Raw genomic sequence first — 144,179 nt, forward strand, 5'->3', positions numbered from 1 at the left:
TCTGATCTTTTACTATATATGCTTATCTTTTTATTTCCTGTGTATCCAAATAGAAAGTAAGCTTCTTGAAAACAGGATTCTCTCGGTGTTATTGCCAGTGCTAGGGCAGTGATTGGCACATAGTGTATGCTCAATAAATATTTGTTGAAAAGATGAATCCCAGCTGTAAGACCTGAGATGATAAAACAGAATCTGATGCAGCATGGTGGCCAAGCTCTGTTGTCGAGATGCTATGGTTCAAATCTCAGCTCCGCCACTTGCTGGCTATGTGAACTTAGGTAAGTTAATTAGCTGCTTAGAGCTTCAATTTTATCTTTTGTCATGGGTAAAATGGACCTAATAATAGTACCCAACTCTGAGTTGTTATGAAAATAAATAAAATAATTCATGAACAAGGGTCTGAGTTTATGGTCAGTTGTTGCCATGAGTTTCTGGATTCATAAAACACGGACACAGCTTTTCCAAGCCAGGATGAAAAAATTAGATGATGTCACAATAAAGACTTACAATGACAAAGGTTTGTTGCTGCCTCACAACAAATGCCATCTCCTGGTAATCCTGTTTTTGAGGTGTAGTTGTGTTTGCTGTGGTTACACTTTCGAGGAGGGAGGAGTGCAGGCTGAAGGAAGATTCTTTTACAGAATAACTTCTTGTTACTATCTTATTGTCTTGGTTAAAGTGACAATAGTTGTGCCTGGTTCAAGTGACAATTACGACAGTGGTGAGCCAAGCTGCAGTGGTAGATGAATTACTTTGGAGCCTTGGGCTATGAGGAGCCCGAATGGGATCACTATCCAGGCAGCAATGAAGGTGGTGGTGTTGCTGGGGCCACAGGCTAATAGGGGAAGACGACAAAATCAGGTGGCCTGAGCTTGTGTGGGACTTAGCAGGATCAGGTTGTGCTTCTGCTCAGACCCACGCCTGTTCCTCTGCTGCCTTAGATCCACGGAAACCTTGACAGCCAAAGAAAATTAGGAATGAGGAATCAGAAAGGAAGGAAGCTAACAGTTATTTAGCACCCCCTGTTTGTCAGGCACTTTTAATAGTTTTAAAAGTCATTGTCTCATCTAGTCTTTATAATAACCCTTGAAACAAGTGTTTTATTTATTTAATAGTTAAAGACCTGATGCTGAGGAAGTTTAAATAACTCATTCAAGGTCAACAGCAAGTAGAGGATGGTCCACAAGTTCTAATTTAGACCTCTCTGATTCCAAAGACTTCAAGATGGAAATCTGACTTCCAGAGAATAGGCTCAGCAGTTGGATCTAAGAAACCCATGCGGAGCAATAACAGCAGGAGGGGATGCTGAGTCCACTGCCTCCTCAAGCGGCTCTTACATGTTTCAGTCCAGCTCAGCATCCAGACTGGACAGAACATAAGGTAGAAACACATAGGCTGATGGAGAAGCAGACTTTTGGGAACGAAGGAAGCCTTCCCTGACCCATGCAGGCCCCTCACTCCCCCAGACTATGTTGATTTAGGTGTTCCTCCTATACATTCCCATAAATCATTTGTAAGTGTACCTTGCACGGCAGCTGACACATTGTTTTCTACCTCTCTTCTTATGTGTCTGCCTTCTACTCTAGTATGTGATCTCCTTGAGTGCCAGGAGACTAGCTCAGTCACTTAATACCCAGTACACTGCCTGTCACATAGCTGATGTTCATGGCTGCTGCAGAGTTGAGGGGAATAGATGGGAGTTATAGTTGGAGTTGGTCTTGAAAATATCAGCAGCTCATGCCTTACTTCCTCTATGATGACTCTGTTTTAATAGCCTTTGTTCCATGACCTTCTCCCCTCCTGCCCCCTACCCTTCTTGCCTGTAGACAGGAATAAAATTGGCAGCAGTGGTTCCAGAAGCAAGGCCACTGTTCTCTCTGCTTGAAGGTATAAGAAGAAGGTAGTGGAGGTGGTGGGCCCAGGGCTGTTCTGTATCACAGTTAGTCTATTTTGGGCAAGGCCAAGAGGTATGCATAGATTACGAATGGTTTGCCAGAGTTGGAAAATATCATGAAGCTGCTGACTCAAGAGATGTAGGGTATGTAAGACAGCACACCCAGCAACCGTGGGAAGGAAATAGACTTTGGCATTGAGTTTGCCCCTTGCAGTATTCTCTTTGGTTAAGCATCACATTTCAGTTGATTGTCTCCAATTTTTATGTGTATTATATACACATAAGCTTAGAAGCCCTGAAGCTGAGATTAGGGAGGCAGTTTAGTGGAGCAGTTATGAGCATCAACTCTGGATCCAGTCTGCATTTAAACCTGGGTCCACCACTTCTAATGCTGCTTGGCTCTGACGAGTTTACCTAAACTCTGTACCTCAGTGTCCTCATCTGTAAAATGGCAATGCTCAGAGGATTAAATGAGTTAATACATTTGATACACTTAGAATCATGCCTGGCACTTAGGAAGCTTTATTGAGTGCATTATTATTATTACTATGATGATGATGGGATCTTCAAAACTTTGCAGCGGTATTGTAATGTGGATTTCAAAACTTTGAGGATATGTCTGTCAAACTAGATATACTGAAGCCCATCGTACCCATTGGTTCCCAGTACTAAAGAACAGAAAAAGCAAATGACTAATATATAACGTAGTGTGGTGGAACAATCACTAGACTCCACTAGATTTAGAGTTGAAAGTTCTACCATCGTTGCAGCACAATCTTGGAAAATCCCTTTTAGCCCCTGGTCTCAATTTTCTTTTCTTTAAAATGAAAGTGTTGAATTAGATCTGGGATGACAAGTGAGCGCAAGCAAGCTGCTAATCCACCCTCCTGTGACCATGGAAGGCATGGCTAATAGATATCAGCACACTTTCCTGCTGCTCATAATTTGGCTCAACTCTGCCGGCCAAGAAGCCATTGCCAGTTGATTGGTGCTGGCAAATAAAATAAAACCTATTTCCCGTTCCTAGTATCGTATGCTCTGGAAGGTCCCTTCCAGCTCTATACTTCTGTGATTTAATGACTCAGAAGTGAATGAATGTGTTAGAAGTTGATTTTTGTAGATTTATTACAGCCGGTGTTGGGAACTTTCCAGGATGCCAAAGGATTCAGGGAAATCGGAGAGCTTTTTTCGCAGTCAGGATAAGAAAATATTCCCTGACAGCTTACCATGATTCTTATGTTTCAAAGGGAAGTTTGAAGAGGTAAAGGAAGACCCAGGAAGGAGGAAGTCTGGGTGTGGGAAATTCTTTCTTCCTAATATTGCCCAAACCTGCTTTTTGGAAGGCTCACTTGTGCCTCATAGAAAGGGTGTGGGCATTTTGTCCTTGTAACCCTGAAGATGTTGGAGTGTGCTAATGGTCAATTTTGAGGCATTTAAACTGGAGAACTTCCCAAGAACAGCACTGGTTTCTGATTTATGAGTTGAAAGCAAATCTACACAGGGGAGTAATCAGAGGCCAACAACCTTTTCTGGTTTCCATATGTGCTGTCTACAGATGTTTTGATCAGACATTTTTGACCAGAAATGGATTACCTTGGTAAGCTTGGCTTTGTGACAAGGTGTCCTTTATTTAAAGTTTGGAATTCAAGCCTATTTTTATAAATAAATTTCAGAGACATGGTGATGTGGACATCTTTCAGAGAATGATGTTCATTTTGAGGGCTTTGGTGCTGAGTTCCCCTCTGCCCCTCATATCACTGGGGTTTTATATTTACTCTGGTATTGAACAACTCTGGAGCATCCATTTCCATCCCTATAATGTTTGAGCTGACAGTTTCTGTTTATCTGAGACTGGAAGATAGCAACACCCAAGAAATTAGACATTGTAGAACCAGAGAAAGTCACTGTTTTGACAATCTCAGGAAGGAAGAATTTTGAACATCTAGACTACTTCCTCACTGGATCTTATTTTAATCACTTGGAAATTTTCTTCCAGTGTCTAAAGAGTAAGATTGCTACATACATGAAAAATTGACTAAATTTGCTTACTTTTAACAGGGTAAAGCACTAATTTCAGCTCTCTACTGACCCAGAGAGAAATGTTTTGTGAGAGCTCTGGGTCTGCAGTTTCATGTTCCTCAAGAATCAAATGCCCCAGCACAAAACTCTCGACTCCTCCCTGTGAGAGTGGTGAGTGGAAGGTCTTTGTTACCAAGATCAACGGTGTTCTTTTTTGTTTTGAAGTTTCAATCATAACTTCATTAACTGCAAAGTCCTCATCCTTGTATTATTTGTACCACTTATGGTTCCACATTCTCTTTGGTAATTCTGTAAACAACCAACTTTCTTTATACTAACCTGGAAAATGTAAAGAACTCTTTTGCTTGGAAGTGCTGGTACTGCTGAAACAGTTTTGGGCTTTCTTGAAAGTTATATATATATATATATATTTTTGATTTTTTTTTTGTTGTTTATTGTGGTAAAATTGGTTTATAACACTGTATAAATTTCAGGTGTACATAATTATATTTCTATTTCTGCATGGATTACATCATGTTCTCATGTTTACCACCCAAATACGAATTACAGTCCATCACCACACACATGTGCCTAATTATCCCCTTCACCCCACTCCCTCCCCTCTTCCCCTCTGGTAACCACCAATCTAATCTCTGTCTCTATGTATTTGTTTGTTGTTATTATTTACTACTTAATGAGTGAGATCATACGGTATTTGACCTTCTCCCTTTGACTTATTTCACGTAGCATAATACTCTCAATGTCCATCCATGTTGTCACAAATGGCTGGATTTCATTGTTTCTTATGGCTGAGTAGTATTCCGTTGTGTATAAATACCACATCTTCTTTGTCCGTTCTTCCCTTGATGGGCACTTATGTTTCTTCCATGTCTTGGCTATTGTGAATAATGCTTCAATGAACAGAGGGGTGCATGGATCTTTACGCATTGGTGTTTTCATGTTCTTTGGATAAATATCCAGCAGTGAAATAGCTGGATCATATGGTAGTTCTAGCCTTAATTTTTTGAGGAATCTCCATACTGTTTTCCATAGTGGCTGCACCAGTTTGCACTCCCACCAGCAGTGTATGAGAGTTCCCTTCTCTCCACATCCTCTCCAACACATGTTGTTTCCTGTCTTGTTAATTATAGCCATTCTGACAGGCGTGAGGTGATATCTCATTGTAGTTTTGCTTTGCATTTCCCTGATAATTAATGATGCTGAACATCTTTTCATGTGACTGTTGGCTATCTGTATATCTTCTTTGGAGAAATGTTTGTTCAGGTCTTTTGCCCATTTTTTAATTGGGTTGTTAGTTTTTTTGTTGTTGAGATGCATGAGTTCTTTATATATTTTGGAGATTAACCCCTTATCAGACGTATGGTTTGCAAATATCTTCTCCCAATTGTTACGTTGTCTTTTCGTTTTGTTGATGGTTTCCTTTGCTGTGAAGAAGCTTTTTAGTTTGATGTAGTCCCATTTGTTTATTTTTTCTATTGTTTCTCTTGCCCAGTCAGACATGGTGCTTGAAAATATGTTGCTAAGACTGAAGTCGAAGAGCGTACTGCCTATGTTTTCTTCTAGAAGTTTCATAGTTTCAGGTCTTACATTCAACTCTTTAATCCATTTTGAGTTAATTTTTGTGTATGTTGTAAGGTAATGGTCTATTTTCATTTTTTTGCATGTGGCTGTGCAGTTTTCCCAACACCATTTGTTGAAGAGACTTTCTTTTTCCATTGTATGTTCTTGGCTCCTTTGTCGAAGATTAGCTGACCATAGATGTGTGGGTTTATTTCTGGGCTTTCGATTCTATTCCATTGATCTGTGTGTCTGTTTTTGTGCCAGTACCATGCTGTTTTGGTTACTATAGCTTTGTAGTATATTTTGATATCAGGGAGTGTGATACCTCCAGCTTTGTTGTTTTTTCTCAGGATTCCTTTAGCTATTCGGGGTCTTTTGTTGTTCCATATAAAGTTTAGGATTCTTTGTTCTATTTCTGTGAAAAATGTTGGAAGTTTGATAGGGATTGCATTGAATCTATAGATTGCTTTAGGAAGTGTGGACATCTTAATTATGTTAATTCTTCCAATCCAAGAGCATGGAATATCATTCCATTTCTTTGTGTCTTCTTCGATTTCTTTAAGCAATGTTTTATAATTTTCAGTGTACAGATCTTTCACCTCTTTGGTAAAGTTTATTCTTGGCTATTTTATTCTTTTTGTTGCAATTGTAAATGGGATTGTATTCTTAATTTCTCTTTCTGCTACTTTGTTGTTAGTGTATAGAAATACAACTGATTTTTGTATGTTGATTTTGTATCCTGCAACTTTACTGTATTCGTTTGTTACTTCTAAAAGTTTTTTGGTGGATTCTTTAGGGTTTTCCATGTATAAAATCATGTCATCTGCAAATAGTGACAGTTTCACTTCTTCCTTTCCAATTTGGATCCTTTTTATTTCTTTTTCTTGCCTGATTGCTCTGGCTAGGACTTCCAATACTACGTTAAATAGGAGTGGTGAGAGTGGGCATCCTTGTCTGGTTCCTGTTCTTAGAGGGATAGCTTTCAGTTTTTCACCATTGAGGATGATATTAGCTGTGGGTTTGTCATATATGGCCTTTATTATGTTGAGGTACTTTCCTTCTATATCCATTTTATTCAGAGTTTTTATCATAAATGGATGCTGTATCTTGTCAAATGCTTTCTCTGCATTGATCGAGATGATCATGTGATTTTTATTCTTCATTTTATTAATGTGGTGTATCACATTGATTGATTTGTGAATGTTGAACCATCCGTGCATCCCTGGAATAAATCCCACCTGATCATGGTGTATAATCTTTTTAATATATTGTTGTATGCGATTTGCTAGTATTTTGTTGAGGATTTTTGTGTTGATGTTCATCAGTGATATTGGCCTGTAATTTTCTTTTTTTGTGTTGTCCTTGTCTGGTTTTGGTATCAGGGTAATGTCAGCTTCATAGAATGAGTTAGGGAGCTTGTCCCCCTCCTCAATTTTTTGGAAGAGTTTGAGAAGGATAGGTATTAAGTCTTTGAATGTTTGGTAGAATTCACCAGGGAAGCCATCTGGTCCTGGACTTTTATTTTTGGGGAGGTTTTTGATTACAGTTTCAATCTCTTTACTGGTGATTGGTCTATTCGAATTCTCTATTTCTTCTTGGTCCAGTTTTGGAAGGTTGTATGACTTAGAAATTTATCCATTTCTTCCAGATTGTCAAATTGGTTGGCGTATAGCTTTTCATAGTATTCTCTTATAATCTTTTGTATTTCTGAGGTATCCATTGTAATTTCTCCTCTTTCATTTCTGATTTTACTTATTTGAGACTTCTCTCTTTTTTTCTTGGTGGGTCTAGCTAAAGGTTTGTCAATTTTGTTTATCTTTTCAAAGAACCAGCTCTTGGATTTATTAATTTTTTCTATTTTTTTTTAGTTTCTATTTCATTTATTTCTGCTCTGATTTTTGTTATTTCCCTTCTTCTACTGATTTTGGGCTTTGTTTTTTCTTTTTCTAGTTCCTTTAGGTGCATTGTTAGATTGTTTATTTGAGATTTTTCTTGTTTGTTGAGATAGGCCTGTATTGCTATAAACTTCCCTCTTAGAACCGCTTTTGCTGTATCCCATAAATTCTGGCATGTCGTATTTTCATTTTCATTTGTCTCCAAGTGTTTTTTAATTTCTCCTTTGATTTCTTCATTGACCTAATCATTGCTCAGTAGCATTTTGTTTAATCTCCACATATTTGTGGCTTTTCTGATTTTCTTCCTATAGTTGATTTCTAGTTTCATACTGTAGTGGTCAGAAAAGATGCTTGGTATTATTTCAATCTTCCTAAATTTATGGAGACTTGTTTTGTGGCCTAATATATGATCAATCCTGGAGAATGTTCCATGTGCATTTGAAAAGAATGTGTATCCTTCAGTTTTTGGATGGAATGTTCTGTATATATCTACTAGGTCCATCTCTTCTAGTGTGTCATTTAAGGCCAATGTTTCCTTATTGATCTTCTGTTTGGATGATCTATCCATTGGTGTAAGTGGAGTGTTAAAGTCCCCTACTATTATTGTGTTCCTGTCTATTTCTCTTTTTATGTCTGTTAATATTGCTTTATATATTTATGTGCTCCTGCGTTGGGTGCATAGATATTTACAAGTGTTATGTCCTCTTGCTGGATTGTTCCCTTTATTATTATGTAGGGCCCTTCTTTGTCTCTTTTTATAGTTTTTGTTTTAAAGTCTATTTTGTCTGATATGAGTATTGCTACCCCAGCTTTCTTTTTATTGCCATTAGCATGCAGTATCTTTTTTCATCCCTTTACTTTCAGTTTGTGAGTGTCTTTAGGTCTGAAACGTGTCTCTTGTATGCATCATATGTATGGGTCTTGTTTATTTATCCAGTCAGCCACCCTATGCCTTTTAATTGGAGCATTTAGTCCATTAATGTTTAAAGTAGCAATGATAAGTATGTATTTACTGTCATTTTTTAAATTTTTTTCTTGGTGTTTTAGTAGTTCTTTTCTGTTCCTTTCTTCTTCTCTTGCTCTCTTCCCTTGTGGTTTGATGGCTTTCTTTAGTGTTATGTTTGGGTTCCTTTCTCTTAGTTTTTTGTGTATTTATTATAGGTTTCTGGTTTGTGATTACCATGAGGTGCATATATAGTAACCTACATATATAGCAGTCTATATTAAGTTGATAGTCTCTTTAATTTGACCTCTGTCTGAAAGCTCTACTCTTTAACTTCCTTCCTCCCACATTTTATGTTTTTGATACCACATCTAACTTCTTTTTTGTGCATTTGTATCCATTACTCTCCTATCATGGAAATAGATAATTTTTCCTATTTGTGGTCTTCTCTTTTCCCCTTAAATAAGTTCCCTTAGCATTTCTTGTAGTACTGGTTTCTTGGTGACAAACTCCTTTAATTTTTGCTTGTCCAGGAAACTTTTTATCTCTCCTTCCATTTTGAATGATAAACTTGCCAGGTAGAGTATTCTTGGCTGTAGGTTTTTTCCTTTTAGCACTTTAAATATATCATGCCACTCTCTTCTAGCCTGTAAGGTTTCTGCTGAGAAGTCAGCTGATAGCCTTACGGGGTTTCCTTTGTATGTAACTTGTCTTTCTCTTGCGGCTTTTAGGATTCTCTCTTTATCTTTAATTCTGGACATTTTAATTATGATGTTTCTTGGTGTGGGCCTCTTTGGGTTTATCTTGTTTGGGGCTCTCTGTGCTTCCTGTACATGGATGTCTGTTTCCTTCCTTAGGTTAGGGAAGTTTTCAGCAATTATTTCTTCAAATAGATTCTCTGTCCCTTTGTCTTGCTCTTCTCCTTCTGGGATACCTATAACACAGATGTTAGTGCGCTTGATGTTGTCCCAGAGGTCCCTTAGACTGTCTTCACTCTTTTTAATTCTTTTTTCTTTTATCTGTTCAGCTTGGGTGATTTCTTCTAGTCTTTTGTCCAGTTCGCAGATCCGTTCTTCTGTATCCTCTAATCTGCTTTTGAGTCCCTCTAGTGAATTTTTCATTTCCAGTATTATATTCTTCATTTCTGATTGGTTCTTTTTTATACTTCCATTTCTTTGTTGACGGTCTCACTGAGTTCATCCATTCTTCTCCCAAGATCAGTGAGCATCCTTAACACTCTTTGTTTGAACTCATTTCTGTTTCGCTTAGTTCCTTTTCTGGAGTTTTGTCCTGTTCCCTTAATTGGATGTATTCCTTTGCCTCCTCATTTTGCCTCTTTCCCTGTGCTTGTGTCTATATATAAGGTAGGTCAGCTACGTCTCCTGCTCTTGGAGAGGTGACCTTATATAAGTGATGCCTTAGGAGGCAGTGTGCTTCCCTCTCCTCTCCAGTTGCAAATGTTCCAGGAGTGACCCCTGTGTGTCCTTCTGTTGTGGCGGGGTTGTTCTTCCTGTAGGTGCCCAGGGAGGCTGAGCTATGCCCCTGGCCAGCTGTTGTAATTCTCAGCTGTGTGTAGTTGTTGTGGGCCCTTCAGTCTCTTTATCGAGTGTGGGGTGTCCCAGCACAGTTGGCTGCAAGGTCTAGTAGCACATTCCTGTTGCTGTATTTCTATTAAGTGTGTAGGCCCCCAGCATGGCAGGTTGTTAGGCTCATGCGCTTACAATTGCTATAAGCCTCTAGCCTTTAGGTCCCTTGTCAGCTCTCTGAGGATTGCAGCTGGGTGGGGCTGGCCTCAGGCACGGGAGCACCCAATTGTTTCAGGCTTTGGAAGGTGGGGCCAACCCCCATGTCACTCTTCGAGAAGCACAAGTCTTCTGCAGCTGACAAGCCCCACCGCCTACAGGTCCACACACACAGTCAACACAGTCCTGCCCCATACATACGCCCTGACCTCTTGAAGTGGACCCAGTCTCTCCAAGGTGGGAGCCCACAGTCTCCACCCACTCCTTGCACACACCCTGCCTTACAGAGGCAGACCCAGTCACCAGGCTGTGGAGAATCCAGGCAGCTGCCTTAGCAGGCCCACAAGTTGCCCGAGGGCTTGTTGTTGGGTGGGGCCAGTCTCTAGGGTGGGCTGCCTGCCCTGGCTGAGCTGGATTAAATCGGTGCTCTAGTGGGTAGGGCAGACCCTGGGCTAGCAGGCCCCAGGGAGAACTCCAATGGCGTCTGCCAGCGTCTGTGTCAGCACGCCCACACCAGGCCACAACAATGGCCTCCGCCAATGTCCCAGTCCCTGGAGAGGTCTCATTTCTCACCGAGATGCACTCAGAGCTTAGTGAGTGCACCAATAGCAGTCAGAGACTACTATCAGGTGAGTCTCTTTCCCCCAAAGTGCTGTGCACCTTTCTTTCTGCTGATTTTAGGTTGCTTTCTGAAACAGGTGAGTTTGCGCATGGGCCCTTTAAGAGCTGGTTTTAGTTTCTTTGTGAACCAGCTTTTCTAGGGGTACTCCCCAATGTTTTAGTAGCGGGCACGGTCAGATATTCTGCCACTAGACTCGATTGTGCTGGGTCCACAAAATGCCCCCAGCGGGGGCGTTCCCTGGCTCAGGGCCCGGCGCCTCCAGGGATGGCTGCCTACCTGTGAGCTGCTCCCGGCAGCCGTGAGGCACTGCGGCTTGTGAAGGCGGCGTTTTTCCTCTCCAGAAGGGAGTCTCTTCCTCTTCCACCTCAATTAGGATTGTCGTTTGTTGCAGGAGTTCCTCGTATCCAGTTTTCAGTTCTCTCTCAGGGGTCATTTTTCCACGAGTAGTTGTAAATTGGCTGCGTCTGCGGGAGGAGGTGAGTTGAGAGTCTGCCTACGCCGCCATCTTGACTTCTCTCCGAAAGTTATATTTTTTTATGGCTCTTTTTGATTTTTTTTTAAAAAACGGGAAAATCTTTTCTCTTTGTGGTTCTTTGAGACAGTAGGTGAAACTAGAGCCAAAAAATGGTAGCAGGAGAAATAGATAAAGTAAGCCAGTGATTGGGTGGTGAGGATGCTAGATTAAGATATGTGAAGTGTGTCTTTGGGTCTTCCAGTTCCAGCAGTGTTGTTGACAATTTCCCCTCCCGTCCGTGTGTTAGCATCCTTATATTTCCCTGTCATTAAGTCTTGAAACTTTGCTTAGGAAAAGCAAAAGAACCTGCTTAGGAGCCTGATCTACTTACTAGCTCTGAGGGCAAGTGATGGGTTAATCTTCAAGTGCCTCCTCGTTTGGACAGCCGTCTGCTCTATTATTCTGAAATCACTCTACGGATAGCTGATTACCCACCCTGATAATCACAGGGGAAGCTAATATTATCTGAGCACTGACTATGTGTTAGGTGCTGTGCCAGGCAGACCATCCACTTCCTCATTTAGTCCCATAATATCCTTATGCATTTGGTGTGACTATCATTCCCATCTCATAGATGGGGCATCTGAGGCCTAGGCTAGTCAGATAACTCAAGTTACCTGGGCTCATGCAGCCAATATGTGCTGGAACTGGAATTTGGGCTCCATAACTTGGCTAAGAGCATGGCCTGTAGAGTCCAAATTCTGTGCTCTTAGCCAACTTACTGTCGACAGTTTTCCAGCATTTTTCTGATGACAACACTTGATGAGGGTTGTTTGATGATATAGTCAGTGGAGTATCATAACTGATAAGAGAGGGAGATGGCTTAATATTTCTTTGGTTCGGCCTATAATGATTTGTATCCCATTTGTTTCCTCTTTTATTTGATTATATTTATATCTTGAAACCAATGAGTTTTCCTTTCAAGTGTGATAAGAAATCCGAGAAGGAAGCAACCCTGGAGAAGAAAGGGAACCATTACAGGTTGACAGTGAGGGTGGAAATAAAAACACAGAGGTGTCCCTCAAGTCTCATCGCTAGTGTTATCTTCCAGAGAGGAACTTTGATACTTAGCATCAAGAGTTCAACCCTCCTCCTCATTTCACATATTGGGCATATAATTTTTGTGGGGATTACAACCTGAATCTTCTTAGGTACCTCTGGTTTCTGACACAGCAGCAGCGTTTGAATCACTGAGTGTTTTTTCCCTGCCGCTTAATCTCCGGAGCAGCCAATTTATAGACGGGAGGAGTTTTTACTTTATCTGTTGCACCCACACTCCCACTTTACTCCTTTGTATCAGGAAGCAGCTTTGACTCTCTGTCGCTCGGCGCAGGTTTGCCGATGTGTGTGTGCACCTCTGTGTGTGCATCTGGATGTTCCTGAGGATGCTGGAAACAATGGTGGACAAGTGTGGGAGGGTGAGGACCTTTATTGTGTAACAAACTGAAGGCACCAAGGAGGCTGCATTTGTTGTGAGTTAAAAGGTTTATACAAAGATTTTCTTAGTAATGTCTAAGTTTTTAATAGGGTAATTAATCTTTCTAAGTGTTAGTGCCAGATTACGGGATCAGCTATTATCCCTGGCTGCAGAGTAATCCTTTGTGTGTTGCTATGAGCAGGACTAAGTGAAGAGAATACTCAGGTTGCCAAACAAAGATATGGCTGCAGCGAGCTTGTTTAGGTTTTTAAAGCATTTTCTGGTGCAGTTAAAAGAACCCCTGTTTCTGTGGGACTATCACTGCCCTTTAATAGCCATTGAGTTGAGGGGAAAGGCAGAGAAATAAACATACATGCTTTATGCTTTCTATTCCTTAACAATCAATTATTATTATTTTTAAAATAATGACAGGCATATTCATTGGAGACCTTATTTTAAGCCAGAAAATACAATTTCACAGAAAGAAAGACCTGCAGGAATAAGGGCAAATGGTTTTCATCTAATTCCAAGAGTTCTGACTTTTTCTTTCTCCTTAATTGAACTTTAATGAAAATGGCCAATCCAGCAAGTTCACAAAAATTGAAGGGAAAACACAGCAGCTAATGAGACTTGGCTACAGTCTTTATGCAAAATTGATTATTTAATATAGCCTATCAAAATATTGATTACATATAGATGGCTTGTTTCTTTGTAGTTTTTATATATACATATGTGCGAAAGAAGAAAGTTCAGAACACACTGTACTGTGTGAAAATCCTGCAGGTTTAATGATTGTGTTGCAATCCAGCTGATGGCCTCTGCTCTGGCTTTGCTTAAACTTCCCCTTGGCTGTGATGAGGATTTTGGCTCTGGCTCCTAAACGAAGCAGTTATTCAGAACTATATGTCTATTGGTTTGGCAATTGGTTGCAGTTACCACTTATTTTCCTCAAACTGCTCCAACTGTTTTGTTTACATGAATTCTTGTAGTTCTCAACTGCTAGTGTCACTGCTATGGTAGAAAAGATTTCTCCTTTGAATTGTAACTCCTTCCCTCTCCATGGGGCCACACTCTTTGTGCTGGCTCTACTGTTATGATTGGCGGCATACCATAGGAAGGGTCACTAGGTTTGTTCGTTCTTGAATCATGTCTGTATTTTGGTGTTAAATTCTACTTACGTTTGAGATCCACCAGAGGATGTTGGTGGGCGGTGGGGAGACGTTCTGTAATTTGTTTGCCTTTTATACAGAAGTGATACAAGAATGATGACTTAAGCAAGAGGTACCCAAGATTCTCCTGTGTAGGGTGGAGCAATGTGTTTTATGGAGAGTTTTAAGGAGTAAGGAAGAACTTAGGCTGGGTGTTCTGGTGATCTTAAAGTCATGTCAGTGCTTTGTTTATATCTAAAGCAGTTATATAGTTATATTGCTCTCTATCAAAATGCCAAACTTCCAGTACCTGAGCTGACCGGGAGAAGGCCAGCGGAGAAGGGAGAGGTGCTCATGAAAGTAAGATGCTCATCAGGATGCATGTGAATATCAATCAGCCTGCATACCAAAAAATGGTTCACACAGCAGCTTGGACTGGGATGCATGCCAGTGTAGCCCCCATATATTAGGGGATGCTTGCAAGTAACTTTCCCAGACCGCTGCTACTGTTAGGGAATATTACCCAAGGACTGTCTTGATATTATTCAATGAAGGTCAAATAAGAAATTGTGTTTCCCAGCCAAAGGGGTTTAAAATGCTTTTTTCATTGTTACACCATGCAGAATACTGATCACAGTATGTGACCAGTAAATAATTCTCCTCCACTGGGGGAGGAGGGATGAACCAAGACAGCACGTGTAAAAGTGAGTGAGAGAGCTGCAGCATCAAGCAGTCATTCCTGTTAATACATAAAGGTAGCAGTTAATATTTTGCATACTTTGCACATTTTGCACAGCCTCTTGATGGGAGGAAAAACATCCTGGAAAAATCAATTAATAAAGACTCATGATTTAAAACAAATATTTAGTCTTTTTTTTTTTTTAATGCAGCTGACTTTTTTTTTTTTTCTTTTTTTTGGTGAGGAAGATCAGCCCTGAGATAACATCCATGCCAATCCTCCTCTTTTTGCTGAGGAAGACCAGCCCTGTGCTAACATCTATTGCCAATCCTCCTCTTTTTTTTTTTTTTTCCCCTTTTTCTCCCCAAAGCCCCAGCAGATAGTTGTATGTCATAGTTGCACATCCTTCTAGTTGCTGTATGTGGGACGCCGCCTCAGCATGGCCCGACAAGTGGTGCGTCGGTGCGCGCCCGGGATCCGCACACAGGCCACCAGTGGCGGAGCGCGCGCGCTTAACCACTAAGCCACGGCTGGCCCCAAAGTGTTTACTCTTTGTGGTGTAAAGCCTGAGCCTTTGGGACAACTCTTAGGAACAAGCATACTGAAGCTGTTCCAGAACGAGATGGGGACGTGCACACGCTGGGAAAACTCAGGTTGGAGAAGATGAGAGACTACTTGCTGGATGAGGAGGAACTGGATGTTGAAGTTAGGAAACGTTGTATAATCCCTCTTATTGCTTTACATTAGTATGTGCATGTGGGTCTTATTTCAGAGTGTGGAATTGAACATATCCTCTTGTTGTCTTACTAAAACTCTTAATGCTGTTGAGTATCTGGTCTGGGTGGACTCTTTTTGACTATTCCGGGCAAGATTCTCGGTCCCACACTGTCTCAAATGGAGAAGTAGAAGCTCAAACAGAAAGCTACCTTCACAAGTTTAACTTATGAGTAGGTGTGCTCAAGTCCATCTTAAGTGGACAGTCACTATGATAAAGTAAATCCTCATCTATACTGCATTTGAAATATTGCCAAGGACACACTGTCAATGTGGGTGGGTAAGAATCTTTTTATGAGCTTTTTTTGGGGCCATTGCCTAGGTGAAGATGATGGGGCAGAATAAAGAGGATAAGGTTGGGAGAGAGGGTGGGCTTGATTCCTCTTGATGGAGAGTAAGACTTCATTCTGCCACAATTTCTCTTCTTGCTAATGATAAGGTCAAGTATCCATATGTGGAATTCAAATAAATTTTTTTCAGTTCTTTGGTGAATCCAAGGCAACTCCAGTGCAAGTCACCAAGAATAGTGAAAAGTAAATAGAGAATCAGACCAATGATGGGAAGAATGGCTGCACTCTCACATTATTTATCTTAGTTTCTCATGTTTCAAAAAATTTCCAGGTACAGAATCACTTCACGGATGTTAATATATTTATCAACTCAGTTTATGATAGTCCTGGAAATTTCTTCATATCAAACAGAGGTAAGCAATAATGCCATTTTACATTATGGTTTTTTCTTTTTTTTTTCCTTTTAAGATTTTAAGTTTATTTTTAAAGATAATCAATGGCCATAATAGAAAATCAGAATGTGCAGCAATAAAAAAGCACATGGTCTAAAAATAATCAGAAAATATAAAAGAATAATAGTAAAAATTGTTAGAGTAATTTTTTAAAATTTTAACTTTTTTGAGCATAGAGATTGTGTGTAGTTTTCTTGCGTTTTTTAAATAAATAGAAATCTCAGACATATGTTTTTAATTTGGAAGTTTTCTCTTTTGTTCTGTTTTTGTTTTTAAGCTTAAGAATATTGGTCAAATTGGTCTACTTCTTAACAGCCTTAGGAAATTTTTCTAATCTTGGAAAATGGTCCATCAGGTGACGTTTTAGGAGAGTTATACATACAATTTTTTTTTTTTTTTAGGGAGATTGGCCCTGTGCTAACATCTGCTGCCAATCGTCCTCTTTTTCTTTTTTCTCCCCACAGCCCCAGTACATGGTTGTATATCACAGTTGTAGAGTTGTAGCTCTTCTGTATGGGATGGCACCTCAGCATGGCTTGATGAGCGGTGAGTAGGTCGCCCCCAGGATCCGAACTGGTGAACCCTAGGCTGTGGAAGCAGAATGCTTGATCTTAACCACTATGCCACTGGGCTGACCCCTATACATACAATTTTTAAAGACTGATCTACTCTATTTCTCAGGATGATCCATTCTTACTTCCATTCACTGCACTGGTTCCTAGTAGACACTACAGAGCTTTATAAGTATGTGCTAGATACGTATATTCATGGGTTAATGGGGTGACTACTGGTCCCATTTGCAACTCCCAAATAGAGATAGTCACCTGGGGGATTTGTACCACTAAACAGAAGCCTCAATTCCCATTTTACCATCCAGCTCTGGTCTTCAAAGATATACTTCTTTGAAGCAGCCTTCAGCTTGTAGTTCTTCCTTCCTCCCTCCCCCTTCCCCTTCCTTCCCTCTCACCTCTCCTCCCCTTTCCTCCTCCCCTTCCCTTTTCCCTCTTCCCTCTCTCTTCTTTCCTCCCTTCCTTCTCTTTTATTCTCTTGATTCCTCCTTTCTCTCTTGCTTCCTTTCTTTCTTTCTTGCTGTTTCGTGTAGAATTGTTTTTTTTTCAAAGGTAGATAAGAGGCCTGATTCTTGGAACAAGAAACACAATTTTGGTGCCAAGTAGGCTAATATCATTAAACACACACAATTAGCTAAGGTGCTGAGGAGGAATAATTTATAAATTATGAAATTACCAGGGAGTAATTTTATGAAGAGAAATAGCAATTTTATTATGCTATCTGCATATGTCAACATACATTCACATGCATAGACACATTTTTATTCCCAAGTGCTTACTCACATTGCAGGAAAGCGCCTTGGAGATCATTCAGTTCATCCATCTCACTTCACAGAAGAGGAAACTAAAGTCCCAAGAAGGGTCACCAAGATTCGTTTGTCAGAGCCGTGTGCAAAGCCCAGTCTTTCGATTTCTAAGCTTCCCCTATTATATCACAGGGTTATGTATGTGTTTTGCATGTCTTTTTCCCAACCTTATTTTGGAAGAAAAAAAAAACCTGTAGAAAAATTGAAAGAATGGTAAATACTATGATCACCAATGTACCAATATACTCTTAATCAATTGTTGACATTTTGCCACATTGGTTTCTCTCCCTGTCTCTCTGTGTCTCTGTCTGTCTGCCTGCCTGTTTGGCTCTCTCTATATGCATATGTATGTGTGTATATGCATATGTATGTCTTTCTTTTTTACACTTTCTTTTTCTTTTTTCCTAAGCCATTTGAAAGGAAATTGTAAACATCTCTCTTAAATAGCTCAGGATGTGTCTTCTAGGAACAAAGGCATTCTTCCATATAAGCACAATAAATTATCCCAGTTTAACATTGATACAATATTATTATCATGAAATATTCAGTCTGTATTCACTCCCCAACTCTCCTTGTAATGTCGTATAGTTTTTCTTTTTCAATCTAATGATCTGAGTAAGGATCACACTTTGCGTTTAGTTGTCATGTCTATTTAGTTTCTTTTAATCTGGAATGGTTCTCCCATCAGGTTTTTTAGGATCTTTTGTAACACTGACAGTTTTAAAGAGTCAAGTCCAATCTTGTGGTTGAATATGGATTTGTCTGATTGTTTCCCCATGATTAGCTTCAGGATAAGCATTTTTAAGGCAAGAACACTCCACAGGTGATGTTACATCTTCCCATTGCATTGCATCAACAGGCATGTATTGTCAGATTGACCTACTATTGTTGAGGCTAACATTTACATTTCTCTTTCATAAATCTATATGGACAAAGACATTTAAAGGCCATAAAAGACATTATGAGAAGAAAATCATCTCACCTGAGAATCCTGTCTATTTGCGATAGAAAAAGCCACACAGCCAAAATAGACTTAGAAGTGAATTTTGAATCACTCAAAGTGGTATATCTTGCATCTGGGGCGTTTAAATCTGGTAATTGTGTTCCTAGGTACTGATATATCCAACTTTCTCTGAATTAGGAGCAGTTTTATAAATATACTGAAACTGTATTTCAGCTGATTAACTCTGGCATAGCAAAATCCTTGATTAGAGGTCAACGTCATTTATAGTGGGAAGGAGAGTCGAGCTCGGGGGCTGGGTTCCATAGGAGAAGTATCATCAAGGATTAGGCAGCATTGGAGAAGAGAAGGTACTAGAAATATTGACATTGGCTCAGACAAGTCATAGATTTAAAGTCGGTCTTTTATTCCTCTTATTAAAAAACAAGTCAGCAGTCACTTATCAGTGAATTATTGGGAGATGCAATGGAATTGTTTTCTTTAACGTGTGAATGATACATTTTAGTTATTTCTCCTAAGCCCAGTATGGAGCCTTTAAGGAATAAAAGGGAATTTCCTCCATATCCTTGGACTAACAGACTTCCTTTCCTGGACACTTTCATCTTATCTCCTCTATGTTTTGCTTCTTGCTTTGTTCTCCTCACCTTAATGCCCTTCAGTCATTTTGTCTCTGGCTCCCCGGATCAGTTCGGTGTAAATCTAGTCTCTCCTGTCCTCGAACCTCACTTCACTTCCTTGGCTTATCCCGTCTCAGAAAACTCTCAGAGAAACAGCCTCTGCATTCACTTGGCCTTCTCTTCCCACATACATATGCCTTTTATACCCATTATCCAACCTCTACATATAGGAACTGGAAAATTGCCTTTATATTTGTAAAGGTGTGATATCTGGGCTCTAGTTTCCTCACTGTCAATGTAGTTTTATTAATAAATGTCAGATGTTGGATCACAGTACAATCTTAGTTTCTCTCTTCCTTCTATACAGGAATCACTTCTTTTCTCACCTCGTTCTATGTATTTCTACATTTTGAAATATTGATCATCTCATGTCATTTTATAACTGGAGGAATGCTCAAGGATATCTCTAATATATTGTAAGGCCCAAGTCAGAATGGTTTTGCTCATTCCTGCTAAGTGTAGAGTGGTATTATTTCTGAGAGTATGGTTTCATAAAAGGAATTCAAAGTGTTAAGTGTGTATTGACATGTACTGCATTCATATGAAATTCTGTGTTCAGGACTCACAGGGGTGCACTTCAGAAGTGAAGAGGTTGGCTGCTTTACATATGGCAACTTGCCTTCTCCTTCTGTCTCCCATCCTCAACAACATTTATCAGTCTTGCATGCTGAAGGCTCTGCTATCGGCTAACTGTGATTAAACCATTAATTCATTACTGAAAATTTTGAGTGCTAACCTTTTGAAGAATAGTTACAACACCTTTAAGTATGGCTGTAAAGAACCTAAGGCAGAACACAATTGGGAAGGTGTTTTTTGGGGGATGTTGGTGATGGTGGACAGAAGAAAGGGTTTTCTTAGATCTTACAGGTTATGCCACGATTTGAGTGACTTGCTATCTTTCACCCTCTCGTATTTATCTGAAAATGTGACCCCACTTTCATGATTTTTCTTGACTATTTAAATGGATATTATTAAAAATATGCCTAGATTCTGTTGGCTTTGAAGAAAACAGAACTTCTCAATCCAGTTTTAAAAATAAAACCTATTGCTATTCTTTCACTCGTAAAAGTCATTCACAACCATATGAGTTTTGGTATATTTTCTTAGGCTTTTTTTTTTCTATGAAGAATTTTGCTGTTTTGTACTAAATAGTTGTTATTACATAGAATATACACATTTTCTCTTATTTAAACCAAATATTATGAGAATTTCTCTTACAGCAAATTAATAGAAATCATCATTTTAATGGCTGCACACTATCCTATTATAATGATGAACCATAATTTATTTCATATTCCTTGTTGTTTACATGTATATATGAAAATACAGGTGATAACTTCACATCAACATTATGTATTATATTTTTATTTTTTTTTTGCTGAGGAAGATTTTCCGTGAGCTAACATCTGTACCAATCTTCCTCTATTTTGTATGTGGGTTGCTGCTTCAGCATGGCCGCCAATGAGAGGTGTAGGTCCGAGCCCGGGCTGCCGAAGCGGAGCCCACCTAACTTAACCACTAGGCCATGGGGCCAGCCCCAGGTATTATATTTTTAAAAGAGAATTTGCTAGTTTTATAGGCCAAGCTTAAAAGCGTTTATCTTAACTCGTATTTATTGGAATACTTTGAAGGTATAACCCTTCCTGTGTTTTGTGATCCAGATATATTTTCGCTTTCATGAATTATCTATTCATCTGCTTTACTCATTTATCTTTTGGAATTTTGATGGTTTAAACGTCAAATTTTATGTACTTTGTAATAGAACAAAGATAAAAGTTATTTGGCTTTTTTGTCTGTTATAGTATTTTTTCCTGGTTATTTGCCTTTTACTTACCCCACTTTTAATTCTGTCTTCTCTATCAAGGAGAAAAACATTTAAACTGCAAAGAGTGAAACTAACATGAGTAAAAGAGAACTGAAGCCCAAGAAGGTGAGGAGCCCTTTGCTTCTTCACGTGAGTGAAACTATGCATTCTTGGATGAAGTACTTTTCAAGGTAATAAAAGAAGTTGGAGATGCAATCATGGAAACAATATGGCTAATCTTTGAGGAAGATGGTATTTTTTAAAATGAGCAAACTGTAGAATCTCAGCTTACCATGCTAGTGTTTTGATGGCTGTCTGGCAAAATTCTAGATGAATTGTTTACGAGAACTCTTCACAAAGGAAAATAGTGACCAGTTAGAACCAGAATGAGCATGTAAACAATAATTTATGCCAAAGTAACTATTTTTGCATGGGTTATTCGATTTAAAGATGGAAAGAATTCTGTGAACGTAGGCTAATTTATTTCTGCAGGGTGTTCATTGGAAACTTTATAATATTCTTGCAGGCAAGATGGAGAAGTATGGGCTGGGTGATAACCCTGTTAGGTAGATTAGCAGCTGGTTAAAGAGCTCACACAATAGGATGCTGATTGATGGGAGCTTCACGTTGTGTTCAACAGGGCTCCAATATAAGCTTTAGTTTAATGAACATTTTTCTAATTACTAGGTTGAAGAGATCAAAGCCTGCTTATCAAATGTGTGAAGGTCCCAAACTGGGAACCTTAATGAATATGCTAGATGAAGGAATCTTTTTCAAAAATATCTCAATTGATGGAAATCATGGGAGTAGGTATACATATAACGTATAATGAGCTTAGTTTAAAACAATGAATTGAACAAATATAAGATGGGGAGTCTTCATGCAAGTAAAAGAACTGAGTGTTTCCACTGTCTAAGAGATCCAAATGAGGAAAAAATGTGACATATCTTTAGTTGTATCAGTCAGGGTCTCTAGAAAAGGCAGAACCAATAGGATACATGCACACACACACGCACACACACACAAATTACTGGGGGGGCACTGGTGAGTCTGAAATCAGGCAGGCTGGAAATTCTGGCTGAAGTCAATGTTGCAGTCTGGAGTCCACAGGTAGTCTGTAGTCAGAATTCCTTTCTCTTATGAGGATCTCAATCTTTCCTTTTAAGGCCGTCAACTGATTAGATGAGGCCCACTCGTATTATAGAGGGTAATCTGCTGTACTCAAAGTCTACCCTTCACAGCAACATCTAGATTGACCAACAATTGACCAAACAATGGGGTAACACAGCCTAGCCAAACTGACATATGACATTAACCATTGCAAGATTATTCATGGAATATGGAGCTGCACAGATAGAATTATCGTATCCAGATCAATAACGGTCAACATTTACTGTTCTCTGCACCACTCAGAGCACATCTCACATTTTGGGTTTAGTTTTGGGTAAAAGTTTATGAAGCTCATTTTCACTGGAACACATCAAGCAGTGAGTTGATTGGGATGGTGAAAAACTGGGAAGACATGCTCTTTAAAGAATAGTTGGAGGAACTGTGATGCTCCTTAAAAAGGATAAGACCCAGAAAAGCTCTATGAGTCAGAACTCTTTTGTTTGGAAATGACTCATTGACTTAACGAGAAAAGTGAAATGGATTGACTTATGTAACTGAAAAGGCCAGGAGTAGACCTGTTATCCAGATGTCAAACCACATCATCTGGTCTCTTTCCTCTATCTCTTGGCTCTGGTTTATTTGGCTTCACTCTCAGGCCAAAACCTCTCCATGAAGTAGTGCCTGGAACTTTGAGCTTGCATCATTCTAAAACTATCAACCCATGGCAGGAAGAGAGCTCTTTCTCAAAGGTTCTATAAAAATAACTGAAACTATATCTCATTGATTTAGCTTTTGTCAAATGCCCAGTTATAAACTAAGCATTGGGGCAGGATATTTGTATGTATTTATTGGTAGGCCTGGGTCATGTACCTGCTCCAGCAGTGTGGACCTCCAATCTCTGCAAATAGCCGCATAGATTAAGAGTGAGGAAGGTGTGGCACTAGAGAAAAATTAGATACTGTTACCAGAAGAAGGAGGTGGGGATGGGAACTGGCCAGCAAAAAATGACATTCTTCACTATAAAGGACTTGGTAACTATTTTTCAAACATTTGAAGGGCTGAATGTATGAGAAGGATTAAGATTTTTCTATGCACTCCCAGAGGGAAGAACTGGTGTCAGTGGGCAGAAGTTAAGGGGAAACAGATTTTGTCCCTACATAAGGAATAATAAGTACCAGTATGGTATGTGTTATAAGGTAATCTGTGCCCAGTCCCTAGAAGAATTTACACAGAATCTTGATGGATATTATAGAGATGATTCCTGTTTTGTATTAAAGAATTGCCTGGATACATTAGAAAATCCCTTCTGTTTCTATGACTTCATTATTCTGTTCTCTACATATGTGTGTGCCAGTGCATGCACACAACCTGTGGTTATTAGATCCCCCAAGGAGGAAATTTAATTCAATCGCCTGATAAGGGTGTTATTTAATGTCAATTGTTTTCAAGTTGTTTCTTCTGCTGAATTGATTCCACATTTCTATTTCTTGTTAATATAGCATTACCCAAGACATAAGTAGCTATACATGTTGGCATGGAAGATATAATGCTGATTAGAGGCAAGGGAGTGGAAAGAAATATGGGTGGGGTTCACTTTATCCTTGTGTACAGGTCACTTCTACAAAGAGATAGAATACTCAGTTTTCACTTTATGTTTCAGTTCTAGTACCAAACACTGAGAGAATGTAGACTATAACGAAGAAATAACACTAAAGGGAAGCCCTTGAAGATAATTCCATCATCCATAACACCAGGCGCTTCCTGGCATTATGACTAATAAAACTCAGCTAAAAACATGTTCTAAATATTTTTATGTGCAAAAAATAGAAAATTGTAATAAAATAGTGGCTGTTATTTCAAACCATGACTATAAAATGCCCCTGGGACAGAAATGCCTAATTATGAAATAAAACAACTTTTGTATCCCTCGGGCAATGTTTTCAAACTATTACTTTCTCCAAAATAGTCACTATAATTAGTACAATTCCCCAGAAGAAATAAAAAGTGTAGGGGAATTCATTTAGGGCTGAAGCTCAGGGCTGTGTCTTGGATTAGGATCAAATGGACTTATTAAAATGTTAGTGTGAAAGAAGCGTATTAGCATCGTAGGTCAGAGGAATACTTCTATCAGGAATTGCTTAATATCATCTTAGAGTCATTATATTCATATATTTGCTTTCCAGCAGGTAACTTGAGAATTATGAATACTAGGAGGAGTTGGCTGATCTTTGATGGGAAGTTTATTCCCAATGATGGTTAGCCGTGCCGTCTCTCTTTGCCTTAGCTTTCCTAATTCTCAAATGGGGTTAAAAATAACATTGCCTCTTTAGAAACAGGAAGCTTTAAGAAAAACTAATGGGAAGTTGTGAAGGAAAAACTGCAACATTTCTCTTGTGTTTCCTCTTGAAATATTTTAAAGTACTATAGTACTTGATGAGGAAAATATTCTAGAATTATAAGTCATTGTTAGGATAAGTATTTTATATTTTGCTACATAGAATTTATTCCTACTAAATTATTCCTTAAGACGTTTATTTAGAATTATTTTGTAGATGACTTGTTAGGGAATATTGTATCATTCTTTCCGTTTCAAAGGTAAGCAGTGCAATACAACATTTTAAAATTAGTTCGATACTTTCTAGCTTCTGGAGATTACTGCTATTTTCTCAAGCTAGGATGCTGTGCCTTCTGTGTGGATTTTCTGTTATTGACTTTGGATCCATAGCTATGGCTTCATCCTCTTTTTTTTTAATTGAGGTAACATTGGTTTATAAAATATAAATTTCAAGTGTATATCATTATATTTCAGTTTCTGTGTAGACTACATCATGTTCAACACCCAAAGACTAATTACCATCTAGCACCATACCCAGTCTCCCCTTTTGCCCTCCACCATCCCCCCTTCCCCTCTGGTAACCACTAATCTAATCTCTCTATCCATATGTTTGTTTGTTGTTGTTGTTGTTGTTTTTAATCTCCTATTTATGAGTGAGATCATATGGTATTTGACTTTCTCCATCTGACTTATTTCACTTCGCATAATACCCTCAAGTTCCATCCATGTTGTTGCAAATGGCAAGATTTCATCTTTTTTTTTTATAGCTGAGTGGTATTCCACTGTGTATATATACCACATCTTCTTTATCCATTCATCCCTTGGTGGGCATTTAGGTTGTTTCCAAGTCTTGACTATTATGAATAATGCTGCAGTGAACATAGGGGTGCATGTATTTTTACACATTCGTGTTTTCAAGTTCTTTGGATAAATGCCCAGCAGTGGAATAGCTGGATCACACGTTAGTTCTATTTTTTTTTTTTTTTAATTTTTTGTTTATTGCAGTAACACTGGTTTATAACATTGTAAAAATTTCAGGTGTACATCATTGTACTTCTATTTCTTCACAGATTACATCATGTTCACCACCAAAATACTAATTACAACCCATCACCACACACATGTACCGAATTATCCCTCTTACCTTCCTCCCTCCCCCCTTCCCCTCTGGTAACCACCAATCCAATCTCGGTCCCTATGTGTTTGTTTATTGTTGTTATTATCTACTACTTAATGAAGGAAATCATAAGGTATTTGACCTTCTCCCTCTGACTTATTTCACTTTGCATTATACCCTCAATGTCCATCCATGTTGTCACAAATGGCTGGATTTCATCGTTTCTTATGGCTGAGTAGTATTCCATTGTGTATATATACCACATCTTCTTTATCCATTCGTCCCTTGATGGACACTTAGGTTGCTTCCAAGTCTTGGCTATTGTGAATAATGCTGCAATGAACATAGGGGTGCATGTACCTTTACAAATTGGTGTTTTCAAGTTCTTTGGGTAAATACCCAACAGTGGAATAGCTGGATCATATGGTAGTTCTATCCTTGATTTTTTGAGGAATCTCCATACTGTTTTCCATAGTGGCTGCACCAGTTTGCACTCCCACCAGCAGTGTATGAGAGTTCCCTTCTCTCCACATCCTCTCCAACACATGTTGTTTCCTGTCTTCTTAATTATAGCCATTCTGACAGGCATGAGGTGATATCTCATTGTAGTTTTGATTTGCATTTCCCTGATAGTTAGTGATTTTGAACATCTTTTCATGTGTCTGTTGGCCATCTGTATATCTTCTTTGGAGAAATGTCTGTTCAGGTCTTTTGCCCATTTTTTAATTGGGTTGGTAGTTTTTTTGTTGGTGAGATGCATGTTCTTTACATATTTTGGAGATTAAGCCCTTATCAGACGTATGGTTTGCAAATATCTTCTCCCAATTGTTAGGTTGTCTTTTCGTTTTGTTGATGGTTTCCTTTGCTGTGCAGAAGCTTTTTAGTTTGTTGTAGTCCCATTTGTTTATTTTTTCTATTGTTTCTCTTGCCTGGTCAGACGTGGTGTTTGAAAAGATGTTGCTAAGACCGATGTCGAAGAGCATACTGCCTATGTTTTCTTCCAGAAGTTTCACAGTTTCAGGTCTTACATTCAAGTCTTTAATCCATTTTGAGTTAATTTTTGTGTATGGTGTAAGGTAAGGGTCTACTTTCATTTTTTTGCATATGGCTATCCAGTTTTCCCAACACCATTTGTTGAAGAGACTTTCTTTTCCCCAATGTATGTTCTTGGCTCCTTTGTCAAAGATTAGCTGTCCATAGATGTGTGGGTTTATTTCTGGGCTTTCGATTCTATTCCATTGATCTGTGTGTCTGTTTTTGTGCCAGTACCATGCTGTTTTGGTTACTATAGCTTTGTAGTATATTTTGAAATCGGGGAATGTGTGTTATTTCTATTCTTAATTTTTTGAGGAATCTCCATACTGCTTGATTTGTTCCCAGAGTGGCAGTTTAATACAATCTGCATCAGTCAAGGTCCTGGCAGGAAATTGGGTAATTTGAATAGAGTTTAATAAAGGGATTATTTACAATGGTGTGTTCAGGTTGTATAGAAACCACAAGGTGCAATCCAGGATGACTGAGGAGAGGAGGAATTCCCAGAGCCCAGAAAGAGAGAGAACTATGTGAAAAGGGCTGCTCAACAGGAGCTGTGACCTTCAGTCTAGGGACAGAGCCATCTTGTGGTGACACGGCAGAGAGGGAGCTGGGTGAATGAATACCTGATCTCCATCTTTTCCTCTTTCTCATTTCCTGTCTGCTCTAATGGGTTCTCCCCCGAGAACCCAACTGGCAGCCAGAGTGTGGGAAGCCTGCTGATGGAGTGGTCCACACAGGTGAGCCTCCCAGGACACACAGCAGAGAAGAGTGCACAGTGGATTTGGATGGGACTAATGGAAGAAAGCCAGCACAGTTTGTAGTAGCATCCCTTTTCAAAAGCAGAAATGAGATAATAGGCTGCTACTGTATTTGTGTAGATTTGAAATAAAACCTTAGAAGTAGATGTGGGAAGGTTTCACTGCCTCATTGCATTATAAAACATACCTTCAGGCCTTTGGTCAAGGGATGTAATCTGAGAGTTTATCAAGACACAGCTTGCCACAACAAGCCCTCTGCATGACCCAGTCTTGAGCCTCCCACTTGCTTGCATCTGGTTCTTACTCTTATCTCCGGAAACACGAAAGAAATTTGTCTGGATTTAGAAATATTACATATTGGGAAGCTTTGAAAGACACTTGTCTTAGAACCATTGCACAGTTTTCACAAGACTGTGGAGAAGATAAGAAGGGAACATTAGAAGAGGCAGAGGCCACGGAGAATGACAGCCCAGAATAAGAGGTAATTTTAGAGATCTCCTATGGCAAAAAGGAGTATCCAGGGAGGCTTTCTCCTGTCTTTTTCTTTTTTTCTCAGCAAATTCAACAAAAATTAAACATTTTTAAGTGGTTAACACTGTCTAGAAAACCAAACATAACATTCATCTCATTTTTTCTCTCTCTCTTTCAAACTAGGCAATTAGTTTCTTTTCTTAGGAGGGTTTTCTCTACTTCTTAAATATTGGCTGGGCTTAGAAAGGCTAAGTAATTTCAATAATCATTTTATAATTATTATCTGATTATACTATCTTAAAAATTTAATATCTCAATATATCAAACATGATAATTTTATAAGAAACATATATCTTCAAATAAAATCTTTATGTATTTTAAAGCATCTCCTTAGACACAAAGCTATGTCCATTTTTATTTCCTCCCCGATTTCCGTTAATTCTCTTTCATTCACCCTAAACCTCAAATCTGGGGAAAATGATTTTGATTAACTCCATGGTTTTAAAGTTTTAACAATGTACTCTTGGATCACAGATATATTTTGAGAATAAATAAAATCGTACTTGTAAAAGTATTCTGAGTCTTGAGTGGAGAGGAATTATATGGATTCAAGTTGTCATTATTAACCAAAGGAACCATTGTTCTCCTAAACGCAGCTATAAATGGGGCACAGAAAAGCCCCTCAGCGAGATGGTCATCTTTCAAAACTTGTAGTTTATTTTACAATTGACAAATAAAATGGGCACTGTCTGAATTGTAGACTGGGTGCCTGCAGACGTTAGGGCCATTTTTGTGTGTGTGATGTGCTGTTTGATACAAGGAAACAGTATAGAAATATGTCTGTGGCTCTGAGAATCTTTCCAAGAAGATAAAACAGGATTTGGTCCACTAGATTGGACATCCAGTCAGGTTAGCGTGGTGATTTAAACTTTGTAGCTGCCCTAGAGTTGTGAGTTCAGAGATTAGTCCCTGGATTGCTCTCCAGATCACTCTCTAGTTTATGAGTCACCGAACTGATTCCTTTCTTATTTTGTCATAACCGAGAGGTCACAAGAATCAGAAAAATCTAATTGGAACTTAGTCTTAGCCAAATGGAGATTGACAACCCTTAAGGAGAATTGAAATAAATCTTTCTCTTCATCTGCTTATTTCTAAGAGCTGCAGAGAAAAAAGATTTTTGATATCTCAGAGCATAATTAGTCTTACAAAAGCTGTCAGTACAGTGAAAACCAAATTGTAGAAGAGAAGTTAATTCATTCCACTAAGTAAACATCTCCTCTTGCTTAACTATCCTAAAAAAACAAGCACAAATAAGTCACTAGGAATGTGTGAAATCAAATTGGTGTGGAATTTACATTCCTAATCAGACAAGTTGGGTTGTTTCAAAAGCTCTTTCTGTGTGATGTGGTTGATGTGGACTTTATTGGAAAAGAGTTCTGTCTAGTTCATTTTACTTTTTTGATTGGGTTTGGGGAGAAGATACAGAAATTGGGAGAAGTTTGTGACTGATTTTTATTGGAGTAAATTTCTTTTTGAATTTCATACCTTAAGGCAGAGCTCTATCTATGAAATTGACTTGTTTTTAAAACTAAAAACAAGAGGTATTAAGTGTGCAGCCATTTGATTTTGAGACTATGAGGACCCGGAGTAGGAGTGAAAAGGGTAGAAGAATGAAAAGGTGGCAGGGATGCAAGAGATACTATAGAAGAGGATTGCGTGTTCTGGCTGAGAGGCAAATCAGAGATAATTCCAGGGCTTTGTGGTTGTGGGTACCTAAGAGAATCATGTTAACATTAACAGAATAAGGATGTTTGAGGGGCAGCTTATCTTTAGAGGGTGGAGGTGAGGTGGGGAAAGGATGTATAGTAGAATCATGATGTTTGTAAATACAACTTTTGCAACATTCAGTATTCCATAATGATATTACGATGTTTCTTGACGTATTAATTTTTAATGAAGAAGATAACTCCCTCATTGAGTTGTGAAGATTAAATTGGACAACATAGACAAAGTGCTTAGGGATAATGATTATAATTATCATCATAACAAAAATTTTAGGCAAGTATTGAACAACTCCTAAAAGCCAGATATTGTTGTAAGATTTTTACATGTATTAACAAATTTAGTTCTCCAATGGCTCTGTGAAGTAGGTACTGATATTACCTCATTTTACAGATGAGAAAGTTGAGGCAGAATGAGAGGTAAAGCAACTTGTTTGAGGTTACGTTAAGTGGCAGAGTTCAGACTCAATTCAGGTAGTCAGGATCCAGAATTCAGCTCATAATCTCTCTTCTGTAGACTCCTGGGAAGAATTTGAACTGACAATTCTACAAGACTGCAGTATCATAGTAAATTTTCAGTTATTGAGTGATCCTAGAAAACAGTCCCACATCCATACCTCAGTTAGTAAATCTCATGAATTTGAGGATACTCAAAGGATCCTGGGAAAGTCAGTGGGTCTATGAGCATAAAGGAAAAGACTTTTAACACTTTGTTACGTAAATTATAAACACACACACGGTCAATTCTTTAAAATATCCATGAACAAAGGAATTCACAGTAATGTAACCATGTCAGCTCTCTTCCTATTAAACTATTTGACAAATGTTTTTTGAGCACCTGTCACAGTGCTAAGCACTATGGGGAATGATGGGGAAGAAGAAAATTCCTTCTTTTAGCAAGCTTACTCTGTAGCAAGAGAGAGAGATGAATGAAATGCAAGCACAATGTAGTGAATTAATTACTAGGTGGAGGTAATTACCACGAATGTATTCGCAGTATCAACTAACTTGGTCATAGAAGGGTCAAATGTAATGCTTTTTGGAAAAAGTGATGTGGAATACAGAACTTGAAGGATGAGTAGGAGATTAGTGCAGGTGAAAATGAGAGGGAAGTGAAGAAGAGAGAGCAGGCTGTGCTTGTGAAACTATGAATAGTTCAATATGGCTGAAAGATACAGTTTGCTGGGGGTGAGCATCAGGTGGAGATAAAGCTGGACAAGTGATCCAGCAGTCAGCTCGCGAAGGCCTTCTGGATCATGGTGAGGAGTTCCATAATTGTCTTGAGGGCAATGGAACCTACTGGTGTGATTTAAGCAGAGAAGTGCTGTGGTCCAGCAGCATTCTTGCAATATATCTGGAGCATACAGATATGCTGGTCTAATACTAATCTGAGGGCCTTCGGAGAGTACGTTTTTATTTATACCAAATTTATATGGAACACCCATTGCATACATAAAGAGCTTATAAACTACGTGAAGGAAAGATAAACTTGCACGTAAGTTTTAGCATGCAGCATGTCCTTTTTTCCTAAAGAGTGCAGTTTTATTTTGGTGCAAACTTGAGGACCGATGTGTACAGTCAGATTGTTTTGCTACAAAATCACCAGTTATTTGTCTAGGGAGGCAGTAGAACCTGATTTCTGGTCTTGACTGTGCTCTGTGTTGTTGGGACAAATCAGTTAACTATCTTTGGCATTGGTTTTCTTATCTGCAACATGAGAATGTTGAAGTAGTTCATCACCAAAGTTTTCTCTAAGCTCTAAAATTCACCTATTGTGGTTTGAAACTTTTCAAACATTCCAGTCATGTGAAAAATGACTAATTTTTATACACTGTTCTTTTCGTTATGTTTCTCCCTTGCCTTCCTGGGTGATTTCAGTGGTAGTTCTTGTTGCAGAAGGGGGCTGCAATGACAGTAGGACATTCAAGTTAAAGAAGAATTTGGAGACCATCTTATCCATTCCCACATGTGACAGATGAGGACACTGAGGTGCCTAATTATGTGACTTATCCAAATTCCAACAGTAGGTCAGCAGCAGCAGAGTGAAGTCCAGAGCACCAGGGGCTTCTGACTCCAACCCAGTTCTCTTTCTACTCCGTTGGGGGTCACTTTCCTCACCTCTGCCAGGGTAATATAAGGTGATAGATGATAAATTGGCAAAAAAGTTGTGTACCATGGAAGATTTCAGATGTTGTTACGTAGAAGTGACTGCATCACTGCCAATTCGAGTTGCTGTTTATTTTTCTACCTTCAAGTTGTCTAAAAAAATTATATATATAATATATACATATTATATATACTATGCATATATAATAATACATGTAATCATATATGTATTTTGCTCCCTTATTCTTCATGAATGATTCCTCCTTACGTGCTATTGTTTTCCTCTCTGGTTTCTCTAAAAGAAAGATTCTTTTTCCTCCTTTCCACCCCCAGTGCTCTTACATCAGCAATGAAATGATCTTCCTTTTAGTTCAGGAAGCTGGCAGCCTCCAGTCTGCAGCCTTTAGATAGCCAGCTAATTAAGGGGAAAGCAGGTGTGGATGGGTCTATTCAGCCTGTAAATAAGTGCCAAAAATTAAAGTTATTGGTCTGTGAGTGCTAGCAGGTGGAAGTACTGTTTTATACCTTTAATAGAGGAGGGGGAACAAGGGGCATTAGAAAGCCTTATGGTAGGAAAGAAAAAAAAATGACTTTTTATGACTAAAAGCTCTTCAAAAGAGAATATGTCTATTTCTGAATCATTGTCTTGTTTGGGATTATTCCGAAAGACATATAATTGCCTGCCCTAAGGGTGTAATGTTCCCTGAGCTGGGCTCCATGAACTGTATGGCCTGGGCAGAAATAATTCATGGTCTCAAGCGGATCCTTACTGGCGGAACTCGTGACTGACTGCAGACATAAATGCCTGTGTTCTTTTGTGATTTCTTTTCTCCGTTTCTTACATATGCTCAAATGCCCAGAGTTCTCTATCTGCAAAGCCTTCCACTTAAATGTTGAGAAAAAAATATGATCTATTGTTGCACAACTTAATGCATTACTTAATGAAGCGATTTGGAAATAAAATTTATATGAGGAAATGAGTTCCTGGAAGCATACTGCTCCGTTTGTCATTTCTTTTTTCTTCCTGATTTTTTTCCCCTTTCTTTTTCCTTCCTTTGTGTTTAATAATTTATTTTATCATTTCTTAACTGGAGGACATTTTTCAGTAGGCTGTTATGGCAGAAGACCACAAAAGCATCATATATTACGCATTCAAAATACATTAATACAGGGCTGAAATGCTAACCCGTACAATAGAATAATTATAGTGTATCTTCATTGCAATTGTACACATGGCTTTGTGATCACGCTCATTAATTTAGATCCAAATGAAGCAAAATTATTCTGCATGGCTGCTGAGTTAATTTATGTGATATAAGGAAAGAAAAGTTAAATAAAGTGTGATGGAAAATGAGATTGCAGCTGGGCAATTAGGTCCAGAGGAAGAGGTTCACTCAACTCCCCAGGCTTCTTGGCCCCTCTTGTCTGCAAAGATTATTCATGTTATTGCAACAATTGGTCCATTTTAAGACTGTATCTTGGAATGTCTTGATGGAAATTCTGAAGGATCTTCTTCACAGCTAACTTTTTGTGGGAGAAGAATAATGTGCTGATATGATAGATGCTTTTGCTTGGAACTATTCAAATATCCAGGTGAGAGAACACAGTTTCTCTATTGATGTGAGGCTGAACTCTCGGCAGAATGGGAAAAAGTCTGTGTTATAATGGGTGGTATTTTTAAGGGCTTGAACATCTTACAAGTAAAGTGCATATTGTATATTGTTTCAAGTAGACAAAGAAATAAGCTTTTTCTTTTTCTTTTTTTAAATTGAGGAGGAAAAAATGTGTCCCCATGATTTTCTAGTAGTGCAGCAATGTATGCATAATATGTCTTAGAAAAAGCTACCTTGTTGCTTTCTCCCTTATTTCAGCCCATTTCAAGGTGTTTGAAAGTGGTAACTAGTTTCAATTTTGTGATCAGTGGGATAATGGTTCATCTTACAAAATGGAGGAATTATTATATTTCTATATATAGAAAAGAGACTGATTTTGAATCTAAACCCCATTTGAAAGCATCCACAAAAGCCCTTGTCCTTCATTTACTTAAACTTTCATTTCTGTGAGAGAAGAGCAGAATCAATTCAATTGCAAAAAGTTTCACTGGCCTCAATTTTGGAGATGCAAAGATAAATAAGACAGGACCTCCATCCTCTTGACTGCTTGAATCTAATAGATTCAAAGAAAAAAATGGACATGTACAAAGTAGCTAACAAACTCTACCATAAGCCAAGAGATGGTTCAAACTGCAATGGAGATTCCAAGAGAAGTAATTCAAATCTAAGTGGCAGTGGGGCCAAGACAGCCTTCACGGAGAAATGAACTTTGATATTGACCTTGGAGAAGGGTGCAGGCTCTGATAGTCAGAGAGGACATAGAGATTTGGGGCAGAGGAGGAGGAGTACAGAGGGGAAGTTGTCAGGAGCTGGGCAAAGGCCTGGAGTGGAGGGTCCCGTGGGGTAATCATGAGAGAGAATTCTAGAAAGTTAGATTGGGATAACATTGTGGGGATTGAGGTTGGGTTAAGGCATTTTTATTTCACTTGGAGACGAGGAAGGGGCATTCAAAGTTTGTGAGCAGCTGAGTGCTGTCAGTGAAATAAGGGATAGATGAGAACAGGGACACTTGGGAGGCTGAGAGGTCATTAGGCGATTGTGGCAACTACCCAGGTAAGTGACAATCAGTGATTAAGCTAGGAAGATGTCAGTGGGAGATAGTAAGGAGACTGAACCAGGGGAGTTTGCAGACACAACTGGTTGGATGCTGGGGAGAGGAAGGGAGGAGGAAGAGATAGATGCTGGTACCTTTAACAGAAATCCAAAGGAGTGGCAGATTGTGGTGGGAACATAAATTCAGTTTTACACTTATGTGTTTTTAGGCGCTTCCAGCACATTTAGTAAAAGATGTATAACAGTCAGTTGGAAATTCAGGTTAAAGCTACTTTGAGAACTTGAGCCTAGAGAGACAGTTTAGAAGGCCAAACATATAATGATAATATTTAAAGCCATCGGAGTGGGTGACATTGCTCAGGGAGAATAAGTGGAGTGAGAGAAAAGCAAAATGTAATGACTTTGGGGAGAGATTTCTTCACTTAGGGAAAGGAGAAGAAAATGGAAGATAGGGAGGAGTGACCAGAGATACAGGGGACCATGAGGATGATATAATTCATTGAAGTGTAAGGGGGAGAGAGTTTCAAGAAAGACAAGACCAACAGAGTCAAACGCTGGAGGGGGAGAGAGGCAAGACTATTGAATTTGGTGTTCAGAAGGTCCTTGGTGCTTCAGTGCAGTGATGGAGAAAGAAAACAGACTGTAAGTACTAAGGATTAGATAAGCAATGGATTCAGGGTGCTACTGTTTCAAAGTGAACAATGAATGTTGAAATCAATCTAGGAAAAGGGATCTTTTGAAAGGACCAGATGTAGATCTTTGAGGCTTCCCTGATAGATTTTTCTAGCCTATTTTCACTAAAGCCCCCTGCTCCTTTGAGCACGAACCTCATCCCACCAGTCATTCTCCATCATTTGCCAGGATTCTCTGGAGTAGGGAGGTGATTTCCCAGAGGGAACCTCTCCCCTTATGTACTGACCATGAACATTTCCCTTCTATGAAAGGACTTCATTTTCACGTTGACACGGTGCCTTCCTGTCATGTTTCTGTGGAATAAAAAGTGGCTACTATTATTGGTAAAGTTGGATGTCATGATTCTGGAATAAAGCAAGTCATACATCTATTGGCTGTAGAGAGGTAGTAATGCATTTAGCTGCCACATAAAGATAATGAGCCAGTTAGCCAAAGGAGCAGGTTTCAAACCTCCCCCCACTCTCCTCGGAATCTTTTTCACGAGTTCCCTTCCATCCAATGAGGCTCTGTGTCTCAATCTATTTTGCACCCCTGCGATCCTTCCTCTCACAAGAATCAATTCTAAAGACTGTGTTAAGAGTAATATTTTGGTCAGAGGAGTGGGAAGCAAAGAGGTAATGAAGAAATGTAATGAAAGAATTCAATGAAATAGAACAATTGCACATTCCAAATTCATTTTAACAAACTTCTGCTTCTTATTTTCATCATGAAAGAAACAAATGTCCATTTTCCCCTTTGTCTTTCATTTTATCCTGTTATTGTGATATTTTTCTTTAGTATTGCTTTACTTAGTGTAGAAAATACAGTGTCAAAGATTCAAATAAATATAAGGTTAAATCTTTGTTCCCAAGACTCTAAAGATAAGTGGCAATGCTTTCTCACACTGTTTTTTTTTTACTTTAACCCTTAAGAGTATTTTATATCTCGTCTCTATTCTGTGCCACATGATTCACGCAATCATTGTCTTGGTTTAAGGCACTTGAAAATAAGGTCCTCTTTTGCATATCAAGGAGTGTTATGAAGTTACAAACGTTCTCTCTGACATTATGAGATCACTTGAAGGAAAAGTGCTCCCTCAGCAGAAGTGTTGTAGCTGTCATTGATTTGTGGAGACATCAAAAGGAAATGAAGAGAGACCAAAGACTAAATAAAGCAGTCGTTTCAAGTATAAGTAATCCCAAGAATGAAGTTTCGCTCATTTATCGTTTCTACAATTTTAGAAAGTTAACGCCTGGGGTTTTTCCTTAGCCCCTTCTGTTTGTGTACAATTATCTGGAGACTGATTTTCTAGCAAATAGTATGCTAAAAAATGAGGCTAATTCATGAGAACGTATTTATTCAGTGACTCATTAAAACTACATTGGTGGGGCCGGCCCTGTGGCATAGCAGTTCAGTGCGCGCTCCGCTGCTGGCAGCCCAGGTTTGGATCCCAGGCGCACATAGAGGCACTGCTTGTCAGGCCATGCTGTGGTGGCGTCTCATATAAAGTGGAGGAAGATGGGCACAGATGTTAACCCAGGGCCAGTCTTCCTCAGCAAAAAGAGGAGGATTGGCATGGATGTTAGCTCAGGGCTGATCGTCCTCACAACCAAAACAAAACAAAACAAAAACAAAACAAAACAAAACAAAACAAAAACTACATTCGTATTTTTACTAAGCTATACAGTTTTAATTTTCTATGTGAACTGTTTGGCACAGCATTATATATTGTTGTATTTGCTGTGGAATATTGAAGTCTTACGAAGCTGTGATCTCTATTTCCTTTAAATTGTCAGTCTAATTTTAACCTTTGTTACCCTAATAGAACTGCCTTCCTGTACCTCTCTCCCCTTCTGTTACGTCTAGTTCTCTACTCTCCTCTTAGGAGGATAAAATTTACCTAAATTTAGGAGGGTAAATTTAATTAAAATGAAAGATTCTTGCCTTGCAAAGCATGCTCTGTGACCACTCACACGTGACTCCCTGTGCTGGCTCATTATTCTCTCCCAGGACCACCCTCTTCTCTGACATCTTCCTACATTAACCTTCCACCTCTAACTCTGATTCGCTTCACTCTGACTTTAGGTTCTGGGAGTATATGCTAAGTTCTTTCTGTTTGCTGTGGGTTAAATTATGTCCCCTCAATAGATATTCAAGTCTAATCCCCAGTACCTGTGAATGTGACCTTATTGGGAAACAGATAGTTTGTGGATGTCAGCAAGGTAAGAGGAAGTCATACTGGATTAGAGTGGGCCCTAGTCCAATGACTGATGCCCTCACAAGAAGAGGGAAATTTGGACATAGACAGATATACAGGGAGACTACTATGTGAAGATGAAGACAGAGACTGGAATGATGCATCTACAAACCAAGAAACGCCAAGGATTGCCAGCAACCACTAGAAGCTAGGATAGAGGCACAGAACAGGTTCTCTGTTAGAACTTCCAGAGGGAACCAACCTGGCCAACATCTTGATTTTGGACTTCTAGCCTCCAGAATGGTGAGAGGATACATTACTGTTGTTTTAAGTGGCCCAATTTGTGGTAATTTCTTATTGCAGTCCTGGGAAACTAATATACCTTTCTTTTATATATTTTAAAAAACTTTTAGGTTTTTTTTTTTTTTTTGTGAGGAAGATCAGCTCTGAGCTAACATCCATGCTAATCCTCCTCTTTTTGCTGAGGAAGACCAGCTCTGAGCTAACATCTATTGCCAATTCTCCTCCTCCCCCCCACCCCCCAAAGCCCCAGTAGATTGTATGTCATAGCTGCGCATCCTTCTAGTTGCTGTATGTGGGACGCGGCCTCAGCATGGCCAGAGAAGCGGTGCGTCAGTGCGCGCCTGGGATCCGAACCTGGGCCGCCAGTAGCGGAGTGCACGCACTTAACCGCTAAGCCACGGGGTGGGCCCAAAATCTTTTAGTTTTAACAAAAATAAAATTGAAACTAGGTAATGGTGGAGCCTATTAATCAGGTTTCTTGGTTGCAAACATAGAAACTGATGCTGGCTATTTTAACTAGCCAATAAAATAAAATTTATTAGAATGATAGAAGCAGCTAATGGAATCGATGCAAAAGCTGGAGAACTGGGCTACAGACCAGGGAACAGAGGCAACAGCTGTGGTCATGCCACTGGATTAGTTTTGGGCCATCATGGCTGCTGGACATGCCCTACCACTGTGCCTGACTCCTTTATCTTCACAGAGAATTCCCTTTATGGTTTTGCTGCCCGACCTTGAGTTAATCCTTCAGGGATTTGCCCACCAGTGGGAGTGTTCCAAACTGAGCCTCGACCATGGGCCTGTGCTTTGGCTGCAAGGGAGCAGGGATAGACCGCATCTCCTGCAGCTCCAGGAATGGGAAACAGTGCTTTCTGGTGACTCCTGTCTGAACTTTTCTTAGCATCTGTGTGAAAGGAATATTTTGCATCAGATGCTTATTAGAAATGGCAAAGCAGATTATGTTAGAGCTACTGCAGTAGGGGAGAGAAACTTCAGTATAGAACTGAGCTCAGCTCTGAATACAGCAAAGACAGCTGGAGATTTGCAGCTGACAAGCAGAGTGAGGAGGTAAAGAGACGGAAAATTACTAAGAGGAACTTGATCAGATGTCAAGGGTCGGGGGATGCTCACTAAACTGACTCAACAGGATTCTTTGCTGAAAGTGGGCTCTGCAGGCCAAGGTTGAGGCCTCATGGACAAGAGAGCTTAGAGGAGCCTGACTAAAGTTAGGTCAAGGAGAGAGTCTTTTATCATCCCACTCATGTCCAAGGCAAGGAATGTGAATAATAATAATAATGGGCTAGTTATCAATGGGTTAGTTTCAAAGAGGCAAGCAGCACCTTTAGAGGAAAACTTCCTTGACTTGAAAATGAGTGTTAATTGCTGCTAGTTGGAGTCCCAAGCAGTGTTGCTTTGCTGTTATTTACACTTCATGACTCAGCCTTTCCTTAGACACTACTGGAATTTCCTGGTTGGGGGAAGTTGTCTTTCTTTTTGATGTTTACTTTTTCTTTTAAGTGTCCTAATCTTCTTTAGTATATAGAGAAGAAGGGATAAACCCATGCCTTGGTCTGGTTTTCTCCATTTGCACCCTTCAGACAAATTCTTCTCTGCTATCTTCTCCGAGCTCCACTCCCCAGGATGCTGGTCTGTCTGGGGTTGGCCAGTGGGAGGCACTGGCAGGAGATTAAAGGGCAGGAGGAGAGAGAGGTCTCGCTCTCTATTTTGCTGTCATGGTTCTGACAGCAGATACATCCTCCATGTCCATGGCTGCTGTCAAGTTTCCAGCTCTCACTGGAGCCCTGTGACACTATTTCTTGCTTTTGCCCATTCAGTCTAGGTGTGGAAATGGCTTCTCACTCATTCCCCTAATCCTGTCCATAACACTGCAAATAATCCCTTCATTAAAATCTCTTCTGATGAGCTATCATCAGACCTTTATCATTTTCCTAAATGCTACTGCGACCTTGGGCCAAACATCTCCATAGTTAGATGTTCTCTCTGCTCAAACGTATCCTTTCTATTTTCAAAATTCTAGTCAAAAACCATCTTCTCTTTAAGGCCTCCCAGATTATACCTTTGCTACTTCCAGAAAATTGTGAATGAATGCACTTTCTTTTGAAATATCTGTGTGCTTATATATTTTCACTTTGAATCTGCCCAACTTGGTAATTAGAGTATAAGTGCCTCAAGGTTAAGGGCAGTGTAAACTGTATAATTTAAATGCTGTTTCTCTGTACCCTACCCAATAGGCCTCTGCAAGGTCTTGCATATGCTGCATGTGGTAAGAGAAACTGACTGAAAAACAACCAAGGCCAAATGCGTACAAAGTCAGATCTTCTTATGTTGTGCTTATGGAATAAGTTGCATTTAGTATTTATTGCATGGGATGCTTTGGATTTCTGGAAAGAAAAGTATGGACAATTATATTCTCAACTTTTTTTTATAGTTTAAAAGGAAGAGAAAAAGAAAGGTTCTTTGTTCTTGCTTCAACTACTATGACACTTTTTTTCCCAGCTTTATTGAGATATAATTGACAGGTAACATTGTGTAAGATTAAAATGTACAAGTGATGATTTGTTACACATATATATTGAAAAATGTTTATCACAATAAGATTACTTAACACAACATTTACCTCACATAATTACCATTTTGTTGTTGTTGTTGTTGTTATGGTGAGAACATTAAAGGTCTACTGTCATAGCAACTTACAAGTATACAGTACAGGTTTTTAAAATATAGTCACTATGCTGTGTATTAGATCTCCAGAACTTATTCATCTTATAACTGAAAGTTTGTACCTTTTGACCAATATCTCCTCATTTCTCTCCCCCGTCAGCCCCTGGCAAACACCATTCTACTCTTTGTTTCTACGGATTTGATGTTTTTAGATTCCACATATATGTGAGATCATACAGTATGTGTCTTTCTCTGTCTGGCTTATTTCGTGTAGTATAATACCCTCAAGGTCCATCTGTGTTATCCCAAATGGCAGGATATCCTTCTTTTTTTTTATCGCTGAATAATATTCCATTGTATATGAGTGTATATATATCACATTTTCTTTATCAATTCATTTGTTGGAGGATGTTTAGGTTGTTTCCACATCTTGGCTATTGTGAATAATGCTGCAATGAATGTGAGAGTGCAGATCTCTCAAGGATATCCTGTTTTCGTTTTCTTTGGATATATACCCAGAAATGGAATTACTGGATCATATAGCAGTTCTATTTTTAATTTTTTGAGGAACCCCCATACTGTTTTCCACAGTGGCTGTGCCCATTTACCTTCACACCAACAGTGTACCAGGGTTCCCTTTTCTCCAAATCCTTGCAAGCACTTGTTATCTTGCCTTTTTGATAATAGCCATCCTATGAGGTGTGAGGTGATATCTGACTGTGGTTTTGATTTTTATTTCCCAGATGATTGTTGATGTTGTGCACCTTTTCTTGTGCTTGGCCATTTGTATGTATTTTGGAAAATGTCTATTTAAGTCCTCTGCTTATTTTTTAATTTGACTGTTTGATTTTTGCTATTGACTTGTATGAGTTCCTTACATTTTGAATATTAATCCCTTATCAGATACATGGTTTGCAAATATTTTCTCCCATTTCATAGGTTGCCTTTTCATTTTGTTGATTGTTTCTTTTGCCGTGCAGAAGCTTTTAAATTTGATGTAGTCCCACTCGCTGATTTTTGCTTTTGTTGCTTGTGTTTCTGGAGTCATATCCAAAAAAACATTACTAAGAGCAATGTCAAGGAGCTTTTATCCCATGTTTTCTTCTAGGAGTTTTAAGGTTTCAGGTCTTATATTTAAGTCTTTAATCCATTGTTTTTTCTATTTCTGTGAAAAATGCCTTTGGAATTTTGATAGAGATTGCAGTGAATCTATAGATGGCTTTGAGTAATATGGACATTTTTAACAATATTAACTTCTGCTTCATGAACACAGGATATCTGTCCATTTACTTGTGTCTTCTTCAATTTATATCCTCAGTGTTTATAGTTTTTGGTGTATATATCTTTCACCTCCTTGGTTAAGTTCATTCCTAAGTGTTTTATTGTTTTTGATAGTATTGTAAATGGGATTGTTTTCTTTATTTCTTTTTCAGATAGTTCATTGTTAGTGTATAGAAATGCAAATGATATTTATATGTTGATTTGGCATCCTGGAATTTTACTGAATTCGTTTATTGGATCTAACAGTTTTTGGTCTTTGGGAGTTTCTATATACAAGATCATGTCATCGTGGACACAAGCTTTCAACCTTTCTTCATTGAGTATGACATTAGCTGTGGGTTTGTCATATATGGATTTTATTATGTTGAAGTACATTCCTTTTATACCCAATTTGTTGAAAGTTTTTATCGTGAAAGGATGTTGAATTTGTCTCCTGCTTTTTCTGCATCTATTGGGATGGTCACATCATTTTGTCTTTCATTTTATTAATATGGCATATCACATTTGTTGATTTGTGTATGTTGAACCATCCTTGCAGTCCAGGGCTAAATCCAACTTGATCACGTTGTATAATCCTTTTAATGTGCTGTTGAATTTGCTTTACTAGTATTTTCTTGAGAATTTTTGCGTCTATATTCATCAGGAATATTGGCCTGTAGTTTTCTTTTCTTGTAGTATCTTTATTTGGCTTTGGTATCAGGGTAATGCTATCCTTGTAAAATGAGTGTGGGAATGTTACCTTCTCTTCAAGTTTTTGGAAGAGTTTGAGAATGGCATTAATTCTTTAAATGTTTGGTAGAATTCACTTGTGAAGACTTCTGGTCTTGAGCTTTTCTTTTCTGATCCTGGAAGTTTTTTATTATTGATTCAATCTCCTTACTTGTTATTAGTCTGTTCAGATTTTCTATTTCTTCATGATTCAGACTTGGTAGGTTGTATATTTATAGGAATTTATCCATTTCTTCTAGGTTGTTCAATTTGTTGATATGTAATTGTTCATAGGAATCTCTTATGATCCTTTGTATTTCTGTAGTGTCAGTTCTAATGTCTCCTTTTTCATTTATAATAGTATTTATTTGAGTCTTCTCTCATTTTTTCTTGGTAAGTCTAGCTAAAGATTTGTCAATTTTATTTATCTTTTCAAAAAACCAACTCTTAGTTTCATTGATCTTTTGTATTGTTTTTCTATTCTCTATTTCATTTATTTCTGCTCTGCTCTTTGTTATTTCCTCCCTTTTGCTAATTTTGGGCTTAGTTTGCTCTTTTTTATTCTAGTTCCTTGAGGCAAAGTAGGTTGTTTATTTGAGATCTTTCTTTATTTTTAATGTAGGCATTTATCACTACAAACTTTCCTCTTCATGCTGCTTTTGCTGCATTCCATAAGTCTTGGTCTGTTGTGTTTCAAGATATTTTTTGATTTCCCTTTTGATTTCATCTTGATCCATTGGTTTTTTTCAGGAGTGTCTTGTTTAATCACCACATATTTGTGAATTTTCCAGTTTTCCTCTTTTTATTGATTTTTAGTTTTATACTACTCTGGTTGGAAAAGATATTTGGTATAATTTCAATCTTTTAAAATTTGCTAAGACTTGTTTTGTGACCTAAAATATAATCTATTCTAAGGAATATTCCATGTGCACTTGAGAAGAATGTGTATTCTGCTGCTGTTGGATGGAATGTTCTGTATATGTCTGTTCTGTATCTGTTTGCATTATTTAATTTGTTTCAGTGTTCTGATGTTGGGTACATATATAAATGTGTTATATCCTCTTGGTGAATTGACCCCTTTATCATTATATCATGACCTTCTTTTTCTCTTGTTACAGTTTTTGACTTATAGTCTATTTGTCTGCTCTAAGTATAGCTACTCCTGTTCTCTTTTGGTTTCCATTTGTATAGGATATCTTTTTGCTTTCCTTCACTTTGAGCTTATGTGTGTCCTTGCAGCTGTAGTGAGTTTCTTGTAGGTAGCATATAGTTGGGTCTTTCTTAAAAAATTCATTCAGCCACTCTATGTTTTTGATTGGAGCATTTAATCTATTTACATTTAAAGCAATTATTGATAGGTAAGGACTTACTATTGCCTTCTTGGTAATTGTTTAAAGGCTGTTTTGTAGGTCCTTTGTTTCATTCTTCCTTTGTAAATTGATGATTTTCTATAGTGGTATATTTTGATTCCCTTCTTTTTCTTGTGTGCATCTACTGTAGGGTTTTGTTTTGTGATTACACTGAGGCTTACTCGAAACATCTTATAGATAGAGCAGTTTATTTTAAGCCGATAACAACTTAACTTCAATCACATACAAAAACTCTACCCTTTTATCCACCCCCCACATTTTATGTTTGTGATGTCACACTTTACATCTTTTTATATCGTGCATCCATTAACAAATTATTGTAGCTATAGCTATTTTTAATACTTTTGTCATTCAACCTTTATACTAGAGTTAAGTGGTTAACACATCACCATATTACAGTATTAGAGTATTCTCAATCTGACTATACACTTACCTTTACTAGTGTGTTGTTTATTTTCATATTTTTTCACGTTATTAGTTAGGGTCATTTCACTTCAGTTTGAAGAACTCCTTTCAGCCTTTCTGATAAGGCAGGTCTAGTGGTGATGAACTCTCTCAGATTTTGTTTGTTTGGGAAAGTCTTTATCTTGACTTCATCTCTGAAGAACAACTTTGCTGTGTAAAGTATTCTTGGTCAGCAATTTCTTTCTTCTAGCACTTTGACTATATCATCCCAAGCAAAGAGGGCAGTAATAGTATCTTCACAAATATTATAAACCACACCTAAAGTACTATGCTCTCATCTCTACTCTAAGACTTTAAGTCTACAAAACAGTTGTGAACTCTGAGAAACATGTTTTCTTCCCCATTTGTGTGGCCTGATACACTAACATTTGGGGTTGAGAGAGAAAGGAGACATTATTAAATGTTCACTGATGAGTATTACATTGATTGCGTATGACAACTTCCTTTCAGTAAGATATAGTGCATTCAACCATTTTGAGCTTTATTTAACATTTTTCCCCCAGATACCATTATTGATGCTTTTAGTTTGGTAACAGACAGATTGGCAAAAAATAGATGATTTGGCAAAAGTCTGGGCTCTGGAGGCCTTGGGAATTAGGTATTGCCATTGTACAGACTCAAAGATCTTTCACAGACAGTAACTTGCCTCTCTGTTTGGTGAGCTCCAATATTCTCCCAGGCTAAGCCCCAGAGATAGGAAGCTGGGGCCCAAGCACTAAAGTTTAATGAGCCAGTCATGCAACAACAAGGAGAATTAGCTCCTTAGAGGCTGAGATAATTTCTACTTCATAGCACAAAGCCACTTAATAAGAACAAATAAAACCTTGCTTTCTTTTTCTTCAAGAGAATGTATAGAATTTATCAGAAAAGGGAATATGGGCTCAAACTCACAGAGTGTTTCTTCTTTTCAAATTGTGTATCAATGAATATAACCATTTGTCAGTAGCCCTGGAATATCTGATCAATAATCAATACTGGTGTATTATTCAAATATTGTTAATCTTAAAATATAGGATATTGCTCTTTGCATTGCCATAGGAAATCTGTGAACTCTAGGTCTAAATCAGTGATTCTCAGCCTTGGATGCACATTGGAATCTCCTGGGAGCTTTAAAAATCCCAATGCCCGGGTCATACTACAGAATTACATTAGAATCTCTGGGGCTGGGTTGAAGTCATCAGTATTGTTTAAAGCTCCTCAGGTGATTTCAAAGGTGAAGCTACCATTGAGAACTATGGAGACTTTAATTTATATTTTATACTAACACTTTCCCTGTGGTCACATTTGATGACTTGAACTAAAATGTAACTCTGCTAAAAATCAGGGAATAAGCAAAAATGCACAAACAAACCAACAAATCCAAAGAATGAAACAGCAACAACTAGAAATATTTTTTCCTCCCAAAGGTGCCTTTGTTTTTTCATCAGACACTTATTGTGCACTTATTTTAATTTACACGCTGGCTGGTATTCAGAAACAATGACCGAGGCCCTGACCATACAGAATTTTTAATCTGGTATCTAAATCAACAATTATAACTTCAGTAGTAGAAATATTGTTGAGTAATGTATAGAGTGTTAGGTAAGCATAAAGGAGAGAAATATAATTGAGCTAGGGCTAAGGAGTATAAAAGCGTATTGAATGAGTTGATACTTGATTTGAGTCTCAAATGAAAGGAGATTGACTCAGATCAGAAGCAGGGGAAGGGCACTGTAGGACAGCTGAGGGAACAGCATGCATGAAGACACAGGGGCAAGGAAAAACATGGTTCTTCTTGTAGGTGGAATAATATTCCCCACTCCCTGCCCCAAAGATGTCCACATCCTACTCCGCGGAACCTGTGGATATGTTATGTTACGTGGCAAGGGGAAATTAAAGGTGTAGGTGGAAGTAAGTTTACTCATCAGCTGACTTTAAGATAAGGAGATTATTCTGGATTATACTGATGGGCCCAATGTAATCACACGTGTCCTTTAAAGTGGAAGAGGGAGACAGAAGGGAGGTCAGAGTCAGAGAGAGATGAAAATGCTACTCTGCTGGCTTTGAAGATGGAGGATGGGGCCAGGAGCCCAGGAATGCAGGTGGCCTCTAGAAGCTAGAAAAGGCAAGGTAACTTATTCTTCCCTAGAACCTCTAGAATGAACGCAGCCCTGCAAACCTCTTGATTTTAAACTTCTGACCTCCAAAACTGTGGGATAATAAGTTTGTGTTTTTTCAAGCTACCAAGTTCATGGTAATTTGTTACAGCAGCAATAGGAAGCTAATACAGTCCCTTATAGGGAACTGCAAGTGACGATACATTTGGGATAAAGTGTTAGTGAGCCACTGAATGACTTTTTTCAGGGGAGGAAATGAAGCAGGATCATATTGTAGGAAAGCTAGACTTGTAGCAGTGTTGATAATGGTTTGAAATAGAGTCAACTGCAGAAGGGAGCAGAGTATGAATAGAGAGATTAGAGAGGAGACTAGTGCAGTAATTGGAGCAAGACTAACAATAAAAAGAATGGTAATAGCTGTTTTTTACTGAAGGCATGTTTATGCATAACCCTGCATTTTATGACTTAAATTATAATCCTTAATTCTTAAAAAAACTCTCAAAGGAAGTATTAATATCCACATTTTTATAGGTAAGGAGACTGAGTCTCAGAGACTTTAACAAAGTTGCTCAAGATTATGCAGCTAATTAGTAAGGAGCTAGGTTTGGAACCAGGTCTGTTGACCTCAAAGCCCGTGGACTTGCCACTAGATTGCTGTGCCTGAAAGAAAAGACAGATAGCAGCTAACCTGGAAATGAGTGAGAAGATTTTCAAAAGTACAAGAAATCAGGGCCATTGGAAACAGTCTTCAGTACTAGAGAAGCATTTGAGGATTTCAGAGTAATAATTGAAGTTCAAGAAAATGAACCTCAGTCATGAAGGAAAAAAAGGTTAAACATCGACTTTGTTTCTTTTCTATAAAATACTCAAGCCCTTTACAACTATGCCAACAACTTTTAATGAGGGTGTAAAATATTTGCTGCCATTGAGAATCCACACTGTTTAGTCCTGTCTGATGGGTGAGAATTGAGCAGATATAAATTAGAGTGGGTTCAACTGGCTGTAATAGGTAACAGGGAGAATATACCACCAAGCTAAAATCAAGAAAGATGCCTTGCTTCCTGGGAAAGTGTAAGAAATTTCCTGCAGGATGATAGAAGAGATCACAGTCAGGGAAGTTCATAGTTCTACTCAAAGACTTATGTAATTACAAAGGATGACCAAGTGTATAGTAGATGAACTTCAGCTCCTTTAGAGTGTCATCAAGAACTCCAACATTCAAATTGTTCAGCAAACTCAACAAGGATCACTGGACTATGCATTGTTTGTTTCTGTCTCCTCAGAAGACATAGGGGCCATGTTAAATATTTGTTTACTCAGTGCATATTAAAGTATATTTTTCTTATAACTGTTACTGGTTTTGGTTATATGCTGCTGCCAAGATCTTCACCTTAATCAATTATAGCTCTAGTCCATTTATTAATGATAACCAAGGAATATCCAAATTCTTAGGTTGCATTATTAATTAATAATGAGTATTGCCTGAAGTAAGATTGACTTTGATTAGGCTAGGATATTTTTTTATAATCCAAAGAGATTTTCATTAAATGATATTTGTTTCAATGGGATATGCCATGTGCTATTACTGTGATATTTGGATTGAGTATGGTTTGGCTGACAAGGCCACAATGGTGTGAATGTTTTCTTTGGACTCATGCAAAGAGTTGAAAAAGAACATCTCAAAGGAGAAAAAAGAGCAGATAGGACTTCATCACTGTGGTCTCAAAATTGAACACACACCAACGTTAAGATGAACTGGGGAATGCAAGATCCCCAGAAAGATAGAAAGAAAGTGAAATCGATGAGCAGACTCAGAAAATGCGGAGCAAAACAAAACAATGCAGACTGAAAAGTAGAGAAGTGGTCAATAGGTCAGAGGTTAGGAGATGCTGAGTTAAAAAGATATGATAGACTACTGAGGCAAAGAAATTCTGCTCACTGATTATATGGTTCAATAAGAGGGAGGCCGCTAAAATACCTCCTCCTCTGTAGTGTTATAATACGTCTGTCCAAAATGGGGCTCCTTTCAATTCCCAGATTGTTCATCTTTCAGACACAAGTTTTATAAACAAGCTTAGCTTTTGCTGAATTCTCAGTGTTCATGTTTTGAAGGGCTGGGTATGTATTAGGAATTCATTAAATGCTAAGATGAATTGAATACTGTAGTTGCTGACATTTAGGGCAATTGGATACATTTGTACCAGTTTCTGGAGGTCTTTTAGTTCAGGGGTCCCCAAAATACTGGCTCAGATGATATGTCAGAATCATCTTGAAAGAATATGTAAAATATAGCTTTGTAGTTCCCTCCCCTGGAGATTCTGATTCAATGTGTTTGAGGGTGCCCAGCCATCTGTATTTTTATAAGTACCTTAAGGGGATATTATGCAGGGGTTGGCAAACTTTTCTGTAGAAGGCCAGATAGTAAGTATTTCAGACTTTGTGGGCCATGTGATCTCTGTTACAACCACTCAACTCTGCCATTGTAGCTCAAAAGCAGCCACAGACAACACAGACAAATGAGCATGGCTGTGTTCCAATAAAACTTTATTTACAAAAACAGGCAGCAGGTTCCTCAAAAAAATTAAACATAGAGCTACCATATGATCTAGAAATTCTATCCTTGGTGTATACCCCAAAGAATCAAAAGCAGGGACTCGGACTTGTGCACCAATGTTCATAGCAGCACTATTCACAATAGCCAAAAAGTGGAAGCAATACAAATGTCCATCAACAAACGAATAGATAAGCAAAATGTGGTACATATATAAAATGGAATATTATTCAGCCTTGAAAAGCAATGAAATTCTGACACATGCTACAACATGGATGAACCTTGAGGACATTATGCTAAGTGACATAAGCCAGACACAAAAGGGAAAATATTATATGATTCCACTTATATGAGGTACCTAGAGTAGTCAAAGGCATAGAGAAAGAAAGCAGAACTGTGGTTACCAGGGGTCGAAGAAGGGGGGAAGGTAGAGTTCTTGTTTAATGGGTACAGCGTTTCAGTTTGGGATGATGAAAAAGTTCTGAAGATGGAAGGTGGTGATGGTTGCACAACAGTGTGAATGTACCGAATGCTACTGAGCTGTGCACTGAGGAAAGTTAAATGGTGAATTTTTAATGTGTACTTTACTACAATAAAAAATAAACTAAAAATACGCAATTAAGGAACAGAAAAACCAGAACAAGAAATAAAACAAAGAACAGATGGCAGGAGGCGTGGATTGGACTCACGGTTATAGTTTACCAACCCCTGGTCTAGTGTGCAGCCAGGGTAGGGAATCACCAGCAATAGTTCATTTCCTTTTGGAGTTATAATGGCAACCAAGCCAACCTTCCCTTTTCTGTGATTTGAAATTATTTTCAGAAATGGGACTCTCTGGTGTTTAACAACAGGCAATCTTTGCCAACTTCTGTGGAAAATAAGGTTCTCTTAGTGTTATATTCAGATCAAATTGCATTTTGTACTATTATGATCTACTTTAGTCCTTCAAAATCTACTTGTCACTAAATACTAGATAGAGTTTTCTTGAGGAAATATTCCAAATGCATTGCTTGCTTTTACATATTTTTTGTTTCTCTTTGTCTCTGTCTCTCTCTCCTTTGATTCTTGCATCAGTTAAATTGCTTCTCTTGCCATACAGAACAGGAAGTAAGGACGGAGATCGGAAATGCTCCTTGTTGGGCAGTGGAATGGAAGTCCTCTACCATCTACGGAGACACAAAGAGATTGATGATAAATATTCTCCCTCTAAATGCTATTGGTTTACTTATCTTTTCCCAATGATAGTTTAAAGATCAAACTTTAGCAAAATGCCTATTCAGGGACAAATTTGGAATTAGTGAATGAATACAAATTAATAGGGCTTTACTATCTATAAGGGAATGACCTATTATTTTTACATATAAAACCAAAATGATATTTAACCTGAGGCACTCGTAGGTGTTTTATCTAAAGAAGTTTCTTCAATCCAGCACAATTTTGTACTTTAAGGACTGAAATAAGAGTGAGAGGACCTAAATCTAGCTCCCTTGTTTAGAATGGTATCCTTTGTCCCCTCAGTTTTCTGACTAAATGTCTCAGAGAAGTCACAAAATAGTATGTTTTAATTATCTTGGCTTATTATATATGGTACAGATTAATACTTAAAGAAGTGTGCTGATTCAATTGGTAGGTTCTTTTTATCCCTTTGCTCTGTTATAATATAATCTCTTTTTGTGCGTTTGTCACTATTGTTTACACACTTTAGATTCCCTTTGAAAAGTGTAAAAGAACGAGTCATGGTGGGAGTAAGGAATTAATGTAAGTGTGTTTGTGTGTGTGTGTGCACACTGAACATGCACTGGCAAAGCAGCTAAGCATCAGAGCAAAGTTTACATATCTTTCCAATGTATTGCAATCTCTATGTATGGCATGAGGTAAGTTCATGTACCTAGATGTATCATTTTCTTAAATTTCACTTCAGTTTCACTGAGGGATTCTGGAATGGCACACTATTATACAACTCTCGGATAGTCTTCACAGAGTTGGCTACTGTTTAGAACTTGTTTTGCTGAGGGACATATCTATGGTGATATTGAGGCCATCTGAGTGAGTCTCAGTCTACACAAATTCGTGTGCTTAAGTACAGGTATCGATGTGCTTCATTTATTGGCACATTTACACAATAGCAAGAATCAGCAATTCCCTTGTCTGTGTGCGCAATGTGCTAGAGATGTCAGGGTCCAGGAGATGAAGAATGTATATTTATAACAATAAAGGCTCTGACCTGGACTAGTGGTGGTGGAAATAAAAAGGAGTGATGGAATAAGGGGTGGGGGAATGAGATTCCAGAGGTTAGAAAAGTAGCAATGGTAATACTTCACCACTGAGGAGCTCCTCCTCTATACCAGCTCTGTGCTGATTGCTTAACAGACTTAAACTCTTTTAGTCCTTATGTAGGTTCTATCATTATGCTTGTTTTACAGGGAGATTGAATAACCATGATTACAGAGCTACCAACTGTTGGAGCTGAAATTCAATCCCATTTTTTGATCGGGTTGTTCATTTTTTTGCTGTTGTTGAGTTGTATGAGTTCTTTATATATTTTGGATATTAACCCCTTATTGGATATATGATATGCAAATATTTTCTCCCGGTTAGTGGGTTGTCTTTTCATTTTGTTGGTGTTTTCCTTTGCCATACAAAACCTTTTTAGTATCATGTAGTCCCATTTGCTTATTTTTTCTTTTGTTTCCCTTGAGTGAGGAGACATGGAATTCAAAGAGATACTGCTAAGACCAATGTCAAAGAGCTTACTGTCTATGTTTTCTTCTAGGAGTTTTATGATTTCAGGTCTTAAATTCAAGTTTTTAATCCATTTTGAGTGACAGATGGAAACTAGACTTTTGGTGGTAAATATGATGCAGTCTATACAGAAGCTGAGATATAATGATGTATACCTGATGTTTACACAATGTTATAATGTGAAAATGTGACCTCAATTAAAAAAAAAGAAAAAAAGTGGAATTGAAACCAACAGTTTAACTTCAGAGTCTAAGCTCTTAACCATATGCTCATTAGCAAAATCTACCACTATCCTTATCATACTTTGGATGGACAGGAGAATGCCATCACTGGTGTTTTAGGAGCTAATGACTTAAAAAGGTGACAATCTAAGGGGATGTAGCATGGAAGTAGAGAGAGCATAAACTGACTATAAATCTTAAGGAAGCTTGTATTGCTAAACATGTCTGTGGAAATATTGCTTAACCTCTCTGAGCCTCCTTTTCTTAAGTGTGAATGGGTCTTAATTATATCATATAGTTTATAGCATTATCATGAGAATTAAAAGAGTTAACACATGGAAAGTGCCATGCTGAGTACTAAGGAGAGAATAGAATCGCAATAAAAACTGTTCTATTTTGATGATGATTAAGATTAAATATGCCTGGCTAACTCCATATTCCAGAGTTACTCTGTTGTTTGATTCTGGATGAGTAAATGATTGGTAATTATCTGTTCATCATATTTTTCTACTGAATGTTTATTTGTTTAAATAAGGGCCATAGAAGTTGGGAACTAAAATCGAAATTAATAAATGTGAGAGAAAAGAAAATGAAACAAATATCTCTTGAGTAATCTAACCCATCACTGATTTTTTTTGTAACAGTGATAGACCATAAGCTGCGTTATTTATTTATTTATTTATTTATTTATTTATTTATTTATGAGGAAGATCAGCCCTGAGCTAACACCCATGCTAATCCTCTTTTTGCTGAGGAAGACGGGCTCTGAGCTAACATCTATTGCCAATCCTCCTCCTTTCTTTTTTCCCCCCCAAAGCCCCACTAGATAGTTGTACGTCATAGTTGCAGATCCCTCTAGTTGCTGTATGTGGGACGCGGTCTCAGCATGGCTGGAGAAGCGTGCGTTGGTGTGCCCCCGGGACCTGAACCCGGCCGCCAGTAGCGGAGCGCGCACACTTAACCGCGAAGCCACGGGGCTGGCCCTAAGCTGCATAATTTAAATTGCATTTCAAATCATAACAATAATTTGCAGTGTTTCGGAGAACAAATTCCTTTCCTAAAGACTTTGGAAGTGCTTTGCTGAAATATCCTAAAAACTCCCAGGACTGAGTTCAGTTCAAATTATGGCCCTCCCATTTCCCATCTATTGGCTATGGAGCCCTGGCAAGTCTTGAGCGTCCCTATGCTCTTTTTGCTTCATCAAACAAAACAATATTAGGCTCAAATGGATAAAGAACATAAAGTGTGTAGTGTAGTGCCAGGCACTTAGTTCACATTTAATAAAAACTAACCTCCCCTTTCCCATCGACTCAAAAATAATACAAAACCCACTAAGAAAAGGTTTCTTTATTCTCCCCTCAAAACAAAAGAATGTCATAGAAGCCTCAATGTATGCATCTCTTGTTTGTCATACCAGTCTTGCCAAAACCCTCAAAATGCAGCCCAGTTTGCTTTCTTCAAGACTGATGGTTCCAACATCTTAGTGAGGAATTTTGCTTATAGGTTTTGTGATTTTTAAAAACATGAACATATTTCACAGATGAGAAATGTGTCTAGTAGCTGGTAGCTCTGCTGTGCTAGGTGACATGGAAAGGCATTGCTCTTTTGCCCAAAGCAAACTTCTAGGGCCACCTTTGTGACTCAGAGATCCATAGCCAAGAAGAGGCTGCTAAGAAAACAGGCTGGAGGAGCTACATTCAGCTTCTTCCAACCCTGGAAACTGGTCAACCCAGCTCAAGCATATTATTGGTGTTTTATTAAAAGGGTTGATTTGGGGAACGTTGTGTTTGCCATGCAGTGTCATGCCTTGACGCCTGGGTTTCCAGCCTTTATTTATATGCCTAATTGTTGCTATGGAAATTCAATATTTAAAGAGGTAATTATTGCTGATCGTGTTGCATGTGTCCATTTCTGATGTCCAGCTGTTAGCTCTTTAGCTCCAGTCTAGCAGATTAATTACTGCTATTGATTACTTTAGCTTCTCTCTTCACACCTGCAGTCTGTGTAATTAGCCAGTGGCCTCCTCTGAAAATTAGGAGCAGTTTCATTCTGGCGCTTTGCCATTTCCCAGCCATGTGCGCTGCACTGATGAACAAAAGCAAATCTATTTTAAATAGAGATATCTGGATAATGAACTCTTTGTGTTTTTGAACTATCCGTGGATAATTCAAATTACCCTCTGTTAGCAAATATTGTACTTCATTTGATGACTATCTGCAAAGAAAAAATTCCAAAACACTGGTTTTTATTCCCGTTTCCACCTTGCACAAATTTGCTCCTGTGTGTGGTTAAAAAAAAAAATCAAAACAACTTCCTAATTCCGCTGCCGAGGGTATTGGGGTACTGGAATGGGTTTCCTAATGGAGCCCAGTGGAAGCAACTGAGTTTGCACTCTGAGTATTCCAGGCATCCAGGTATTAATGTTTATCCTTTCATTAGATTCAAATGCCTAGTCTGAGAGACAAATCACCATTCTTGGGAGTCACTGATATATATTGAGAATAAAAAATTTTCCCATAAAAAATGATTTTGGCAGAGATATGAGAGAGGTATCGCAAGAGTCTTCAAATGTTTCTTCCCATCTTTACTTCAGTTAGTAAGATTTTTTTTTTCCTCTCTGCTTATCAGAAACCCAATCTGGCATTGCCAAATATTGGAATCTAGAGTTCTGCCTCCGATGTCCTGTTACGATACTTTCTCATCTGTCGTGTGTTATTGCCTAAACACTCAGGAATTACAAGTTGGTAGTAGATGTGGGAGTGGACTTCCCAAGTAACGACATGCGATGATTACCAACATGGCCAGCTGTTCCTTTCCATGCCGACAGTGTCCCACTAATGTTCCCTTTAGCTATTTAACTTGTGTTGAGTTATTATACTAAGGGTTTTTGCTTATTGTAGGAAAAAATAAAGTGCTTTCCTCCTGCCCATGGCATGCATCTGCCAGCTTTCCTTTGAAGCTTGAAGTGGATAAGTATGTCCCAAAACCTACCCAGCACATGGAAGGAAACAAGTTCAGGAAGTTATTACTTGTCAGAATGATGAAAGTATCGTTCCACTTATGTCAAGCACAAATGTGTTTGGTTGGATCACAGCAATGTGGAAATGCTGCATCAGCTCCAAGATAGCCTCTGTGGAAGCAAAGAAATGCAACCTCCTGCGGTCCCTGGGCATCAGGTGGGAGATGGGCATGGAGTGGGAAAGAGTAAAAAGAGTAGGGGCATTCACTCATCAACTCAATGAAGCTTTGGGGCATCTAATGGGGAGGCTGAACACCGGCCCTCAGACCAGAAGGTCCCCAGCTGGAATCTCATCATTTCCACTGTTTCCAGATTAAAATTTAAATTGTGTGCTGCCATTTGGAGGCCTTCTGGGCAGGGTCTCACAGAGTCACCAGTTATTAGGAATGCCTCCTATTATCACAACCCTAAAAGCTATTTGAACAGCAGCCTAATGTGATTGTGATTTCCAAGGACCATTTGCTGTTATTGCAGCTCTGCTCAGATGTGAGTGGGAGCAACTAACCAAAGCTGCCTTCTCATAGTACCAGAGAGAAGAATCAGAGGCACCAGAGAAATATTTCGCTGGCCATAAATATAAATTCACCCCAAATAAACAATCCTTTGTTTCTCCTATTTGGGCAAGATCATCTCTAATTTGGGCAAACAGTAACACTCTTTCCTTTACAAGAGTATAAACTTTAGAAATTCACACTAATTACAATTTCAACTCAACTGGAAATATGAAAACTACAGTAAAATACAAAGTGGTAGTTTTATATAACATTTCACACTTAGGGATTATACATACATACATATATATGTATATACATGTACACACATATTTTTATTTTTGGCGTCACAAAATTCAACATGCTTAACGTTATGAATATCTGAGGCTGTGCACAGTGTATGTATCGTGAAGTTAGACCTGTCACAGATCTCTCTGGTGTATGGAGCTACTTCAGCTATCGGTTTTTCAGCACCAGCAGAAGAGAAATGAAAAGTCTGTCTAGTTAAGTTTTTTAAACCTGATTTTTAAAACCAGTTAAGTTATTTTACACCATGATGAAGGCTAGGTATTTTTTTGTTGTGTTCAAAGTTGCTGGGAGTATTTAACATGTACTCTATTATACCACCATAGGGCATATAAGAAAGCTAAGTAAACTGAGAGATGAGAATTTATCCAGCGAATAATAAAAATAGTGTAGCCGCCACGTATCCAATGCTTATTATGTGCCAGGCGTTGGTTAAATGCTTTGAATACACCATCTATTTTAATCCTCGCAACAAATCTATATTATGGATGCTACTAGTCTCTGGATTTTACATTAGAGGACATTGAAGTTGAGAAGTTGTGTAACTAGACCATGGTCAAATCTAGTAAGTGACTTCATTTGTCTACCAAGCCAGCTTTTTAACTACTTCTGGTTATTTTATTCCAGCCCTACAGCCTTGATGATGTTTTATTCCATTTATATAGATTCTTTAATATTTAAATTAACCAAATGAAATATCCACTCATAAAGTTGATATCTTTGGGTCCAACTAATATTACTTAAACCTTAGTCTAACATTTAGTTTTTCCTTAATTTGTTGTAACTTATACGCAGTTGTGCTAGGAGTTCCACGATCTTATCTTGTCTGTGAGGAAAGAGCCCAGGTTAACGAACTGTGGGGATGGCGCAGTGCTGGGCATTTGTGTGACTCTTGCCTGACTCAGGTCAGGCAGAATGCTCAGTGACTGCCATAAGTTCTCCTGTGGGGTAGTCTTTTAACTGGAAGAATCACAAAATTGGATTCCATTATTGGAAATGCAGGGAAAATCTCCCTCCCCAACTTTGCTATGGTTTCTTTCTTGCTGTATACAATTATTCTTGTTTCACTTAGATGCTTGAAACTTTTATTTTCCCAGGAAACAATCAGAATAACAGCTCTCTATATATCTATGTACAATACATATATGTAGAGTATATTTCGCTTTTCCATACATATATTTTGTTATACATGTGTGTGTATTGCTTTTATACACACACACACACACACACACACACACACAATTGCTCTTTCATGCAGTGTTTCTAAGATGCTTTCTGGCAAGAACCTTTGAGAGAATGAAGGGCAGAACCTTCTCAGTGTCAATATGTGCGTAAATATCTTCAGATTCTATGAAAGCATCTTCATTTTTTTCAATCATAGGTTACTGTTTGGAGAGGAGTCGTTTTATCTGTAGCATACATCGGATAACCTTCAAGAAATTCTCTTGTGAAAACAGAGGAAGTCAGATTTTCTTGGTCTTACATTTTCCCTTTCTATGTCTAATAATGTCCCATCCCAAGCATCAACTCTCACCCTAATGAGCTGAAACTATGTTAGCGAAATCTTAGGCAGATAAATTGACTCAAACCTTGGTTTGATGATCCCACTTAAGGCATTCAATTAATTCTGTTTTGCTACAAGCTAATTTATGACTTTGTATTTATTCAAAAAGTGTTGAACATATAAAGCAGTGGGAGACAAAATAATGAATTATTCTGCCTTCCTTCATGTGGTCGTCATGTGCTCACTACAGTAAGGGAGGAAGAGAAACAAGACAGAAATGCTTTTGATGTTAGATGTGTGGGTATTTTCTTGTCATATCAGACAATCTTTAATTGATATAAACACATTTATATCCCTCTAGGAGATACTAATTAGTGCAGTAAATTTTGGTTTATTAATTATTGTTAAATTTTTCTTTATTTACCCAGTAAATAGTTTTTATCTTTTCTTTTCCCCTCCCTCCCCTCCTCCCTCCTTCCTTCCTTCCTTCCATCCTTCCTTCGTTCCTTCCTTCCTTCCATCCAAGATGACACTTGGTTTAGTTTGGTCAGAAAATTTGTTTTCTTTGTGGTGGATAATGACTGGCAACTTGATAAAGCTGTGACATAGTAACAGATATTATGATCCACTTTTCTGTGGCAAAGCTTAATAATTGATCTGTACAATTTGAGAGAGAGGAGAAAAATCTGAGAGTTTTAAAGTAATTTACAGCCCCATGCCACACTCGATGTGTTTTTAATGAGCTTCTCTAGACTTACAGGTAGTGAAAGTTTTCTCTGCTGATGCGCAGGGCAACTTGTCAAGACATCACGCAGGGAAGTGTGTGCAGAGGTCAGCCAGGGAATAGAATTGCATTAGGTGATGCTGTGGTACATAATTGACTACCTCTGTCTCTGGAAAGTGATAGAAGGCAAGGTTGGAAGGAAACTTGCCCTTCTCAATTCCCTCTTCTTCTTTCTTACTTTATTAAAAGTGCTTTTCTTATACCCCCTTCTACCATTTCTCTTTCCTCTTTGCGTTCTTGCAGCCTAAAACTCTAATTGCCACCCATGTTGCTTTTGTTGTTAATTCAAAATATGAAATGTTTTTTATAATAATCAGCCCCAAATTTCTGTACTGCTCTGTTTTATAAGCCTGACATTTTTCATGTATTTTCCTAAGGGCAAGCAACAATCATGTTCCTCTCCCCAGCATGACAGCTGGTGTTATTGTGTGAGACAGGTTCATCTTGCTATGCTGCAGCAGAAAGTCATATTCCTGTGATTTTTTTGCTGTCTCCACTCCTGTACTTTGGAGGACTAAATATATCCACCAATTTCAACAGACTTTTTTTTTTACCCTTGGTAATCAATAACTGTGAACAAAATATGCATTTTCCAAAGTCACAGATTTTCCAATATTTGTTCTTATGCCAAGTGGAAAAATAATTACTTAAAATGAGCATATATCAGTCAATTTAAAATAAACTCTGTCTTCATGGTATGAAGAAAAATAATTGTACAGAGCATATTTGTTTTGCTGGACTTCTTATGTAGTTCTAGGTACCTACCATATTAGACAGTATATCATGAAACACCTGCTTCATTCTATCCAGAGAAGTTCAGAAAGTGAACTTATATAGAATCAATCATAAAATCAATTGCCAATAAGGTGACATAGGTACTTTGACAATGTTGGTGAAAAGTAGAGGCCATTGAAGATAGTAACCACACAAAGATACTCAAGGAATTGATTTTTTTCTTTTTTTTTGTGGTTGAAAAGGCTTCTAAGGCCATTTTGTGAGTCTGTATTTATAGACAGGCTGTTCAGTGTTCTCGCTGGGCTGAATTGATCTTGCATTTTCTCATTAGGACCTCTGGAAAGAGAGCTTGCCTCAGTTGTTCAGAGGAGGACAGAACCTGAACATCCTTTGAGAGCTGTCAGTTCTGTTTAAAGTGAAAGGTGATGTGGAAGAACAGGAGCCTCCTGGCTCAGCATGAATTTGTCCTGTGTCAGACTGGAATTTCCCATGGAAACATCTCATGTCATCTCCTGGTTGTAGAGTCTGAAGAAATAGGGAGTGAATGAGAGGTGATGCTGATGAACTTTTGGAAGTCAACCATGTGGCTGAGGGTGTAGCTGAACTCCCCTGATTACCTGGATGTTTAAAAGCTTTGATTTTTGAAAGATCATTTTAGGAAGACAATGGTGACAAAGAGGAAAAAAGATAATGTGTTTGTTTCCAGAGGTCTCCTGAGAGGTGTGCACATGGCTCTGTTTCTCCAGGCTGAATTGTTCTCTGGTTGGTGGAGATAGCAGGAGATGGACTGGCAGACACTGTGTGTCCAGGCATGATATGCTTGCAGACCTAGGACAACTCGATCATTTCTTTCTTCCAAATTTTACTCTTCCATAATCACACTGAATTGGGTACTAAAATTTAAGTGTCTTCTTAGGGCTTGGCAAAATTAAAAAAATAAATTTGCTGCTGAGGAACTAAGAAATTAAATATCTATTACCAGACGTGGCAAATTTTCATGGACTTCTGCATTGGATAAGTCTTTGTGTCTCAAACCAGCATTATTCAATGCAGTTACATATAATGTGGGCCAGGCTATAGCACCCTTGTACTCTCTTCCAGGGTATTAAAACTGGTCCCTCCAGTGCAGCCCCCTCAGCCCCCTCCTCTCCTACCTTTTCCCTTCCAGGCAATGTTTTGCCTGTTGATTTGACGATTAAGACTGACGTTTCCGACTTTCTAGATTCACCCTACATGTTGTTGAATCCACTTTATTACTTGCAACCATTATTCATTTTGCCATTTAAAATGTAGACATAGAAATACATTGTACTTAAGACCTGATGTCAATTTAAACTTCTCTGTATTAGGAGTATCTTTTGGTCATGGCAACTCCTGCAAATTTCCATGGTTATATTTTTAAGCATAATTAAAGGAAAAAGACAAAACTTTGAGTTAATCTTTATGCCAGTGATTTCTAGTAATGAGATAATGAATGTGGTTATCCAAATTATAGGCTGAAAAAAGGTTCATTTTAAAGTAAAACTTTCTGGTTATTATGTGAGTTCTAAAGTGAAATATCAGAAGACTGAATAATTAGTAACACATTAAACTAACTATTTAGCAATATATTAAATTGACTATTCTGAGGCACGGTCAAAGAATGGATATTTGGGTTAAACATACTGGCTCTGCAAAGGGCCATGTAGCACGGATAGCATCATTTTGTGTAGGAGGAAATAATATATACTTAATTCTAAATCAATATTGAAGAGAATTTAATATTTCTTTTATTTAGAAAGCTTTCCAAAATTTTGCAATGCTTTACAGTTATTGTTAGACACAGTACTTATTATATTGACTTTTACGGAATGTATACTGAATATATATGGAGTATATATTGAAAAACTCAGGTATTGACCTATTTAAATAGTTGGGTATTTGCAAAAGGCAGTGATGTTTTCTTTTGGACGAGGGTATCGTGAAGGCAATCCTCCCTCCCTCCCTCCTCCCCTCTCTTCTCTTCCCTTCACAAATGTCACCTGAGTGCCTTTTCTGAGCCAAGCATGGTGCTATGGAGATATAAAAAGGAATAAGACATATAAGGCAATCACTATCTGCTTAGTCTCTTAAACCTAGAACCTAAAAAGTCATTCTTGATTCCTTTTCTCCTCAACCCATACAGCCCTCAGAAAGCCTGTTGACTTTACCTCCAAAATACGTAAACTGTTACTAGGTTTGTAACCTCCAAAATATGTTCTGTTACTCCAAATCAACTGGCACACCCACCTGCTCTAACCCAAGTGACCATCACCTTTCACCTAATCTATTATAATTGCCACCTAACTGGTCTCCCAGTATCACCCATTGCCTTGCTTATCATTCATCTTCTACTAGCTAAAGTGATCTTTAAAAATATAAATCAGATCATATAATTTCCCCCACTTTTAACCCTCCAGTAGTTTCCATTGCTTTGTATTGTACTATGAATTCCTAATTCCTTCCCTTGGGCTTACATAATGTGGCCCCTGCCCACTCTCTTGCACACCATTGCCCAGGGGCACTCACGCTCTTTCCGATCCTCAGACAAATCATGCTTGTGTCTGCCTCAGACTCTTTGCCCTTGATTTTCCTTCTACCAAGAATGGTCTTTCCTCTCATCTTTATGGCTGGCTTCATCACTTCATTCCTGTCTTAGCTCAGATGCCACCTTCCCAGAGTGGGCTTCCATCACTTGCCCCCTCCCCCTTAGTCTCCCTCTCTGTCACATTGCATTATTTTATTTTTTTCATGGTACTATTGCTAATCAAAATTGTTTTATTAGTTTATTTTTTTACACATCTATTATTTGTCTCTCCCACTAGAATGCAATCTTTATGAGAGTAAGTACTTTCTCTCTTCTGTTCATTACTGTATCGTTAATGCTGAGGACAGCGTTTAGCGTATTCAAAGCACTCAATAATTTTGTTTTGTATTAACAAGGTCTGTGCCCACGTGGACCTTTCACTTTAGTGGTTAGTCCCCCCCACCCCAGCTTTTTTTGCAAGTCTGATAAAGGCTTGTTCTTAAACCTATAACCTAGAAAGTCATTCTTGATTCCTTTTTTCTATTTAAGGAATAGAAACTTGTTTCAGTAATTTTACAAAATTCAAGTCTAATATAGCAAGGGTGTATTAGTCTGTTCAACTGCCATAACAAAGATACCACAGACTAGGTGGTTTAAACAACAGAAATTTTTTTTCTCACAGTTCTGGAGGCTAGAAATCCAAGATCAAGATACTATTAGGATTGGCCTTGACAATGATTTTTTGGATATGACACCAAAAGCACAGGCAACAAAAGAGACAAGTGGGATTACATTAAACTGAAAAGCTTCTGCACAGCAAAGAAAACCACCAACAAAATGAAAAGGCAACTTATGGAATGGGAGGAAATACCTCCAAACCATATGTCTGATAATGGGTTAATATCGAAAATGTATAAAAACAGAATATCAAAAAAAAACCGAACAAAAACCAAATAATCCAATTAAAAAATGGGCAAAGGAACTGAATAGACATTTTTCCAAAGAAGACATACAAAAGACAAATATATATTTCATATCTATATGAAAATGTGCTTAATATCACTAGTTATCAGGGAAATGCAAAACAATGAGATATCACCTCATATGTGTTAGGATGGCTTTTATTAAAAATAGCCAAAAGATAACAAATGTTGGCAAGGATGTGGAGAAAAGGGAATCTTTGTACAGTTTGGCAGGAATGTAAATTGTTGCAGCTGATATGAAAAACAGTATGGAGGTTCCTCAAAAAACTAAAAATAGAACTATCATATGGTCCAGCAATCCCACTTCTGGATATATATCCAAAGAAATTGAAATCAAGATATCAAAGAGGTATCTGTATTCCTGTGTTCATTGCAACGTTATTCACAATATCCAGGTATGAAAAGAACCTAAGTGTCCATCAATGGATGAACAGACAAAAAAAAATGTGGTGTCTATATATATGTATATGTATATGTATACGGAATATTATTCAGTCATGAGAAAGAAAGAAATCCTACTGTTTGCAACAACTTGGATGAACCTTGAGGGCATTATATTAAGTGAAATATGCCAGACACAGAAGGACAAATACTACACGATATCATGTATGTGATAAGTCTAAAATAATCAAATTCATAGAAGTGGAAAGTTCTAAGAATGGTGGTTGCCAGGTCTGGGGAATGGAGGGGGAAATTGGGAAGTATTAGTTAAGGGATACAAAGTTTCAGTTATACAAGATAAATAAGCCCTAGAGATCTACTGTACAGCATAATACCTATAATTAACATTACTGTGTTGCATTCTTAAAAAGTTGCTAAGAAGGTAGATCTTATCTTAAATGTTCTTATCACACAAAAAGTAAATAAGAGGGCAGGAGGAAACTTTTGGAAGTGATGAATAGGTTTATGGCATAGACTGTGGTGATGGTTTCACAGGTGTATACTTATCTCCAAACTCATCAAGTGGTATACATTAATTATGTAGAGTTTTTGGTATATCAAAAAATAATTAAAAATAAAAGGTGCCATCAGGGTAGGTTTCTGGTGAAGCCTCTCTTCCTAGCTTGTAGATGGCCACCTTCTCACTGTGTCCTCTCGTGGCCTCTCTCTGTGCACACATGGAGAGAGATCTCTGATCTCTCCTCTTGTTATAAGGACACTAGTCCTGTTGGATTAGGTCCTCACCCTTATGACCTCATTCTACTGTAATTACCTCCTGAAAGGCCCTATCTCCAAATACAGTCCCATTGGGGATTAGGGCTTCACTATAACGAATTTTGCGGAGATGCAATTCTGTCCATAACAAAGGGTGAGGAGAAAAATACTTTCATTTTAGTTGCTTGAACTATAATGGATTTGTGCAATCCTACAGAGGAACAATCTGACATTTTGGCATTCATTATTTGGCCAAGGTATTGCTTGACTTGTAGTATATTTCAGTGCATGTTATGGCACAAATTATGTATTTTAATGGGATATTTTATTGAGCTTCTCTTGTTGATTTGCACAATGGGCAAAAACATGCTGATAATTTAAAATGGGATTAGATTTCTTTTTTTTTTTTTTTAGCATAATGAGTTGGCTGGGTAACATGCAATGCTAATCATATGTAGCTCTTCTTTTCAGGAGTTTGCTTTTCAAAATTTCCAAAAGTTTTATGCTTATGCTTGCATTGTACTATGATGTTCACAAATTTACCATGAGGCAAGTTTAATTCCATGATGCCCAAGTAGAAAGCTTTAAAAAAAGATGAAAAATAAATTGTTAAAAAAATCTTTTTCTTTTTCTTCCTTCTCCTCGTGTCTTTTTCTCTCTCTACTCTCTCCTCACCCTTTCTTTTTTAGGAGAGAATCTTGGGTAAAAGATGATCTCCTTAATTCATTTTATTGCCTATTTCCATAGCATGAATATTTAGGAGGTACTTAAGGATAGTTTCTAGGCAGTGACAGAAATGGAAATTATTTACCCCAGGAACCCTGCATGTATTCTTGTTAATTCATTTGCATACTGTTAAATAAATAACATATTGGTGGGACCAGCAGATTTGGAAACTCTTCACCACCCACACTTCATTTTTGTACTCTATTTTCAGGGTGCAAATTGTGTTTGTTTACCTTAGTTACAAGGCTTCCTTTATGTTATACAAATAGAAAAATTGGTTGGGTGGAATCATGGATGAATTAAGTTACTGCCTCGCTTTGTGTCTTTTCAGGAATCTGAGGAGGAATAAGTGGACCTACATGGGTAACAGTTTGCAGTGGCTGAATAATTTAATAAAAAATTAAAAACATTACATAAATATGGCTATGATTATATGTGCACAGGATAAAATCGAATATTTAGGATAAGCCAAATTGATATAAAGTTAGAGAGGAGATTGCTTAAACATTGAGAGGTTACTAGAGCAATTGATTATAGATTGGAGTTTTTGAAAACCTTCAAATAGACTCTGATAAACTGCTCTACTATAAATATGACGATGTGGGACAAACACAAAAGCATGATGACATGTTGATTGTCAAATTGAACTTAAGAACCCATATAAATAATATGGAGTATAAGGAAATTGTTATATGCATATTCAAATGGAATATATCTAAATTTGGTTTTGAAAGTGATTTGGCTGGGATGGGGTGGGAGTGTTGTTTACTAGATTTGAAATTTTTTAGGAACTTAAAGAAAGTAAAACTGCATGTCCTATGAGAGCTAATCCTTTTATCCATCTGAATAAATGAGCATTTTTTTTAACTGGGCAGTACTGTGTATTCCAGCTGCAAACTAAATGATTGCTTCATTTCAAGCCTCCTGACTGCCATGGAACCATCTGGTATGTGCTCATGTGTAGGAGTAGGTGAGACTCCAGCTAACACTAAAATCTTCAGCTAGTCTAAGTTGTTTCTTATTTACCACTTCATATTACACCTGGGTGCAGAGGCAGAATTAACACTAAAGTCCGAATCTCTTCCACCCATCTTTAAGCCTATTCTTTTCTGCATTTTGACTTACATAAAGGTGTTCATTTTTAGGGAAATTGTTGGAATGGAAAAAAAAAAAGCAGTCATAGCTGAGGAAATCTAAACTCTAAAATGGGAAAGACTTTATTTCATTCACACTTAGAGGTTTTTCCCCAATGATTGCTTTGGATCAAGGGGAAAAAGTTTTGTGTATGTTTTTCCCCCATGAGTTATTTTGAACAATGTTCATATGTTATGTGAAATGATTATGCTAAATGTCTGTGAGAACAGGAGTCTTAGTGTGGATATATAGTGAGTCTACGGGACCCAAAAGAGTATAACAGTAGGAGAATAAGAAAGGCAAGGGATTTTTAAAAAATGAAGAGTTAATATGAGATAGGCAAGTAGGAGTTTAAATGAGAAATTAGGTGGTTTGAACAGATTGTGTATATATTTTCCTCTCTGAGACCTCTAGGATCTCTTCTTATACATTGCATGGGGAAAAATAATCTTTGCATTTTTTTTTAGCTTCTTAACTATGCACTTTCATCATTGCTGTACATTCTTTTAAGCTTGGCTCAGAAAAGAAGGGATAATATAATACAGGAGCTCGACATAGTGACTGAAAACTGGCTGTGGATCTGGCACTGGCCAGGAAAGACACAAAGTAGATCACTATTAATGCATGCTATTAGTGCTAAACTATACATATTAGCATAGTTAAAAAGATTAGTGTAATGCCTAGCACATCATCTTTCCTCTTTTTATAAATCATGCTACAAACAGAAACAGCATCTTTTAAAACCGAAGACTATCTGGACATGTGCCTGTGGTGCAAAATGCAGACTGGTGTAGTCCAGAGGCTTCCTCTGTCCACTTGGTCTTTACTTGAGTGCTGGTAGTGTCTGATTCAATTAGTAATCAGAGATGTAGTCATCGCTATTTTGTGACTTTGAGAGCGTTGATTGTCAATTATATTCACAGATTGCAATTATCTTTCTAAGTAGGACCCTTTGTATTCAAGAACCTGAAAGGTCTTGCAGTCTGTGATAAAATTGAGTTTTATCCATATAATAATACATCAGACATCATTGTATTTGTCAAGAGTTTGGTCAATAGAGCCAGGCAAAATCCATGTGTATAAATAATAAATTTAGCCACATTTTGTTTGTGGGAATAATTTTGTTAGACACCCTCCCCCCGCCCTACCCCACAGAGATACCTTGGCTAGCATATATACTTTCAAAATGGAAACATCCTGGGTTTTGAAGTCTGAAGCTACTAGTCCATAAACATTGAGCCTTTATTACTCATGGCATTGTGTTATAGCTGATGGGGCAAGCAAAAAGATAAGGCATGGTCTTAGCCCTGAAGGAATGTGCAGTCTTTAGGAAGTCAAGCTCTATATGGATTTAAAAAATAACTAATTTTATAAGACATTTTGATATAAAGTGCCGAGTGTATGGTATTTAATAAGTAGTTTTGCTATAAAGTCATATGTCTTGACTCCAGAGTTTAGAATGAACTTAACTGGAACTGAGTGTTTCTATCAGGAGTTTTGAGAGCCATTCTGTCTATGAATTGGTATATGGATCATTCTGTTTATAAACCAGACAATTATGAAAGGTTATTAAAAGCAAGTGGATGGAAACTGTATTCAAAGTCAAGAAGTTATTATAGATCCTATGAGAAGGGTGCATATTTGAGGATTCCTCTAGAGGACCAAGTAACAAATATTTAGATATTTCCACCCCGTGCCATCATTGGCATGTGGTTTCATTGGGTGATTCATAAACAGGTCAGAAGTTGGAGAACAGCTGAGAATTTAACCCTTTGTTACATTGACTGATTTTTCTATACCCTGTAAGAGAATTCTGCCCATCAGAAAACCAGTTAAGACAGGTTTTGCCTATTGCTCTGCCCCTAGAAAATATAGTATGTAATTCCCATGCAAAAAAATGCATCAAAGAGAGAAACACCAGCTTGCTGACACCCTCATAATGGAGCATGGCCAAGGCAATTGTTGATCTCTTACAGCTTTTTGAAGAGTTAGCTCAGCAGTTAAGCTCTGAATAGGTCCACCCTTCTGTTATTTAGCCAGCAATCTGCTCCCTTCCAATGAATGGAATCAAAGCTGAGAGGCAGAATTTCATCTCGGTTCAAATTAGAAACCTGTCTCCTATAAGCTGGGTCCCTTCTTTCTCCATTAAAATCTTCTACTACCAAGGAGAGAAAAAAGTTCTTGGATACGTAGCATAACAATCATTCCACCAGCTATAAACCTCACTTGGTGATTTTTTTTTTCTTTAATTGAGTACTAGAGGAACCTAAATGTGCATGCTATATGCAAATCCATTATTCTTAGTACTGCTACCTATAATTAACACTGCCCAATGGAATTTTAAAAATATTTATAAAAAAGGCAACAGAGTGACAATTACCATTATCCCCAACTAAACTCCTCCTCCTCCATGTTTTCATCAAGAGAGCGGTGTTGTTACTTCAATAGGCACAGTGTTGTGGTGACTTTTGTGATACAAATAAAGCAGGACTAAAATTCTAATTGTGAAATTTAAAAGGAAAGTAATTGCTCAGTGTTGGTTAATTCCATCTTTGTGTGATGACAGCAGCTGCGTTTCCCTGCCTTGTGTATTTTAACAGATGGCTTTATTTCTTATGGAGTGTTACAGTGGCGACCGAGGTGACACTGAAGGAAAATTCTGTGACAGTATGTTAAGTAAGATATTACTGACAGCCCTGCTGAGCGGCAATGCAGAACTGCACGTCGTGGATCTCTTCTCACCCCTATAGCCCCCACCAAATGGTTTCCATTTGTGGCATATGTGGAACCAGAATGGAAAGATGAATGGAAAATTATGTTCTTTTTCAAATTCACTTGTTTGCATACCATTAATAGGCCTAGGACGAAGGCTCAAATCTGGCAAAAAGGTGCATTTATCAATCCAGTATCATACTGTTGTACCTTTCCATATCGTAGGTAAGAAAATCGAGAGGCACTAACAGGTTTGAGTTCTAGACCAGAGTCTGCCACAAGTCACTTTTCTCTAGATTGGGTTTCTTTGTGTAAGACTGGAGTTGGACTATGACAAAGTTTCTGGGGCCCTTTCTAGCTCCAACTTTCTGTGATTCTGAAAGTCCTGAGCTTTGTGCCTTAATAGCACAGAAGACAAAGTGAGTAGAATGCAGGATGGAAACTAGGTTGCTCTCTATGCTACAGATTTTGATGCAGCCTACTAGGGAAAAGACCAGCGGGTCACAAGTCAGGAGATCTGGCCGTGGTGCAGCCACGAAGCAAGTCACTGAGTCAACCCATGTCAGCTTCCTCACCTCCTTCACAAGGCTGTAGTCAAGGTCTAATGGGATTATGCCACTGAAAGATGATTAATTGATCCAACACACATTGCACAACTGCCCTGTGCCAGACACTGTGCCAAATGCTAGGGATTCAATGGTGGGTAAAGCATGGTCTTTGTTTTGGAGGAGAATGTTTAGTGGGGGAGGCAGATAAGTGAATGGGTAATTACAGTAGAGTATAAGAGGCACTTGGAAGGGCACACATACAGGGTGATATAAAAGTGTAGAGGAGGGGCAGCTCACTCAGCTGGGGGCACGGAAGGCTTTCAGGAAGAAGTGGATTCTAAGCTAAGGCAAATATAGGTGGAAGGGGGAGGGACAAATGACATGGCCGGCAGCTTCTTGAACCAAGATTTAGAAATCATTATGGTTTGGTTTTCTTTCACCACTAGTCTTCAAAGAAGGAGTCCATCAGCATCTTGGGTCTTGATGAACAAGGAGTGCTCTTATTTACATATTCTTGTAATTATTTATATCCTGCTTCATTTCTAAAACAGATAGGGTTAAAAGCCTGAGAAATAATGTTTAATAGAATACCACCATTGACTGTCAGACTCTAACTATGAGCTTGAAAAATTTTCTCTAGACTTTCCTCTTTACAAACGCTTGTGTGAGGCCCCAAGAATTTTATGGTGTGCTTTGAAGGGAGGTATGGATGGATCTACTTTGATTGGTAAATGGAGAAATGACAGTGGCTTTATATAGGATATGAACTTCTGGTTTTCTTTTTTCCTTTTTTTTTTGTGAGGAAGATCAGCCTTGAGCTAACATCTGTCGCCAATCCTCCTATTGTTTTTTTTTTCCTGAGGAAGACCGGCCCTGGGCTAACATCCGTGCCCATCTTCCTCCACTTTACATGAGATGCCGCCACAGCATGGCCTGACAAGCAGTGGGTCGGTGCGCGCCCGGGATCCGAACCCCAAGCCTCTGCAGTGGTGCGCACGCGCTTAACCGCTACGCCAACGGGCCAGCCCCTGGTTTTCTTTTTATAACCTTCTCTCTTTAAGAGAAAGGCTACCAGCTTGCTGCTCAATGAATAGTAAATCTGACTTATCCCCTCTTCCTACAGGCTGATGCTCCTCCATACTAATGTTTGACATTTTGCAGTTTAATTGAAATCACCCTTTAAGCAGCACACCACCAAGAGAATAATGGAATTTCTACCTGCAATGTGATGCTGAATAAAGGACAACTCACCAAGTCTGCGCCACTTTCCACAGAGCTACATGGAGACCTAAGAGTGTTATAATGCGAGACTTTTGGTGAGAACGTAGTTAAGTGGGAGAGAAGAGAGCCCCAGACTTTGGGAATAGAAGCAGAGCCATGTCTCTGAACTTGGTGAGAGAAAGAATGTCCTACTGCATTATTTCTTCTTTAAGCCTTTGTCCTTTCATGAGACTGCAAACAGTAAATGCGATGGTAACCTTTGTGAACCCACCTACTTCTGCACCAGAGTTATCTGTATTTGCAGTTTGGACCTACAGTGCCCTCCAAGTTAAAAGAAAGTGCCAGCAATGATCCCAGACCTGTGCAGGATGGTGGTGTTTGCTTGGGAGTCAATGTTATAAACCTTCAAACATATCTAACGCTCAAACCTAGAACTCCAGACCTCCATATTTGCCTCTCCTCTTAAGTGTCTTAAAGGCACCTGAAACTCAATGTGACCACAGCTGAATGAATGATATCTCCCCCTTCCCTTATATACTCCCTCTGGGGTCTTTATGTTAGTGTTTCAAAGTAACAACAGTTTTCTTTACCATAGTTCTTTTTGGAATAGCACTGTTTTGTTTGGATGAAAGCCTTGGCTATCCTTCTTTCCACCTTCAAAACCCCTGCCAGGAACCTGGGCATCAGCTGGCACCAAGACCTCAGAGTGGAAGAAATTCGATCTGCTGCCAAAGCAGAAAACTATTGTGTTATACCTTGTGGAGAGAGAAGAAAGAGGAGGAAATTGAAGCAAAAGTAAGAAAGATGGAAAGAAAAGAGGAAAATAGAAATTGAGATGAATCGAAGGAATAGCGAAATTCCCTAGTGATTGGTGAGGAGGCCAATAGATATTTTAAGAAAAGAGATGTTTGAAGTTCTCAATAAAAGTTATTTGTTTTAAAATGTAAACTCTTCTTCATCTTCATTGTGAAATCTTGTACAGGATGTGAATAATCGTGTGTGTGTGTATGTGTGTGTGTAAATCAGTGGAGGGGTTGAGTTTTATGTCCAGGTTGACATGGATCACAGCAGAGACAGCAGGAGAAGAGAGGGGATACAAATGAGGCCAGAGAATGGAAGGTTCCTGGCATTACAGCAATCTTTTGAGGGCAATAGACTTGTCCAGACTGTGAAATTGGAGGTTCAAGGCAATTTCACTCAGATCTCCAAGATAATTAAGCCCCCAGGTATCATCTTAGTTATCAGCTATGTCTGCTGCGTAAGGTAAAACACATAATGTTTGACCTTGACACCTGGCCCCCACCTTCCTTCATCTTCCATAGCTAGTCTTCTTACCCACTATGCCTGGCTCCTCTTTCTGAATTACCATTCATCTCTGGAGCCTGGAACTCAGAAAGTGATATTCTCCAGGCAAAGCATGAAAATTGTGTTCAGAATATGTGTAAACAGGAATGAGCAGGCTCTTAGAAGTTATTTTGGGGGATCAGAACCCACTGTGGGGTAATTCCACCCCAAATCACTTTAACACATAACTACTAATGATGAGGTTGAATCAAAAGGAACACCAAGACTGCACTACAATGTCTGTAGCAGACATGACTATGTTGGATTAAAGATGGCTGCAAATTCTTTGCTGCACCTCTCACCAAGGGATGATATCTATTTCCACTTTCCTTGAATCTGAACTGATCTTTTAATTGATTTTAATCAATAGAACGTGGAGGAAGAGTTGCTGTGGAACGTCTGAACCTGAGCCTTAAGAGATTGGCAACTCCCTCTTAGAATATTTCCTTTTGGAAGCCAGTTGCCATGTAAGACAGTCTGATTTCCCTGAGACCATAATGCTGTTAATAAACCTACGCTACCTGCTTGGAGACAGAGAGGCAAACAGAGGTGAACTGGGGCATCAGACATGTGAGTGAAAACTTCCTGGACTTTTAGCTTAGTCTACTCACCAGCTGAATGCAGCCAAGTGAATGATCTCAGCTGACAATACATGGAGCGGAAGAACCACCCAGCTGAGCCTAGTTTAAAATATTGACCCATAGAATTGTGAGCAAATAAAACAGTTGTTTAAGTCACTAAGTTTGGGATAGTTTTTATGCAATAATAGATAGTTGAAATGATGATATATGGAGGCAACAAAACTAGGCCACATGGCTCTAGAGGAGATGCTTTTAATAGTTCTGCTGAGGTTTGACCATCAATGCCATATCTACCCAAAGGTATGTGACAAAGTAGAAATAATAATGAATAACACAGTTTTTATGGTTTATTCAGGACATTCTCACTTAATCCTTATGACTATTCTCTGACGTAGGCCTTATCTCAGTTTCACAGATGGGGAAACTGAGTCTCAATGGTCACATATAAGTAAGTTGTATTCAAATCCAGGTATTCTTCTATATTGTTCTTTCGCAAATAAGGCTGGAATCAGTCAAAGTAAGACTTCAAATAGCGTCCCACTAGTAATTTAACAGTTGTTGAACACGGATGACAGATGAACTAGGCAAATCTTTTTCAATACTTTGCTAGAGCATATCACCTCGTCTGTGCCATTGTTGTAATTTGACTAGTTGCTTGGATGAGAAGTTGCAAGGGTAAAATTGAATCCTTGAAGCAAACTAAGTAAATGCAAAACTACTGCCAGAGACTAGATTGTCTGAAAATTTGTGTTCCAAATAATTGGCTCAAAAATTTGCAGCCGAGGTTTGTGATGGAATTAGTTCTTTTAAAAGAAGCCCGTCATAATCAACAAGATCATCCTCTGACCTTACAAAGTAATTATGAATTCCTAACTAAGGCTTCTTAGTTACTTTCCATGGTAGAGAAAAATATATCTCTTTTGGATCATGCCCAATAATGTGGCATGTGTAATTCTACTTTACTTTTTTAGTATTATGATCAATTTCAGATCAAAATATCTTCTATATCCAAAACCTTGGAGTGAACAATTTCTAAGTACATTACTTGTAGTGTGACCTAGATAATGTGATGACAGCCCTTTGGAAAAACGTCAAGACCACTCCATACATGTGCTCTTTATGAGCAGGCGTCTCAACATGACAGCTTGAATTACACACGCAGTTTTTCCTATATTAAAATATACCCAAACATCTCTCAAACTCACTTTAAAACATGGACCAATCTGAGATCCTTTATGGTTGATTATACAATGTGACCAACCTGGAAAGATGGGCCAGGGAAATATTCTTAGATCAAAGCTCAAAATGAAGGAGGCACAAGGCAATAGGACTTGCACAGTAAAGATAATTCAAGCCATCGTGTGTAGTAGATTTGAGAATAGCACTCAAGTGACAATTATAAATACCAGCCACACAATTCAGCCCTTACTATGTGTAGTATAGAATGGATGTCAGCTTGTGATGATCAAATGTTTTAAAGGCGTAGCCATAAAGGAAGCTTTGGAACTTCTTTACCCTACTGATGACAGCTACTGCTATACAGATTGGTTCTGAAAATTGACATTTTAAAGAAAGATAACTTCAATGGATTTTAATGACTGCATAGAATGTACCAAAATCTCTTTATCTGGCCTCTTATTGTTTGGACATTTAGCATGCTTTCATATCTTTTGTTTTCTCCTGTTGAAAACAATCTCGTGCTAGAGGTTGTAAATGAGTTTTTTTACACCTATACAATGATTTCCTTAGTGGAAATTTCTAGAATTAGAATGACTGGATGAAAGTGTTAGGTATTTTAAATGAATGGTCATATAGAATATCTATTTTTGAAGTGTCTGATATTTAAGATAGTCATTATCTGCCCTACTGGTTAAGTTTACCTTAAAGTGAAAATAATTCAGATTAACCTTAATATTTAAAGAGTATGGTATGGCCAGACACTAATATAAAAGACAGCCACCCTCCTAGAAGTGACACTAGAAATGAAAATAAGATCCCTATGATGACATTTCTTGTATTTTAGGGAGATTAGGATTAAACATCATATAGTACTTCCTGATGGAAACAAATGTGGGTCATAGTTGGAACAAAGCTTTGATAGTATTAAGGCATCAATAAATATTTAATTTTAATGTTCGTCTCAGTGCCAAATATCGTACCTGGAGATAATATCTAATTGGATCTGGACCAAAAGGATGAATGAATGAACACTGGCTATGAACACTGATTTATAAATGTTTTTATAAACTATTATTTTGGACTACTCCTTCAAGTCTATCCTAAACTGTAGTTCTCAATTTTGAATTTTCAATCATCTTCTGTTTTTACCTCTACTCTTAGAATCTCTCATGGTTTTCCATTCCAGCTTCTCATGATAAATGTTTGTTGTCTTGCTTCCTTCTGCCTCTTTCCTTTCCTTTGCATGCCATAACTAATGCTTTGCTTTGCTTGAATACCAGTGAATACTTGAAACATGTTGATGACATAACTCACATTACCTTCCATTTTGTCTCTTTAAATATCAAAAAGGATGTTGACCTAAAATGAAATTCAATTACTAAAACCACTAAAAAGAAAATGAAATAGTGATTACGTATTTGGAGTATTATCAAAGGCTTCCTGCTTTCTGTTTCCCCTGTCTCTTCTGAAGTGTAGAGGGAGGAGATTGAAGAAACTGAACTTCATAGAAGGATTGTTCAAAGAAGACATGTTTTTAAGTAACTTTATATATGTGATCTTAAGTTGAATCAGTTCCTACATTACTATTAAACAATTCCTTTCATCTTATTGGATGAGTCACATCTAAAAAATAGCTTTATTACTTTAAAACTGAAACCTGCTTATTATTTTAAAAACAGTATTAGAAAAGTGTAAAAATTAATATAAAATAACCACATGGAATTCCTTCACCAAGGCATAACCACTGTTAATATACTGGTGAAAACTCTTTTCGATAGCTCTCTACGAATACATACACACACACACACGCGCACGTGCCTCCACACTCATTTTATGTGGTTGGGATTACACCTTGTATACTGTCTTTTATACATATGCTTATATGTGACATATGTGGTTATACTGATTTTGAGCATTTATTCATGACAAGAAAGATTCTATATTATTCTTAATGGTTGCCGGATATTGTCCTGTTTATCCCATAATTTACTTAAATGACATTTAAGAGAGAAAGAACATTTATTCTTTCTCTTTCCTTTCTCCCTTTCTTTCTTCCCTCCCTCGCTCCTTCCCTCACTGCCTTCTTCCTTGCTGCTTTTTTTTCTGCCTAGGCGCCTGCCAAAATCATCTCTAGAAAGGGCATAGGAATTGAAATTCTGATTAACAAATCATAAGTGCCTGATTTCCTATTCCCTTTTCGATACAGATATTGATATTTTTCACCTTTGCCAATCTACCAGTATGATATACGGTTGCTTTTATTTGCATCTCTTTGACTATAAGTTAGAGAGAACATCTTTTCATGATTGCTGACCATGTTTTAAGTTTTTCCTTTGAGTAATTGCCCCTTCTTGTCATATTACACTTTTTTATTCTAAAGAATTTCTTTGAGGAAAATAATCTTTTGTCATATGCTTTATGAATGTTACTTCCCAGTTTGTATTTTTATTTAAAAAATATGTTCAATATGCTTTATTTTCTCTTATAATGAAGTTTTCAGCTTTTATGTGATCATTTATCAGTGTTTTTGTTTTATGCTTCCGCGTTTTATGATATGCTAAAAGATTTTCCCCACTGTATGAGTATTCAAAACAAAAAAACTCCTTCTAAATTTTAGTTAGCAATTTTATGGCTTAATTTTATTCTTTAAATAAATGAGATGATGTCCCAGCATTATTGTTTTTCCCTCCAAGTGAATAGTTTATTGTCCTAAACAATTGGCAATATTTTTCTACCAAATTACCAGCTTATTGCCCCAATGACTTTCTTGAACAATAATTGGAAATATTTTTGTACTCTGTTTTGCCAAGTTTTCAAAGTCATTTAGTTGGAATTTTGAATGGGCATTTGATTTCTATTCAAATTTCTATAATGTTTTGATTGAATTTAATATATGACAATTTACAAAAATTTATGTTTTTATAATGCAGTTCTAGTCAAGAGAACATTTATTCATTTATTTATTCATATTTTTCTTCTACGTCCTTTGTAGAGTGTTGCAGGCTTGCTAATCTTTTTGCCAATTTATTAATATGGTATCTGCTTGCTTTTTTATTTCCTTGATGATAACCGAGAAACAGCATCTTTTTATGTTATTGTAAATCACTTTCTTTTTTCTTTGAAGACTTGCCAGTTTATGTGCTTTTGAGTTTTAAAAAATAATTTTTAAGAATTCTTTGCATATTAAGGCTAGTTAACCCATCATCATACGTCTTGTAAATATTATTTCCCAGGTTGATTTTGTTTTCCAAATATGTTTATAGTGCTTTTATTTTTCCGTTATAAGGAAGTGTTTTATTTTATGTAGTCGATTTATCAGTTTTTTTGCTTAATGGGTTTTGGTTTTTATGCCAAAAAACATATTAAAGGGGCATGACCAGCGGTGTAGTGGTTAAGTTTGTGCGCTCTTCTTCGGCGGCCTGGGGTCCGTGAGTTTGGATCTCAGGTGTGAACCTATGCGCCACTCATCAAGCCATGCTGTGGCGGTGTACCCTATACAAAGTAGAGGAAGATTGGAACAGATGTTAGCTCAGGGACAATCTTTCTCAAGCAAAAACAGAAAGATTGGCAACAGTTGTTAGTTTAGGGCCAATCTTTCTCACCAAAAAAAAAAAATTGTTCATTCTGGTATGGTCAGACCTTTAAATTTCAGTATTTCTAGTGGGTGTGTAGTGGTATCTCATTGTCACTTTAATTTTCATGTCTCTAATGAATAATAATGTGAAGTATCTTTTTATGTATTTATTTGCCATCTATATGTCTTCTTTGGTGAAGAGTTTATTCAACTATTTTGCCCAGTTTTTATTGGATTGTCTTCCTGTGATTGAGTTGTACAACATCAAAATAAACTCTAGGTACAAGTTCTTTGTTGGGTATAAATTTGCAAATATTTTCTCCCAGTCTGTGCCTTGCCTTTTCATTTTCATTGCATTGTTCCTTGAATTTAATTTTAAGAAGAATTTAATTTTAAGTCTAATTTATCAATTTTTTTCTTTTATGAATTTTGATTTTTGGTGTCCTACTTAAAAAATCTTTGCCAAGCTCAAGGTCTACAACATCATCTATGTTTCATCCTATAAGTTTTATAGTTTTAGCTCTTACATTTAGTCATATGTTCTTATCTGAGTTCATTTTATATATGTTGTGAGTTAAGAATCAAGTTTAATTTCTTTTTTTTGCACATAGCTATTTAATTAATTGTTTTAGCATGGTTAGTTGAATATATTAGCACCTTTGCATCCTTTTCCCATTAAATGGCCTTGAAACTTTGTCAAAAATCAATTGACCATATACGTGTGGGTCTGTTTCTGGACTCTATTCCCCACCATTGATCTATATGTCTATCTTTATAGCAATCACACTGTCTTGATTACTGTAGCTTTATAATGTCTTTAAATCAGGTAATATCAGTCTTCTTTTAAAAATTATTCCAAGACCTTTGCATTTCCATATAAATTTTAGAATCAGCATGTCAATTTCTACAAAAATGCGTGTTAGAATTATTCCAATTCCTATATTGTATGAGAATCTTATCACCATGTATTTCTATTCACTTCTCCTGGCCTTTGTGCTAATTTTGTCATATATTTTGTTTCTACATATGTAATGAACTCACAATACATTTTACTATTTTTACTTTAAATAAATATCTTTTAAGCTGATTTAGAAAAATAAGAAAAACGTGTTGTATATCCACCTATGTATTTACTATTTCTAGTGTTCTCCATTCCTTTGCTTAGATGCAGATTTCATTTTGGTATTATTTTCCTTTTGTTTGAAAGACTTCCTTTATCATTTTTTTTAGTGTTGTTCTGCTAGCCATGCATTCTTTTAGATTTTGTAGGTATGAGATTGTTGTTATTTTGTCTTCAAAGGATTTTTTTTTTTGGGTATAGGATTCCAGGTTGACAACAGTTTAATTTCAGTATCTTAAAGCTGTTGCTCCACTGTGTTCTAGCTTGCGTTGTTTCTGATGTGTCTGCTGTCATTCTTAGTTTTTCCTCCATAATTAATGCACTTTTTTTTTTCTCTGGATGATTTTAAGATTTTCTTTTACACTGTTTTGAAGCAATTTATTTATAATGGGCATTGGTGTCATTTTCTTCATCTTCCTTGTGCTTGGAGGTTTGTTGAGATTCCTGAAACTGAGTTTGTAGTTTTCATCACATATGGAGAGTATTTGGCCATTATCTTTTCAAAATTTTTTGTTTCCTCCCTCTTTCTTCTCTTTCTGGGACTCTATTTAAATATATATTGGAACAATTGAGGTTGTCTCACAGTTCCTTGATGTTCTTATCATTTTTTTCCATCTTTTTCTCTCTTTGTTTAATTTTAGGTAGTTTCTATTGCTATGTTTTCAAGTTCACTAATGTTTTCTTCTGCAGTGTCTAATTTGATGTTAATCCCATCTAACATATTTTTCATCTCAGACGTTATACATTTTCATCCTTATAAGTTTGTTTTGTTTCATTTTTACATTTTCCATATTTCTGCTTAAGCACCAATGCTTTTCTCTACCTTCTTAAAGAAATGAAGTATACTTATAATTGCAGTTTTATTATCTTTTCTACTCATTCCCTTATCTGTGCCATTTCTGGGTCTTTTTTCTATGATTTTGTTTTTTGCATCATTATCTGTTCTATTTTCCTGCTTCTTTGCATGCCATGACTCAGGAAATTTCCAGAACTCAGGAAAGTGGTATACTTACTATTATAAAGGCTAGAACTCAGAAACAGCTAAAAAGAAGAGACACATAGGGCAAGATGGGAAGAGTGGAAAGTACAGAGCTTCCATGCCCTCTCCTCATGGAATTAGGGTGCTGTCACCCTCCCAGCACATCAATGTGTTAAGCAGGAAGCTCCCTTGAGCCTCAGTGTCCAAGAATTTTTATGGGGGTTTCATTACTTAGGCAAGACTGATTGAATCATTGACCATGTGATTGAACTCAATCTCCAGTGCTCCTCCCCTCCCCAGAGGTCAGACAACTGAAAATTCCAACTCTCTAATCACATGGTTGGTTTTTCTAGTGACAAGCCCCCATCTTGAAGCTATCTAGGCCCTTCCCCCATGAGTCACCTCACTAGCATAACACTATCACTCAGGGAATTCTAAGGGTTTTTGAAGCTTTGTGCCAGGAATCCAGGGCAAAGACCAGATATATGTTTTTTATTATACTACCGGATCAAAGCAAACATTAATCTAGGGCTAATTTAGTCCCTCTACTGAGGTAGTACAGTCTGAGTATTCAACTTGATTCTCCACGTATTACAAAGTTTTTATACACTGGCTGTTGGGAATGTGAATATTCCTGGCCCTGAGTGAGTAATGGGGATTGTGTCCTCTGATTTTTTTCTTGTGTTTCCTTCCCCAGCCCCAGGTAGTTTCCTCACACTTATACCTTGATCACTACTCATGTGAAGACTCACGGGGGACCCCTTGTAGATCTCTAGGACTTGCTCTCTGTGCTTTTCTTCTTCTCTGGTAGTCTGCCTGGAAAATTCTAATCTTCTTGATGTCCCTGAATTGTCAACTCCATCACCTCAACTTAGGGAGACTGCCAAGATCTTTTTGGGTTCTACCTCCCTGTACTGTGCCCTGGAAACTCTTTCTGCAGTTAGTTGGAGCAATCACAGGGCAAACTGTGTTTATTTCTCTTCTCTTAGGTATCGCTGTCCTTCACTGCCTGTCTGTCAATGTCTGAAGACAGTTTCATATATTTTGCCTGGTTTTTCAGTTGTTTAAGATGAGAGAGTAAATGTTACACTGTTACTCCATTGTGGGTGGAAGCAGAAGTCTATGGGCCTTTTCAATCTGAGTTCTTTCTGGGAAATGTATCTTTCTTATTTCTGCTGATATAGCCTCCTCTCCACGTTTGCCTCTCTCTCTTTCTGACCCTCTGATGATTTCACTATTACCATTTATTCCTCTATCCTCTGTAGGTCTTACTTTTTCTTTTATATTTTTCTGTTTTTGTCTTTTCTTCTTTGGGGAGCTTGTCTAAATTCACTAAATTCACTCAGTTGTCCCCATTCTGCTGTGTACCTTATCAACTGTGTTCTTTATTTTAACCATTATATTTTTATGACTATGATTTATGTGTAGTTATTATATTGTGTTGTTCTTGTTTCATATTGCTAATGTTTTCACTTGTGTTATTTAGTATAATTAATTGGCTAGTTTTAAGTTCTAGGTCTATCTGTTGTAATATTTTTGTTTCTGATGGAATGTGTTATGCAGTGTATTTTCTTTTTGGAAAATAATTTAGATCCTTAAATACCTTGTTGCTTTGGCCTATGAACTCATTTTTTTCCTAGGGTATTCGCTACTCTGTCAAAGGAAGCATACAGAGAAAGTCCAGAATGCAGTCTGTGCCAGTGAACTCAAGGGTGGAGTATAGATGATCCCAAGAAAGGAGAACTCCAGTTACCTAAAAACCATGGGCAATAACTCTTCACACCCTAAAATAACTCCTCAGCTTAGTGTTATGCCTTTTGTCCCCCAGAGAGAAGCAGTACTAGGAGGACAGTGGTTTTCAAACTTTAGTATTCATCAGAATCACAGGGAGGACTTTTTAATACATAGATTACTGGGCCTCACTCCCAGAATTTCTCATTTAGCAGGCCAGGGGTTGGGCACAAATATTTGTTTTCTAACAAGTTCTCAAGGGATAGTGATGCTGTTCGCCCTGGGACAGCACTTTTGAGACCACTGGCATTGGGGAATGAAGAGCAGAATGCCAAGGTTTCTTTTCTATTCTACCTCCCACAGCCAGGCCTAGCAACCTCCTGCCTCGAGTCAAATCTACCTGTTCCTTCCTCACTCCACCCCAGCCAATGCAACACCATTTCAAAATTATACTGCTTCCCACCTGGAATTTCATTTCTCTCCATTCTCTCTCTCTTTTTTTGTATTTTCCTCTATATTTCCTCAGGGTTTATTTTGGGGCAAGAAATCCTGCAGCCAATGTAGTTAAGCTTCTTGGGAGAATTAAGACTATATATTAAATTTCTAACTGATCATCTTATCAAATTCCTAATTTTCTAATTTTTTTTCAGTTGGATCTTTCAGTGCTTTCAGGTATACAAATATATCCTTTTTAAAACCTTGGTAATTTTGCCTTTCTCCTTTCCCATAATTATGTCTTTAAACATGTTTAATTGCACCTGTACATAAAAATGCTAAATAATGAAGTTAATAACAGAAATTACTATTTGTTATTGTTTTTGACTTTCATGTGAATGATTCTGGAAATTCACTATTAACCCTGAAGCTGGCATTTACTTTGAGTTTAATTTTTTATCATGTTATGGGAATATCTTTCTATCGAATGCCTTTTTAGCATCTGCTGAGATAATAATATTGTATTTCTCCTTTGACCTTTTAATATGGTGAATTTTCTTGATCATTTTCTAATAATGAACCATTGTTGTATTCCTGACATGATCACCACTTAGTAATGATTCGTTAGTTATTCCTTTAGTGTACTGCTAGATTCAACTTGCTAATATTTTATTTAGATTTTTTTTTTGCCTTATGAATAGGATTGGTCTTTCTCCAATGCTCGATATATAACTACATATAATTTGAGTACACAGTACTTCATTGTTAGATAACATTAGTACTCTTCCTTCCAATTTTTTTTTTTCCAAAACCACTTTGTATCATTCACTGTGTTGAGCAAGAAGAATTCAAAGACAGATATTCTCTAGTTTCTATCTTGGAGGAACACACTGTCTAGTAGGGGAGAGAAACAAGGAAATAGACATTTACAAAATGGTGTGAAAGTGCAATGGTAGAGCCATATTCCAGGTTATCTGGGAGTACAGAGAGGATATTTATGGCATTTATATGGCCAAAACTTATGGTTGGTTAATAAATATTTGTTGAATTGAACTCATCTTGTTTAGAAGAGGATTTTTAGGAGAGGCTTCATAGGTCAGTTGATTTTCAATATTGTTGATCAATAAAGGGATAGAACATAAGTTCTTTCCTCTGACAAGAGTGAACTACTGAGAGAACAAGAAGGTAGAGAGACCTGATTTTACTGTGCCTTTCGTAGTCCACACCCTGCAATTTCAAATGGAATCTTTTTTTCTTCTTCATGAGTTTGTTATGAATCATAGTTTCTGTTAGTTTCCAAGCCCTTAACCAAAATCAACTAAACATGGCTATGCCATGAGTTCTGCAAAATATTTCAGAAAATCGTTTAATCTATAAATAGTTTGAATCCCAGAGAAATTTAGTATTGAGATTCTTACCCTTTAATTATTGGGATTATTTAGATTTAAAGGAAACAGTTCACATGTTCTTGATATCCTGTGTTTATTTATTTTTTACGTCAGCCTTTCTTTCTATTTTTCCCTATGTCCTTTATTCTTTTCCCACTGGTCACATTACATACGAGGAAGGGAGAAAAAGGAACAAACATATTGGTCATCTATCCTGTGCTCTATACTCCTGGAGAGCTCATGGCAACCTTTGGGGGACATCCTCTTCTTATCCTTGTTTTCTCAGCTGCACAGAGGCTTTAGGTAACTTACTCCTGGGCACATGACTTAGTTCTGGAGAAGCTGGAATTCCAACTCAGATGCGTCAGAGTCCAAAGACTGCATCCCTCCTACTATACCATAGAAAGGATTGGTTTTCAGAATGAAATAGATGTGTCTATACATTTATGAGGTACTCACGCCTTTGTCTATGCAGGTCTAACAACTATTAATCAGCCAAACATGTAAGAATCCCTTGGGTAGTTTGATAAAAATGCATAACAGAGCTTTACCCCTCAGAGACTTTTGATTCAGTTAGTCATGTATGGTGCTTTGGAATCTGCATTTCTAAGAAGTTCTTCACATGATTCTGATGCCCAGCCAGCTTTGAAAATTAGAAATTTATGTTATTGTCTCCCAATGGTAGAAATTATGTTGTGAATCTAAACTCATTAGTGCTTCTCAGCATTATTGTGGTGTCGGGTATTGTCTATGGAGTCCATACACATCTTAAGCACTGAAATAGAGAAGGTGAATGTCTCTTATGAAAGAAGATGCTGACTCCCCACAGCATCCAAATGTCTTCATGGATGAACCCAATGTGAAGATGTTATTTCTTAGTTGAGACTCCTGCTCTCCATCTTTTTTTAGGATAGCTCTTCTCAACCCCACCTACACATTAGAATGGCAATGCCTGGGCCTCAAACTAGACTAATTAAATTAGAATCTCTGGCATGGGGCCTGGACAGCAATATTTTTTAAAATACTCCAAATGATCCTAATATATGGTCAGAGTTGAGAACACTTTTCTCAAGTAGGGTAAAGTGAGTTTGAGTAATAAACTTTTTTTCCTTCTGGAAATTGGGAAAAATCCTAATTAAAAATGTTGAATACCTTCTTTTTTAAAATAAAATTGTATATATTTAAGGTGTACAACATGCTGATTTGAAATACATAGATATAGTGAAATGGTTCTCAAGTAGTTACCTTTTTTTTTTTATGAGAGCACCGGAAATCTACTGTTGTAGCAAATTTCCAGTATTCCAAACAGTATTAATAACTACAGTCATCATGCTGTACACTAGTTCTCTAGATTTATTCATCCTATATAACTGCAACTTTGTACCCTTTGACCATCTCCCCATTTCCCCCACCTCCCCACCCCTGGTAGCCACTATTCTACTCTCTACTTCTGTGTATTCAACGTATTTTTTTAGATTCCACATATAAATGAGATCATGCAGTTTTTTTCTTTCTGTGTCTGGCTTATTTCACTTAGCATAATATCCTCCAGGTTCATTCATGTTGTTTCAAATGGCAAGATCTTCTTTTTTAAAGCTAAATAATATTCCATTGTGTATATATCTATATCTATATCTATATCTATATCTATATTATCTATATATCTATCTACATACCATATTTTCTTTACCCATTCACCCATCAATGGACACTTAGGTTGTTTCCATATCTTGACTATTGTGAATAATGCTGCAACGAACATAAAATGGCAGATATCTGAATATTTTCTTTTATTTGTTTGCATTATTAACATTTTAAATATTGAAAAGAGTCAAGGATAAAAAAAGTAATCAGCAAAGTAATATGTCTGACTTGAACTTGTATTTTTCCTAGCAACTTTACTCACCTGAAACTAACACAAAAACACCTCCACACTTGTGTACATTCTGAGATGTGTCTTAGGTTTCTAAGTAATCTGGAGGTAATTGTGGATGGCTGTATAAGGAAAATGAAGCTTATAACTGCTAATTTAGGCTTAAGTTGATCAACTCAGTTGTCTCTCACTTGTGTCTTCTGCAAATTGTTCATACCAACTATAGGTCAGACACTCTATTGCGTACTTAGAGTACAACTGAAAATACTACACAATTCTTGCCCTTGTTGCTTTCTAGTGGGGCAGAGAGAGAGAAATGAGATAAATGCCACAATATAAGATAACTGGAGAATGCTATCAGACCGCTTAGGAGAAGAACCTATCACAAAGACATTTCAAAAATCCCCTAAAGTCTATTATCTTGTATCATGTGTGCAAAGGCAAGAGAGAGAAGATATGGGATAGAATGAGTGTTTACCTGGATTAATAAGTATTTAAAGGATTAATACATACACAAACACAAATACAACTCTCAATGTGTGTGTGTGTGTGTGTGTGTAAATTTTTGGATGATGTCCTGGGAATTACTTTCTCTTTGGTGTGGTAGGAATATTTGTAATGATTTTTATGCACTATTTTTCATTGACCTATAATATCATTTCATGTTACACTATTAATATTATTCTTTGTATAAAGGTAAGGCAAATAAGTTGGTAAAATTTGCACTGCCCACTCCCACCCCTTGCTTTCCCATAATCATTCTGAAGGGTTGGCAGGTTGGCAGGTTGGGACTAGAATTCTTATTCCTTGAGTTTTAGATTTGGGACAAAGAACACTGTGTTACATTGACTCAGAATAAAGTGTTTGGGGCCCCTTTGTTATGTGAATAAACTTTATTGTTTATTTTTATGATATGTTTTCTTCTATTTCACATCTGCTGACTATCTACACATCAAAGAGAAGTTAGATGGCTTGTATTTTCAATGATATTTGAAAATAGCTATGCTAAATATGATATTTTCCAAGCATTGCTAATATCCTTCCTTTAGTTTCCAAGTATGGCAAACGCCCTTTTGTAACATAAAACTCTCATTAACAGCCATTGAAATGTCATTTTTTTCCTAACCCTTTTTCTTGAAAGTTTGAATTCTGCTATTGACTTAAATTTTTTTTAATGCCCTGAGGATTTCCCTTCATAATGAAAAAAAAAAAAAAGAACACTTAACAAGAATGGTATTGTCTCTATGAATAGATGTGGCAAAAGAATAAAGTCAATGTTAGGATTATCATTCTTGCCAATATCCTTTCAGGTATATTTTGTAGACTAAAATGAGGATGGAGGACAAAGAAAGACTGGAAGGCATAAGTACAGACATTCTTTTTTGGCTCAAGATACTTCAAACCCAACTAGGGCAGGATTTTCACCTAAAGAGGAAGTTTTTCTGATAATACTCTCTTTAGGCAAAGATAACCCACCAAATGATACCAAAAAGCTTTTTATATTAAATGAGAGTGGAGTTATAACTGAATAAAAATGAAAGAAAGTATTTTTTTCTGAAATGGTCATGATATTTCTAGTCCATGGAAGCCTATTTGAGTGTCCAGATAAATGTGTATTAGTCTTCTTTATCTTTTTATTGATAGCAACATCATTAAAAATTAAACTTAGAACTTCTATGGAGGATGTTTTCATTGAGTTATGAAAGATAAAAACTCTCCTATTTTTCTGACAGTTTCTAGGTAGATGTTTCTAAAATAAAGTATTTTGAATGCATACAAAATGTTTAATTTATTTTTGACTTTTAGGATGAAAGGATACTATTTCTCAATCCTTGTTCAAAGAGGAAACAATTATTTGAAATATTTGCCCCTTCATCCATTGAAAATGAGTTTCAAAAATTATTCAACCTTCAGTCATGCTTATTTAAGTTGATGAAATCAACTTGTCTACTGGTTTAAATTTCCATACATCTTCACTTCCACAGTATGACTTAAAAATACTGAGGCATTTTTTTTGTGGGGCTGCAACTAAGCAATGTTCTACAGGAAGGCATTATCGATTGTGGTGAGTCATACAGGGAACGCTAGGTTGTGACTTTTTTCCAGGCTTCCCTGAGACTTCCTTTTATCCTTCCCCATTTAATAGCATGATACTTTCTCAGCATGGACACACAGACAGAGGTGGCCACATTTCCAACTTCTCCTCCTAATTCACACCCTGAAGGGGAAAAGAAATGCTATACGAGTAGGTTGAATCTCAGAGTTTGCTCTGAGAGAGCAAAAGTTTACATTTGTGAGAGCCAAATGGAGAAGCACGGTAGAAGGCAAACAGTGGCTGCTTGGAGTTAAGCGCCACCGCCCCCAGTCTAATGGGTAAGAGAGTCATTAATTCTGCTGATTAACTTGGCCTTGGGGTTCATGGAAATGACATCCACCTCTTGTTTTTTTTTAAGCTCAAACTGTGGAACGAGGGAACATAAAAAAACAAGCTAATTAGAGAGAAATCAGGAGAAAAGAAGCAGAGAGAGAGAAAGACAGTTTGAGCATTAATGAGACTTGTTTGGGGAGAGACTGTGACAGGTTCTTCAAAAGCATTATTGTCAAATGTGTCACCATTGCATAGATGGCGAGAGCTACCTTTGAGCTACATGCTGATAGTTAATGATTTGAAACTATAAAAAGATTGAAAAGGTAAAAGGCAAAATGTCAGACTCAACTGGATTTTAATGAGCTTATTTTTTTTTTTTTCCTAAGGAAAACAGCCTAGAAAGTAGAGGACGTTTGCGCTCTTTCTATCCCTCGCTCTCTGCTCTCTGGATTTCCATTTCTTTCTTAGAGATACAGTTGGCAAAGGAACAGTGGGAGAGGAATATCAAAGGTCTACGCTCAAAGATCTGGGACATTTTACTTTTCTGAGAAGATGAGTGGTAGTGAGGGCAGCACAGGGGTTTGAGTGACAACAATAAGGAGAGATTGATGGAGGAGACAGCAATAGCTCTTGTTTGTTTTTTGGAGGACGTGCTGAGCAGAAGCCATCTTCACACTGTGAGATGTAACAAAGAAATCCAAAGTGATTACGCAGGTTCATTTGTCAGTATCGCTACTGCAGCTATTGCTGTGTGCAACAACAAGATGACAAGGCATTTATTGCTGATGGTTGGTTATTAGTCGCATTAAAGGAAACATTAGAGCCGAGTAGGATACATAGACCAGGGAGACAATAGCTTTCTGGGCTCCGAACTCAGCAGGGTAGCCTTGTCATTAAATTTGGTAGTGCCAATTTAATTTTTTAAAAAGATAAACTGGAGAGAAACTTTGAAAATGAATTCTGTAACCCCATTTTTACCTTAATAGTAACTGTCAGGATTTCACTCCCTGGGCTCTCGGTTATGTGCTGGCAGGCTGAGCACATAGAGAAGGCGAACATATTTTCGAAAGAACTGAATGCTAGTGGGAAAATCAGAACCAAATTTTAATTCTTTTCTATATGATTTTCTTGTTGTCCTTGAAACATTAAATTCTGATTATGGTACAGTATCTAGGAAAAAATTACTAATCAGGTACCAGGGTCAAACCAACTGCTTTCCTAGTGAGTTTCTGATGAATTCCTTTCTGAAATAAGACACCTAGATTGCTGATTTGAAAGTGGTGGCCCAGTTCATTGCATAGCAAAGAGGCTGCATATAGAATAGGGACCTGACGTCTTTTGTTTTCCTTCACAGTTCGTCATCCAGCGTCCACTGATACAAATATCTCTGAACTCACTGGGCTTGTATCTGGGCTTGCTATCTCCAAATGTGTGTTTTTTGGTCCACTCACCTGTAGAAAGATTGCAAACAGAACAGAGATGAAAATATAGATCTGAAGAAGATCTTGGGGACCTAGGGGACTGTTTAAAAAAGGATTTGTCTACTTAAAAAAAATACATTCTATTCTAGAGTTTCAGAACACATTAAAACACTGATTAATTCTCAGACCAACCCCATATAGTAGAAATTACTAAGATATTTCTGCTCTTGGGTAAATGGAGGCATGGAGGTTTAAATAAACTTGACCAAGCTTGTAGTCATTATCTGACTTAAGATTAGAAACTTGCATTTATATTTCAGAACTTGTCTGATTTCTGCTCAAGGCACTAGGAGTACACTTTTATTAATTTTAAATGGCTTTCCTCCATGCTATTGTGGATCATTAAAATAAATTTTGTGCAATGACAAGCAAGATGGAGGTCTCTTAGGCCTCTCCTTTGGTACTGGGCATGGACAAAGTTTTACATGATGCATGGAAGATATTTTTACAAAGTTTATTAGAGAAAATAAGAATTGGTTCCAACTGGAAAGGGTATTGTTTCTTGGGGATTGCCATTGCCCTGAGGGCTCAGTTTAGGAATTTCCTGTTTAAGAAGTCTATCCTGATCCCTAAGAGCTGTGTTAAGTGTCTCTGCTTTGTACTTTTCTGTCATTGCACTTAGCACATTTTATTAAAATTAGTTGTTTACATGGCTGCTCTTTTCTATTTGAGGATACAATACTAAGAAAAGAAATAAGTACAAATGTTTAAAATGGTTGATCTTATTTGTCAGGAAAGCTTTAAAAAAGGAAACAATGATTTAGAGAAATCCAAATCAATCTCAACCTTTCTATCATATTTTTCCTGTTCTTTGTCTTTGTAAGCTCCCTTCCTTCTCCCCAGTTTCCATCTGGTTTTATTCATAGAAAGTCTTAGAGACCCTTACATATATGCTCCCTGCACCCTCTCTCCTACCAGTCATTGACTTTTAAGTGACATGTAAGTTATCAAACAAAATGTATGTTTGTAAGGACAAAATTTAATCCTTCATTAGTATCTTATTTTTCGTAACTATGCTATAGAATGTTTTGAGAGTTTGTTGGGAAGAGAAAATACTCGATTTCAGAAGTGACCAAGGTCGATTCTTATAAGGAAGAAAAAATGGAAGCCCACACATTGCCTCTTTTCTGAGTTGCTTTCCTGAGGTTTTAAATAAGTTCCTATTTTGGGTGAGTGACTTGGATGGCATCCATGAGGCGCCAGGTAGTTCTCTACTCCTGTCGTTTATATTTCCATTAGATTTTCCACAGCGATTGTGTGCACCAGGCAGGACAGAGTCTTTAATTCCTATTGTGCAGATGAGCAAACCGGAGTACAGAGTGTGCCATTCAAGGGCAGGCAGGCAGCTGCTGAGTGGTGGGGCTGATGCTCACCACCTCGTCTTCCTGCTCCAGTACTCGTTCTGTTATTCCAATCTAGACACTGGAATGAGCTCTTAAATTTGCCACAAGTTTACTAAATGTTATGCAATTATTATTATTGCCACATTTTGCACCAGGAGTTCCTCAGAAAAGGGTACTACATAAATGAATCCCAAACCTTCACTTTTTAATGGCTATTCCTAAAGGTAGACAAACTCTTTCTCCTTGAGGTGTACAGATGTTAAATTGAAGAAATAAAGGAACATGTGTAATATAAACAACACTTGATTTAGGAGGAGCTCAATATGGCTGGATATAAACCTGTGTATATTTTCAATTCAGAGAGTAAAAGACAAAATATTTTCTAAAAGTAGTTATAAAAGAAGAATACTATCTTGACCACCCTAAGCAGAGTAAGTATCTTAATGACACAAGGGCTAAACAAAATGCCAGTGTGCGTGAGAGAGTATGATGTGTGTGCATTTTTGTGGATATATAAGTTTTGCCAAATTTTTGCCAGTGGTGCTAAATAGAGTTATTGAGCAATCACAGTGAGGGTTCCAGGGTTCTACAGCTGGAATCTATGCAGGTGCAGCTTTCTGGTTGCTGGCCAGCATTATTTTGCAATACTGCTGGCAGTAACCACTTTTAAATTGAAACATGATTGCACTTTATTTTAATATTTCTCTCTTCTATTTTTTCCCCCTACTGTAAATCAACCCTGCTCTGAGCATAAAGTCCTTGCCAAAGTTTCGGGTAACAGATTAAGCCCACTGGGCTAAGCCTGTTTTCAGTGCGTGGAAACACACTGAGTAAGTTTACTGCAGTTGGTCTAGCACACATGACTGAGTAAGAAAATATTAACCATACAAAGCAAACTTCTCTTAGACTTTTGTGACATTTGGAGATGAATTATTTCACTACTCCCAAGATGATGGCAGGTAGCAGGTGTATGTCAACTATGTGACCAAATTAAGAACAGCCCCTTCTTCTGGTCTGCTTTCCTACGCTGTGGGTTCTGGGAGGATTCTGCTCTAAATGAAGCAATTGGGAATCAAGCAGATCCTTCTACAGAAGAGTAATTAAAGTCGCTCACTCTCAGGTAGCTCTTACCCTTTGCTAGACACTATTCTAAAGACTTTACATGTATCAATACAGTTGATCCTCATACCAACTCTATGAGGAAATTATTATTCTTATGTGACTTTACAAATGGGGAAACTGAGATACAAAGAAGTTAAATGATTTACCTAAGTTTAGGTAGATAGTAAGTGGAGAAGCCAGGATTTGAACACAGAGAATCTAACACAAGAGTCTATGTTCTTAACTACCTGGTTACACAGCATTCTATTTTGGAAACTGGAGGCTATCTCATTTCACACCAAGCCAAGATAGGCTTCCCCACTCTCTTCATGTGCTATTTGTGTACATGTCTGTCTCTCCAACTGGACCACGAGCTTCTTAAGGTTAAAAGATAGGTTTTTAATCTCTATATCTGACCTTGCCATCTGGAATTGGAGTTTCCTATAATAAGTATTCCACAAGATACGCAAAGCAGACATTTCAATGTTTTGAAAAGATTATGCTCCAAAATGTTTGATAATGGTGCATAAGATCAAAATAATTAAGAGACTTGTTTTAAAGACCTAAAATGCAGTAAATTCAGCATAAAGTGAATTATCCTGTGTCAATTTGTAACACATTTTCCCACAGGACTAGGGCTCATGTAAAGTTTCTTGCTTGGTCTTAAACAGACCTAACTGATTCTCTATTCTTTGTAAAATAAATACAACCATTTTTTTTTCTCTGCAGGAGGAAGCATCCTTAGCAGTTTTCCTTGGTGTTGGACAATTCAATACTTCTTTCAGAAATAACTCCTGTCTTTCTTGGAGCTTGGTTTTGCACAACAAGTATATCTTCACTTAGATCTTTGGAACAATTATTATAAGCCTAAATGACCCAAACTGATGATATATTTTACAAAACAGCAGTTCTTGCTCCTGGTTCTGTGCTCTTAGGTATAAATTGACATAATTTTCCTACTGACTGTAGCTGGATGGTCCTATAAAGAGGTCATCAGGCCTGCTCTTTGCTTGTAAGCAATTTGAGTTGCCAAGCCTCTATTAGAACCCATTTCTCTCATTTTTCTGTAAAGTTTCATAATTGTAAAATACTCGTCCAAAACTAAAGATTAAAAATGGAAAGTCTAACTTAACACTGTAGAAGTCAGAACAATGAATTGGGAGTTGAGAGTTAATGATTTTAGTCCCACGTTTTCCAGTGATGAGCTATGTGACTAGCTGGGTGACCCCGAGGAAATTAAAATGGGATAAATTTCCTTATTAATAATATCAGAGAGTGAAATTAGATAATATCTTTTCAATTCTCTTCTTTTAATCAAGTCTATAGATTACATGAAGACCCTCTTCCCTGCACCCACATCACCTCTGCTTTCCACCAAAGATCTTGGAAAAAATAAAACTTTAGTAGGAAGTGCACATTTTGATCTGTTTCTTTGGTGAGCAAAGAATAAAAGCCTTGTGGTTAGTCTGTTGAAACTTTCAGGAAGGGGTTGATTGGTTTCACATGTGCAAATTTACATTTTGGATTTTACATTTTAGAGCACCATAAATTGACCTGAGAATTAAAAGTTATTAGAAGGTTCCTTCCTCTACTAGTGGCCTTTTGGAAAATCTTGAGAATGCTTACATGCTTATGGTCACTAAAGATCATTCTAACTGTTTCTTTGAGGCAGTGTTAATATCACTCTCACTCTACCTGCAAACGGGCACTATATACCTTCACATGTTTGTTTTCCAAATCTTTGCTACTCAAAGTGTGACTGCAGACCAGCAGCATCAACATCACTTTGGGAGCATGTTAGAACTGCAGACTGACTGAATCAGAAATGGAATTTTAACAAGATCCCCAGGTGATTTGTATTCACATTAATGTTGAGATGTACAGCTCTCAATCACTGAGATTGTTGAAAGAAAGTTCCCCTCTCTTAAAATCTCAGTGTTCTGTTTAAGGTGGTGCTACCTAAATCAAAATTTATTGGTATACTAGAAACTCAGATCCTTGAGCTTAATTTGTCCACTAAAACAGAGTGTGCATGTGGGGCAGGAGAGAAGGGGTGTAGCATTATTTTCAACACATATTAGGATGCTAGTTTCTCAAGCTGGCGCAGGCCCACAGCAAAATTTGGGCTTTGATGCATTAGGAATTAATTGACTCAAGTTGCACATAGAGAGGCATATCCAAGAAGGTAGAATTGTGGAGGGAAGCTGTGTGCATGAGGGGCAATAATATGATCCAGTGCTCTGCAAGCTAAGATTAGAGCTGAAGAACCATTCAAAATTTGTGTGGCAATTAAAAGCCATTATCACCTCTCCCCCAATGCTGTAAAACATTTGATTGTTTATCAACTAACCTTGTAGGACATTATTACTATGCTTTCTTGTGATCCATAGGGTGTGTTCTGATTCCTCTGCTAAATGAGGAAAGAACAATGGGAAAGCTGCTCTTCAGCAAATGGAGTTCTTTCTTTGGTGTTCTCCTACCTCTAGTTCCAGATTTATCTTTTCCTTTTTTATCATCATTTTGTCAGATACTCAGTCTCTCTTGGTGCTCCTGAGTCCTGAACCTACCTGTCAAGTGTCTGGTGTTTTTTCTCTCCCACTCCTCATCTTCCTTCACTCCTGAAACCTTCTTTCCATTTTCTCTCCAATTGTGTCATGTTAAATGATTCACAAGGCTTGAGAGTCCCTTTTCTCTGGAATATCTGAATTTTAGCAACAACAATAATAAAATCCTGGCTTTCTCCAAGTAATTTTCTCTGCCGGGGTCCTTCAGACATCAGTACAGGTAAGTGAAGGAGATAACAATAAGAGAGGAGGGCAGCACCAGCCTGTTCCAAATGCCTCTTAAAACCCTTTGCCTGGATGTTACTTCTTTGTACTTGGTTCTTGGGTCTGATGTAGCCACATAGAGAGTGAAAAGCTTGCTTCATGCAAGTTACACTGGAAGGTCTGAGAACTATAAGGGATGTTGTGTTTAGATTGAAATGGTCACTGTAGGACAATAGACTTTTGTGCTTGAAGCACGCTTAGTATCAGAACACTAAGATAGAACGGCACCAAGCAGAGTCAGGGGTGGACCTTGGTGGGGAAGTTGACCTTCAAGGAAACTAGTGAACTGGAGGCTGAGAAGCAGTTCAGAGGCGGGTGGGAGTGGACTCTGCTCTCTCTCTGACCACTGCTGAGCTTGGCTTGAGGACTGGGAGTTAGATGAGTGTTCGTTATTTCCATTAATGACCCAGAGATGGTTGGTGCATGCTTGTTTACGTTTTCTTCCTTCATCCACAGCAGGAAAAAGGTTCCTGGATGTGTTGAAAACCTTCCTTGTGCAGGCAGTGCATTGACATGTGCTGCTCCCTGATAGGGACTCCGGGGTTCATGGAGACAGGCTGCATCTGCCTCTGCTCCTCGTGGCCATATTGCCTCTAATAAGTTTGTAACCTTGGGTAGATAATTTGGGATCTTAATCTAATCTCACAGGGGAGCTGTTTGTGGCTTCTGCCTGCCATCCCATGGCCCATCTGAAGTGCTGAAGTCTTCAGTCTTGGAAGAGAACTCTTTAGACATGTATGTGATAAATTTCCAAAATGCCCACATAGTTAAAAGATAGCTAATGTTAGCGGAGCACTTATACTATGCTGAGTAATATCTGAATTATTCAACACAGACACCATATGAGGCAAGTGCTACCCTTCCCATTTTACACCTAAAAACACTGACAGAGATTTAAAACCTCGTCTGGAATGGCATGGTAAGGTTATTTTACTCAGCCAAGTTGTTTCACTCCAAAGTCCATACCCTAAACCTCTAGGCCACTCAAATAAGAGCATTGATTTAATATATGCTTTCCTCTGTTAGCGTAGAATGTTTTCCTCCAGTTATACTAGTGTTAATATATACCAGTGTCGCTGTATACTATCACACATATACTAGTGTTAATGTGTTACGTTAACACATTATAACAAAAATTCTTAGTCCGCATTATTTCAGCTCTCTCCAGGGTCAGTCCTCACTCAATTCTTCACCTGCCCATCTCTGGATCCTTCCACAGGTCTGAAAATTATCAAGAAGGTGGCCTATTGCTGTCAGGAACCCTCTGCTTACTCTTTCTTGTTTTCATTTTTGTAAGCAGTTACACCCTTCATCCAAGGCTAATAAAGTTAATGTAGTTTAATTTAAATGGTTCATTTGGCTTGGGGACTACTTGAATGTTTTTATTGGATACATTTCTTAATGAACAAATTTGGAGAAAAAAGATCGGCATTCTCCATTCAACAAATATTTGAGTTTCTACTCTTTTTTTTTGTAAGACAGTGTTGGGAACTATGGAGCGTGGGACATTTGGTCCGAAGTCCTGTGACTAAGTGTGATGGTTAATTTTATATGTCAACTTGACTGGGCCACAGAGTGTGGGGCTCTGTGTGCATGTGATGGTTTTTCTGCACGAGATTAATATTTGAATCATTAGACTGGAGTGAAGCCTGCTGCCTGACTGTATGAACTGGGACATCGATCTTTGCCTGCCTTCAGATTCGAACTGAAAACTGAAACATCAGCTCTTCTTGGGTCTTAAGCCTGCCGTCTTTTGTACTGGAACTATACCATTGGCTCTCCTGGATCTCCAGCTTGCCAACTGTAGATCTTGGGACTTCTCAGACTCCATAATTGCATGAGCCAATTCCCTATAATAAATCTCTTTTATATGTCCTGTTGGTTCTGTTTCTCTGGAGAACCCTTGCTAATATATCAGGTGATATCAAGCACACCCTTTAAACCCATCCCTTTCTATAGGAAGTGTCTGTGCCTGGAAGCTAACTTACCCAAGATAAGTTAGATGAATTCCAGATCAATTTTGTTTAAGGAATCCTGTAGCTATAGTCATTTAATAAATCAGTCTTGGGAAAGTACAATATCAATAATAATTGGAAACACTTCAATCAGTACATTGGAAAAAAACCTCTTCATAGGGATCTTTTTACGAGAGTGTGACAAGTTTGAAAATGGAAGACAGTGTTTCCATTGTTTTCCAAGCTTTAAAAGGAAGGAAGATGGTAAATGCCAACTGCCAGGCCCCAGAGGAACAGTCACTGTTGACTGACTGATTGCAGGGCCAAATCTTCTCTGGGTTGGGAAAGATGATTTCATTTGCCTCTGGGTGTGACTAGGGCAGTTTCTCCATAAAAAACATAGGAAAGGAAATGCTGTGTTTTCTTATGGGCCAGGAAGTTGATTTTTCTAATGAACATAAGCTTGTTCTCAGCATCTTCCATCTCATTCTAATATATTTTTTTATTGAGTGGAATTCACATAACATAAAATTAACCATTTTAAAGTGAACAATTCAGTGGCATTTAGAGCATTCACAATGTGGTGCAACCATCATCTCTATCTAGTTCCAAACATTTTCGTCACCCCCCAAAAAACCCTGTGCCCCTTAATCAGTTGCCTCTGGTTCCTTCCTTCCTCCTAACCTCTAGAAACTCTATGAATTTACCTATTCTAATACAGCTTTTAAATAATACTCTTTTTACAAGGAAAAGCTTACAGAATAGAATGCAAGTAACATAATCGAAGGAGTATATTCGACTTAACATATTTGTTGTACATACTTGTAGAATTCTTGGATAAAGGACTAGCTTTGTATGTGAATCTAGTGCTCTTCACACTATGGCAAGATGTGCGCTTGCGAGAATTTCTCAACAACCTGTGGCGAGACAGACAGGCTTCAGTTGGAGCGACTCTGGCAGGTCCTTCCAAGATGAAAACACAGGGAGCAATGCCCTTTTGGCACCCTCCTTGGCCACACTTTGGCTGCCAGGCGAGTCGGCACATTGCACACAAGCTTCAGCATGGAATCCCACTGCGTTCCAGCTGTTTGGCTTTTGATTAGCAGAGAACTGAGAAAGATTGTATTGGTCCCATGTGAGGACTGTTTTCTATTTCTGACAGACTCTTCCCATGGTCTTTTTTCTCCTTAGCCATCAGATATCATAGCTGCATTTTTGGTCAACTATCTGTATCTCTCTTTTCTAGGTTTAAGTACTCTATTGAAAACAATTAGGAATTCAACTGCAGGAAGTCATAGGTCTTTGAATATATGGGGATGCTTGAAGGTGATGAAGTCATCACTCTATTTTCCATGCTGAGGTGGTTGGGAATAGATGAGGGGTCTTTTTTTATTTGCCCTATTTCACACCCTAAGTGTGAGGAGCAATTTTTGGTTAGGGACAATTTTCATAAAACAAGAAGAAGAAGTTATTGGGAAGTGGGAAGCGCCCATTCTAGAAAACTATTTCTTAAAGATTAGGGAGGGAAGCAAGTATTCTTCATAGGACTGCAGGATACCATTTAAGGGGTAGACTTTATAACTCGACCCTCTCTATGGATTTACGTACACGAAAAACCACCCATCTCACGGTGGAGGGAAGGGTTCCTGCCACGTAGGGCTATGTGTGTTGCACACTCTGCATCTCAAGAGTGTGCTTTCATGTAGAGAATTGATGTCAGGGGATTCCTCCCCAAATTACCAACTTCTCTCTTCCTTTTCCCATACATAAAACTATAAGATATTGGATTTGAAAACCACTGCAGGTATGTAGTCAATTCTTTAACCAATTAATTTCTGTCTGGTTGTTTTGGTTCTGCACTCTGCAAAGAGTAAAGCAAATGGTCCTTCTTCACTGCCAGTCTTTCAGCCATAGGAAGATAGAAATCATGCTCAAAGGTCTTTTACCAGTGTAGCCTCACCAGCGAGGGTGGAAAAAGGATCAATTCCCTCACTGCTATTCTGTTAAGGCCACTCAGGGTGCCATAGCTTTTGTATCAGCCACATCAGGTGGTGACTCACTCCTATTGGATAGTCAACTGTAACTTTAAACATCTTCTTTCATATATATTGATAATAATATCCCTGGCCTTTCCATGGTGTTCTACAGTTTACAAAGTATTTTCATACATTTCATTTGATGTCGACAGTAATTCTGAGGCAAGAAGTGTGGATGTTATTGCATGCATCTTACCATCAGGGAATCTATGAATCAGAGAACTTAGATGGCTTGGTCAATATCACTAGCACATCCAATGTGAAAAGAACACAGGCTTTCTGAGCCTCTAACTTATGTTTTTTTTTTTTTTTTAATCATGAATTCATATAACTTATTTTTTTATCATGAGTTAGATGCCCCCAACTTGTACTTGTGCCTTTGATTTTTCTGGAACTAAATGCATCTTCTTAGGTTTTAATGGCAGTAATTTTGCAAGGGTACAATATCAAGGAAACAGATCTATATTTTCCAGAATCTACTTTACAATATATTTGAGGGAGAACAATGTTTGTCCATCTCCAGTCCTTTTTCTTATACTATTTCCCAAGACTGCAACAAAGATAATGCACTGAGTCCTTTCCTTTGCTCTTTTTTTGTGTGTGTGTGAGGAAGATTAGCCCTGAGCTAACATCTGTTGCCAATCCTCCTCCTTTTGCTGAAGAAGATTGGCCCTGGGCTAACATCCTTGCCCATCCTCCTCTACTTTTTGTATGTGGGACTCCTGCCACTGCATGGCTTGATAAGCAGTGCGTAGGTCCGCTCCCTGATCCAAACCTGTGAACTCCGGGCCGCTGAAGCAAATCATGTGAACTTAACCACTACGCCACCGGGCTGGCCCCCTTTGCTCTTTTTTTTTTTGATCTGGGCACCTGAAATAATTTAAGCAACTCTTGTGTTCATTTTAATTTCCTTACTTCTTTTCTTGTGTTTTCATTTCTTCCTATCCAAGTTTGTTTCTACCTTTTTGAGTTTAAAGGCATAATTTGCATTAAGAGGCACCAGTTGTGATTCACCTCTTACCAAACACCTTGTACACACACAGTCTCAATTTTGTTTCTCTCCTTTTCCCCTTCATTCTTTGCTCCTCATCATGCTCCCACCATTGCTCAAAGGTCTTTTACCAGTGTAGCCGTCAGAATGGCTATAATTAACAAGACAGGAAACAACATGTGTTGGAGAGGATGTGGAGAGAAGGGAACTCTCATACACTGCTGGTGGGAGTGCAAACTGGTGCAGCCACTATGGAAAACAGTATGGAGATTCCTCAAAAAATCAAGGATAGGACTACCATATGATCCAGCTATTCCACTGCTGGGTATTTATCCAAAGAACTTGAAAACACCAATTTGTAAAGGTACATGCACCCCTGTGTTCATTGCAGTGTTATTCACAATAGCCAAGACTTGGAAGCAACCTAAGCGCCCATCAAGGGACGAATGGATAAAGAAGATGTGGTATCTATACACAATGGAATACTACTCAGCCATAAGAAACGATGAAATCCAGCCATATGTGACAACATGGATGGACATTGAGGGTATAATGCAAAGTGAAATAAGTCAGAGGGAGAAGGTCAAATACTGTATGATTTCCTTCATTAGGTGGTAGATAATAACAACAATAAACAAACACATAGAGACAGAGATTGGATTGGTGGTTACCAGAGGGAAGGGGGGAGGGAGGAGGGTGAAAGGGATAATTCGGTACATGTGTGTGGTAATGGGTTGTAATCAGTATTTTGGTGGTGAACATGATGTAATCTATGCAGAAATAGAAGTATAATGATGTACACCTGAAATTTTTACAATGTTATAAACCAATGTTACTGCAATAAACCAAAAATTAAAAAAAAAGGGTATAGTTTTAGGTATTTGGATTTAAACTCTGGAATCTAAATTTTGGGCAAAACTGAGGCCTCTGAAGTTTGTTTTGGCTCCAGAAATGTTCAGTTTTGCAAAGTCTGTGGTTTTATTGTTATGTACTCCTGACTCCTACACCCATTACAATGAGAGGAGAGAAGAATTTTGTTATATTCTTACCTAGCCTGCCAAATAATTTAGGAGAAAATATAAATTTCTCAGAAAACAATTAATGCTTTGGGTTAAAGGAGGATATTTTGCAAATGTCCCTACCAAAAATTGAGGACACTGAACTTTACATAGATGAATGTCTGCATACCAGCAGTCAAGACCTGTGGTTACATAAGATACCTTGACTAAATTCTCTGGTTGAAAATTACATTCCTTTTAGATTAGCCTGAGTAGTTTCTTGCTTAATATTTTTTGAATGTGGTTGATAAATAGTGGAAAGTTGTTAAAATCAAAGTATATACCATTTAAAAATAGTTTTTTATTATAAATATAATTTATTACCTATATACGTTACAAGGTAGATGTGGTTTGATTAACCAACTTGAATGCTTCACTTACTCCCTGGCATAATCAGAGCAAATGTTGAGACAAGCTCCAATCTGTGCCCTTTCTTCATAGTTAAGGCGACTGCATTCTAACCCTGTAAGGGATTTATTTAATTCTCTGAAGTATTTTTGTCATGTATCTCTACTCAGAGCTTACCACAGACTTGACATCTCCATTAAGAAGGGAAGTCAAACTGCAGCAAATTGAAAACAAATGATAATGATAGAGAATGATAATAGTGAAGAAAAAGGGGCCACCCTTTGAGTTCTTACAAAAAATTATTCCTATAAAACAAATTTGGAGGATGCCCGTGATACAGTCCTTGAAGTGTTGTAGCCGTCTTGGCCCCCTTGCCCCAGGTGAAGAGTGTGGCCTTTCATAAGACAAGAGGGAAAGCAGGATGGCAGTGCAGGCCACCCTGTAGCCAGCAGCCTTGATAAGCAGGTATACAGCATGCACTCTGAATATAGCTTAAAGAACATATGTAGTATGTATTTTTTCTCTCAGAATTTTGTATTTTTGGGCTGGCCCCGTGGCTTGGCGGTTAAGTGCGCGCGCTCCGCTGCTGGCGGCCTGGGTTCAGATCCCGGGCGCGCACTGACACACCGTTTCTCCGGCCATGATGGGCCGAGTCCCACATGCAGTGGCTGAAAGGATGTGCAACTATGACATACAACTATCTACTGGGGCTTTGGGGGAAAAAAAAAAATAAATAAAATTATTAAAAAAAAAAAAGAATTTTGTATTTTTTTTTTCCAGGAGATAAGTCAAAATGCCACAGTGATATGAAGATAGAAGGAAAACAATCTAAATAAAAACCTGTAATTCTGAAGCCGTTGTCCATTTATCTCAGCTTTAGACATCTTGACTAGCTCACGAGTCTGTGCTTCTTCATAATTTGATTTATGCCTCAAGTTTCCTCCAGCCTTTCTCTCTCCCTCTCCTCCTGCTTCTGATTGCTATTGATTCCTTTCTCCATCACGCATCAGAGCAGTACCCAGTAGGACTTTTTAATTTGATGTGGAATCTGATCAGGCATGCTTCAAGTACTCCCCTATACGTGTCCCTTACTCTGGTCCCTCTCTCCCACCTTTGCCCCAGATTTGTATTTACAGGAGCTCATAGGCCGTTCTGCAAGCTGGCTCTGCTCCCTCACCCCTCTATCGCAACAGCTACCGCCACACTGTTCCTTTTCCTTTCAAATGACGCTTGGAAGCCAGTTCGCTGGAGTGTGCAGTAAGTTGAATTGCTACTGCTTCCTGCAGTTCGTGTGATAGATAGTACCATGAAATGGATGTGATGTGGTTATTAGGCTGTGATTCGGTTCATACGGAGCTGTATTGATTGGTGTTGGTTCATTGCTTTCCTCACATTTTATCAATTGACCTTCCAGATTGTATCCTGCCTTTGATTCTTTTACCTTTAATTCTACTTTATCTCCAGTTTTGTGGCTCCTAATTTTCTTTTGGTTGATTTCTCCTAGCATTTCTTTAGTTTTCAATTACCCAGAAAGGCTTTTCTAATGAAACCATATTTTCCCCTCACTACGCTTATTTATGTATTTATTTATTTAGCTGGGTTGGCCTTTGTTATTCTGGCATATCACTTCTGTCCTTGAGATTCCAAGTTCTAAAATATTTCTGACTGCACACCGAAGAACTTTTCCAGAACTTTCCAGTCCCTGAAACTGGCTGTCAGAGCTCAGCAGAGGGTGATTTGGTTGCATCGATCTGTAGCTGATAGCAACAGGGCACTGAGTTAAGGAAGGAAGGAAGGAAGGGAGGGAGGGCTGAAATTTCTCCTAGTTTCAGTTATTCTCCATAACAAGCAGTGTTCTTCTCTAAGTAATGCTGTCTTTCCATGTTTGAAGTTCTTTCTTTTCTTTTTTTTTGCCTAGTGAATGTTCTGGAAAGTTCCTTTTCTTCAAATGTTTGTATAAAAATATTGGACAATTAAACGGAGATAGGTGTGGAAAGTAGAAATTTGTCAAGAAAAGAAGAAAGGGCAAAGCTATTTGAGAAGGTGGAGGCAGATGTGCTTCCTGTGTATGCGTCTCAACGGATGTGTTTTATGAATGGATATATACAGAAAGAAGGTAAGGGGTGAGAGGGAAGGTGAGGGAGGGCCTGGCAAAGTAAGTGTTGGAAAAGTTAGATTTAACGTATTTTTATAGATTGTAAATCCATCAGAGAGAGTAATGTTTAATATACTGTTGAGTACCTTATCAAGTACCCTGTAAGTAATAATAATTACAGACATTATTGTAAAAAAAAAAAAATCACAGGAAAATCTGTGTTCCTTGAGCAACAGTGTTGTGACACTGAATTACTTTTGATCAGCAATTTTCAGAGTTTGATTCTTATGTTTATTGCTTTTATTTCCCAGAGAAGCGGGAGTTAAATAAAATTTATGACCATTTGTTTCCTCTGACATGAGGCAGACATTGTTTGACCATCTACCATCTTGTTTAAAGGGACCGGAGATTTTTAATGGCTGTTTTTGTTTACCAAGAACCATATTGGGTTGTGCAAAGTAATTGCTGTCTGAATACTTCTTAGTGTCCCAAATGGAATTAATATATCTTTTTAAGTCCCACATCTACTTACCTGAAATTAATTTTTGAGTCAAAATTGCTGAGTATCAACCTCAACAGAATGGGTGAGGAGTGCATGTCATGCAGCTGAAGAGTGTTCTTTTCCTAAGGAAGCACTTCTTTTTAAGACTGAAAGTAGTCAGGAATAAGGCAGTGTGTCCTCTGTCTCTATCACAACACCATACATACATAAAGCTTTTTTTTTTCAATGACCAGCCCAACTCCATGTGTAAAAACATATATGACTTTATATTCCTTCATAATGTCCCTGTTAAGTGGTTGAGAGAGAGTCCCTATTTTATTAATTGAGAGACCTTTAACCTCCTGTCTCACTGAGTGTTCCATATCAAGAGATCCAAATGGGGAGCTGGGACATCATCGGATGGTACAGATATTTTCTAGTGTTTTTTGGGGATCAGGGGAATCATTGGGCTCTGAAGGCCCACAACACCTTCTCAGTGCACTCATGCTTGGGACAGTGATGGTTTGAGGGCTGCTACAAGGGACTTTCTTGACCTGGGCCCTTGACTAGCCACTCATTTGGCACTCTCCTTTCATTCCACGGGCAGAGAGGTAATGATTCATTTTCTCTATCTCCTTCTTTGCATTAACATCTCATGAAAAGAATGGGGTGGCACCAACTTTCTTCCTGTTCCCCCCTGAGTTTGCTTAAAACTTCAATCAGTTATTGTGTAATTTTGTCAATTTGAAGAACTTTGTCATGCCTTTTAAATCATTCCCTTTTAGTATTGGCCATAATGACCTCTTTTGCCCCGAAATTGCAGGCAAATAATCTTTCTTAATGTATGAGAACATGGATGTCATATATTTTTTCCCAGGTCATTGAGATATAATTGACATATAACATTGTGTTAGCCCAAGATGTACAACATAATGATTTGATATATGTATATATATATGTATATATACATATATTTGATATATGTATATATATGATATGCAAATATCATATTGTTGAACTTGACAATTTGTCATCAGATCTGGTTTATAGAGAGCTGAGGCTTAGCAAAAAATAGTTTAGGGCATCTAGGCTGTGCCTCCCCATGCAAAAGCCCCTGGAAAGGACCTGATCGTAGAACAGCTGCATCTTGGCAAGAAACCCATGGATTTACCAAAACATTCAACAAGGAACTTCACATTTACAAGAGTGACTTGTTTTCACTCAATCTGGGGGATGGGGGTATGGGGGTGTAGGCTACTCAAAAGCGGTAAGAAGATATTCATTAATAAGGCCTAACGGGTTTTTCCTTCCTTAAACTGCCACTCTATGTTCAAGAACTAGTCAACCAAAGGGCCGGCCTGGTGGCGCAAGTGGTTAAGTGCGCGCGCTCCGCTGCGGCGGCCCGGGGTTCGCCGGGTCGGATCCCAGGCGTGCACCGACGCACCGCTTGTCAGGCCATGCTGTGGCGGCATCCCATATAAAGTGGAGGAAGATGGGCACGAATGTGAGCCCAGGGCCAGTCTTCCTCAGCAAAAAAGAGGAGGATTGGCAGATGTTAGCTCAGGGCCGATCTTCCTCACCAAAAAAAATAAAATAAAATAAAAAGAACTAGTCAACCCTGCTAAATAACGCACGGGGTGGCGGTTCAACACTGACCTCCACTGTCTTCACTCAGACTCATCGGAGGACGTACAGGCAAACCAAAAGGCCTTCTGAAGGTCATTCATCACTCATTTTAATCTCAAGAAAGTTAATCTTGCTGAGAAGTCTGGAACTAGACTACCACATGTGTTTTTTCTTGCCTTTATAACCAAAGTCCTTAGGTTCATATGTGAGCAAAGGACTAAGAAATGTCCAGATCGGGGTGTGCTATGTTCTCAAATTGTGGTTTTTTATTTCACTTACCTTTTCTCGTTGGGCACTGCAGTGATTAAAATGGAATGTGTTCAGAGTTATTTTGTGATAATGAGGGAATACTAGTGAAGGCCTCATTGTTGCTTGCTTAATGGTTGGTTCTATATCCCAAGATATTAGAATCCTTGGGAGAAAAACAGTCAAAAGACTATTATATATACAAGATTTATAAATAAATAAATGAGATTATCTTTTCGATTATAAATAAACGAGATTCATATTTTCCTTTAGCAGTATTAATATCACATTGCTATTATTCTTTTACTTTAAAACTATCTTCTTATTTTTAAATAAGTGATAACGTGATTACTAGTTAATGCAGTTTTATTGCTGAGATAAATAATTCCTTATACTGTGATGAGAATACTGCTATGAGTTACGCTTACTCCAAATATGATGTCACAACACTGAAATGATGGGTTGGAATCCCTACTAAGGAAGTCAGTACATACAGTTCTATAAAGATAACAGATAATAGGCCTCTGAATTCTTTCCAGATCTACATTTTGAGACTTAGGCCAGAACTATCTTTAGTAGATATGAGGTGGATTCAATAGTAGGATTCAGTATCTTTTCTTGAAGTCACTGTATTTTGACATTGTATAAGATGCCTGTTGGTAGCTGAAAATGCTATTTAAGAGCTAATTTCACTCCATAACATGGCTCAAACACATTGATAAAGAGCATCTCAGCTGTTTAAAAACTACAAGGTTTTCCCAGGATTTGTGGTGGAGTCTCGTAGGCCTTTTTGTAAGAAAAGTGTAACAATGCTTCTCACACTGTTTTTGACTTTTAAAGTAATTATAACATAAAGTATTATGATGATTGATTTTATGTGAAACTTGGCTGGGCCATGGTGCTCAGATATTTGGTTAAACGTTATTCTAGATGTTTCTGTGAAGGTGTTTTTTGGATGAGATTAACATTTAAGGGGCCGGCCCGGTGGCGCAAGTGGTTAAGTGCACGTGCTTCGCTGTGGCGGCCCGGGGTTCACTGGTTCGGATTCCGGGCGCACACAAATGCACCGCTTGTTAAGCCATGCTGTGACGGCGTCCCATATAAAGTAGAGGAAGGTGGACATGGATGTTAACCCAGGGCCAGTCTTCCTCAGCAAAAAAGAGGAGGATTGGCATTGGATGTTAGCTCAGGGCTGGTCTTCCTCGCACAAAAAAAACAAAAAACAAAAAACAAAGACATTTAAATTGGTGGATCTGGAGTGAGGCAGATTACCCTCCAAAATGTGGGTGGGCCTCATACAATCAGTTGAAGACCCTAATGGAACTAAGACTGACCTCCCCCAACCGAGAAGGAATTCTGCCATTAGACTGCCTTTGGATTCAAACTGCAACTCTTCCTTGGGTCTCCAGCCTGCCAACCTACTCTGCAGATTTTGGACCTATACCTCCAAGATACTGTGAGCCAATTTCTTAAAATAAATCTTTCTCTCTCTCTTTTCACATCCTGTTGGTTCTATTTCTCTGGAGAACTCTGACTAATACAAGTATTGTTAGAGCTGAAAAGGAACTTGAAGTCATCTAGTCCAATGCTCTTCTTTTTAATGATGAGGAAAAGTGACATCCAGAGAAACAAACTGACTTACCCAAATTACCCAGCTAAGTAAGCACTTCCCACACATCATATCTCTTGCATATATAAATAAAGCAATACCCAAAGAAGCAGATTCTAACAGAGAGAATATGTGCCTATTGGTGACTGTCTAAACTTTTTAATATAAAGACTTCAGTTTTCAGTGGGTAGATCTGAGGAGCAATTAAATAGAGCTTACCATCCAGTACTATTTGCTTGTCCATCAATAATTTTGACTTGGAATCAGTGGCTGTCCTTGAAGAAGAATAAAATATTTAAAAATGTTAACACACACAAAACTCTGACCTAGTTCAGACATGCCTTCAATAAAGTTTAAAAAACAATTACTCCAAGTATATATCTGGGGGAACTGTCTCCATTTCAATTTATTGAGGGTTCTCGAAGCACCTAAAAAAAAAGTATGCTTTAAAATCCCATTTCAATTATCTTTAGTAAGATTGACTTGTCTGATATAGACGCAATATGAGAAGCAGAGCAAAAAATACTTTCCTTTCTAAATAATTCTTTCTAAAACAATTATAGTGCATTTTCTTTAAACCACTTCAGGGTGGTGAGTCCCATTTGTCATTTTAACTTCCTTCTGTCTTAGGAAGAACACAGACATCTTGGCTCTCAAATGATTTTTGTAATGAATATCTGATGGTGGGACCTTGCTAATAACACTGTGACAAAAAGATAGTATTTTTGTCTCAATCTCAAGGATGTATTCCTGAGAGTAACTTAAGAGTCTTTTTGCATATGGTTAAATTTCTTTTTTTTTTTTTTTTTACTTTTTATTTTGAAATAACGTTAGGTGTTCAAAAATGTTGCCGAAATAGGACAAAAAATTCCCTTAAACTTTTCCTCCAGATTCTCCCAAATGTTACTATATTTGTTTTATTTTTCTCTTTTTCTCTCTGTATCTATCTCTCTTTGTATTTATATATATATGTATTTTTTTTTCTGAATTGAGAGTAAATTGCAGACATAAAGCTCCTTTTACTCCTAAATATTTCCAAAGCAAGGGCATTCTCTTACATAACAATGGCATAATTATCAAAATCAGGAAATTAACCTTGATATAGTACTTTTATCTAATCTACAGAATTTATTCGAATTTCACCAATTGTCCCACTAAAGTCCTTTATAGGAAAAAAAAATCATCTGGTTCAAGATCTAAACAATTGAGTTTTTAACTTTAACATTTATAACCAGTCAAATGTTAAAGGTTTGCATGGAAATTAATGATCTCCCTTCTCCTTCACTCTAATTCTATTCCTCCCCAATATATCAGAATCAACATGTGTGTATTTTTCAATATTGTCTATACTCTTTCACTTATACACATATAAAGTGTATTTCTTTTTGATTTTATTAAAATTAAGAAATTTACCACATACATTAAGATGCATCATGGCTTTTTCATTTAATTGTAGATTTGGAACATCCTTTGAGAGAAACAGATTACTGTAATTCTGTTTTGCTTGTCTTTAAAGCTGTTTTTAATTAAGGTAATACATGCATATTGTTTAAGACGAATGAAAAGGCTTACAATAAAGAACACCAGTCCTTTCCTCCACCTATCTCGCATCTCAAAGAAAACCACTTTCAGTTATTTTATCTTTCTCATAGGTAATTCCATTTCACATTATAAATAATATTCCTATATTGCTATTTCTTGATTCATCATTTTTAGTGATATTTTATCACATTCCTTTTATGGTATATGAGGCTTTATCTCTCCTACACCTCTGTTCCTCACTGTATTTTCCTGTTCTTTCTTTCTAATGTAACTATATTCCAAATATTTGATTAAAGATTTTTTAGAGTATACATTTTGTGATTATGAAATAGCATAATATTTCATGAAATACTGTTTACTGCTGAGTCATATAACATTCTACGGTTGAGGTTTTCTTCTTCTAAAACTTTTTTTCCTGCAGTTAAAAATTGTCTCCAATTTTTTATTTGCTTAATTTGTGTGACACTAATTCTAATTCTTCTCATGTATCCAACAGTTTTTTCTCGTATCTCCAACAGCTGCTCAGTACAATGATCAGGTAGACTGTTAGATTCTGTTTTTCCTCTGTTGGGGCCTGTAATCCACTAGTTCCCATCTAGTCAGCATCCTTTCTAGACTTGCTATAGAGCTATTTCTTGGCACTTCTTTTTCCTTTATTCTAAGATTATCTTATTCTTTTTCCCTTATTGAATACCCTCATAACTGGATCCTCTTCTCTCTTGATTTATTCCCTCATTTTGTTGGTGCACAACTTTCAATAGTTTCCTGTATAAAGGAACTTTGTGTACAACTTTTTTAGACCTTGCATATAAGGTTACTCTGCCCTCACAGTCAATTGATTGGCTAGGTATTGAATTGTGGTTGAGAATTAGTTTCCCACAGAATTTTGAAGTCTTTTGGCTTCTAATGTTGCTTTTGAAAATTCCAATGCTATTATTATACCAGATTATTAGCAAATGATCTATATCTACTCTCCTAGGAAACAGTTAGGTTCTATTGATCTGTGATGTTCTGAAATTTCATGATTATGTATCTTACTGTGGTTTATTTTTTATCATTTTTCTGAGCTCTCCAGTGGGCCTCTTTCTATCTGGAGAAGCATGTTTTCTAGTCTGGGAAAGTTTAATTTATATTTTTTAATTAATCCCGCCTTTTGTATCTCTTTTTGGAACTCTTATGAGTCAGATACTAAACCTCCTGGCTCATCTATTTTTTTTCCTTCTATCTCATATAACCCATTTCTCTCCCTTTCCTTTTATAGTTTCAGATTTTTCCTCAATTATATTTTCAATCTCATTAAATTTTCTATTTCAGCAGTCATTTTTATTTTCTAAAGACCATTTTTGTTTGTCTTCTTCTCTTTTCACTTCCCTATCTTCCTCCTTCTCCTTTTTCTTTGTCTTTCTCTTCCTCTTCTTCTTCCTGCTCCCCCTCCTCATTCTTCTTTTCTTCTCCTTCTAGAATTCTCTTCTTGTTTCGTAGATGCAGTATCTCTTCTTATCTTCCTGAGGATAGTAATTTTAATCTGTTTGTAGCTTAACTTTTCACCTATTTTCTGAATTGTTTCTGTTTCCTTAAGGTTTCTTTTGTATATTTGTTTTAGCCTGCCTTCCATGTTGGAAATTTCAGTCAACTTCTGGTGATCCTCGGCTGCCTGTTCATATTAAAGAGCTGTTTTGTAGCTCTGTATCAATGTGCAGCAGTTATTGGCTCGTGGACTTCATTGGAGGGTGGCCAGGCTTTTTTTTCTTGTTGCCCGTCCATTAAATGTCCATTTCTGCAGGTCTTTTCTCTTGGTCACTCAATTTTCTGATAGAGGGATGTCCCAAAATGCCTGAATTAGTTATCTATTGCTGCATAAAATATTACTCCAAAATGTAGTAGCTTAAAACAACATTTATTATCCTACAGTTTCTGTGTGTCAGGAATCTGGGCATGCCTCGCTGGCTCCTCTGTTTTAGGGTCTCTCACAGGCTACAATTGAAGTGTTGGACTAGGGCTCTAGTTATCTCAAGACTCGACTGGGGAAGGACCTTCTTCCAAACTCAATTACGAGGTTGTTGGCAAGATTCAATCCCCTATGGATTCTTGGACTGAGCACCCCAGTTCCTTGCTGTGTGTTGGCTGCCCCATTTCTTGAATCTCTCCAACATGATGAGTTATTTCATTAAAGTAAGCAGGCCAAGAAGACAAGAGAGAGAGAGTGCCAGCAAGATGAGATTCATAGTCTTTTATAACCTAATCTTTCCATCACTTTTGCCATATTTTATTTGTTAGAAGTGAGTTACTAGGTCCAACCCAGATACAGAGGACGTCTATTACATAAGGGTGTGAATGCCAGGAGACAGGGATTATTTGGAACTATTTTGGAAGGCTGTCAACCACAATGCTCAAGGGGTTGTTATCCAGTCTGCAGGCATTCTGGCAACTGGATGGAGGAAGAGATTGTAAGGCTTGTGTCACCTTTGCAGTAAACAGATTTAATCTCTTTTTTTTTTCCATCTAGCACCTTATCCTTGCTTTCAGTCATGCCTGATGTCTTCAAGGTGGAGCATTTATGGTTCAATTTCTTTAGGAAAGAGACCCTTAGTCTTCTATAAGAATAGGAAATGGGTATTTACCTTGAAGCATGAGGCAGAAGAGAGAACATGAGAGTTTAACTGCTTCTTATACATATTTTAAAAGTCAGTTTCCCTTTTCTCACCTCCAAACTTAAACTTCATGTTGTATAACACCTTAGTTTCCAATTCCTGAACCTTTTAAAGGTTCTTCCGGGATGAACCAATTTGCTTCTCGTTGATCTTACCCTATTGGGTTCCACAGGTTCGTGCTTCTTTTGCTCTGACTTAAGTCAACGTCACTCCTGTATCCTGTTTCTGTCTCCCAAAAATTAGTTGACATTTCTAGTTTGCTGTTGTCTCCTTCCCATTCTCTTTGTCTGTGAGAATTTTTAACTTTTTTTATACTACTTTTGTCATTTCAGTAGTGTTTGGGAGAAGGTAGTGATAAATGTATACGTCTATAGACTCAACTAACCACAATTCTCTCCACAATTCAGTATTAAGGGAGGGTTTCACTCTTTTTTAGTGTCATAAAATGGTACATTTATCTCAAGGGAAGTCTTAGGCATTAACGAGCAACACAAGGTGCTGTTACTGTGCCAATATTGGTTGCTCTCTAAATGTTGGGAACACTGACCCAAGGCAAAATTATTTATCTTTTGATTCCCACCTGTCTTTGTACCCTCATTATGATTCAATTCCTCCTTACTCCCAGGAATTTATGGACATCATATTACACACCCTAATATTCCCTTCATTTGGTCTGCCTTCTTCCACAATTCCTGATCTTCAATTTTTTTCTCTTCTTCTCTATCTCAAATCAAATGGCTGAATTATTTAAGTAGTTATTAGAAAGAGAAAACCTGTTCGCTCATTAGAATAATTCCCTTTAAGATGTCAATGTGGCAGTTAAGAACTTCAAATCCTAGCCTAGTCATCTGCTAGCAATATGACCATTTGAAAAATCCTTTAACCTCTTCATAATCTTTACTTTCCTCATCTTAGAGGAAGGAAAAAAGTAATAACATCTTCATGGAAAATGTAGGTAAACTTCTTGGCATAGTACCTGGAAGATAGGAAGCATGCAAACACCAGTAGCAGTAATTGCATTTACTGTTATCGTCATTGTTATTATTAAAGATGGGTGAGGCACCTTCCCAGGGATGTTTCTTGTTAAGAAATATGTTAATACCAATAAAAATCTGCTGGAGAGAAAGACTCTTACACTTAGTACTCTATAGTCTCTAACAGAAAATCAGATGTCAGAAGAAAGTTGGTTCCTGAGCATCTGTTCAGCAGTATTTTGAAGGTAAGTTGCTAGGTACATTCATATGTTTGGATTGCTATATCCTCCTGACTTGACTTTTTCCTTGTCTTGAGGTCTCCTTTACCTGATAATAATATAACCATGATTATGATTATGGATTGCATGGTATAGCTTTTTCTATTCTCTTACTCTCAACCCATGTGTCTCATATCTTTGATACATATTTAATAATATATCTCTTGTAAAAAGAATATAGTTGGGTCATTTTTTTGCAATACAGTCTGTCTTTACTTGGACTGTTTAGTCCAATTACATATAACACAAGTATTGTTGAGTTTATGTCTGCCATTCTGCTATTTGTCCCATCTATTTTTTGGTACTTTGTCTTTCCTTTCTGCCTTCTTTCTTGTTTCTATGTCAGGAGCAATTGTCCATGATGACTTTCTATGTATCATAACTAGATTCTTGGCACTGTTGCTGAGTATTCTGATTTTAAAAAAACCTTTTGATTTTTTTCAGTGATATGTGTGCCTTTAACATCATTCAAGGAAGCCCTTGTTTCAAGCACCATTATTTCTTAATAAGAAAGTTGTTGTTGATTTTCTATTGACCAAATCTTTCATAGTTGACTAAAGGAAAATTCTCCTGTTCCTCCCAGTGTCCATTTAAAGCCAAATGCTTTATTCTGAGATCCCAACTTCAAGTTATTCACTAGGGTTTATGCTGAACCTACTTTTGTTTTTTGTTCCCCAGAAGGATGTAGTGTGGAGAAACCATACCTTTAGTTAATAAGCATCCATTGGAGTCTAACAACTCAAAAAAGAAACACCATATAAGCAAAGTATTTTGTAATATTCTTGTGGACCAGATGGAGAAATGTGAGACAGAGAGTAATAAAGTGAGGTGGTTTCATAGACAACCCAACAGCTGAATACATAGTTTTGTCACAGAGATTGATATCTACCTGGAGGGAGGCCTGTAGCTGAATGCCACTGGGCTTCTATCTAGGTATGTTCAATTCACCATATTTTTAAATCAGGAAATTAAATCACTACTTAAAAAACATATTTTTCTAACCTATGGGAAACCTACCTGCATTGTAGGGGCAATACATAAGACTGGTTTAAGGAAATAATATTTTTGTAAGTGACTTGGATAGCATTAGGCTTGATACATAAAAAATGCAAGTACTTTGTTCATAACAACTTTCGTCTCCACTCCTACCTGCATGCTTGGTTTTGGGTTCAAGATTTAAAATTATCTCAATAGGGGACCGGCCTGGTGGCGTAGCGGTTAAGTGCACATGCTTTGCTTTGGCAGCCCGGGGTTCACCGGTTCGGATCCCGGGTGCACACCAGTGGACTGCTTGTCAAGCCATGCTGTGGAGGCGTCCCATATAAAGTAGAGAAAGATGGGCATGGATGTTAGCCCAATCTCCCTCAGCAAAAAGAGGAGGATTGGCATCAGATGTTAGCTCAGGACTAATCTTCCTCACACACACAAAAAAGAAATTATCTAAATAGTTAGGAAAAGGAATTGAGATTGACAAGGCAAAACTTAAGTGAACAAATATCAAATTTTATATTTAAGTAATTAGTTATGTAAGTATTTTTAGGTATGTATGTATATAAAAATACATAGATACACTTACATATCCACACACACACAGCTCAATGCATATCAGAAATTTAGGCACTTGTGGTGTGGTGATGGATTGTAATTAGTATTTGGGTGGTGAACATGATGTAATCTATGCAGAAATGGAAGTATAATGATGTACACCTGAAATTTATACAATGTTATAAACCAACGTGACTGCAATTAAAAAATAAAAGAAATACCTAGGAGTTCCAAATGCAATAAGAACCAACTGTGGGATTCAAGAGTTAAAAAACAGTCCTAATTAAACGTTAGACTGCACACGTAAAAGCATATATAAAGTTCAGATCATGTAAGAATATTTGGTGATTGTTATGAGAGGTTCGGGGATTCGATGGGAGATGTAAAAGAAACTTTCCACTCCAAACAAATGGACTGAAGGTATATTTTATTATATAGAGGATAGTAAAGGCGATAGTCCGCAAACAGATCCGAATAGGTCAAATAATAAGAGGGAAAAAACACCAGCTCGACTGCAAAGGGAAAACATCCACATCGGCTGAGATAGCAGCAGATTCAAATAGGTCATATAATAAGAGGGAAAAACATCAGATTGATAGGAAAGGGAAACACCAGATCGACTGAAGGGAAATGACACAAATCAACTGGAAAGAGAAACACCAGGTTGACTGAAACAAGAATACGTCAGCTCAATTACTTCACAATAAATCAATTACTCACAACATCCACGCCCCACTGCCGGGAGAGTCCTGTCAATCGACACGGCTGGGCGAGGATCACACGTCCTGGGCAAGGCGTCCCTTCCACAGGTGGAACTCTCACTAGGTCTCAGTCTCCAGCAGTTTTTTATAAGCTGTTACAGAATTTACAGAGCAAGCATTTTGTGTTCCCATGCACAAATGGTTATCAGTGGCGTACGTGCACTAAGACCCCTGGCTGTCGTCCCAGCCCAGTAGTTGTGTATGTGCATGGTTACCCTGGTTATCGTCCCAGCCCGGCACAGATGGCCAGTCTGTCCCAGGCTGCGGCACCCAAAGGGCCTTGAAATTTTTACACATTGCAACTATCTCCATGGGAGAAGGACCAGTTCCCACCACACAGAAAGCAGCTTTTATATTTCTTTTTGTGCTGCTGGCTGTAGGTCAATGGAGTGGCCAAACATGGCTGTACTCATGTCAAGACAGTGATATCTGGAGTATGATAACCACTCTAGGAATTTTACTTTATTGCAAACAGGAAGTAAATAGAAAAGTAAGACTGGGATAGTTGGGACTGTGAAAACTATGTCATATAGAGAACAACTCTATATGGGGAAAATAAGAATGCTGATTATGAACTGATAATTTATAGGGGACTTGAAAATGAAGCTGGGTACCTGAGGGTTACTGTAGATATTCAATAAGAACATGATTGCCTTTCGACCTTGTTCCCAACACAGACATAGATGAATCTTGTCAATTTGCTGTTTTCTTGTTTAACCTGAGGGGTGACTCAGGGGTCACGAGGATTTGTGAGCTGTTTTGCAGAAGAAAGAGAATGCCTTTAGGGAGGTTGTGATCGCCATATGGCTGGCCCCCAGCTGCCATTGATGCCCAGAAGTCAGATTGCCCAAGGGCCCCTTAGCTCTATAACACCCCCACCCCTGCTTTCTTCTATTGTTAAGGTGGATCTGAGAGAACCCATCCTCTTGCCTTCTTGTTTTGGCCAGTTTGAATAAAACCTTTCTCCATCTCCAAGCACCAATGGCTCAGTGAGTGGTTCACTGTGCATTGGGCACACAAACTTGAGATTAAGAGGTTCAGTATGAAAAACACTGGAGGTCATATGTACAATCTATATGCAAGACAATTTTAATCTGTTACTCTAGATGAGAAGTGCTTCTCAGATTTTCCACTAAAGTATCCTCAATGATGCTTGTCAAATTTTTTTGAGAACTCATGTTTCATTTAAAAATATTATCCAAATGTTACATTCTACTTCATAAAATATGTTTGTGTTGGTATAATGCGAAATAATGGTTTTTCTTTCTTCCTTTCATTTCTTCAGGGAAGAGCTTTTGTGTTTATTCTGTACCATCCTGTGTTCTCTGGAGTACACAAGTATGCCTGCATATCGGTACCACAAGTTGAGATGAGACCAATGGGCAGAAATTCCCAGGAGATATATTTTTCAGACATTATTAAAAAGGAACTTCCAAAACAAAAAAACAAAATTCTAACTTTCTAAATATTGACTGTATTGTCTTGAAAATTTGAAAATGAGAAACCAGAGCCTGAGTAGCCATTTTCACTTTTTTTTTTTTTTTGATCCATTATAGAAAGGATTCCTACAGTAGGTTTAGGCTGGGCTAGATAATTCATGAGTGCTTTGACTCTATGATAGCTTTAAGATTGGAGATTTCATATATTTCGTATCTGGGGAAAGGAAAAAAGATAGGAGAAACAAGAAACTTTAAAGATATTTAGATCAATTAAATGTTAAATATTAGAATTTTGGATCAAAGGGACAAAATTTTTAGGTTGAAAACATTGGTAGAGACTTCCATGTAGCCCAGGAAAATGGGATAAATTTGAATCTTAAGTTACTAAATTTGAATCTCTCAATATAACCTCTAAAAAACTATACAGGTCAACAAGAGAAACAAATACAACCCACATAACCCACAATGTCAGCCTTAACCAGAAGAAAAATAATAGCACCAACTTCAAATTAATTTTTTTTTTTTTTTGGTGAGGAAGATTGGCCCTGAGCTAACATCTATTGCCAATCTTCCTCTTTTTACTTGAGGAAGATTGTACTTGAGCTAACATCTGTGCCAATCTTCCTCTATTTTGTATGTGGGACGCTGCCACAACGTGGCTTGATGAGCGGTGTGTAGGTCCCTGTTTGGGATCCAAACCCGCGAACCCAGGACCACTGAAGCGGAGCACGTGAACTTAACCACTACACCACCGAGCCGGCCCCCTCAAATTACTTATAAGGAGGAAAAAATATGCCAAATTTCAGCAAAACAATCAAGCTTCAGTTCAGCTTCTCCCACAAGCCTATCTGGAGAGTGAGCCATATCCCAATTCCTGCCACCCGCCCCTGCCTCCCCCAGCCAAAATACATAAAAGAGAAGAGGAGACAGAAGGACCAAGATTAAACCTGAAAATTATGAAACCTATTAAATTCTTGGGTGAAATGGAAAATACAAACAGAAATTACAGCATTTCTAAGAAGTAATGATCATTAAAATATTATATATCAGAATTTAAGAGATATCTTTAAAGAAGTTATAAGAGGAAAATTCATAGAACAAAACAATTTTATTAGTCAAAGTGAAATAGTGGAAATAAATTAACTGAATTCTCAGCTGAAAAAGTTAAGAAAACAACAAACTAAATAAAAATTTAAAAACAAATAATAAAGATAAAATCAGAAATTAATGAGGTAGAGAAAAACAGTAAACCTAAGATCTAATTAATTTATCAAAATTTTGTTTCTTGAAAAAATTAATAAATAGAAAAAAATCACCAGCTAACTTAAAGAATACAAGGAAGAAAGAATGTATGTATACATGAATAGATAGTAAGAGTGAAATAAACATTGAAATAGAAGAAATCTTAAAAATAATTGAGATTAGGGGCTGGCCTGGTGGCATAGTGGTTAAGTTTGCATGTTCTACTTTGGTGGCCCAAGGTTCATGGGTTCGGAGCTTGGGTGCAGACCTACTCAACGCTCATTAAGCCGTGCTGAGGTGGTGTCCCACATGGAACATCTAGAAGGACCTCAACTAGGATATACAATATGTACTGGGGCTTTGGGGAGAAAAAAGAAAACAGAGGAAGATTGGCAACAGATGTTGGCTCAGGGCAAATCTTCCTCAAAAAAAAAAAAAATTGAGATTATCTTTCATACTTCTAGGCCAATAAATTGAAAATCTTGATGGATAATTTTCAAGGATAACACAATTTACCAAAATTGGACTCAAAGAAGACAGAAATCTTTGAAAGATAAATTTACTGCAATAAATAAAATTATCAAGAGATTACTCCATATAAAATCATGTGACTCAGATAATTCCATAGTAGAATTCTACCAAACTCAGATAGTCTCAATGCTACATAATTTGTTCCAGTTCACAGAAAGTGATGGAAAACTTTCAAATTTTTATAAAGCCTTAGTATCTAAATCTAATTAAGATAGTGCACACATATTTATAAGCCAATCTCACTTATGAATATTCATGAAAAATACTAAATAAAATATTAGCAAACATAATCTAATACCACATTAAGAAAGCAATACTATTAAGAAAATAATGGCATATCTATGTCGTTCAGTATTAGGAAATCCATTAACATCATACACCATATTAGTAGATCATTAATAGAAAAAAATATCGCTCTCCCTACTCTATGATGTAATAACTCTCTGAAATTTGCTATTTATTATTTCTTTGCTTCAAAATAGATTTACTGTATTCATATGCATACATTGTTCAGTTTTGCTTTTTTTAAAAAATCATTATTAGATGGTATCATATTCTACATATTTTTCTGCAACTTGCTTTCTTCATTCGATGTTATATTTATGATAATCATCTGTGTTCCTTCATCTAGGTCTCATTCATGCATTTTCACTGTTGTATAATATGTTATATTATTATCTCACAATTTATTTATGCATTTTCTATTGATCTGTATTTAAATGATTTCTACTTTTTTGATATTAATGTATTGTTATTTTCTTATGTACATATGAAAGAGTTTTTATAAGGTATACACAAGGAGTGAATTCTTGGGTTTTAGGGTAAATGCATCTTAATCTTTATAGATATTGCCCAAATCCTCTCCAAAAAATAACAATTTTCTCTTCCACTACACATGTTTAAGACAGCAGGTTGCTAATATCCTTTCCAGCACTTGATTTTTGTCAGACTTTTAATATTTCCAATGTGATCCTGTGAAATGGGATCCCATTGTGGTTTAAATTTGTATTTTCTTATTTGCTGTTGAAGTTTACCATGATTTCAAATGTTTACTGTTCACTCCTGTTTCTTTTTTTGTTAATTACTTGTTCATTCATTTTGGTAGTATTTTTCTTTTGAGTTGTCTTTTTCTTTTTGATTTGAAAAAATTCTTTATATAGTCTGGATACTAACCCTTTGTCAGTTATATGCAGATATCTTTCTCAGTCTGTAGCATATCCTTTTATTCTATTTATGGTAATTTGACAGGGGAAAATTGCTAATTTTATTATAGTTTAATTTTCAATATTTACCTTTGTGATCATTATTTTGAATCATGTTTAAGAAACTATTCCCTACCCTGACATAAAAAGTGTTCTCCTATATTTCCTTCTAAACGTTTTCAATTTTGACTTTTATATTTGGGTCTTTAACGTAATTAAAATTGATTGCAGTGCTAAACTTGAACTCCTGATTGGCTAAATTCAGGTCATACGTCTGCACTCCAATCACCAAGGACCTGAAGATGTATTTTCTACCTTCAGCTTTCCATGGTGGGAAGTGGAGCCCTGCCTTTCAGCCATCATGGGACTCCCTTCAAATAGGAAGATGAGTATTTCAGTTATCTACTGCTGCCTGACAAATTATCCCAAAGCTTAGTGGCTTAAAATAACTATCATATTATTGTTAGATGATGATTTGGGGGGCAGAGCTTAGCTAGGTGATTTTTATGTTCCATGTGGTGTCAACTGAAGTCAGTCAGTGGTAGTCAGCTGGTGCCTGGTCTGGTCTGGAGAATCACATGTCTGGTGTCCTGGTGGGAATGGCTGGAAAGCTGGGCTCAGGACTGGGACTGTTGATCAGATTGTCTACACATGGCCTCTGTAGCTTGGTGGTCTCAGGGTATTCATACTTACATAAGTCCCTAGAGAGGGTGTTCTAAAAGACAAGAAGTGGGAGCTACCAGGTTTTTAAAGCTCTGGACTGGAAACAAATACAGGGTCACTTCTGCTATTTCTATTAGTCAAAGCAGTCACAGAGACTGCCCAGATTCAAAGAGAAGGGACAGGGGCCCCACCTTTTGATGCGAGGAGAATTAAGGAATTTGCTGCCATTTTTAATTTGCCATAATGAGTTTGGTTGCTGGGCAGCCAAAATATCAAATGTCCACTAAGATAAGGTCAATTTTGTCATTTCCGTCAGAAATAAAAAGACCGTGTTGTATTTTCTTTCAGTGGTACTTTTACCTTAAGTACCTTGTAAACCTTATCTTGTAGGGCCAACATATCAAAAATTAAACCCATCGATAAGGGATCTGATGCAGGAATGAGTTGAATAAATGGTGGCAAATAAATTTGGAGTTAAAAGGAATTTATCCATATTATTTGGAATCATTAGAAGTTAAGAAAATACTCAGAGGCTTATCATACTCAGTTAAATGACTCATTTCTGTCCTGGCTTTGTCACCGCTTGACAGTGGAAATCTTATGTAAGTTATCTGGATCAGAGACTTCTCATCAGAAAATGTGGTTCTCATTTATCCTATCTACCAGATGATGCTGCAACACTGTTGTGAAAATGTGATAAAAGATGTAAAAGCCCTTTGAAAATTAAAAGAATACTGATTCAAATAATTATGTCCTATCAGTAATATTTTCGTCGTGTATAGAGAGTTTAACTGTGTAAAAGTGAACTATAATTCCTTAAACTTTTTGACAAATCATGCGGCAAGTTAGGCCATAAGACTATCTACTCCAGGTGAGCCATTGGGAGGTTGAATGAAGTAAATGATTTTCATCATCGTTGCACATGACCTGATGATATTTCCCATACACAAAAATAAAATCATTTGGAGTCAAAAATAAATGTTATTTTGGTGAGATCATAACAGAGATCAAATTCCTGTCTTCTTCATCCAATAGAATTGACCAAAAAATATAAAAGTAGGTAAAAATTCTTACCTCAACAGGAAAACTAGAAAAATTTTCATGCATTTTTCAATAATTTTGAAAATTATTATTCTTCCTGTGAGAGCACTGGGCTTCTGAGAACACATTGGGATGAAAGGATAATTTAACAAAAGTCTGCCACTGGTCTGCAATGTAGAGGTGTGAAGGCAGGCTACAGGTAACTGAGGACAGAGGAACCCAACTTGGTGGAACTTGCTCAAAACATGAGTGCACAGGTGATTTCAGTCAGCAGAAAGCTCCTGCAAGCAGGCATCTTCCCAGATCATGACTAAGCTTTTTCTGTCACAAAGGCTGAAAGATACAAAAAAGAAACTGTGGGCAAAAAGAAATAGGCTCCTCTGAAAAAAAAAATCACGAGAGGGCCTCTTGCTAAAATTATAGTTACCACAAGAAACTAGAGACTTTAAACATCTTATATTTTCAAATGGAAATGATATCTACTTTAAAACCCGGACATGAAGGGAAAATGTGAGATTAGGATATAGTACTTAAAAATGTAAAAAATGATTGATATTTCAAAAACTGAAATGCAAGTGGCAAATAGATTATACACTACATAAAATTGAATTAAGGAAGGAGAATGAAAAGTTTGAGATAGTCACCCAATATTCAGAGGAAAAGGATAAATATATGAAAATGAGTTGGACCAACGTAATATCAAGGTGTTCCAATTTGGGTATAACAGGAACCCTCGAAGACTGCTGAACAGGGAACTAATAGAAGACGACATTCTTGAGCTGAAGAAAGTTTTGTATCTGCCAATTCAAGGGCTCATTGGTGAATAGATTTATAAAAAGAGGTTAAGACCTCATCTTTTAAACATAAAGGAAAAAAAATTTAACAAGTTTTCAGATGATTGCAGTGAACAGGCCCACACCTAATATCTCCAGGCAAAGAACAAGAGTATAAATGAAGGCTCTCATACCACATGTCCAAATAATAGTAAAATAATTAAAATTAGGTTATTGGTAAAAAATTAGAATCAAATGTCAGAAATAATTATTGAAAGAGAGATACTTCATGTTTATAAACAAGTAATACATTGTTAGCAAAAATCAACAATCTATGCTTATGGAAGTCATCATTGGCTGACGTAAATGTGTGCTGAATTTCTTATCTTGCCTAGTTGGATGCTGATAGATAGTTTCCTTCCTGATCGCTGAAGAACAGAGTTTTAGCTATGATTTTAACATTGTAAATTAACCACTAGGAAAATTAAGATAGACTGGATGTCCAGGGAAAAATAGAACAAAAAAAAAAATTCAGAGGTAATGTAACAAGACAGCTTACATCAAAAGAAAAGTAATAAATAGTTTTTTAAAATTAAAAATGTGTATAAACCATGATGTTAGCAATAATACTAAATGTCCCAGGAATGGAAGTATGCATATTTATTACATAAAGATGCTCAAATTAGATTTTAAACTAAACTCCATTTATAAAAGATACTTAAAACCAAATACTGAGGTGTATTTTAAATAGAAAAATGGGAAAAGATATATCAGGCAAACACAAACAAAAATAAATTAGGCATAACTCTACTTATATCCTCTAAAAGTGAAGTTAGTTAAGTTGTATTTAAAGGATTGAAGAATGTCTTAGTAATTTTAAACTGTTAATATATCCAATTAATTGATCAAAAAGGGGAAACAAAAAGCTTAATGAGCATCTCAATAGGTTCTAAAAGTCAATATACATTTCTCATTTTTAAAAAATCTTAGCAAACTTGATACTTGGACTTAAAAAATTTTTTTTACTATAAAAAGTTACAAATTCATTTTAAACTGGAGGTCAATATGCTACATAATAATGATATACTCCCAGGGAGTTCAGCAACTGAGACAAAGGATGCCTGCTATTATCACCATTATTTTACTTTATTTTGGAAGTTCTCATTAATACAGAGGTAGAAAACCATAATGATCAAAATATCTATGGGAAAGAAGAATCCAGAATTCTCACAATTTTAGGTGGTAGAGCTTGGAATTTCAAGAAAACAAAACTGCTAATAAAATTAAAAGATAGCTCAACTATGTGGGCAGACTAAAAAAATACACAAAAATTAGTAACCTCATGACAACCTGAAATAACTATTTAGAAAGTCTAATGAAACATCGTATCCCAAGAATAGCAAATATATAAAACACAGGAAGGAATAAATTTTAAAAAATGTAGCTAAAACAAAAGCTTACTGAATGACATAAAAATTTTTAATAAACGGAGTAAAATGCTGTGGTGAGGGTTTATAAAGGAGCAGTTTTCCCCAAATTCATTTACCAAGTGAAATACTATTCCAATAAAAATATAAGCATGATTTTTTTAACGAAATGCTTCAAAGTTTATTTTGAATAATTAGTTGGCATGAACATTTAAGACATTTCCGAAAAAAGGGATAAAAAGTATGGCCTTTCCCCATTAGGTATTGACAGTTTTATATATATTGAAAACATGAGCTTCTGTGACACTGTAGTAAAATAAGCATCAAATTTACCAAAAATTAAAGGAATTTTGGGTTCTTTTTCTGAACTTCAGAAGGAAAAGGATACTTTTTCAGTAGCTATGGCAGCTATAAATACCAAATACTGAAAGTCATCTTCAGGAATGATTCTGTCTATAGGAAGGAGCAGCAAAAACCAGAGTGCAGATCACAAGGAATGTCACCTACATTTTGCATATAAAAAATTCATGAGCGAAATGAAAAGTCAAAAGACGAAAAGGGAATTGTATTTGTAACATATGACAAATGGTTAGTATCATTAATTAATTAATATCATTATAGGTATCATTAATATACAAAGATCACACAAATCAGTAAAAATAACTTCTAAAAAGAGAAGGCTAATTTCAAACTCACAAGAGTAACAGATGGTCAAAAAGTTCATTTTTAATAAAGTCAAATCAAATCGCATCAAATATAAATGTTTACAATTTCTTTTCAAAATGTGAAAATGTTAACTCCAGTGTTGGCAAAGTTATGGAGAAATAACTTTTCTTCGTACATTGCTGGTGGTAGCATGTATTACAACATTCTCTCTCTCTCTCTGTACATATGGAATATATATATGTATGTAGACTATATATATGTGTGTGTATATACGTGTGTGCACGTATATGTAATTTTTTTTTACTTAGTAAATCCTCTCTAGGAATTTATTGAAAGGAAAGAATAAGAAATGTACATAAAACATTTTTTCTTTTAAAAATGTCTTTATTGGATATTTTAAAATTACAATAATACATTCTTGTTGTAATACATAAAATGATACAATATAAAAGCAAAATTAATTATCTTCCCTTGCCTGCCTTCTGCCTGTGCCAATGATTCCTCTGTGGAAACCAATTTTAGTCGTCTGCTATATACCCTTCCACACCTTTTCCTTGTTCAAATGAATACATGCAGTATATTGTATAAAAGGAATTTGGTTGGCTGATTGTTAGTACTGAAGTGGTATTTTAATACATGCATTATTATTCTGCAATGCTCTTCTCTCACTTGTCAATATATTGTAGACATTTCTAGAAGTCAGTTAAATACAGATCTAACTTAATTTTCCAATTTTCTTATGTAGACTAAAGCACACACACATTATATATATTATAATGATATAATTATAACATTATAATGATTTGTATATGGTTATATTATATACATATTAAACATTACATAATTTATAATTATATCTGATATATATTTATCTATAACATTTTAAATACATAAATTCATATCTTTTCTTTTTTCCTTGACTTCTTGTTTTCTGTCCATTCATTGTGGAATTATTTAAAATATCAAACAAATATAAAAAAGATAACCATCTAATAATAGCAGAATTACTATGTAAGTTGTGGGATATTCCTGTGATGGATTACATATTCCTAGGCAGTCATGAAGTAACCATGATTTTTGTTCTGTGTTTTCTTAAATTCTGTATTTGTCTCTTTGGCATCCATCCACCACAGGGCCAAATACATTAACTATATTTTCTGTATTCTTGATGTCTGACATTTGTGGTCTTGCTGATGAGAGAGAGACTGCCCATCGCAGGGCAATCTAAGAGCCAATTCTTAGAGATAATAAAGGCTTGGCTGGGAGCACATCTTTCATATACAAACCAACAAATCCCAAACTCACGTACCCCAACGACTTCCTTATCAAACTCTCACACACCAAGCCAATATTTCCCCTGCCCTAAATCAACCCAGGGCCAGGTACCAGGCAACTAAAGACCTCCTCTGTTCCCCAAAGCCACCAGAATTATTCAAACTAGCAGATCCTAAGCTGTTTATCCTACCTGCCTTGCCTTTCCTATAGAAACCCCATTAAAGGCTCTGGCCTATCCTTTCCCCTCACTCCTGACTTCTGCCCCCTGATCGCCCTGGTGCTTCCCCTGTGGCTCTGCATGGCACACAGTGACCACCTCTCTGGAACCTGTGAGTATAATAAACTTCTTTCCAAGCCTCCTTCTTTTTTCTTCATGTGGCCCCACTGACTTTACCATGCCATATTCAAAATGTACATTCTTAGAACACCTTTTAACAATCTTTACGTCACAGGCAAATGATACAAGACAGTATCAAAATCAAACCTCTGGTTTCTAATACATATGTATGTGTTTGCATACTTAGGAAAAAATATTAGAAAGAATTACACCAGAAAATTAATAGGGATTATTATAGGTGGTGTGATATTGGAGAATTTCAATGTTTTTCTTTATATTTTTCTGTATTTTCCAAAATTTCAACAAGTTTTATAATAAATATAATTATGGCCATGTATATCTCTATCTATCTCTACCTACCTATTATTTTACCATCACAAAACTGAATTAAAACTAGCTTTCTAAGCTCCAGAACCTAATTCATATAATAAATGTTCAAAGCTAAGACTTTAGAATAGCTTATATACCATGCCATTCTCTTACCCCCTTTAAATCTGATTTTTTTGTGTTATGACTCTGACTTCTCAAATAAATAAAAGGGCAAGAATGACACATATCTCCTGGCCTCCATGATGTAGAAAAGATACAACTGTGAATATGATTGCTGTCTGATGGAGTCAGTTAGTTTTCAAAAGAAAAACTGAGCAACAAGATAAAATAGAAAGCTCTAATCTAAGAGATTATGACTCAGTCCTTGCTCTTTCTGCAAAATGAACTCTTTGTAAACTATGACCCTTGAATGTTCATGTATGCAGGAAATATTTTAATTTGACTTCTAATTTAATTTTGAATCAAGCTTAGTGATTTTCAGTTTATGGTGAGGGCAAAGTCCAGTGGTCATGGATCCCTGCTGTGGAAAAGGCTTTTATCATTTTAATTTGGACCAACTGAAATAGAAATGTTAGTTGACGCTCAAACTGGTTGATATTGCACACCCAAATGGAACATAATCAAGGATTTGATGCTATATCAACAACTGAAATGGAAATTTTTAGAAAACGATGAGCTAACAAATTGTAGCAGACTAAAGAATATGGGGCAGAGTATATAGAGGGAGTCCTCGTGGTCTCCCTGGTTCTAGAAACTGATACCTTTAAGATCAGAGGTCAGGGTATTTCTTGTGTCATTGATAATATTAATCTGATGCTAGACAATGAGAAATAAATGTATGCAAGATATATTAAATACATGTCAATATCAGGCTGGATGTGAGATTTTAGTGAATTCCCAAAAGACATCCATGTTTAATAAATTTCCTTTTCTATGCAAGAATCTATGTGTGTGTGTGTGTGTGTGTGTGTGCGCGTGTGTGTGTGTGTTTCAATGTTAAGTAGTAGAACTAATGAATAGAGGTGGGGAAAAATGTTTGGCAATGAATCAAACTTTTATAAGAATTTCTTTCATTTGTTTCTAAAAACTTCTATGGAAAAACTAATGTTTATCTACCTCAGGTAATCTGTAAACTCTGGTCATAGCAGAATGGTTTCTTCTATATATAAAGTTGCATATTTTATTAAAAGTAAGATCTGTGATAACAAGTGTTCTGCATTTGTGAAAAATTGGAAATAATTTGGACTTGCAACATTTATAGATTACAAGCCAATTATATGTAGAGATTAAAGAAAAATCTGTTTTAAAATTATTTTATACAAATATAGATAATATGATCTGTATCAATAATACTGAAGAAAAGAAAAATGAACATATATTGAAAATATTCATGTAAAATTCATATAATTTTCCTCCTAAACAACCAAAATTAGACCATCTAAATCTAAATCACTCAACTTGCCTATCAATCTAGATATTTTTAAGTGCATCCTGCCAGAATGCTTATCACTTAAAGGGGGAAAATATGTATGTATAATTCTTTACAAATAAATGCAGTAACCTTTTTTTCCTCAATATAAAATTTTTTTCACTCTCCATTCCTTATATTCTCTCTTTCATAACATTGAATATTGTCAAGACTATGAAAGCTCTAAGATTTTACTCCATTTGCAAGCTAATATGCTAGCTCGCACAGTTTCGTGGATGCTGGCAGAAGGCATGAGAATCCCGGGTCAGAGATCAAGGATAGTTTATTAATCATAGCGATAATAGTAGTCAGACTGGTCAGTTTCCTTTTGCCTCCATGTTCCATGGGGATGAAGCAGATGGACCCAGATGGATGACTTATATGCACTGAGCTGTGTTCTAGGAGAGGAATCTTAACTTGAGGAATCTGAATCTTTTATAGGCAGTATGCTTGCCTGCCCTTTGCTTTGGAAGGAGATATTATCTTTATCTTATAGGTTAATAAGCAAACATGCTCTTTGCTCTGGAGGAAGATACGATCGCCATCTCCCAAGATTGTTTGCTCTACAAATATCTTTTAAAAGATAGTCTGTTTGCAAGATGTGCAGAAATGCAAGACACATGGAAAATTGTCTCACGACAAGTACAGGAAGATTTCCCTTAGGAATGGGTTTCCAAAGGAAAGAAACAAATTATTTGTTCTAGGAATCCTAGGCTAGTTGGCACTAAGGATTGTATGTGCCGTGTTTGTCATCCAAGGCTAGTTGGTACTAAGGATTGTGTGTTATATACCATGGCTGCTCCTATGCTCTACCTCCATGAATCACTGTTTGTAATTAGAGACATTGCTGTGCTCAACATACAAGAACTGTGAAGAGATGTGATAGGCAGAATTCTAAGGTCATTGCCAATGACTCTCACCTTTGTATAATCCTCTCCCACTGAGTGTCGGGGGGGACCTCTGAACATGATGAGATATCACTCCCATGATTATGTTACGTTATATTGCAAAAGGGAGATTATCTGGGTGGTCATGAGCTAATCAGGTGATTCCTTGAAAAGCAGAGATTTTTCTCTGGCTGATCACAGAGGAAGAAGTCAGAGAAAAGTGTACCCACTGTTCTGGAAAAAAGAAAGCATACATGTTGTGAACTGCCTATGGAGAGCTGTGGCAAGGAACTCTGAATAGCTTCTAAGAGCTGAAAGCAGCTTCTGACCGACAGCCAGCTGGCCTCAGACTCATAGCCGGAAGGAACTGAATTCTGCAATAACCAAGAAAGATTGGAGGAAGACCACGAGCTCCATATGACAATGCAGCCTGAGCAACACCTTGGTATCAACCTGGTGAGAAACTGATCAGAGTCCTTTGCACCCTGCCTGGACTTCTGACCTATAGAACTGTGAGCTCATGGATGGGAATTATTTTAAGCCACTAAGTTTGTGGTGATTTGTTGTGTAGCAATAAAAACTAATACAAGGGAAAAACAAGGTAGAGAATCCCTTGTTTATGGCATGTTAATTCTAATTCCCTGCAGCTTCACTGAATATTTCATTATGTAACCTATGGTGACCACCCTAATCAACTATTATACTGTGATCCTTTTTGCAAAGTCTGGTCTTGACTTTTCCTAAGTTGCAAATTCTTGACCAATTCAAAGTGAAACCACCATTTCTTGGATTCTACTATGTCATAAGCACTTTATGCTTTTTATACATGATCTCATGTATAAAATGTATAAAATCTCATGAGCTTGCTCATGTGAGCAAGCTCACAACAATCTTGGAAGGGTAATTTCCCCATGTTTAAGAAAAAGAAACTGCAATTTTGAGGGGTAAGTACCTTAATAAAACAAAGTAATAAGTTGTGAAGTTGAAATTCTAACCTCGTTATGTCTGACTTCAAATCATATTTTTATGTGCTGTATATGCTATTACCTCTCAATACTGAAAAAATTACTATGGTATGCATTACTCATAATTACCAATAGCCAGTACTGCTCAACTTCAAAGTACAAGGAGAAGTGTACTTCCTGTCCTCTTGAAGTGAGATGTGATCACGTAACCAGTGTTGAACAATGAAATGTGAGTGAAAGTGACATACATCACTTCTGGGCCAAAGCGTTACCTGCTGGGGCTTGCCTCTGCCATCCTCTCTTTTCCTGCCAGATCAATCCTGGAAGCCAAAAGTTAAGATGGAGCCCACGTTAGCCTTGGTCCCTGAGCGGATCTGGTAAGCAGAGCTTTCCATATTGGACATGTCAGATGAGCAAGAAATAAACGTTTGTTGTTTTAAGCCACTGAGATTTCAGAGCTGTGTTACTGTGCCACAACCTAGTCTTTCCTGACTAGTTCAATCACCTGAATCAAGCACATAAGCAACAGAGTCTGCAGTTCTTGTTGGTAAATTTAGGTTGATTTTAGGCACTAATATCTATCTTATACATTAATCTTTAATTGTACTGATCTGCTTGCGGGTCTCTGAATGTTCAGTGTTTTTCCAGACCTCAGGACTTTTGAACCCACTCCTCCCTCTGCCTGAAATAGGAAAGTGTTCATCATAGTGGATAGTTAAGAATGGGCTATGGATTCAGGCTAGTCTAGATTTGTATCTAGAAATGTTCACTTTCTCTCTGCACTGCCTTGGGCAAGTAACGTGACCTCTTTTTGCCCCACCTCGTTATCTGTAAAATGGGATAATAAGAGTTCATTGATCATGGGGCTGCTGTGAATGTTAAATGAAAAAAAAAAATGAAACATTTAGAATACCATTGTTATTATTACTAAAGATCCCACTCATATATCACCTCTTCCGGAAAGCTCTCCTGATTGTTCCAGGTTTGATTAGGTGGCCCTTTACTGCACTGCTGGAACAGATTGTCAAGATATCTATAAAACTATATTAAATACTTGTCTGTCTCTTCTTCTCCAATGTTAGCATTTGAAAAACATCGATTGGAAGTAAACTAACGTTGTATTCCTAGCACCCAGTAGCCAATAAATTTTTTCCGAATGAATAAAGATCTTTTAAGTCAATAGCTGTGGGCCTAAGCTAGTAATTACCAAGGAAATAATTATGAGCCTCAAGTAAAATTAACCTTATAAATGATAATCACATGAATTAATCCTGTTACGGAAGTGTTCTTTTAACTACCTTGATTGATTGAAGCTTCATTTTCCTAGAGTTATGTTAAATGGGATGTAATTTTTAAAAGTTGAGATCATTTTTGATTTTCTGAAATTACTGAAAGCACCAAGTTTATATTATAAATAGTCTGAAATATAACCGATCATTCTGGCATTAGCAACCTGGATTATGTTGAGAGAGTACTCTACCCATCACACTTAATAATAAATGTCAACAGTTAGCATTACTGTTTGTGAACACCCAAAATTGCTTCAAGGCAGAAATAAGGCTTAAATACATCATCTTTATATTCTAAAATAGCTAATATTTTTGCCAACGACCAATTTACAATCACAAATTTGTTTAGGCATTTGGTAAAACTGACTCCTTTAGCTTAGTGAGGAAAAAAAAACCCACATTTTTGATTTGGTGTTTGTAATTTCTCAAAAGAAAACATTTGAGGTTTTTTTTGTTGTTGTTGGTGTCTGGTTCTAAAGTTGGTGGCTTACATCCTAGTATAACCACATTTGTAGTCAGCAATGTCTCCCCACCAAAGATAACTTTTCCAACGACAATCTTCCAAGTAAAAATTTTTTAATACGGAAATGGATTTCACTTTGGATATTAAATCTTTATCATGCTCAAGTTTGGAGACTTTTTTCATTAATGACATTTACAATTTCTGCTCCACCATTGTGAAACTATCTTTCTTATCGTCTGGTTCCTGGATGTAATATATCCTGCTCGCCAAGAGGGAGAGACCCCTATTTTGATCAGAGGCTGCTGCTAGCAGAGTGGGAAGCTCATTTTCTCATGCTTGAGCAAAAATGAAGGGTCTTAGTGAAGATAATAGGTTTTACTTTTCAGTGTGGAAAAACATGATAGTAATGAATAAATTGAGAGAGAGAAGGAGAGGAGGAATAAAAAGAGATTCATATCATGATGTAACTTGTGCAGACCAAGAGGTGACAAGGACATAGCTTCCTAGAAATTTGAACATTTAAGAGACAAATGCATGTTAATTATCAGCACCTTTAGGTTAGTGCCTAATGAGAATGTCTCAAACCAGGCAGGGTGCTCGGTGTTTCAAAGTAACACAATGTCCAAGCGTTAAATCCAACGATCAGTCGCTTGCTGTTGGTGACTGCCTGTCCGCTTGAACCTGACTGCCCTTTGAATTTCCCTTCAGTCCTGTGAACAGGAGCTCAGCCAAGACTGAGCCACTGCGAGTGAGGCAGGAGATGCCACCATGCCCAGGTGCATACATGAGAAGGAGGCAGGTGTGGCCACATCCTTGTCTCACCTCTAGACAGGGAGGAATGTGGCCTCTTTGGCTGCCCTTTCTGGGGTAGAAGAAGAGATCTGTCCATTAAAAAAAGAACTCTGATAACCGCTTTTCTTTTCCTTCTTTATATCTGTGCCCATGATTTCTGTGTATGTGTTTCCTTTCTCCATTGCTTAACTTCAATTTCATTGCACGACCCAAGATGTCTTAAAGGCTTTCAATGAGCCTAACCAATTTTGCCTCTTTTCAAAATATCCTTTTGGCTAAATATTTAACGGGGCTTATAGTCCTGCCGCAGAAAGTGATTGTTTGCAAATTCAACAAGGTGGGAGACTACTGTGTTTGTGTCAGTGGTGAGGAGTGGATGATAATCAGTGCCCGGAAGAGACTGAGCCCTACAACTGGAACAGGCTGAAGAGAAAAAGGTTGGGGCTGGGCTTCAGAGCTGCTCTTCTGGGCCCTTGAAATCCTTGTACATGAGTGGGCAGTGCAAGTTTCATGTCTATCCCCAGACAGAGAAACGATGGCTCTGGCTGGTGTTTTTTTTTGGTAAATGTAGGGTTAGGGATGTGAAGATGGTGCTTCAGGCTTCCTCTGCATTTTTCTTTCCTCTTACCTGACATTAGTGATACAAATGCCAAAATTTGGCAACGGAATGCGTGGGGGACATTGGCAATTGTCATTAAGACTTTGGCTTCTACTGTTGTCTTTATGTAATAACTCAGATCTTAAAAAGCCTATTCATCCTAAATTTTATAATATTTTAACTTGTGTTGTTTTTCCTTCCAAGGCATCTAAACAGCTGGAAAATCTGTGAACAAATCATTCAATCTGACAAAAATCAAAAAAATAATCACACTTTTCCCCCTCTTTGTGGTAAACACATAGCGGACAAAGCGCTGAGTGCCTGTGACTTACATGTTCTGCTGGGACTCATGTGCAATTTACAAAAGTGCAAGGACAAGCAGTTTTCCATTTTTAAACTTTTTTCTCCGTTAGGTTCCGCAAAATGATTCCCTAATTCTTATGTCTAACAGCTCCTATTAAAACATAGTTTAGGGTCCGGCCCCGTGGTATAGCGGTTAGGTGCGTGTGCTCCGCTGTTGGCGGCCCGGGCCGGATCCCGGGAGAGGACCGACGCACCGCTTGTCAGGCCATGCTGAGGCCGCGTCCCACATAAAGTGGAGGAAGATGGGCACGAATGTTGGCTCGGGGCCAGTCTTCCTCAGCAAAAAGAGGAGGATTGGCATGGATGTTAGCTCAGGGCTGATCTTCCTCACAAAAAGAAAAGAAAAAAACTGTCAGTTATACTTCAATAAAGCTGGAAAAAATTTAAAAAAAAAACATAGTTTAAATGCACAAAGCAGATATAGTGAAAAAGAAAAAAATGTTAACATGCCATATATATTTAGCATTTATAATTTTTTTATTTCTCCATAAATAATTCTGGGCTTGATGAAATGGTAAGGTGAGACTAGCCATTTTTTGGTCTTTGTTTTTGCTCATAATCCTCACTATTTCTTCCTTTTCTTAACCCAATATCACTCTTGATTTTCCTGATTTTTTCTCTAGTATTTTCTAGTTTTCTTCCTTCTTTCGACTTTGTTCTTTTCTATATTCTTTCCTTTCCTCCCTTTTTCATTTTCTAATTTCTCTATTCCTGGTTCTTTCTTGCTACCTTTCTTTTTTCTTTGTTACATCTTAAAAGAATAAAGAAATAAATTATGTCCACCAGAGGGCAGTCTGATCCTACACACACACACACACACACACACACACACACACACACTCGCACTCCTCCTTTTCCTGCATTTTTTCTTCTTTTACTACTCTTTTCCTGGAGGAATGTGATGCTTCAGAGAGTAGGTGGTAAAAAACCTTTTATTTATAAACTCCTTTCATTACTTCTTATGTGTTAACATGTAGTCTCAATGATTTGATTTGTGAAGACTCGAACTGCCTTCCTTAGGTTTGTATAAAAAGTGTTAAGACGCTGACTCTGACAGCCTGCAAGAACCAATAAAATTACTTGGGTGTGTCTCAGAAGCTACCAAAATACCTGGTGAAAATGAAAGTTGGGCTGTGAGATTTGGACATAGAAGACATGAAAAGTCAGTGGATTCCTTTCTGGGATCCCTGTAAATATGTGTGACTCCAGCATTCAAGGATTTTCCACTCCCATTTTTTAAATTTATAAGCCACGTCTTTATTTTTCTCTATTTAGCCATGAAAATATATAGTAGGAATGAATACAACTTTGAATAGCCAATCTGTGATGATCCTTATAGTACACAGTGAAGAGCACAGATACAGCTGAATTCTGGTTAATAAAAACACTTTTTGAAAACATGGACCCTGAGAAGTTGCAGAGTGGCTTAATACGAAGCGATTTACAACATTGTCCGGGGCTGGCTCTGCCCATCCAGTCTGGTTCTTGCTTCTGCTCTCGGGTAAGTTGCTGCAATCCTCTGGGTCTCAGTTTACTCCCCCATAGATGAAAATACTCTGACCATCGTCCTGCAAGCTCTCTGTATGTTCCCTATGTAAGAGGAAGGTCAATATCAAAAAAGAAAGGTCTTGAGCTCTTCCTCTTCCTCACCTCCCTGACCTGCACATGTCTTTGTCACTTGAAAGTGCCACTCTGGCCCCCTCAGAGGTTTGGGTGAAGAAAAGGAATTTTCTACATAGAAGTTTGGTGATTTTTGATCTGAAATATGAGAGAATGTCTGTTTCAACTTTCTTTATTATCTAAAGTAATGAGAGGCAAAATGAGGAGTTACATAAATATGCTGAATAAAAGAGGACTGCCTGGAGACCCACTTAAATACTGAAATCCTGGGGTTGGAAAGGAGAAGAAAGCTTCATGGTTAGAATGCCAGGTCAATACCTTGATCTGTGCCTTATGTGTACAAGGACACAGACTAAGTTGAACAGGTCAGCGGGCTTAAATGTTGATTGGCTCTGAGTATGAGAAGAAGCCTGAAACTCTTAAGAAGCCTTTGAATGAGGGCTTTAACGTTTACTAAAGGTTTTACTTCTCATTGTCTGACTTCATATGGGCCAGTTGAGTCTAAAGGAGAAAAAAGTGATTGGAGAAATCCCTATTACCTCCAAATAAACATTTCTAGAAATGGCGTTAGACCTAAACCAAGTGGGTAGGACCATTTTCCTACATGCACTGTTTTGCCGCATCTGATTCAAGATACCTGCTACAGGCCCCTCACGCCTCCATCGAGGGGGTAAGAAAGGGAAGCTGCTAAAAATTGGATTGGACTTAATAGAGTCAGGCTTTGCCTAATAGTCTTTCTTATATAATCAGCATGAACTTTGAAATTAATTGGAATCTCTCAACACATTTGATGTTATAAAGGGAATTTAGACTTCAGTATTTTCAGAATACTAGGCTATTAAATCAGTAGTATTGGCCATTCTAATATTAGGTAGAAATAAAGTAAATGGAAAAAGTTTCTGTGAATTTCAAGTGATTTTTCAGTTGAATTAAAATGTAATCATCTTTTAGTGCTTCTTCCAAGAATTTTAGTGGACAGATAATTTCTACCATAGGAATAAATTCTCACAAGACTTGATTTTTCCGTGGTACAGAATGTGACTTTTTAATGCATAACTTATTCTTGGGGTATCTGGATTGGTAGATATTTTGGAATATGAAGTGCGGTTCTGAACTTCTGTCTGCAGGAACACTGAAGACATGGGAGTGAAGAGGTATTTTCAATTTAGTGCTGATCCAGATTGAAAAAAAACTTGCTGAAGAGACTGAGCTCAGGATTTTAAAAGTTCATTTCTAATCTGAAGATCACACTAGGCACTAAACGTGTTGACTCAAGTAGAAAATATGGATCCATGTCTTGAAAGCTTAAGGCTAAGAGGGAACCAAGATTTTTAGGTGGGTTTCCACATCTTGCAGATGAGTAACCGAAGTCCAGTTGCTCCATAGTCATAATGATAATGTAAAATATTTGGTTCTGAATAATTTTTAGATAAATCAAGAGCTAGAAAACCAACTAATATGCAACATAACCACACACACATACTAGACTACTTCAATATCAGGTCATTGTTCCTATGGCTCAGTCCGTGGCCAGTAATCCTTTATACTATACAAATAAAGACAAAGTTTATTAGGGTAGGAGGAGAGAATTAAGCAGGCATGTCCCAAGTGAAGAGATTCCCTTTCTACTTTACAGCGAACTCTTTATAAACATCTTGCACTAAAGAATTTCAAGAAAACAAAACAAATATTACAGTTTGTGTGATTAAATAAAATTATGATGTTAAAGCATATAAAATTTCATGCTAATATTTTAATAACTAACGTAGGTGATCACATGTAATGTTTTCTTTGTTTTAGAAGGCAAGAGTTAATTATTTCTTTTAGGCACTCCAGCTACAATTTGGGTAGCTGTCTCTAGGAAAGTGGTTTTCAAAGTATGGTCCCCTCCCCCCATTAACAATATCAGCATCACCTGGGAACTCATTAGAAATGCAAATTTTCTAGCCCACCCCAGACCCACTGAACCAGAAACTTGAAGGAGGGAAGATGTGAGCCCAGCAGTCTGTGTTTTCACAGTGCTCCGGGTGATTGTGATGTTCACCCAAGTCTGAGAACCAATGTAGAACCGTGGTGTTGGTTGATGAGAACAAGAGTTGGCTGATTTTAATATTTTAAACTCTTTTCTGTTAAATATATCTGGATAGAATGATTCTGTAAAGGTTCAAACCATTTCTCTTTATAAGGGAAGTATGAACAGTATGAAGATATTTCTCTTTTCAGAGTTTTAAATTCATTTTATTTATTTGTGGATTCAAAGATTGCTCGTTTATGAATTTTTTCTTTGCAAGGGTACAGACAGATTCCTACACGGACACGCTGGTCTGTGTAGCCACCATCAAATGTTTTTATGTCTCTTTCTTGGCTGCACCCCCATGGCTTCCCCGCTAGCAACTGTCTGTCTTTCCTTGTGATTTTTTGACTGGTCCTGTTACACACAGCTCCAAGCAGGTCACAACTGTATTGCTCTAAGAAGCCCTGCAAAGCCTTTACCCATAGTCCTGTGTCATCAAACTCCATTACTAGAATGTTCAACATTTCTTCCACTTAATGATGGGAAATGTAAAAAGCCTTACTTGAGTTTCTCAAAGATGGCAATAATGAAGCTCTGAAGAAGTAGTCAAGGGACTGGGGCTAATTAAAATGCAGCAGGGTACAGAAGTAAAGGTAACTGCAGCTCGCTCTGCCATGTCTCTGGTAATCAGCACTCCCCAGTTTCCCCACACTAATTGACAGGAGATGCAGTGCTCCTAAGTGCCCACACAGCGCACGTTAATGGAGTCGGCACACGCTGCTCTCCCTGCCTCACTTGTCTCATTATCAACCTTGAACCAGCAAAGGTCAGAGGATGGTGCTGTGCTCATCAACATGACAGGTGTCTGAGGAGCTTCTCTCCGTAGTCTAATAATTTGTCGGTTGTCTTATCCTGTACATGAATTAGTGATCTGATGCTTGAGGTATGATGGATAAAAAGAATGTAAGCTCTGGGTATGGGGTGTAGCTATGGGCATCTGTGTTAGCCCTATATAACCTAGACTGGGAGATGTGTGTTGTAGGGGTGCTTTCTTTTCTCCAGAGAAAGGATGAGTCTGTACACAGTCATTACAACAAAAGAGCATTTTCCTAGAAAATTGTCATCTATGAAAAAATATTTCACCAAGATATTAACATTCACGAGTCAATTTCTTTTTACCAAGTAGACATTGATATCTGACACTTTTCCAGTGTGGACATAATGATGATGATAATGAATGTTCTTTGAGGAAACTTGAAATCAATTAGTAATATCTCCTGAGAATCCCTCATGTGCTGAAAATGATTACAGACACTATGTGGGGATGCAAAAGAGACAGAAGATGGTACACCAAAGCGTATATATCATATACACATACATATACGTATACACACATAATATATGCCAAGTAAAAACATATTACAAAAATAAAGAACATGCTTGAAGACACATATGTGTAAGCATCTATTTATGTAAAGGGAAGAGTGAGACCAGCATTCACACTTTGCAAAGATCTGAGGTCATTTATAAGCAACGTGCAAATGGGGTTACCTTCTGGTGAGTGAACTGTAGATTAAAGGAGTGAAATGGAGGGGTGAATGAATGAGAAAAGAGATCTTAATTAGAGAAAGAATTGTGCACTGCTGAGTTTTGATCCAGTTTTTCAAGGAGAGGAGAGATATAGGTAGGGAGAAGGAAAAGGAGGATAATTTCTACCAGAGGCAAAATCCTAATACAGAGGAAAAAAGAGAATATTTTAGTTACCTGTTGTCATTGAATGTTCTTTCTTCCCTTGTCCACTTGTAAAATTTCTGCATAATCTCAAATTCTACTGCAGTATTAACCACTTTGTTCTAGTGTTTCTTAGCCTAGTTTTCTTAGCCTTGCCCCAAGGGGCAAAGTTGATCACTCCTTCTCTGTCACTTCTCTGCGTTGTGGGTACTTTTAGTTCACCTGTATTGCAGTGGTTTGTAATTATTTATTCTTTTTTCTATATTGTGTGATACACCTTGGTATAATTTAATGTATCATGATAAGGTTGGAGACAGAGCATGGATTTTGGAATCAGATGGATTGGAGTAGAAATTAGATCTCCAATTTTTACTAATAGTTACCTTTGGGTGATTTCGTTAATCTCTCCAAGCCTCAGTTTTCTCATCTGAAAAATGGGGATAATAGCATCTAACTTGTAGAGAAGTTGTGAGGATTATATAAGACAATGTATTCAGGTTTCCAGTAAATGCCAGTTCTGCTCTTACTTTCCATCTTCTCCCAACTAGAATATTTAAAATCCGAGAGTACAGGAATTATGTCATACTCGTCTCTATAGCCTCATTGCTTAATACTGTATCTGGTATAAATAGGTGTTCAATGAAAGTTTGTTGAATTAAACCAAGTTGCCTAAAACATTCATGTGGACAGATTGCATTATTCAAATTGACTACAATATATACTTTACGGACTTGGAAGAATTTATTCTCAGCATTATCTGTTGTTTCTCTTACATTTCTTTTACTATATGTATGGTTGAGGGAGTTTTATAGACATATCAGACATGTGTTTAGCCAAAATTTTCCTGAAAGTATATATTTCTTTAAAAAATGTGGATAAATTAAATTTGTATTAACTTATGTGAGACCAAAATAGAATACTTACTCCCTCTAAAGATTCCTACGCTTACATTTAAAGACAGCTAACTATTATGATAACTGTAAACATATGGGTATTTCTATGAGATGATCTAGAAATATGAGTATTGTCCTATCAGCATAGTCATCACACAGGAACTATACACTGCTCCATCCATGTTTGCATGCTTGGGACATTTCTAAAACACTTCTTTAGAAATAATATTCAAAGCTTGTATAATATTTTTTACTGTAGTAAAATATACATGTTATTTATGTAACAGTAAATGTTCAGTTATAGATTGAATATTTGTGCTCCACTCCCACTGAAATTCATATGTTCAAGCCTAATCCCCAATGTGATGGTATTTGGATGTGGGGCCTTTGGGAGGTGATAAGGGCATGAGGGTGGAGCCCTCATGAATGGGATTAGTGCCCCTTATAATAGAGACTCCAGAGAGCTCCCTCGCTACTTTCACCATGTGAGAACACAGCGAGAAGACAGCCATCAATGAACCAGAAAGCAGACCCTCACCACGCACTGAACCTGCTTGTGCCTTCATCTCAGACTTTCCAGTCTCCAGAACTATGAAAATAAATTTACATTGTTTATAAGCCACCCAGTCTATGGTATTCTATTATAGCAGCTGGAACTGACTGAGACAATACATAACATAAAATTTACCATCTTAACCATTTTTAAGCATACAGTTCAGTGGCATTAAGTACATTCACATTGTCTTGCAACCATTGTGACCATCCACCTCCAGAATTCTTTCCATCTTGCAAAACTGGACCTCTGTACCCATTAAACAATAACATCCCATTTCCCCTCCCCTCAGCATCTGATAATCTTTAATCTGTTTTCTGTTTCTGTGAATTTGACTCCTCTGGGTATTTCATAGAAGTAGAATCATACAGTATTTGTCTTTTTGTGATTGGATTATTTCACTTAGCATTATGTCCTCAAGGACATGTTATAACATATGTCAGAATTTTTTTCCTTTTAAAGGCTGAATAACATTCCATTGTTTGTGTATACTACATTTTGTTTACCCATTTATCCATCAATGGACACTTGGGTTGCATCTACCCTTTGGCTATTTTGAATAATGCTGCTATGGACATGGGTTTACAAATATCTCTTTGAGTCTCTGCTTTCACTTCTTTTGGGTATATATCTAGAAGTGGAATTGCTGGATCATATGGTAATTCTATTTTTAACTTGTTGAGGAACTGCCATACTGTTTTCCATAATAGTTAGCCGTTCTACATTTCTATCAACAGGGCACAAGTGTTCCAATTTCTCTACATCCTTACCAACACTATTTATTTTCTGTTTTTTTCCAATAGTAGCCATCCTAATGAGTGTGACAGAGCTTGTATAATATTTTTCTGATTATCTTCAGTGATCTTTATCCTTTGAAGATAGTTTTGATGATTGTAACAAGCAGTTGAGCATTTGTAGCCAATTTTCTGAACAATATTATGGCAAAATATGAGTATAAAGTAATAAGACCCTTAAAAAAATGCAACACATATACTCTTTGGCAAGAGCCAAAACTATTTCAAATCATGCATCCTTCCTGCCAACCTTCTTGCCTTCATTCCTGCTTTTCTTCCTGATTAATTTCTGATAAAAGCTATTAGGTAGGGCTGAGTAAGGCAGCCATCCACAGCTGCGGATGTTGGAGAGTGGCAGCCTGGCATGGATGTCAGATCCTGAGCGTGGTGAGGAGTGCACCATGTAAGGGGTGTGGCAGAGGTGGAGGCCCAGTGCAGGACAGTGTCATACAAGCAGAGTGGAAAAGGCATCTGCATGGCGGCAGCCCAGAGTGGAGTGTTGGAGGCCAAGCAGGTAACGAGGGTGGTTACCTGCGTGAGTTGGCAGTGGTGTCGAGATGGCATGATGGGAGATTAGCCACATTTAAAGAGGATTGATCCAATAAGTGAATATGTTGAGGATATGGGAGTCAGCTGCTCACTGTCAGAGAAAGGGGTTACAAATTTGGAAAAGGAGAAAACAAAAATGAACCCTGTAAATTTCGATTGTAGTTGGTGGTATTAGTGTGAACTCACAGTTTTCAATGTATATATAACTAGTTCTAGAAATAAATACAGATGTGAATGTGTATGTGAGACACTAAGAGGACCTGGGTATAGTGACACCTTAATGACAAGCAGCACACTTTGTGTCCAGATCATGACTTGTAAATTCCTTTCTCCACTGGAGGAACCAAAACTCTCTGGAGAAATGACTGATTTCAAGGTGCAAGCAGGGAAAGTATAAGATGATCTTGAAATATTTTGTTGTACCAGAAAGTAAAGAAGTGTTTAAAGAATATTGGAGACATATCCAAAAGTAACGGAAATCAGCTTGAAGGGCTCCACTGGCCAAGGCTAGGACAATATGAGCAACAAAATAAAAAAATAAGAGTAATAGATTATAACCAATTAAATAAAACAAAAATCTATGAGTCCATACTCATTGATATAAATAAATAATAATAAATGAGGAGAAGGAAAGCCTTTTCTTTCAGTAGAATGCAGTTAATAAGTGTAGAAAAAAATGATGGTGCTAGAAAATCACCACTTGGCAACTATAGTAGTGATAATTAATTGAACCAAGAAATGTCAATGAATGCTAAAACTAATAGGAGAAAGTTTGATGAGAAACTAGCTATTCACAGGCTCAAAGTACTTCCCCACAAACACTTTTTACTTACAAGGGTAAAACAGAGTCTTTGCAAAGGAGAAACCTGGCAGACAAAAGCTGAGTCAAGCGATCAAAGTCGACATTGCCACTAATAAAACATAGCAGCATCAGACGCCACATGTTAAGATGCGACCAGAAGAATCCAGCATCACTTCTATGCTGTTCTTGCCCTGAATCTAATCTTGAGGAAATTTCTGATAAACTCAGGGACATTCCACAAATTAACTAGCTTGTAATTTTCAAGTGTCAAGGACTTAAAAGTCAAGGAAAGACTGAGAGACTATCCCTACTCGAAGGTAACTAAAGGGCGTGGCAACTTAATGTGTTTTTGTTTATCTGGGTTGATCTTTTTTCTAGAAAGAGCATTATTGGGACAAGAGGCTACTTGATTGGAGTCTGTGGATTAGGTGGTAGTAACGTAACGATGTTAACTTCCATTTGATGGTTGTATTGTGGTTATGTAGGAGAATATCCTTATTTGTATTCAGCGGTAATACAGCATTATGTCATCAACTTACTCTTTAATAGTTTAGGAAAATATTATTTGTCCTATTCTTTTTTTTTTGGTGAGGAAGTTCAGCCCTGAGCTAATATCCATTGCCAATTCTCCTCTTTTTGCTGAGGAAGATTGGCGCCAGGCTAACATTCATGCCCATCCTCCTCAACTTTATATGTGGGACGCCTGCCACAGCATGGCTTGACAAGCAGTGCATAGGTCTGTGCCTGGGACCCGAAACTGAGAACCCAGGGCCATTGAAGCGGAGGGCGCAAACTTAACAACTACGCCACCAGGCCGGCCCCTATTTGTCCTATTCTTGCAAAAATTATTTTAATAGATTTTTTTTAGATTTTATTTATTTATTTATTTTCCCCCCAAAGCCCCAGCAGATAGTTGTATGTCATAGCTGCACATCCTTCTAGTTGCTATATGTGGGATGCGGCCTCAGCATGGCCGGAGAAGCAGTGCGTCGGGGCGCGCCCGGGATCCGAACCCAGGCTGCCAGCAGCGGAGCGCGCACACTTAACCGCTAAGCCACGGGGCCGGCCCAGCAAAAATTATTTTAAAAATTAAAAAATAAATACATAACAATGGAAAAATCAAATGGTGGTAGCTTTACTGGAAAATGAAGTCTCTTATCATGACTAGTTTGAAGGAAATAACATTTAAAACATAACTGCTCAGACGTCCTTAGAAATCATTATTTGTATTCACTTGTCACTCTTCTCTCTTTTATGATTTCTGAGAAAAATGGAGAAAACCTGTGGAAAAATAAACCAAGAATACACTAAATGAAAGTACAACCAAGACCATCAGCAATAGGTCATGTTGATATCAGGTGCCCTCTGATATGATGCAGTGAGAATGACATTCACCTCTGTGGTATTCTTCCCCCAAAACCATGACCCTAATCTAATCATGAAAAAACATCAGAAAACACAAAGCGAGGGACATTCTACAAAATGCCTGACCAGAATGCTCTTTGGAAGTGTCAAGGTCATGCAAGACAAGGAAAGACTGAGAAACTGTCACAGACTGGAGAAGACTCAGGAGACATGGTCACTAAATATGATGTGGAATCGGGGATTAGACCCTGCGACAGAAAACAGACATCAGTGGAAGACCTGGTGAAATCCAAATAAAGTCTGTAGTTCAGCCAGTTAATAGTATTGTATTGATGATAAATACTTGGTGTGGATAAATTTATCACGGTTGTGTGAAATGTGAATGTTCGGGGAACTGGGTGACGTGTATATGGGAATTCTCCACACTCCTCTTGTCACTCTTCTCTAAGTTTAAAATTATTTCCAAATAAAAGGTCAAAAATATGTGTATGCAAACCAGAAACAAAGTTATGGAAAATACTTAATCTTTGTTCTTTTAAAATGCAAATAAAATACCAAAGGAATATATTTGTATGATTTAATTAGCCAAAAATATAAGTGACCTTCCTATTTTGACCCACAGTGACAAGAAAGGTGTACAGACCCAGTCTATAATCAGAAATAACACAAACTTTGGCTTTTCTTATTTCTTAAAATCTAGGAGATATTATAAATATTTCTTTTATGTTGACTTCAGCTAGCCTTTCTTTTAAAATTGAATCCACGTACTTTGAATGTACAGAATCCTATATCCCCTCCATTGTTTTCGCTCTTTCTTCCTCTGGATCCTTGCTTCATCCCACTGCTGCTTTTTGCATTCACACAGGCAGGCCCAATGACCCTGGGTTCTCACATTGTTTAGAATCATAAAACAAATAAACCACGTAAATATATCTCTTGCTAATTAATTTTTTGTCTCTCATAACTTTGAGGCATATTCCCATTCTAGAAAATCTTTTCCTCCCAGGAGTGAGAACAAGGAGAAAGGAAGGAGGTCAAGGTGATAGAAAAATCCCGCCGTGGTTTGAATCTGCATTTCCTCACTGGGTAGGGGTTGGCTCAGTAGTGAGAAGAGATTCTGTGAGTTGGAGTGAAAGGAATTAGAATTGGAATTATTTTCTAACATAATAACAACAACAAAACTGATGTATACCCTACATCAATGAAAGCAAGCAGAACCAAAGAAACCAAACTAACAAAAACAAACAAAATAACAAAAAACAGCTATGAAAATCTCATGCCCATGAAGCCTGGAAGGAAGTCAGGAAGGATATTGACTTGCAAGGCTGGCACCAGGCAGTGCTCAGCGAAGCTGGCTCACACGTACCACTGGAGGCAGAGTAAAATCATTCAATTTTTTTTGGAAAGCAACCTGAAAATGTGTACCAAAAGCCATTACTGTGTTTGAACCTTTTACCTTAATCATTCCACATCTGTGAGAATTAAACACTAATTCAAAATATGGAGAAATAATTCCATTGCTGTATGATTTATAAATGTGAAAAAAATATAGCTAACTTCAAGGTTCAATAAAAGGAGAAAGAATAAATAAACCCAATGACATATTATGAAGGCATGAAAGATAATAATTGTGAAGATAAAAACTTAGAAACATGGAAAAGTGACCTTTCGAACTGCAACTGCCCTGTCCGTGTGGTGGCCACTGGCCTTGTGTGGCCTTTGAGCACTGGAAGTAGGGTTTATCCAAACTGAGATGCGCTGCAAGAATAAAACAGAAACCAGATTTTGAAGACTTGGTATGAAAAAAAAGTAAAACGCTTCATAAATATTTTATATTGGTTACATGTTGAAATTATATTTTAGATATATTGGGTTAAATAAAATATGTCAATAAAGTTAATTTTGCTTACTCATTTCTTTGAAAAGTTGAACTTACATATGTGGTTTGCATTATTTTGCTATTGGAAAGCACTGGTCTAGATCCCCTTGAAGACAGGGTTTAGTTCTTGGTTACGTAAGCCACCTATCTAGAAGAGCACATGGCTCATAGTTTGTGCTCATTAAATTAAGCTTACAATTTGTTGGAGGAGGTCATTGAGAGGATGTGACTGCCAGTTAACCCATGAGCTGGACCCCGGAAATTAGAAGCTCCTCTCCCCCTCCCCTGTCCTTGGAATGTACATTCCACCCACCCTTCACACAGAGAAGCCATTCAAGGACACAGCCTTGAGATGGTAATGTGTTGTTGAGACCATCTGGACGATATACGTGACTGAACCTAGTTAAGGCCTCTATATAAACTTAGATTCTGCTGGGCAGATGTGGCCAGTCACTTGCCTTGTGACCAGCCAAGACAAGCCTCATAGCTAAGTTCCTTTCCTTATTAAAACCTATCAGTCTGGAGTGATATGCCTCTTTCTTCAGTTTCTCTTTACCTTCTGAGTCTGGGGGACCAGTTTGCAAACCAACAATCAGCAAGCCAACCAGAAGACCATAGAAGTGGGTCTTGGGAAAGAGGCATTTGTGGGGGAAATCCCGAGTTGGCCGTCGACTGCTATGTGGGGAGGAGAGCCCGTATGTTAGATGCCTCATAAGTATAGAGATGCCCCCACAACGCTGGCTGGTCTAATGCTAAGGGACTGCACATACTGCACTGTGGCAAAGAAGGGAGACTAATGGTTGCCACAGTGGCTGGCCTCTACTGTGGGCAGTTTGACTGGCCCCCAAAACCCACCTAGAGGTTCAAGCTTGAGTTAGGAACTTGGATAAAGAGCTGAGGTTAGAGAAGAGCATGCAGTTGTCCACTACTCTGCTAGCTTTGGGGCTGGCAGAGAAGGTGAAAAAGCAAGATAAGTTGAAGACCTTAATATGCCATTTTGCAAAGCCAGGAGGGTGCAAGCTATGTGGCTTAAGGTCTGAGCACTTGTGACAAAGCCTGATTGGGATGCTAAGAGGTGGAATCCCTGGGAAAGTGAGGAGAGTAAAGAGGAGGATGTTATGGAGATCAACAGTGAAACAGATGAAGTGCTTCATGCTGTCTGACCCCTAATACAAAGAAAAGCAAAAACCCAGCAACAACAATCCCAGTCAGCAGGGTAGACCCCAATTCAGGAAACATACATGATGAGAGAATATATGCCCACTGGGCTTATTGATACAGCTGCCAAGTTCCAGCAAAAGGCCAGGGCAGGTATCTAGGCATGATTAACGTGGCTATGGGATATGGGGGCGATGGCATTTCTCTGATCAGGCAGAAGGCAGAGAAAATG

General features: G+C 37.6%; 1 long non-coding RNA gene across 1 annotated transcript; it reads left to right on the forward strand.

Annotated features, from left to right (window-relative positions):
* The first annotated feature begins 10,520 nt into the window (after positions 1-10,520).
* Positions 10,521-90,971, forward strand: LOC147915381 (uncharacterized). The gene is made up of 5 exons (XR_015553892.1): positions 10,521-10,703; positions 15,850-15,931; positions 16,435-16,516; positions 20,848-20,978; positions 90,544-90,971. It is a non-coding gene; the product is annotated as an uncharacterized LOC147915381 (long non-coding RNA).
* Positions 90,972-144,179: the final 53,208 nt, after the last annotated feature.

The sequence above is a fragment of the Ceratotherium simum genome, chromosome 13, assembly GCF_057802395.1.
Source record: "Ceratotherium simum simum isolate JZ-2026a chromosome 13, ASM5780239v1, whole genome shotgun sequence".
Taxonomy (NCBI): Eukaryota; Metazoa; Chordata; class Mammalia; order Perissodactyla; family Rhinocerotidae; genus Ceratotherium; species Ceratotherium simum.